This window comes from Pinus tabuliformis, chromosome 9 (genome assembly GCF_031772625.1).
Source record: "Pinus tabuliformis cultivar Carrire ecotype Pingquan chromosome 9, CPIR1, whole genome shotgun sequence".
Lineage (NCBI taxonomy): Eukaryota > Viridiplantae > Streptophyta > Pinopsida > Pinales > Pinaceae > Pinus > Pinus tabuliformis.
The window spans coordinates 318,222,004-318,366,182 of NC_142307.1; positions in this window are offsets into that span (position 1 = coordinate 318,222,004).

Genomic DNA, 144,179 nt, shown 5'->3' on the forward strand with positions numbered 1-144,179 from the left:
AGGGTATACACAGACCCTGTTTTTTAACTCAGGGCAATGTCGCATATAGGGAATAAAACACTGTTTTTAAAATTTTTGGACCAGGTCTGGAAGGAGGGGTTGCCCTAGGCCATGAGTGCAGCATCACAAACCATAAGAGTGAGATTTAGAGCTATAACAGATGCCCCCTAATGTATGAGGTCAGAAGGGGAACATGATGGCCGAAATATATTATGTAAGTACATGGAAAGGAACTCTGTCGAAAAACCGAGGAGGACTGCACCAGAATTCAGCCTGCCAAGCCACCGAAAGGAGATTAGAAAGAAACACTGTCTGAGGCGGGCATACCCATGCTCAGAAAAAGTAAAGCATGTCCGCATATCAAGTACAAGCGGGTCCACTAAGTATACAAGTATAAATGACTGGAAGATACATAATGGATCATCTGATCATAATGAGTAAGTACATGTCTGAATATCACATATAAAACTGTCAATGATGCTAAAAGATGCAACGGATCACTGATATCAAAGACTGATCCCAAAAGGTACCAACTGAACATGATGGAATAGGATGGTACTACACTGCAAACTCAGGTGCCAGCATATAGAATGTCGCCATGACTGACTGCAACATATAAGGTGGAGTGGTATCAACTAGCAGCAATAGGAGCAACTGTCAAGTGAACCAATGAATGCTGATACAACCTGAGGTCTTCACTGACCGCCGTGGTACATTTCTACATCATGGGAATAAATGATCTGAAGTCCACCATGTGAGAAATCGTTTGATTACCGGTCATTGATGTATACCGTTAACAAACGCGAGACTACTCACCGATAATGATAATGAGCGTCATGGTACCTAGTAAAATCTAACAAGTGTGAATAGATGAGCTGAAGTCGAACACCTGTAAGAATCTATCGATCAAGAGACAATGATGGTTTCCCACTGTCGATAGCGAAGGATCTGCCACTAATGACTGCAAACCCCAAGGTACTGCCAAATGGACTCTAGACCTTTGCCCCAGAGCAATGAGTCGGAGTCGATAGGGAAAGATCCGCTAGAAGGAAGGCATTAAGGCATCCTCCATCAATCTAGCGTGAGTGTAACCCGTAGGCCAATAATGTGGAAGGAATCGGACGAAAAAGATGCAGTAACCCAACCGAAGTACGTTTCCGGCATACACAAGATGTGGATAGCGCACGGCAGAAACCCTCTGAACCAACCAATAATGAAAGCTGACACAGAGGAGAGGTATCCACCAATAGGGTCAAATGGAAACCAAGGTACTGCACGAATCCCAATGTGTGATAATGTATGCTGACGTCGAACACAAGGGAAACCACTCAGTCAAAGACCCATGATACTGATCGATGCTGAGCACAAGGTGACCTATCAATAATGAAAATAGGGCCAGGGTGCGGCTCTAGGCCTGTCCTCAGAGCAAGGTGTCGTCGTCGATAAGGACAAGACCCGCCAGCAAGAAGTCGATGGGGACCTTCTCAAACCGGCACGAGTAAAGGACCAATATAACTAATGTGATGATAGACATGACACTGACAACTAGGGATGGCCGACTGAAAAATGAGCCAAGAGACACCGAGAAAGGCTGACTCAGGCTAACTTCCCTTGAACAAAAGCACGACTCAATGTGACTATGTGGCAGCATATGATCAATCTGTATAAGTTCGTCATGCAGGAGGCACGAACGAACCCTCCATATGATTGGAAGAGATAACCAATCGGGGGAGAACTAACTCGATAACAAGGTTATAGCATACCTAAGTCAAACTAAATCCCACCCATGTGGAGGAGACTTTGTTTCAAGTGCTTTGTTCAAGGGAAACACGACTGACTCTAGCTGCCAATAATAAATGGAAATAATATCCTTGTTCCCGCTCTTTTTGGAATATTTAATTTTTTTGTCTTTTTCTGATAAGCCGGAAAAAGAATAAAAGAATGCTATAGTACAGTGGAAAGAACGAGTGTCGGTCAAATAGATGATCTAGTTCCTGGGAAAGGAATGTTCCTATGCTCAATGCAGGGAGATGAAAACTGGTCAGTGACACTCAGAGGTATGTTCCTTCCACGGATCTGGGTATGTCAAGCTGCAGAAGTCAAAGGTATGCAAGGTTGATTTTGCAGACATCATGGTCAAAAGTTGGCTTAAACACGAGTCCAAATGAAGTCGGCTCTAGGCCAAAAGGTGCAAATGGTCAACATGCAATGCAAAAGTACAACTCGACACTCATGGGAGCCTCTAGGGTATAAGGCCAGAATGAAGCGAAGAAGCAAAGAGGAATTAGTCTTCAACGCATAAGTCTTGGCGGGACTACAGAGGACTCCCGAGCCTACTCAAAATGAAGCAGCATGGGCAACAAATGTCAGTGAGGTGCTAACTAGGATGCCCATGTAAAGGATGGCTCTACTATCGTGTCATGATTTAAAGAATCGACGAGTGAAAATGGCTAACAAACCATAATACGATGGGGTCAACCCTATGGCAGATGTATCGGTCAAATGGAGGCTAGTATGCATAATTCAACGGAAAAATGGTGTCCCTAACCTATATGCCAGTGACAACACGATACCTGCCATGACGGGTCAGCAGTCATGGAACCGTCTCGAACCGTCGAAAAATGTCCAAAATGTCCTGAAAAACAACCCAATCTCGACATTCCAAGCTCCCAAGTTAAAAGTGACATGAAACCAAAAAAAATAAAATTTTGAAAAAATTTTGCATTTTCAAAACTTATAAAAAGAAATTTTGGACTTACCATTTTCACCGTTCGACTTGGAGAGCAAAAATTGTGGAGCAAAAGGAGCAAACTTCCCTGTGACTTATTCAACCGTTCAAACTTGCCGAAAACTTCCAGGTAAGCACTAAACTTGTCTTGCAATTAATTGTGATAGTTTTTAGGAAGTTTAATTGATGTTTTACCGTTGGATTTTTGCAAAAAATTCCTTTGCGGCGTACACGCGGGTTGGCTATATAGAACTCGCGTATACGACGGCCCTACACGCGACTGTATACAAAGGAACCCGCGTGTGCGCAACAAACTAATTTTATACACAAAACTAACGGATGAAAATGATTTTTTCTTCCAGGATGACTCTCACATGGCGTGAAAGAGAGCACTCAGCTGTGGATAATGAAGTTATGAACAATGATGAGGCATTAGATGCCCTACGGGGATGCGGGTTGCTAAAGTTCTTCAAATTTCCAAATATGAATGCCAACACGCGTTTACTCGAGAGACTCATTGATTATTGGGATGTCGATGAGGAAGCATTCATCATTGATCAGATGCCACTCAGGGTAGAAGTGGAAGATATATATTTTATCACGGGCCTTTCCCGAAGGGGAGAGGTAGTGCATTCCCAGGGCAGGACACGGAATAGCCTTAGTGTAGATGACTATGTACAAATTTATTACCCGGGTCATCGGAAGGCTGGGAGTCAGATCTCTATCCCACATGTGGCGAGTTTGTCACTCAGGATAATCTTGTTCACCATAGGTCAAGTGAACGGATCATCCTCACTACATCAGGCATCATGGGTAAACATGAGCGTGGCAGTGGACTGTCTCACTACAGTGTTTGACTGGTGTACTCCTCTCCTTGCCAACATGAAGGAACAACTCACTTCTATCAGGAGGGGACAGACCAAGAACTTTGGGTTCGGAACCATCTTGTGCACTTTCTTCTTCGAGAATGTTCCCGCACTCCGCCCTAGGGTAGCAGTTTCCATCAGTAGTCCACGTGATCCACGCCTGGGACGGTGGGTTGACTTGATGAAACGTCTGGGGGGTGGGGAAGTCCCTAGGAATGCATTCGACGATGATTTCTTTACCTGGTGGGAGCAGCAAATCATCGCCGTGGATGATTACCCCTATGCCAGACTGGATTTCCGAGTAGATCCTAATCTAGTGTTACCACCGGATGCAGCATGGGGCGAGATTGGTAAGATTTTTTATTTTTATGATTTTATGATTTTTTTGGATTTTTCAAACATAATGATGAACTTTGAAAAATATTTTTTGCTGAGATTCAAATGACTAATATGATGATCATGTTCCAGACATTGGGCCCGTACGACTAGATGGATTCCCGCGGCATGGACGGTGCGGCCGAGGAGCCGAAGAGGCGGCTGCGGATGCGGAACAGACCTTAAACAACGTCCAGCGACATTTGGTGAGACTGAGCTACCAAGTACCGATGGCCGAGATAGAGGACCTTCCTCCAGATATGCAGCGTCATGTGGTTGGGATGCCACGTGACTGGGTTCGCATCTTTCGGCGCGTGGCCAATGCTATAGTTACTTATTTAGCTGCTCATCCAGAGCCGAGGCATTAGATATGCCTGACATGATTATGGGCATTTGAGTCCCAATTTTGTATATTTTTGAACACACATATGTACACTCGAGATGCTTTGCGATATATATATATATACAGTTTGACTTTTTGATGTATGATTTTATGATGATGAATGATTGATATGCCAGTCTAATGCTTGATTAGCGATAGAATCAACTAACCAATTTTGAGATCTTGGAATGTGCAAATAATTAATGTAAATAAATGATCTTTGCAACGACCTCACCCTTAAATATTGGCGATATAATAATGGATCTCTAACCCGATAAATGTTATTTAACTGAGACACTATCAATTCAGAATCAAGATATACTACCAACGAGTCGATCCCATAAGAGATTGCCTCGGATAATAAATTGATAACAGCTGTATACTCGGCCATATTGTTTGAAGCAGGACCGATACACATGCCTCTCGATATCATCAACTGACCAGTTGGGTAATAAAATACCCAAGATGCGGAAGCAAGATTCCGAGTGTGCCGACTAGCACCATCGGCGAACCCAAAATAGACCAAATCATCCATCAGCACCTGCCACAGCAGACCAAAAAGCACTGATATCAGAAAACGCTCGACAATATATGTATAAATATATACATAAAATACAAAGAAGTCATCGCCCAGCCTGAACTAAGCAAAGTACTTCTTTAGGTAGAGCCCATTTCGGGGCTCCGCCAGCTTGTTTCCTTCGAAATCAATTAACTCATACGATCCTTTTTCTAAAACTCGTTTGATAATGAAAGGACCGTACCACATAGGCTTAAATTTTCCTGCCCCCAAGGCATCCTTATCTTGGTCGTAGACCAAGATAAGGTCACCTTCAGAAAAGACACAAGGACGGACAAACTTATCATACTGTGTTTTGACCCTTTTCTTATGGGCCTCATTCGTCGTGGCAGCATCTCGACGCTGCTCATCGAGATGTTCCAAGTGAACAAGGTGCTCCTCGAGACTTGACGTCTCAGGAAGTAGCTCAACAGCCAACTTTAGAGATGGGATTTCACATTCAACCGGAAAGATAGATTCCATCCCGTAAACCAACTGAAAAGGAGTAAAACCAGTAGTCGTTTTGACGGAGGTTCGGTATGCCCAAAGTGTCGAATACAACATAATGTGCCAATTGGACCGATTTTTATCGATTGTCCATTGGAGTATCGTCTCAATAGTTTTATTGACCGCCTCGACCTATCCATTGGCCTGAGGATAATAAGGGGACGAATGCTCCTGACGGAAACCTAATTTAAGAGCCAATTCAGACATTAGCTGGTTTTGGAAATGATTGCCATGGTCAGTGACAATCTCCCTTGGGATACCAAATCTTGAGATAACCTGATTGAAAAGAAACAAAGCTGCCGTGTCACTGTCGTTCTTATAAGTAGGCATGGCCTCAGCCCACTTCGTGAAGTAGTCTACATCCACTATAATATACTTGTGATTCGTCGCTGAAGGCGGATTACAAGTCGTAAAATCAATACCCCACTTAGTGAAGGGACCGACAGTGACAAGGGGAAAAAGGGGAGCTGGATGCGCGCGCATCTTGCGAGTAAAAATTTGACACGGGTGGTAGCGTTTGACCGCTTCCACACAGTCCTTAAAGAGTGAAGGCCAAAAGTAGTCGGCACGTAAGATGCGCTGGGCTGTAGCAAGCCCTGATAGATGACCACCACAAGCTCCACTGTGGCAATCATTAAGAACAAACTCTGCTTCCTCTAAGGTTAAACAACGTCGAAGAATTGAATCAACCCCTCGACGGTATAATGTGTCACCAATGATAACATAGTTTTTAGCCAGGTGATGTAACTTGCGTCGTTCATCCTTGGAGAAAGTAGAGGGAAACTTCGAAGTCTGGAGATAAACAATGATATCTCCATACCAAGGGTCTTGTGAAGAGATGAGGAATATATGTTCGTCGGGTAAACTTTCCTCATAAACAATATCCTCTCCACAAGGAAGCTCAGAAACTAGCTCCGCGAAGACCATAGATTTCTTAGACTTGGCGGACAAGAATTCGAGATCGAATTCTTGTAAAATGACTATCCATCTATTATATTTGCCCCCAATCACTCGCCTACTGAGGACAAATTGAAATGGATTGACCGCTTCTAAGACAAAAGTTTTGCGTAGCAAAATATAATGACGAAGCCTCTGGACAGCATGGACAGCTGCCAAGGCCAATTTCTCAACCGGAGAATAGCGGAGTTCAGGACCTATTAAGCCTCGGCTCAAATAATAAATCACGTGCTCGACAAGAGCATCGTCCTCCTGAACTAGAACCATACCAATGGTAGATTCTGCTACAGCGAGATATAAAAGGAAGTCTCTACCATAATCCGGTGGACTCAAAAGCGGGGCAGAGACTAATGCCTTTTTCAAAGCATCAAACGACCGCTGCGCAAAGTCGTCCCACACAAATGGGATTCCTTTTCGTAGCAAACGCATGAACCCTTTAGTGATCTCGGCATAGTTTGCTATAAACCGTCTTAAGAAATTAGCCTTCCCTTGAAGACTTTGAAGTTGACGAATTGAGGACGGGGGAGGCAACTGAACTATTGCCTCAACCTTGAAGGGATCAACCCGAATCCCTTCATTAGACACAATAAACCCTAACAGCCGACCGGATGTAACCGCGAAAACGCATTTATTGGGATTCAACCGGATTTTATAGAAACAAAATTGCTCAAAGACTAATCGAAGGTGACTCGGATGATCAGTTCTCTTTCAAGAGCGAGCAGCGAGATCATCTAAGTATGCCTCGATGACATGTTTGATGTCGTGGAAAGTGTATGACATGGCCCGCTGAAAAGTGGCTCCAGCATTTTTAATACCAAAAGGCATCTTTCGATATGCAAAGGTACCCCAGGGACATATGAAGGTTGTCTTATGTTGGTCTTCAGGACGGATAGAGATCTGATTATAACCCGAAAAACCATCCATGAAGGAAAAAATTTCATTACCCGCACACTCGTCGATAATCTGATCAATGAATGGCGTGGGGTAATTGTCTTTCGGACAAGCCTTGTTTAAGTCCCTAAAATCAATGCATACTCGGATTGTTCCTTGCTTTTTGTCCACAGGGACTGGATTAGAAACCCAATCCGTAAGAGGAACAGGGTATATAAAACCCGCCCTTAGCAGCTTCTCAACCTCAGCTTTGATAGTCGCTGCTTTCCTAGGGTTAACCGGCTGAAGCCTTTGACGAATCGGTTTTGTGTTTTCGTACGTCTTGATCTCATGTTGGACTATAGAAGGATCAATGCCGGGCATTTCCTCATAAGACCAAGCAAACACATCACGATATTCCTTGAATAGGTCGGTGTAAATTTGAATTTCTTCAGGGGAACACTCAATTCCGATGAAGATATTCTCGATCATGTTAGGATCCTTAGAGATGTTTATAGGTATCGTTTTTGAAATTACCGACATATTACCTTCGACACGTACGTGTGTTGGAGCCAAAGGGTTCGACACCGTACAAACATCACTACCAATGAGCTCGGAGAATCTAGATTCTACTTCCTGCAATGGAGGAAGAAAATATGAACGATGGTGTAAGTCTTCCCAAGGTCGATCTATACCCATCATTACTTCGAGGATTGCCTCTTCAGAAGGTAGAACCGAATCTAAGCAGTCCAAGGCAGAGGTAGAATCAAAGCTCCAAGCCGGGGCCACATGACCATCTAACTCTTCTTCGGAAAAAGGAGTAGAATGGTTATCTGCAGAGTCTACGATGGACTGATATCTAAGCTCAGCTGCAGATATAGGAAACGCCATTCCATCAACTTGTACTTCAACTAATGTGGTCGTAGGTGAAGGCAAGGTCCAAGGGTCAAAAAAATAATGAGTTCGGAAGAACTCTTCTCGAAGAGACTCCTTGAATGATGAAATAGCATTGATTCTTGCGAAAGGAGAGGGAAGATCAAACGTACCCATCAATGAGGAATACATCCCTACTCCTAAATTCTCAGTCGGCGGGCGAGGGTTATCCACCAAAGGAACAGTAGAGTCGGAGCTTGCTTGAGGATCGATTGGGGAATAGTCCAATTGACCAACCTTAACGATTTTCCCCTCATGAGGAAAGCAAATGACACGAAACAGAGTCGACACGACGGCTTTCATCTCGTACACCCAGTTCCTTCCTAATAGGAGATTATAGTCTAGGTTAGCATCTACGACTTCAACTTCGATATTAACGACCTTCCCTCCAACACATATAGGAAAGGCCGGGATAATCCCATGCGGCTTGTGAGAATGGCCATCAAATGCAGTTAAGACGGTTGGTGAAGGAACAACCGAAGGTGAAACAATAGCCTTCCAACATGACATGGACATGACACATGTGGAAGCTCCTTCATCTATAACGGTGCAAAAAATATTGATTTCCCGGTATGTAGACTTTATCTGAAAAGCCATATGATGAGGGAGTCCCTTTTTGACATTTGACATGTCAAAAGAGAGCATTAAAGAATTAGCTGGATCGACTGCTCCAATTGCGGAGAGTAAAGCACTTCTCTGAGACGGACACGACTGGAGAACCTTCAAAGCGGACATAACACACGGGCTTTGAGCCAAATCCTCCATAATGGAGTAATTTTGGGCGGCCCTAGCATTAGGGTTAATCGTCACGCGTTTGGCGGAACCTTTTGGTATCCTAGGTATAGTCTCAACAGGAGGTCGCTCAATATGAAGGTCACTACCTCTGGGAACAGTTTTATCCTTAGATGTTTCAGCTTCACCATAATCACGTGACCGAGTAGTCACATGGACGTTTGAACCCATCATAAAAACATTTGATGCTTTTTCCCCTTCCTGGTTGCCTCCTGAGGAGGTCCCAGGATTCGAATTCGCGCCAGCAAGATGTTGTTGCCCTTGGGGAAACGGGTTAGTTAATGCAGCTTGCGAACTAGAAGTCCCTTGCTGTCCTAACAAGCGCTGAGCATCTTCAATTCTAGGGCAGAGATGAGTTAGATGGTCCCCGCTGCATAACTTGCAAGGGAACTTAACTTTCTTTCTCGACTCACCTTTACCACCACCAGCGTTGTTGCTGGATTTATTTGCATCGGGTTTCCCATCCGAGTTCTTCTTCTTACCACGTCCTTTCTTTTTCCCATTGGAATTTTGATTTCCTTTGGGGTTATCGGATTGGACGGCGTTAATGGAAGAATTTTGGGAAGCGAGAGGATTAGACAATGTGACTTGGTTGTTAGAAGCAGTTTGTAATGACAACTGTCGCAATTGATTCAACAAGTTCACTGTAGTCGCGTCTACTGACCCAATGATACCATCCACGTGCAGACCTGGCTTTGGCTTAGCTAAATCAACCTTAGATCCAGGAGCATCTGGCAAGTACTTTTGGAGGATCCCAGACTGAGAGTAAATCAGTTCTAACTGCTGGGCCCTGAAAATGGCTTGCTCCTCAGAATAGACCCCTGACATGGAGACATCCTTGGAGATCTCAGGTTGCAAAGACTTCAAAAACCACTCTAAACGGTACTCCGGAGGGATTTCGGCTTTGATGAGCCTCTTTCTCCGTCTCCATTCCTGAATGTGATCAGAAATATGGGTTGCCTTATCCTGACGAAAGGTGGCCAGAAGTTCAGTTCCGGCATCATAGCGGACAGGCAACTGGAAGTGATTTAAGAAGATATTGGCTAAGTCAGCGAACGATGTAAAGCTGCCCCCTGGCAACTCTATGTACCATTTAGCCGCATTACCAGTCAAGGTGCGCTGAAAGAGTCTCAACCTAATCGAATCCTCGATGAGGGAGTTGGATGAGCACCACAAATGGAATGTGGTTACATGATCGCCCGGATCTTCACCACTCTTCCCTTCGAATTTTGGAATGTCCGAAGGGAGTTTGGTTGGGACCGGAGGCCAGGCCGGATTATACCTGATTGGGTCATTTGTTAACTTTGTGAGATCTGGTAGGTTTAACGTTGCCAGAAATGGAAGCCTAGGAGGACCTAGGGGATTCCACCCAGACTGGGCAGAACTCCCTAAGTTCTGAAAAGATTGTCCTGGGATTTGGGAGGCACCAGGCTGCCCGAAGTGACCAGTAGAACCGGCTGAACCAAAAGGCAAGCCTTGTGGTCCAGCAAAATTCGGAGTTTGACGAACTCCTGCCGTATAACCTCCATAGCCTGCAAAGTTTCCTCCTAAAGAATGGTAAGGAGTTGATAACCCCTGAAATGGGTTCCAAGCCGAAGCAAGGGGAGGAATACTTTGAAACGAACTAACCGTGGTGTACGCCCTATTCCCTTGTTGGCCGATAAATGGATTCCCAGTTCCTGCACTACTAACCCCAGGGTTATTCCAACCTTGGAAAGGATTGCTGCTTTGTCCTATAGAAGAAAAAGGCATGGATCCTACCGTCGGGTTGGAATGTGGTATATGACCACTTCTGAAAGGAAAACCCTGGAATGAGGCCGATCCGCCCATCATGGACGTAGCCGCACTAAACGGAACCGATGGAATACCCTGTGATTGGGTGCCAAAAGAGAAGAGTCCAGTACTAAAAGCATTGGTTTGGGCATTTCCACTCGTGGACGGAATGGAGATAGACCCAAGTAGAGATGTGCTCGCAAAAGATCCAAACAAGGAAGTGGAGGGGATGGAAATGGTTCCTCCCCCTTGCACCGATGTAGGGGTTTGCATAGTCACAGCACTCGTAGAAGCCATGCTTCCAGTAGTGGTCATGAATTGTAAGCGCGTAGCGTAACCTGGACTTGTCGGTCTATGTGACGGAGTCCCAACGTATTGCAATACGTCTGGATGACTAAATGTTAGAGGAGAATTTGGAACCACTAATGATTCTGAAAGTTCTTCTACCTCTACGTTATTCTCCGCTTGAAAGCGAACTCGAGAAAAGACTGGAGTGTCCCTCTCTTGCTCAGAAGTACCATGCCTTGCATGGCCGCTAATGTCCCCGAGAGGAGGATCAATCCCCGATGCGTCAACCGGCGTAAGACGGACCCCACCAGTAGTACTGCCTCTGCGCCTTCTAGGAGAAGGCTCTAAACTTGGTGGCGAGAGACCACGAAGTCTTCGAGACCGTCTTGGAGATCGGTCAGCCACTTTGAATTTTTTGTTATGATCTAACTAAAGACTCAAAAAATTAAAAGCTAAGCCGACTAGGAGCACAGAGCACACACTATAAAGTCCCTAAAGATACAGCCAGTCAAACAACTTCCAAGTATTTCCGCTCCAGGTGATTAGGACCGGACACCAAAATACGAGAAAGTGAATCAAGGGACCTTCGAAGATAGTCTGGGATGATGAGGGCCCAGTCCTATCAGCGAAGGTATCAAAGGAAGTTACGCTGACCTCCTAACAACAGCCTGTGCTGGTGCAAGCCCCCAAGCTTCGCAAGGGTGCCCTCCAGTAGTACTGTCGAGAGTGATACAACGTCGACCTCAGGTGCCACGGGATTCCCCTCCGCAGCCACCTATGCAGATCCCTAGGAGAGGCAACTTTGGGTACCAACTCGTCGCAGAAGCCAGGCGGAACAGTCGTGAGGTAAGTTCGGACAAGTAGGAGAGGGGGTATCTCTCTTCCCTGTCTTCACAGACCCTCGTGCTTAACTCCCAGATACAGAGCTTTCCTAGTCTTCCTAACGCTATTGGATTTACTCTCGTTAATCAGACTCTTATGTTTGACGTTTTATGTGGCCTTGGAGAGTTAACTCTCCACTCGCCTAATCCAAGGCCCTAAAATCCTAAACTTGTTGGTGTAACTGACTAAAACAAAAAAGTTCTAGTGGATTTTAATTTAGCGCTTGATTTTATTAGGCTGTTCTTTAAGTCACAAGGCAATGGAGATGAAACTTGTGGTGTTTTTATGGACGCAAAAGAAATTAATAAAACTTAGCTACATGCACATGCACTTTTTGTTTTCGATGAAGAGCAATTTCTATGAGGTTCAGAGGTACTTCTAATATAAACAAATTTTCTTTTTCTTTTCAGACTCCACACTCACAAAAACTAACAAAACTAAATATGCCTAAAAAGAGATGCAAATCTATCCTAATGCAAGAACTATATGTGGATGCAAGATTTAAAGACTACTTCTAAAAACAAAGAAGGAAAGTTGCTGCTTTACCAAATTTTGTCTTGCCACTAAAATGCTTAGATAGAAGATGATGTGTTACCAATCATTTCGTCGAAACAATAAAAACAAGTTTTAAGATAAAAACAAAGCACTTTCACTTCGCAAAAAAGGAAATCAAATGAAAAGCAAGTTTAAGAAAGCGAAACTCAAAACTTTCAAAAGATTTTCTTTCAATCAAACCAAAAAGTCTTTTTCAAAGGAAAGCTCTCAAAAATACTGACACCAATGATTGATAAATAGGCAACCAAACACTTTTGTGAATTGACACCTTTCAAATGATGAAAACTCAACAAAAATAAAATGTGTTTGAAATCGATTTTGACAATCAAAAGCAGCAATGAAAGTCCAAAAGATCAAAAGACGAGTTTCAAGAAAATGGTAACAAACAACTTTCCCGAAACAAAGGAGAAAATGGTCACAAAAATGATTTTGTTAAGCAAACAAAAGTGTCATGAAAGAAAAATGGACACAAGGCTTGAAATCCAATTTTCCTACTCTGCCAAAACAGAGCAGTCAAGATTCTTAACCAGAAATCTTGTGTGTCAAAAATCAATGACGCTTGCAATCAACGAAAACAAGACTAGTACTCCTTATAACTAGAGAGAGTTCAGAACAAGATGCCCCCTGTTAAACAGAAGACTGTTACTGGAAAATGACTGCTTGAAACTGACCCAAACCACCAGACAAACATTCAGCAACAAGAAAGTTTATAAATCTTGGAAATTATATAGTATACGCGCCTGCAGTGATGTGCAGAATGCGTGTACACGCGACTTTAACTGAGGAAACTCGCGTATACGCGGGTTCACTTAGTACAACTTGCGTATATACGCCTCCGTAATCCAGAAAAATAGCGTGTCTGAAGATTTTCAAGAAAAATAAAAAATACAGACTGAGAAAACTGGAAAAGCTTAGAGTTCAAGAACAGATCAGACAGTCAGAGCCAACAAACAGAGGGGCTGAGCCCTGATTGGCTTTAAGACTACCCAAACTAGGAACAACTAGAGTGTTGTTCCCCAGTGGAGTTGCCAATTCTGGTTGAAGGGAAAGTACCCGTACGGTCCTTTGGGCTAAGACTCTACCAGACTGAAAATTGCTTATTCAAAGAAACACACACACAACCATCATCTTTACTTTTAAGCAAATTCTAATGCTAAGGGTACGTACCTAAGGTCCTACGTTCGAGAAGGCCTTTAGGGTCCAAACCCTTCTTAGAGTTCCCTTCTTCTTCCTTTGACCTGTAAGACAAACAAATCAAAGAACACAACAGTACATGTACAAATACTTATGTATAAACCATCTTTATGCTATAAAGTTAGTTATAAAAATCTTTAAGTAACCACTTGCATAAAAATTCAAAACAAGAATCTCATAAGCATAAAGAAAGATTGTTTCGGGAACAAAGACGTGTTTCTTTATATATAAAGGCAAATAAAGTACATATAACGGAAAGATATCACCTGAACACCTTCATCAGGCTCCAAGCAAAGCTTCCTCCCGGATTCGTTCCAGCCTCAAGCCTCCAACAAGAGCTCCTTCCAAGTCTTACTCAATGATGATATCAAGGATGAATGATCACCAATACACATGGAAACAAGGGTTTGCTATGCAAAATGGGGGAAGTGCAGAAAGCACCAAGGACTTCAGACCTGGTCTATGGGGAAAATCTCAGCATAATAATCTTGCTCTTCTTTTCTCTCTCTTAGGCCTTCCCTTTGATGTCTTTTTATACCATCTCCAAAGTAGTTTTTTAGTTAGGAGTTGGTTGGGAACAGTTGGGCCATGGGCACTAACAGGTGATCAGCAGGTAAAACCCGCGATCTCCACCCGAAAATAAGGATATATATATATATATATATATATATATATATATATATATATATATATATATATATAGTGTTTTAATACATACACGCGGGTTGGGTATACACAGACCCGCGTGTACATGCGTTTAACTCAGGGCAATGTCGCGTATAGGGAATAAAACACTGTTTTTTAAATTTTTGGACCAGATCTGGAAGGAGGGGTTGCCCTAGGCCATGAGTGCAGCATCACAAACCATAAGAGTGAGATTTGGAGCTATAACACTAGGGTTTCTCCTTTTGACTCGGTAAAATTATTTATTTATTTATTTTTTATGTTAATAGTATTCTATTATTATTAGTACTATTTATTTATTTGTTTATTATTATTATTATTATTATTTAGAACTTTCTTAATTTTACTTTTTTTTTCAGGTTAGCTTAATTTTCGTTCCATTATTTTTATTAACTCTAACTAACTTTTATATGTTATTTTATATTTATATATAATTATACATTTATTATAAGAAAAGGTCCTGTATATAACTTATTCCCTTTTATTACTAGCTAATTGGTCATTTTTAATTAACAAACAATACCCTTTTTAACTAACCTGAAACACCATTTAAATTATTTTATATATTTTTATTGGTCACCTAATATAAATAATTTCCTTTAAATTGTAATAATTTTGACTCTCGTCCAAAAGTCAAAAGTAGCCGTTAGTCGTGATAGTCGTTGGAGGCTCTGCTAAAACTATTTAACATGCTAATCTAGATCTGTCTCTTCAACTTGTCCTGATGATGAACCACACTAGTTGGTTCGAAACGCGTCGACAAATGATTTATCTTGTGATTTACGCCGAAGAATTTCTCTTAAATAATGATAGAGACTGCTCATCTGCTGAGGGTATGGCTTCTTCTCCACAAAATGAGTCATCTTCTCAATATTCTTGAACAAGAAATAAAGGTGGTTTAACATCTTAACCCAGGTAAAATGCATGAGGAGCCTGATGTGATAGGTGCACAACCTGGAAAATCAGCCCTCACAAGTGAAATATTTCATGATGATTTTCATCATGGGGGCATACTTGTCTTCAAGAAATCTGAAAGGAAAAAGTCTCTTCACCTCATCTCTGTACCAGAATTTGATATAAGGCTCATAAGAGTGTTCATCTAGGTCTTGGTCATTGTACCACTTCTCCCCTACATTTGGAATCTGGGTTTCATCTGCAATGATGGATGGTGTGACTTTGAATGTTACCCCAGCAAGAGTCACCTTGTTGTCCTGAAGATTGGCTACAAAAAGTCTGGTGAGTTTAGGATGATGTTGAACTCTCTCGACCTGATCACAAAACTCATAGCAGCCAAGATATCTGAAACACGTGACAACCAAATGAGAGGCCTGTAATTCTCTAAGGTTTGGTGGCTCTTCTCTGATAATTTTGCCTCCCTTGTGTGGTTTTCTCTGATGCCTAGCTCTATCTGTTGAGGTGTCACTGCATGTGTTTTCCTCCTCCTCATAGTATCGGTATTCTCTATCCATGTTTGTAAGGCTTGAGGTTGTATGAATGGAATGAGTGAGAGTGATTTAGGAGTGAGGGGATGGGAGATGGCTTTATGGGCTAGAAAATGAATGAGGGAGTAGGAATCATAAAATGAGAGGGAGGGCTTGGTTTGTTTGAGAAATTTCCCTTTGGGAAAAGGGATAAAGGGATGTGGATATTATGGAATGTAATAAGGATAAAGGGATAAAGGGATAAAGTGATAGGGAAAGAGTTTAGATTTGTAGTGATAGGTGATAGAAGGGACAATGGGAGTTTAGGGTTTTAGGCATAACTAGGGAGATTTTTAGCATTTCACATTTGCCATAGGGAATGATGCTTAAAAGTTTGAAATGCAAACCAAAACTATAGTAAGGGAGGAATACTTACTTGTGTGAAGGTGGGAGAGGGAAATTTTGAAGTTTCTTGAAGTTTTGAGGCCTTTCTAGCCCTTCTGCTCAACACACACCGCCACCTCTAGAAGCGCAACGTAGTGTAAATTTACATTGGGAAATTTTTCAAACATGCAATGCTGGGCCCAGACGCATAGTGGCAAACCCTTGACGTGCAATGCCACTCTTGCATTCCTGAAACACGCAGCGCCAGTCTGCCTACGTACAACGCCACTCCACCACTACTCCAAACGTGCAGCACCAACTCTCTTTTTCCCAAAACTCGCTCAACCTTTCCTCTTCTTCTCACTTTTTGACTCGTTGCTTGCCAAATGAGAATGATGAACTTGAAAATGAAATGTGAGACCTTATATAGGAGTAAATTTTGATTTTTCCCTTGAAAAACTAACTTTCTAATGTTTCTTGACCTTCTTCAAGACTCTGTTTTTAATGTCTTTTGCTTCTTTGTTTCTTTTCAGGTGGATAATGCTCAATTTGAACTCGTTTTTGCAGTGTTTCTTTGTCTTGCAGCAAGGAGAGATGCTCTGGTGTAGCTAGGACCATTTATTACATAAAGTGACTTAAAATTATGTAAGAAATACAAATTAACTCAAAATACTCTGTTTTCACCTCAAAAACATGTTTTTTGAGCTTAAAATTACATTAGGTTAAAAGATAATGATATAGTGACTATGACCTACAAGCCGTCATGCTTGACTTATTTATCGTCCGCATACCCCTTCTTCCCTTTATTTACACTTTAAAATCAGGCTCTTGACCTTGGTAATGAAACCCTAACACCTAATGAAAACATGCCCTATGACCTAATGAAAGCATGATTACAAATTGACCATGAAACCATAACTGAAGACAACCTGGAGAAGGGTCAGCAAGTATACTCTATGAGGGAGAAAATGTATCTTATGAAGATAAGACAATCATCAGTGGATCAGTTTGACATGACGTAATGAAATGATGTAAAATTTCAGTATGGGACCCCTAAAATGAAAATGCAAGGAGAAAATTTTGATCCATGATGGAAGTATGCAGATACTGACACTAACAATTTGATATTTGGTAGAAACCTTGGTATGCACTCTTTCACAAGGTTGGAACTGTGGAGGATTTCATTAATGGCTTCTATTATACTGCTTATTGCACCTGCTACTATCGATGTTGCCCTTTCTTCTTGTTTTAACTGCGTATCTCAATCTGTAAACATAATGTCTTTGTGGGATTCCTCTATTTTCAGTAGTTCAACCTTTCTTCCCTCATACGACTCATGCCACGTAATAAATTCAGAAATCGTTTTAGGGATTTCTTCATATTCAAACCTCATATCAATTACTTGGTTTGTTAATTTATCACTTGTCTCACACTAAGGATTAATCTGTGAGATTTTATGGCAGAACATTTCTTCTTGATGTAATAATAGGGAATTTAGCTTTATTGCTTCTTTGATGTGTTGGAAATAATACTGAGAGGGGGGGGGTGAATCAGTATTATTAAATCAATAAAACATTTTCATTTCCACATTAAGATTCATATACACTAATTCAGTTAAGGAAAACCGTGTGTATACGCAAGCGTATATTCAGTAAACTTATGATTCAGTCAGTTGATCCTTAATGAGTGAATTAGAACATTATTAACCATATGAACAGTAAACAGGAGCAGTAAAATAGAACAGATCATCACACACACAAGAAGCACACATGAACACCATGATGTAAGGTGGAAACCCAATGTGGGTGAAAACCACTTGCTGCAAGTCATCTCAATCTTCCTTTTAATAAGAAACTTCTTTTATAATAGTTCTATACTGGTGCAGTCTTATACGAGTACACAGGCTTCTACCTGCAGAAGGCTACAACCTTCTCTCATTCTCCAGGCTCTCCTGGAAGGGAGTTACAATCCCCTTAGCTCTTGTACTAGCTGAGATACTAGTACGTAGGTGCTGACCTACAGACGACCTCTCTTTTCTTCCAGGGACCACGTTTCATAAATTTTCAGACTGGATCCATGAATATCAATAAAACATCAAATAGATTTGCAACTAACCACTTTCTTTGTACAAATACTGAATCAATAACTTCTCAGAACACAATACCAGTAACCAGACACCAATTCAGAACTTAGAACACTACAGTAATAAACAGAAGCAGCTAAAACACATGTCAAGAAAAGTATGATACTTCACCAATAGAAACTTGTGTACATACGCAGATATGTCAAAGAAAACATGCGGGTATTCGCACCTCCGCTGTGTTGAACCTGTGAGTATCCGCACTTCTGCAGTGTCGATCCTGCGGGTATCCGCACCTCTGCATTGTCAAACATATGGAATATGCACCTGCGCTGTGTCCAACCTGCCTATAACCGCGCCTCCGTTGTGTCGAACTCGCGGGTATACGTGCTTCCATTGTGTCAGACCTGCAGGTATAGATAATTTATCCTTTTTCTTAATCAGAATTTAGATTATCAGATTTGTAGATCTAATCATGCGTCAAGGAGATCTCGACCCATCAGTAGATCTTAACCATCTTGTAATGCTGAGGTTCCTCCTTGATTCAGGTCCAGCTATAACTCACCAACCGATCACTAGTATTTCAGATCTTTCTCTTCTCAAGATATTCAACCCATTAGTCCCCCCAAGCCAAATGATATCCTTTCCTTTTTATAGTCTAGGTCTTACTCAAACCATGGTCCAAAACCATAGAGATCTAATACTAGGGACCAAATACATGGGTTCAATACTTTAGATGCAAAACCACGGACCAAAACCATAGGTTCAAAAATGTCAGACTAAATACCATGAACCAACCATAAGACTTCCCACGTGTGCGTGATTTTCTCTGCATGAAAGTGCGTGTACTTTACGTATGCACTTTTTGTTCGGTACACCTGCATATATGTATGCACCTTTTGTTCGGTGCACCTGCGTATGTCCGCGGCTTTGTGAAAAGGAACCTGCGGGTATCTCATTTTCTACCATTCTGAGAGCTTGAACTATGATCTGCTACTTGAGTGAGTTGCCATCAAGGACAACACTTACGTCATCGAGGCAAAGTTGTGCCATAATTCCAACATGATGAACTCGTCTGTATGAGGGTTATCTTTAAATCTATCCACCATGGCTTGCATTTGGTAAATCTGCGAGTCCTTTTCTGATGACTTGGCCTGGTGTAGCAACCTCATTTCTTAGAATTCCCTCTAAAGTTGAGCTACCTGTTGTCTTGCTTGCTCATTAGTTTTTTGTTGCTCTAATTGTTGTTCAAGCAACATAATTTTTTCTTCTTTTTCTTTTAGTAGTAGTCGTACTTTCATTGCTTTATCAATGGTCACTCTGGCATAAGATCCTACAAACTGTGACAGCTTTGTAAGATTTTCTGATGGGTCAATAGGAGTGTCCTTCCACACAACATCCATTGGTTCGTTCTCTAGAGTTGCAATAGCTGTGGTGTGTAATGTCCTCTTCTTTCTCTATATTTTAACTACAACCTTATGAGTACGACTTTAGAATATATCTAATGGAGGTATCTCTTCAATTTTCCAAGCAATTTCAGAAGTAGGAAAAGCAGGGATAACCTCAATATCTTGAGTGTCTATAGCCACTTGCTCTATTGTTTCTAGATTTTCTTTGTGCTGAGTTTGGTTGGGAGTCAGCAATTTAGATTGAGCCTAAATTGAGCTAAAGTAGAACCAACCTCTATCTGCTTCTTGGACAAGGCTTGTTCGGTTGTTTCCTCAGTATTTCCTTTTGTGATGATGATGATGATGATGGTTAACGTCCACTGAGACCAAATTGGTCTATCGGACCTACAATTTTCTTAATTTTTACTTGTCTGGCTCCTCGTCTTTCTTGGCGAGATTGGTGTTGTAGCTTTCTTTTTTTTCTCTACGGTCTTCCAACTTCCTTTATCTTGCATCTCCTTCATCTCTTCTGGTTCTTGGAACATTGGTGTCTTAGCTTCGCGATCTATTGTGTTCGTTCTTTTGAAGATAGTCGGAGAAGAAGTTTGGTCTGGGAGATCTGCTTTGCTGTTAAATGAAGATTTATTTTCTGCATTATTCGAATCCTCATAACTGTTGATTTGCTGGGGCAGGATTTCTCCTTGCTTGTCTTGAGAGTTGTTTATTTCTTCCCTGCTTTCTTGTGACTCAGAGTTTTCTCTAGAATATTCTTCTTTGATGACAGTGTAGTGTTCTTTTTGTGCTCCTTCCCACCATGTAGATCTGTGGTGGTTTTTTCTAGCAAAATTTTTCTCAGAGGCTTTTGGGCAATTTTTGGCTAGATGCCCTGTCTCAAAGCAGGATCGACATCTGAAGAGGACACTTTCATAATCAAGTTTCTGGTTCCACACATAGTCTTTACTTGTTAGGTTTATTTCAGCTGGGAATCCGGCGCTGAAGTCCATTTCCACACAGATGCGTGCATAGGTGGTTTTGGCATATTCCTCTGTTTCTGGGCACCAGCAGTAAAATTTCCCAATTGCATTTCCGATGGCTTTTAGTGAGGAGAGATTCCAGAGATGCAAGGGTAGGCTTGGCAATCTCACCCACACTGGTGCTGAGGTTATCACTACTGTAGAGGGATCGAATGATGGGTCCCATGGCTTCATGAATAGGCCTGATTTTTCCCAAAACCAAGGGCCGGAATCTAGAATACATTGTCTGCTTTCAGGATTTTCAAAATCTACTATAAAGAAACCCCTAGCATAGGGGTAGATATTAATTTCATCAGAAATGACAGGCTTCCATACCTCTGAAATCCAATTGTGGAATTCTATTTCTGAGAATATTTATTAGGATTTCCTTCTCCATTCTGAGATTGTTGTTGAGTGTTCTGACTTGTGAGTCGACTTCTCTTGGGTTTACTCATCAGAATTTTCCTTTGAACTTCCCTCCAAGCTTACGATAGGAGTCGATTATCTTATTGGTTCAATCTGTAATAGGTCCAATGGGACCTTTAACAATATTTTATTCCTATATACATGAAAATAAATAATATCATTCAGGCTTAACTATAATGATGCCAAATTTGGGACGTGTGCAAATTTTTCTGCTCCTTGAAAGAGGTCATCAAAGATATCCTCTTCATGAGTAAATTGTTTGACTTTAACCATAGTGGTAAAGTCTTTAGCAACTTGGTTTGGGTCATACTGTCTCGCTGGAACTGTGGCCAATTTCATAGCCATAATAAGCTCTGCTTCTTTTACTGCATTCCCACATTCATGTAGTGATAAAGTTCCACGTTGTAATGGGAAAGTTGGCCAAATGGATTTCTTCTGTTCTCTCATGCCTTTGGCTGAACCACCCTCCCCTGATGTCTGATAAGATATCTCTCTAGCTCATAGCTCGTCTGGAACATAATATGGGACGACATGTGGAGCAACAATGCTCCCAAAAACTCTAATATAAGTGAACATTTCTTCAACAAACCATCTTGGAACTAGCAAGATTAGTATCCCGCCTTCTTTGAAAAACCTGGGGGTTGTTCTATCAAAAATGGTTTTATGGATAGGTAGCATAATACCCTGGTAGATTTTGTAAAAGTGGGGATTGAATTGGTATTCCACCAAGATTTTATGGTATACATAGATGGGGAAAGGGTCCTATATTGTCCACTTCCAACCCATGTTTGGAAATTGAGAACAAAACCAAATGGAATCCATTACATAAGCACTCATAAAAAAGGGGGGGAATTCTTGAGGAAACATTATCTTCTATCGATATTCCCTAATACCCATTTCTAAATTATCTAATAAACTTTGACTCCAGTTCATAATTGTTGCATTAACCACTGCACTAATTAATGGAAACCACTCTATAGAAAATTTGGCAGTATCATCTTTGCCAAATAATCTACACATCAACATAGCTGCAAAATTATTTGGGGCAAAGAGGGATGCTATCGAGTACATATCGGATTTCTCCCATTTGAATTTTCCTTCACCTGACCTCCAAGTCTGTGTAACATCCAATGGGTCCTCATTCTCTTTGGGAAAATTCTCAAGGAAATATTTGTTAGAAAGCTTTTGAGGCTCTGATAGATGGTACATATGGTGCAGATTATATGGTGTGAAAGACCCCATGACCTCATTTGGTCGATTCCTCAAAGTTATTTCTGATACATTTACATCATCAATCAAACATTTTACCATATATGTGTATGGTAATATCTTAGGTCTTGCATCTATTCTCTATAAAAATGAACATGCTGCTTCAAAATAGGAAGTGTCAGATGACTATAGGGCATCATTTATTGCTTTGTTTCAAGTGGCCTAGGTTTCTCTTCTTCTAGTACGTTATACATAGCTTCCCATGATTTGGTTCCTCCATCTTTGTTGCAGAAGGTATCAAAGAAGAGTGGTATCATGTTTGATTTCTCGGATGCAATATCTTTTTGCTTCTTCACCATATTTTCCAACGTTGTTTTCTTCGGAGCTTCCCTGAAATGGAGCAATGGATATTATCGAATAAACATAGAGTTAAAATGACAGTGAAAATTCAATGATACAGTTAATTCTGAAAGGTTTCAAGGAAGAAGCTTTTATTTGAAAATGTAGATGAAATATATCAAATCATGTCAAGTTGTTTTAAACATAAATTCCATTAAAACTTATTAAATACGAACTAATATCTTTTATCGTGGTCTTTATTATCCAGTTAAGCCATCGCATTGCAAATGTGTGAGAAAAACTTTAAGGTGATGAGTTTGAATTGCGCGATTCCGCTTATGCAATTTCGATAATGATTATCGCAATATCGCAAATCACATCATCGCATTTTCGATTAGGCCTTATATCGAAGTTGTTTAGAATTTTGTGAGACGATGTGAGTAGCGTACCTTTTATTTTTTAAAGAAAATTTTTCGTGAATGAATACTTACTGCATAAACTAACCTTTTACTATGCACTGGACTTAACCAAATCTATAAAAATTATTGCGTACCTCCATCGGGTCAGGGCCATATCGCATTTCGCAAACTTTCATAGTTCACAAGATTGGCCTTTGTGCATGCACCGTGATGTGGTAAATTTTGACTTGTTATGTTGCAATATCACAATTCACATATTCCAAAGGTTTTGTTATTTGTGCCTTTCATGAATGCTGATATGTGATTGTGATATGAATTTTATTCTACAAGAAATAATTTAAGCCTTAGTTTTAAATGGAAAGTTTAGTGATATCATAAGTTTATTTCAGTGATCCCTTCTTATCACAATTCATAAATCTCAGTTTGTTAATTAACCATTGAAACACATGATCCAGTGATAAATAGAGAATTGCTAGTTGTAAAGGGATTTGGCTTGATACCTTATATTATTTGGCAATTTATTTCTAATAATTCAAAAAGAAAGCTCTTAAGTGTTATGTTTTTTGGAGGATTTTTATAAAGGATGCCCATTTATCAATAGAATATTAACTATTAAACCAATAAATGGGGGGGTTGTTGAACAATACAACACCTCCATAGAACCACAAAATGAAAGTGAAGCTAGAAAAGATGAATGTTGGGTTAAGGCCATGGATGAAGAACTTAACCAAATTGAAAATAATAATACTTTGGAATTAGTTCCTAGACCTCATGGAAAAAATGTTATAGGAACAAAATGGATATTCAAGAATAAGTTGAATGAAAATGGAGAGGTAATTAGGAATAAAGCAAGGATTGTTTGTAAAGGGTACGCACAACAAGAAGGCATACCTTGAAGAAACTTTTGCACATGTAGATAGACTTGAAGCCATAAGAATGTTTCTTTCTCTTTTAAGGGATCACGATTAGTATCTTGGTTCGGCAAGAAACAAAGTTAGATTGCCTTATCTATAGTGGAAGAAAAATATGTGGCTGATGTATCTTGTTGCACACAACTTCTCTGGATAATGCAAGCATTACAATATATTCAAATTACATGTTCTCCACCCATCTCCATCTGATGTTACAATACAAGTGTGATTAGTATCTTGGAAAATCTTGTTATGCACTCCAATACCAAGCACATACCCATTAAGTACCACTTTCTATGTGAACAAGTGTTTGAACAAAAGGTTAAATTAGAGTATGTTCCCTCCAAAGATTAGGTTGCTGATATATTTATTAAACCTCCTCCCAGAGAGAATTTGAATATCTCAAACAAAATTTGGGACTTGTTTCAGCCTCATCCTAATATTAAAACCGTTTTATTCAGATTCAGAGGATTGTTTCTTATACGTGGATTTCATGAAGCATAGTTGTGTATATATGTGAGCTTTTTTGCCAATAATAGTGTATATGTTTTTCTAATAAAAAAAATAGTGGGTTGGACTCAAAAATCAGTCACTGACATGGTTGTTCAGTCAGATGTTGATGAATATAGTATGTTGATATGATTTTCTCATTGATGTTTATTTAATTAATGAAGATGGCTTGATGGATGAATTGTTGACAATGCACATGTATCACAGGTTCAGGGGGAGCATTGGCCTTCGAAATATTGTTGGCATCATGGTTGTTGAATTCATCTATGGTCTTTATTGTTAATGTCATTTGATGAAAAGATAATGTAAAGACCAATACAAGTCAGTTCATAAATCATAGAGTGATGTAATATGGAAACTCACATTGTAACAAGTCTATTCAAAGGTAACAAAGAAATGGTACAGAAGAAAAGGATAAATGGAACAAAGGATTATAGATTAGAAACAAGAAATTGAGGAAGGAGAATGTTTTAATTTGTACACGTTGGTTCACCTAGTCCAAGTAGTGTATACACTTGGGTACACAGAATAAAAGGAGCGTATACGTATGTAGGAATTTTCACAAAAGGAAAAATGCATATGGGATGGAAAATTAAGGTTAAAGAATAACAAGGGTCCATACCATGGTATTAGCCCACAATATTGAGCGAAATAACGATTACTTGATCCCGTCTAAGAATACCATAGGTTTTAAGTGTTGTTTTGGTGCATGGTATTGACAAAGGATCTAACTATATAAGGAGGAGAAGATCAAAGGGCTAAGTGCACAAGTGAAAGAGTTTTTCACAAATACTTCTATCTGAGGTATATTTTGTGTTGTAAGGGCTATGGTTATGATATAGATATGAAATATATTATGCACCCTTGGATACAATGTTGGAGCAAGATCATCGGACCTGAAATGACTTATCATTGGATGATATGATAATGGAAAGGTTAGATCTAAATGCTAATGCATGTTTTATCCTTTAAATGCTATGATCTAGGTATATCTGAAGTTTTGAAAAGATACGGAGTTATAAGTCATTATTTGCATATCTATACGTAGGTTCACCTCAATGAAGGCACGTATACATGCAGGTTTGACACTTCCAAGTAGCGTATGTAGAGGAAGGACTTGTTTTTCATAAATAATTGATCTATCTGATCAGTGTTGTTGTTTTACTGTTGTTTGTCAATGATGTCTTCATTAGATCTGAAGTTAAACTGATTGTATAAGAATATTGAGTTTGGCTGACTGATTGATTGAGTAGGAAGGGTGATATTTGTTGCTATATATTTAGAACTCTATAATATGACATTAGATATTCAGAACATATTTGGTTGGTATAGTTTTTGGTTCAGAAGATTTATGATTTAGTATATTTAGAGGTATACGAAGATTGGGTTACAGGAAATAGTGTATACATATAGGATGTTCACATTGAAGTAGCGCATACATTCTGACATATGATTTTTGAGGTTGCAGTGGGTTCTAGTTCTTGATGCAGTGTTCTGGGTTCAGAGTTGTGTTCTGGTGACAATGATCTGACTGTTCAAATTGATTGATTATGTTTTGCTTCAGAGGTGATGGGTTTCAGTGATTGGTTGATGCAGTTTTATTTGATGGTTGTATTTCAATGCTGATTGATTTTGAGCTTCAATGTTATTGATGGGTCTAGTATGAAAATTTGATGAAGCATGGCCTACATATTTTATTGATGTGTACCGAGAATATCAAGTCTGAAAATTTATGAAACGTGGTCTCTGGAGAAAGAGTGAAGGTGGTATCCTTTTGTAGGTTAGCGCCTACGTACTGGTAAACATATTATCCAATACAAGAGATAGGAGGTTGGAGCTCCCTTCCAATAGAATCTGGAAAATGAGTGAAGGTTGTAGCCATCAGCAGGTAGATGCTTACGTAGTAGAAAACGTATACACTAGTAAAAAACTTGTAAACACTTTTCATAATAAGAAAATTGAAGACTAAGACGACAACGGTGGTGGTTTTTTATGACATTGGGTTTCCACCTCAAAAAAACCCTAGTGTTCATGCATGTTTCTTATGTGTGTTGATTTATTCTATTATTACTGCATCTATTTACTGCTTAATCATTACATCACACTGTAATTTAACTTATTTTACAAGTTTCTTATCTATACGTTGGTTTCATTCAATATAGTCATGGACATACGTTGTTTGGTTTCTGTAAACTCGCGTATACAGTTTAAAAAATGAAAAATTATTATTGTGAAAGTTTAAATACTCATTCACCCCCCCCCCTCCCCAGTATTTTCCGCAATAGATGGAAGACATCATCTTTATAAACAACTTTATTTATCATATCTATTCTGCTAGTAGGAACTTAATGTCATCTATATTTTACTTTTGTGCACAATATTATCTTCTATGCTATTGTTATATAATACACATTCACATCATCACCAAAGAACTATAAAATAGTAGAAAGTGTTCTATTTCTATAATTAATGTAAAGTATATAATTACTATGCTAATAGTTTTGAGATTTATGTATTATTATGCATCCAATTTTATAATTGATGAAAGATGATAAAATAATTTTGTAAAATATATTCCAAAATAATATTTAGATAATTTATATAGAAGAATGACTAAAATATCTATATAAATCATACATAAAATGTAATTTGTGTCTCTTTGCTATTATAGTGATTATAGTTAGTTTATAAAGATGTATAAATCTTGGATGATTCAAAAGTTTTTTCTCTGAAACCCTAATGGTGAGACAACCATGAGCTAAACTGAATCGCGGCCTAACCCTCTGACGACATCTACGAAGCTGCAAACTAGGAGGTCAGTAACAAGGTCAGAATGACAGAGGAGGAAGGGGGGGAGAGATCCCCTCCTAGGGAGAGATCCCCTCCTATAGAGATGCGACGGAAGGGGCCAGAACAAAAGTAACCAGAATCTAATAGGAGATACAAAAAAAAATTCAAGACCTGTCCTCGGGGTGTGATGGCAAGCAGGAAACAGAGGAAAATGTTTACCATGCGCGACAGAGAAATCGAGATTCATCATTATGATGAAAAAACTAGAGCAATACAGAAGTTACATGGAAGACCACGTGCTAATATGTAAGTTCATCAGAGTATGGCTGACGGAGAAGGAGCTCACCAAATGGACACAACAAAAATGGTATCCCAAATGTCATATCGAGCTTAATCTAGGAGCTAGAGGCTTCTTCATAGTAGTATTCTTGAACCTGTAAGACAAAGAAAAAGTATTTGAAAATGGTCCTTACTTTCATTATAATGTTGTCTTGTTTATGAGGTATTGGGAAGAATGCTACAACCAAAACAAGGAAAAATTTCTATCATCTCAGGTTTGGGTTAGGTTATTCTGTCTCCAAATGGATTTCTGGGACCCATAAATACTGGAGGGCATTGGAAATACGATAAGCAGATTTTTTCAAAATAGAAGAAATGACAAAAAAAGGCAGATACACTTCATATGCGAGAATATGAGTATACATGAACATAGTTGACCCTATACCTAACTCAGTGGAACTAGTGTATCATGAAGAGGTATGGAAACAAACCCTAGACTACGAACACATCTCGTTTAGATGTCATAGATGTCATGAGTATGGCCACCTATTTAAGCAGTGTCCATTGAACCTAGAGGAGGGAGACAACATTCACAAGCAATAGAGGAAACTTCAAGAAGATAAGTGGTGGGCCCCAGTATTGTAGCAATAATGCTACAACTCCTGGAGCTTCCTTCTTTAATTTTATCAACGCGGTAGTTCGTAACAAACTTGGAAGCGACGGTGTTGTATGCACAAGTACTAGCTCTTGTCGCAGCTGTCACTTGGTCAGCTGGCACAAGTCCGCTATGGGCTCAAGCCAACTTCTATGAGCTCTTAGAAGAAGCTTTTTAACTGATGGATGAAAGCTAACTCAAAGGAAGCTAATCTACTTGCAGAAAGAAACTGAAAGCCAAAAAGAAACACAAACCCTAGCAAACCCTAATTCTACCAGCTAGTCCTACCAATGCAAAGGAGAGCATGCAAACTACCGAAAGAGATGCCATTACTTCTAAGAAGGTAAAATGCATGTGTCTAAGTTATCACTATCTGAAAAAAACATATTTTTGTATTTTTGTTTAAGTTATTAGAATTATCATGCATGTGCTTTTAACTAGTTTTCCACTGTGCAGGGATGGATCAAGGGATGAAATGCTTTGGGAAAGGTTGGGATGGTACAGAGAGGGTCTAAGGGATCCCTAGCATTCTTTCTGAGAGTTTCACAAAGTTTGGATGCCATGCAACCGTGTTTATGAACTTCTACAGGAAGTCTGCAGGGGTTTCTACAGGAAGTTCTGTAATTCTTCTACAGGATGTTTCGAAATGGGATTTTTGAGGATGGGTGATTGATGGAAGATGCATGGATGGTTATGGAAGTAGGATGGGGGTCTAAAGTGACCCAGGAACTGATGGATGGAGTGGTGAGATGATATGTGGAAGGTTGATTTGGCTTTAAGGTAGTTGAGACAACAATGGAGAAGAAGGTAGGGTTACGTGGGGAAGAGGATGGGTGTGAAGCGAGAAGCCTAGATATGGGATGAATCAGATGGATCTGATGAAGCTTGACCATGTGAGTGAGTGATAGATATGCCGCACATTCAACTGAATCAATGAATTCTTGCAAACAAACTAAGTCCTAGCTAACTTAATCTAATTGTCAATGAAATGAATAAACAACAGCCTCGTTTGGAAAGAGAACCATGTACATCACGTGAACAAGAACATTCTGAAAGATCTAAATGCATGAAAAACTCCTACCAATCGATTCCCAAACATAAAAAGCTACTTTAACCAACAAAAACAACCAAAATAACAAAGCAAGATCTAAAAAGAAAATTTTATTTTAAGAACGCAACAAACACACATAAAGATAAACAGGGGAGGTATTGGGCGCTTGAGATGGGCCCAACTCCAAGAGCTACAGCCTCCCAAGAGAGATTTAGAGCTCGTGCAAAGCTGAATTCATCTTTATTAATCAAGAATGAAGAGTTACATCAAAACTGTCCACAAGGAGAGCTTGAGAATGAGCTGAAAGCAAAGCTAATCTATTGCATACAAATCGAATTACAAAATGACTACAACAAGGCTATGAAATGACTAACTACTAGCTACTATCTACTGGTTAACTAGCTAACATCCACTGGCTACACTGGCTAACCCAAATGAGGCCCTAAGCCTTCTTATTTATACAATTTGAGGACCCAACAGTCCTCCTAAAATTTAGGGACTCGGTTGCCCAAAACTTGGAGTTAACAGCAGTCCTACTTGACTTGCTTGGCTGCCCTTGTGCTGATTGATTCCGTGGCCCTTGAACTCCGAGCTGATGGTGGAGAATTCGAGGTAAGGGCCCATAAATGAAGGGGACACCTTCCTACAAATCCTCTAGCTTGTTCTCCCACGAATTTGGCTGCCAAGTGCTCATTAAGACCTTCAATTTTGTCTCCAAGTTGACCAAAAAGGCTACACAAAGCACCCATTAGACTTGTTGGCATAATGACTAACCAAATTCACTCTATTAACATAAATATAATCAAAAACATGCAATAAACTAATGAGAATGGTGGATTAAGTCAAATTAGGAGGTTGAATGAGCCCAAATAGTTGTCCATTTTTGGGGCTCATCATCACCCCCCTACTGAAAGTGTTACTCATCCTCTGAGCAACCAATCTCTCTCCTCATCTTTGATGGCCCTGGTGGCCTCCTTGGCTAAAATCTCGGCTGATTTCTCCTTTGGCTTCCCTCTTTTCAAACTTCCTGTAGAAACAGTTCGTTGGCTTCCTGTAGAAACAGTCCTCTGTCTTCCTGTAGAAACAGTCTGCTAACTTCCTGCTTGGCTGTGGGCGATTTTCCTTTCAGCTTGGCTGTGGCAGCCTTCATCTTCTCCCCCTTTCTGCTCTTCTTCCTCACTATCTGCTGCTTTTCCTAGTGAATTCTCAGCCTTGTTATGAGTGTGGAAGTATATGCAATCATATGGAAGAAATGGTGGCCTTGGCATTTCCCAAAAACCCAATGACGAGGCTCATCAATATGCTGATAGGCCTGATGGATATGTTGAGAAACAAATTGGTGGTGGTGCAGAGGCTGGTACTTGTGGCCTTGGACTATGATATGAGTTCAGGCTTGGATAGTCTATTCCATAAGTTGTCTACATTTGTGGAGATACTACAGGTTGTGATGATAAATTGTCCTTCTGACCATCAACTGCAAGTTTCACAGTAGCAATCCTTCCATCAATGGTTTTGTTTGGTTCCTTACGGGCTCACTTAGTAGCCTCCACAGTCTTGAAAGTCACAGTCTTGTTAGTGAAAAATACATACAGCATTAACCAAGACAAATACATCCAAACAATCTAGGCCTCGGAAAAACATGCATAAATCTCTAAGAATAGAGACATTTTAAACTGCCCATCATAAAGAAATCTGATGTATCTTAGATTTGTAACCTAGATTTGCTGGTATTCTTATCATATGCAACCGAACCTTCTTCCATCTCTCCATATTTGGAAGAAAACTTCTAGAATATTATCATTGGCCATGTCATATGAAATACGACCAATGTAAAGTTTCCTTTGAGCTCGATTTGCACTTTGACCAGGACCTGTTCCCACCACTGACTAATTTCTTACAGTAATCCCGCTTTTTCTTCAAGCTTCGAGCTGGATGAAGAAAAACTTGGGCTTCTCTGCTCTGGAAGACTCTGCTGTACTTTCCTGTAAAACGTCTTCCTGTAGAAACGCCTGTAGATTGTGATAGGTGGGATATTTTTTTAAAAACGACAGAAATCTAAGAAATCAAGAAGAAAACTTGTAGAGGACCATTGGTTAACTAATCTGGAAGTGGTGGATACGTGCTCCAGTTGTAACTGCAGTTGAACAGAGGGTGTGAGAGTCAGACGAGCGTCATTTAATTTTGGCGTGATTCATGGTGAGGGAGTGCAGTGGCCAAGCGTACGTGGCCACATGCAGACGGCAGTGCTGTGATGAGCTGCATGGCCTCTTTCCATTAATCAGTACTGGAGTTACCACTGTCTTTTTTTATTTTATTTTATTTTTTAAATTTTTTTTAATTCCCAGTGACTGACTACACACATGCGTTGATGATCCCTGGATGAGTGCAATCAGACCTGCTACCTTTCTAACTGAATCTCACCATCTCATTCATTCATGCAATGCTTTAGATTAGATCTATCCAAACAGAGGAACAAGTTTAGTCACGTACCTGCAAGTCGAACGACTGCTTGTGAAGCTTTTTGCTGCTACATGCTCATGTTCTGCTGCTGCATGCTTGGATCCTTTGGTTGCATGAGGGCTTGGCTGATGATTTTTGATTGCTTTTCCTTGTGCAGGTGTCCTCTAGCCGGATCTGAGCTGCATGCAATTGTTTCCACGTTCAGATCTGCACCTTCAAGCTGCTGCTGCTGCATGGTCACAAAACCAGAACTTGTTTTCACCATTGCTCTCAAACGGTAAACCGGATTGATCTGAAACTTGGTGAGCATTTTCCTATAATCATTATGCATCTCCCATAGCAAAATCGTGATCAATGGATGCACGGATTTCGAGAAAAATGGAAAATGGTTGACGATTTCATAGCTCGATTTCTCGGAAACCGTGCATCGGAATCGGCTGAAACTGCTTGGGTAGGTTACCATCACTCACATGCATATCCCCATGAAACAGGTTTTGAAACGGATGCACGAATATGGAGAAAATGCAAAAATGGCTGATGGTGATGGAGGCTGATTTGTTGGAAACCGTGCACCAGAATTGCATGGAACTACTCAAGCATGTTTTCATCACCCTTGTACAATTCCCCATAAAACGGTTTGTCAAATGGATGCATGGTTTTCAAATTATTGCAAAAACAAATTTTGCTCTATGGATTTTTGCCTCAAGGCTTTTTGCAAATGTTTGCATGGAAGGAAAAACTGTGCTTGGGCTGTGATGCAGGTATGGAGATGATGGAGGAGGAGTTGGAAGATTGCATGAGGACTTCTGAACCCTTGAGGAAGCTACCATGTTCGCCAAACCACTTTTTGAAATCCATGTCTAGTTTCCCACAATTTCTACAGGAAGTTCCTGTAGAAGCACAATAAGAAGCACAAGGAGGTGGAAAAAATGATGGATAAAGGCAAGGGATGGACACACAAGTGCTTGTAGGCCTAATCAACAGATTCCCACCATTAGATTCACTTTTGAAATTGGATTTGGCTCGTCCAAAGGTTCTACAGGATGTTTCCTGTAGAAATACAGAGCTTCCTGTAGAAGGCAAAAAAAATTCCTTTGACCTTGATTTGAGTGCTCCTCCTGTCATGAAACGTCCTTCTTGCAACCTGCAATTAGCCAATGGAATTAGTTTTATTTTTCTTTTTCTTTTTCTCTTTTGTTTTTTTTTTTGAAAAACAACTAGGGCGCCTCATGGAGGTTTTCACCCTAATTGCCTGCCTTGGGCGCCTCCAAGGGAGGTTTTCACCCAAAGATCTTATTCTCTTTTCTCTTTTTTTCCAACCCATTGACCGCCTCATGGAGGTTTTCAATTAATGAGCCAATCTAAGGCGCCTCCGAGGAGGTTTTCACCTTATATTTCTATTTTCCTCTTTTTTCATTTTTTTTCTTTTTCTTTTTTCTTTTTTTTTTTTTTTTTTTCCTACCCTACCATACTTGAAAAACAAAATCGTTCTCAAGTATAAGAATACTTCCAATGGAGCCATGTGCACATCGAGATTAGAGAAAAGATGATGTGGAGGCTCGAAATGCATGCTTGGATAGGTATCGAGATCTCAGAGACCAAATGTTCTAGCTTTGAAGGGATCAAACATAACTTAGGAAGAAAGTACCGCTGCAACTTAGTGACCTTCTGAAACCATATCTCAATATAGCTTTGATATCCTTGGTCGTCTTGCTGATTTGGATCATTCTTCATGTCACCTTCTATCATGACCTTCTGATCTTCCTCTTTTTGTTGATCTTTCTCTTGAGTACATGGAGGATTTGATGATAACCATGAGGGAACTCTCTCGATCTCTGATTTAGATCTCTTCTCTTCATCAAGTGCAGCCCATGGTTCTTTGATCTCCTCTTTTGAATCTTGTTTTTCCAGTCCTTGAATGCTTTTAAGATAATCTCTTTTTTGCAAGGCTCTTCCTGAGCTTTGGTGAACATCATTGAGCTCAAAAGGAGTAATTTGCACATGTTGTGCCTCAGCTTTGCAATTTGGTTGAGCTGCTCCATTGCATGGCTTTGGAAATGGTGCTGCGGGTAGCTGAGTGGAGGGGTGTAATTGAGATGGAGGTGGATGGCATTGTGGTTGGGCAGGCATTTGGGGTTGCCTTGGTGGAGGATGAGGCGATGGTTGTGGATGAGCAGGTGGTGGAGGAAACGAAGTGGGAGGAGTGTTGTACTGGGGCCTCCACCCCTGATGAGGTGCATTCCACTGAGGCTGTGGCTAAGCATAAGAGTGAAACGAATGAGTAGTTGTTTGAGCATAATATCGATCTGTGAAGGAACAAGGAGGAGGTGTGAACCAAGAAGGATGAGCAGGGGGACCCCAAGAAGGCATGAAAGTGGCTTGATAGGGGTCATAATAGGTCTCGGGTGTCCCTTGCAGTTCCTGCTGGTAAGATCTAGGTCCATGCGGCCAACTTTGGTTCATGTAATAGAGTGATTCAGTGGCTCCTTGGCTCTCTGATATGCAACTTTGAATCTGGGTAAGGAAGGGCACTAATCTGTAGGATGGTGTTCTTCACAGACAAAACATACTTCTATGGAGTACAATGGACATTCGTTCCTAGGATGCTTTCTAGTGCAACTAGGACAAAAAATGACCAAAGCCCTCTTGGCTTCTTCTTGCTTCTTTTGGATCCGCAAGGTATCCAGTTGCATGGCAAGAAACTGCCTCATATCACTTTTGAAATCTTCGATCTGATTTTTAAACTCGTCTTTGGACAAGGTACTGCTCCCAACATTTCTGCTTGTAGCCATTTGCTCCAGAGGAATGGTTTCTTCTTCTTCTCCCCTAGAGGTTTTTTACATATGCCTTGATGTCCACCCAGGGGTTCTTCTTAGTCACAGCCATCGAAGAAGAGAGAATGTTGGCTGTGTGAAGCAATGGGGGGTGTTGTGCAATCATTTTTCTAACTTATCTCTACTCCTACAAGGCATGAAAAGAAATCTTTTTGGTTGATTTTTGTATTTTTCTTCTTGTACCTGCGAAACTAAAATGGATTGAACTACAACTAACTATCTTGCTGAAACGAAAATGCGGAATTGAAATGAAAGCAGGAAAGGACTAATCTATTTTGCTCAAATGAAATTGCAAGAATGAAATGCTAGTCTATGCTTGCGGAATTGAAATGCTAATCTACGCTTGCAAAAATGAAATTGCGGAATTGAAATGCTAATCTATGAAAGCAGGAAATGCTAATCTACTTTTTCATAAACGAGATTGCATAATTGAAATGAAATAAACTACTTAGCAGAAGATTGTAGTGGAAAATAGAAGAAAAGCGACAATCACCAATACTCTGACGCTTACTTGGCAACGGCGCCGAAAAGATGGTGGGCCCCAGTATTGTAGCAATAATGCTACAACTCCTGGAGCTTCCTTCTTTAATTTTATCAACCCGGTAGTTCGTAACAAACTTGGAAGCGACGGTGCTGTATGCACAAGTACTAGCTCTTGCCGCAGCTGTCACTTGGTCAGCTGGCACAAGTCCGCTAGGGGCTCAAGCCAACTTCTATGAGCTCTTAGAAGAAGCTTTTTAACTGATGGATGAAAGCTAACTCAAAGGAAGCTAATCTACTTGCGGAAAGAAACTGAAAGCCAAAAAGAAACACAAACCCTAGCAAACCCTAATTCTACCAGCTAGTCCTACCGATGCAAAGGAGAGCATGAAAACTACCGAAAGAGATGCCATTACTTCTAAGAAGGTAAAATGCATGTGTCTAAGTTATCACTATCTGAAAAAAACATCTTTTTGTATTTTTGTTTAAGTTATTAGAATTATCATGCATGTGCTTTTAACTAGTTTTCCACTGTGCAGGGATGGATCAAGGGATGAAATTCTTTGGGAAAGGTTGGGATGGTACAGAGAGGGTCTAAGGGATCCCTAGCATTCTTTCTGAGAGTTTCACAAAGTCTGGATGCCATGCAACCGTGTTTATGAACTTCTACAGGAAGTCTGCAGGGGTTTCTACAGGAAGTTCTGTAATTCTTCTACAGGATGTTTCGAAATGGGATTTTTGAGGATGGGTGATTGATGGAAGATGCATGGATGGTTATGGAGGTAGGATGGGGGTCTGAAGTGACCCAGGAACTGATGGATGGAGTGGTGAGATGATATGTGGAAGGCTGATTTGGCTTTAAGGTAGTTGAGACAACAATGGAGAAGAAGGTAGGGTTACGTGGGCAAGAGGATGGGTGTGAAGCGAGAAGCCTAGATATGGGATGAATCAGATGGCTCTGATGAAGCTTGACCGTGTGAGTGAGTGATAGATATGCCCTACACAATGCACATTCAACTGAATCAATGAATTCTTGCAAACAAACTAAGTCCTAGCTAACTTAATCTAACTGTCAATGAAATGAATAAACAACAGCCTCATTTGGAAAGAGAACCATGTACATCACGTGAGAAAGAACATTCTGAAAGATCTAAATGCATTACAAACTCCTACCAATCGATTCCCAAACATAAAAAGCTACTTTAACCAACAAAAACAACCAAAATAACAAAGCAAGATCTAAAAAGCAGATTTTATTTTAAGAACGCAGCAAACACACATAAAGATAAACAGGGGAGGTACTGGGTGCTTGGGATGGGCCCAACCCCAAGAGCTACAACATCCCAAGAGAGATTTAGAGCTGGTGCAAAGATGAATTCATCTTTATTAATCAAGAATGAAGAGTTACATCAAAACTGTCCACAAGGAGAGCTTGAGAATGAGCTGAAAGCAAAGCTAATCTATTGCATACAAATCGAATTACAAAATGACTACAACAAGGCTATGAAATGACTAACTACTAGCTACTATCTACTGGCTAACTAGCTAACATCCACTGGCTACACTGACTAACCCAAACGAGGCCCTAATCCTTCTTATTTATACAGTTTGAGGACCCAACAGTCCTCCTAAAATTTAGGGACTCGGCTGCACAAAACTTGGAGTTAACAGCAGTCCTACTTGACTTGCTTGGTTGCCCTTGTGCTGATTGATTCGGTGGCCCTTGAACTCCGAGTTGATGGTGGAGAATTCGAGGTAAGGGCCCATAAATGAAGGGGACACCTTCCTACAAATCCTCTAGCTTGTTCTCCCACGAATTTGGCTGCCAAGTGCTCATTAAGACCTTCAATTTTGTCTCCAAGTTGACCAAAAAGGCTACACAAAGCACCCATTAGACTTGTTGGCATAATGACTAACCAAATTCACTCTATTAACATAAATATAATAAAAAACATGCAATAAACTAATGAGAATGGTGGATTAAGTCAAATTAGGAGGTTGAATGAGCCCAAATAATTGTCCATTTTTGGGGCTCATCAATAAGGAAGGCTTTCAAGAAGTGAAAAGAAAGAGGAGACAAGCAAAAGAAACTCCCAACATAGGGAAAAAATAATATCAAACTCAGCCGAGCAAAATGAGCATCTTTGAAGCACTGAAAGGAGAAGAAGAAGAAGAAAATAAGGTGCAAACTATGGACTACCAAGAAAAAGGAAAGGAGAGAAGTTCGATTCAAGGCAAACTGAACCCCAAGAGGAAAGCTCAAAGAGAGCTAGAAGATAAAGAGGATAAATAGGATAGGGAGAGTAAGGAAAACACCACAATGGAAATTTACCCAAGCAACGGAGAGGAACTACGCATGGAAGAAGTGGTGCTAAAGAAACTTCTGAATGAATGGAGACACCTAGATGAAATATTTATACCAGAAGACCAAAAAAGACTATATAGAGATACATTCCAATAGTATCAAGCTAAGCAGGGATGGGGACAGGTGGAGATGGCAGAAAAATTGGGCATGCATCAGGAAAACCCCCAAGAATATTCAAATAAAATGAAAGGATGAAAGAAAACAGGCCGGAGGAACCTACAGGAATCCATATAGATTATGGGAGAAATGTTGGTGAATACAGGCAGGGTGGTACCTCTATCAATTGTATACCAATGAATAAACAAAGTATTCCAATGATAATTACATCCTGGAACATAAGAGGCCTCAATAGCAGAGGAAAATAGAGATGCTTAACTAGGAGACCAAGAAAAGGAAAACCTCAATTCGTGCTGCTACAAGAAACAAAGATTACACGAGGGAAAATTGAAGAAATATTAAGTAAAATAAAACCAAGGTATGAATGCATGACTATAGATGCGAGAGGTAGTGCAGGCAGAATTGCAATATTATGGAACCCAGTAGTGATCATAGTGGACTACTGGATAGTTATGAAGAGAATCCTCACGGGACGGTTTCACCTGATAGGAAATAAAGAATGGTTTCTAGTCTTTGTAGTATACGGCCCTCACAAACCAGTGGAAAAGGAAAATTTCCTCGAGCAAATAAAGAGGTTAAGCCAACTACACAAAGAAAAGCTTTGGTTGTTAGCAGGTGACTTTAACTTAATAACAACAATAGAGGAGAAAAAAGGGGGACTATGAAGAGAAGAGTCGGAAATAGAGAAATTTAGAGATTTACAGGAAGAACTACAATTGGTGGACATACCAACAATAAATGGAAAATATATGTGGAATAATAGAAGGGGAGGGAGCAGACAAATAGCCTCTCGTCTAGACAGATTCCTGGTCACAGAAAACTTCATTAGTAAATATGTACAATATGAGGCTACAATACTGCCATGTTTATGGTCGGACCACTAAACTATTAAACTAGAAGTAGAAATGAAACAAGGAAATCGAAACAAACCTTTTAGGTTTGAGGCCTTATGGCTAAGAGAACTAAACCTCATAGAAAAAATGGACTGGTGGAATGAAAGTGACAAAGAAGGGAGAAATCTGATGCACACCTTTCAACTCAGACTTAGAGAACTAAAAGGAAAAATAAATTAATGGAACAAGGATGATTTCGGCAAGATACATGAGTAACAGGAGTTGATCCAAGCAAAGATGAAGGAAGTACAACAACAAATTATCAACGAAGGCAGAAGTGAATTGCTAGTGGAGGAGGAAGGCAACTGATTAATAAAATGGAGGAAAGGAGACAACAAGAAGAAATATTATGGAAGCAAGAATCCAGAATTCAATGGTTAAAGGAAGGAGAATGAAATACAAGGTTTTTTCACAAAGAAATGATCCATCATAAGCAGCAGAATAGGATATTCTCCCTAGTAGATCAACAAGGGAATCAACTTACTAAAAATTAAGACATGGAGAATCTGTTAGTACAACACTTCAAATGGATGTTGATGGAACCTAACATAAGAAGGGAGGAGAATATAAACAAAATCATACAATGCATCGCCAATCTAATGAGCATAGATCAGAACATGGCCTTGCTAAGAGAAATATCTAAAACAAAGGTAGAAGAATTCATTAGGAATATTGCAAGAAACAAAGCACCAGGGCCAGATGGATACATAACAGAATTCTTCCAGGTAACATGGAAATTCATGGGCGAAGATATAGTGAAATTAGTGGAGGAGTCCAAATGCACAAAAATAAGGCACCCATCCCTAAACTCCACATTTTTGGCCCTGATTCCGAGGACATATCATTTGGAACAACCGCAAGGGTGCATACCAATAACACTTTTTTATGTCATATACACAATTATGGCTACAATTGTGGTCAATCGTTTAAAGCCTATACTACCTCGGTTGATATCTCAGGAATAGACAAGGCTTTTTAAAGGAAGACAAATAATAGATAGCATAGTGGCGACACAAGAGGCAATTCATTCATTAAAGACAAAAAACCCAAAGGAATTGTGGTTAAATTATATTTAGCAAAAGCCTATGATCGACTAAATTGGGATTATCTACAAGGAATATTGAAGGCATTCGGCTTTCATGCAAGATGGATAAGTTGGATAATGTCAATGGTATCAACTCCATTTTTTTCATTTCTACTCAAAAGATCACCCATAGAGGTGTTTAACGCAAACCGAGGGCTCATGCAAGGTGACCTGCTTTCACCATTTTGGTTCATCCTGGCAGCGGAAGGAGTCGGAAGGTATATAAAGGAGAAAGTTCAAAGAGAACAATACACTGGCCTTAGACTATGGTGGAATGATCCACCATTAACTCAACATCAATTTGTAGATGACATAATCATGTATGGATAGGCATCACTCAAGGAAGCCAAAAGAATAATGGAAATTCTCATAGACTTCACTAGTGCTTCAAGGATAGAGATAAAGAAAGAGAAGTCTCATACATTTTTCCTCAACACAACAACACCCTCACAAGCCTTCTTAGCAAAAGTAATGGGATTCAGAATAGGAAATTTTCCCTCGAAATACCTAGGAGTCCAGCTAAATGATCAATAAAACATAGTGGAAAACTGGAAAGCCTTGTTGGGAAAAATCCAAGGAAAAATGCAAAATTGGACATTCAGGTCACTGTATATGCCAAGTCGGGTAATATTACTAAGATCAGTACTACAATCTATCCTGATTTACCAACTAACTAGTCAAGCGACTCGAAAAACAGTATGCCAAAAGATGATAGACATCTTCAAAATATTTTTATGGCAAGGTCCTAGAACAGAAAAAAAAAAAAAAAAAAAAATGGGCTCTTCTATCATGGAACTAGCTCAGCGAACCCCTAAAAGAAGGAGGACTAGGACTCTGAGATCCATACATACTCAATTAGGTCATGGGGGAAAATTTATGGTGTAGATGGATCCAGGGAGGGGTAGACCTATGGAAACAATTATGGGAGAGGAAATATGACATGCCAAGATCAACAAAAGGAAAGTAGAGACTCCAAGACAACAAGAAAGGATCAAAAATATGGAACTTAGCCTTATGCAACAAAAATTTGATCAAAAACCATACTTTCTGGGAAATCAGAGGAGGTGACAAAGCCAATTTCTTGGAAGAAGCATGGCAATAGAGAGAAAAACTAATCAGTAAGCCTGAGCTACAAGAAGTCTACCAATATACCAACATCCATGGGAAACAAACAGTTAAAAACCTCTAGAGCACAGAACCTAGAGAATACTAGAGAAAGTGGAAACAAAAACAGGACTGACGAGATGCTCGAAAAACACCCCAATGGAAGATATATGGGAATGAGATGGCAACCCAGAAAATCACAAAAGTAGAAGGGCGAGACATACTAAGATGGGGATACAGTATTTAAGGGATGTTCACAATTAAAGAGGGTTATCAACTACAAGAAGAACATCTTAGGCAACAAGAGACAAATATATGGGAAATTTTACAGCAAGTAAAGACATGGATGAAAGTCGCCTTCTTCTTGTGGATCCTTCGCCATGGGCGCGCACTTACATGGGATCGATTGCAAAAAAAAGGGTTGCAGGGACCCTTGATACGCAACTTATGTAAAGAACAAGAAGAAACAATGGAGCGCATATCCAATGGTTGTAGATACAGTGATAACCTGTGGAAAACCCATAATCAACTCTTCAGAGTAAGTGATAGGAATCCAAACAACATGAAAACAACAATAGATAATTGGCTGAAAAAGCCTTACCAAAACACAATCCTAAATCGAGCTTGGAGATTATCTTTAGGGTTCGTCCTGTGGGCAATATGAAAGGAAATAAATAATCTGATCTTCAAGGAAGAAAGAAGAACTGAAGTAGAAATATGGAAACAAATAATCCATAACATAAGAGAGACAATTATAGCAGAGAAATGGTATGAGGAGGATTGGAAAAGCAATCCACAGGAAGAAAGAATAATGAAAGGTCTGAACTTGAAACCTACTATGCTAAACGCTTCCTCGTGGAACCATCATACCCCAATGGAGAGTTTTCAAATTGTTATAAATGGCCTCAAAAATAATTTTTCAAACATAATTTCGATGGAGTTGCAAAAGGGAACCCTGGGGCGACAAGGACAGGAGGATTATTCAGAGACAATAATGGGAAAACACTCAGAGTATACACTATGGACTATGAGAATGTGAAAAACAATGAAGCAGAGCTTCATGCTCTGAAGAGGGGGCTGGAAATTGTGATAAGAGAGTGATTCCAAAGACTGCAGGTAGAAGGAGACTCGAAAATGGTGATAGAGATGGTGAAGAAGCTCCAACAAGGAACACATTTGGAAAGAATCAACCAAAGCTGGAGGACTGCATGGCTGGTCCAAGAGATCAGCAAGCTAATGCAATGAATAGGATACATTACCCTAACACATGTCTAGAGGATGAGCAATGTGGCAGTATACAATCTAGAAAACTGGGGATGTGACTAGGTAGGTAGAAACTTAGATATAGAAGTAGAAGAGTTATTACAAATGGAGGGAATGAAGAAACTAGTGGAAATACTAGAAAAGGACAAGGAGCAAGAGGAGAACCCTCGATCAGGGTGTGATAGAGAAGAGGGGGTGGGCCAATGACAATGGGAAGTGGAGATGTCAGGGATCATTCACTCGAGCGCAAGGATAGAGAAGACATCGTGATGTGGAGGAAGAGGACAAGAAGAAGGGCAGGTGGAAGAGGATAGGGATGGAGAAAGCCCCAAGAGAAGGTAGGTGAAGTTATGAAGGGAAGGTAGAGAGGAAGGAATGGGAGCCAGCGAGAGAGCGAACAGAGTGATGACAGCAAGTGGAAGGAATATAGAGAAGAACTCATGGAAGGAGTAGCGAGAAGTTAATGAGAGTTAGAGCTAGAAGGGACAGAGGGCCATCATTCCAAGGTGTAGGAATGAGGTAAAGGGTGGTGAGAAAATTAGGAGGATAGGTGGTAGGTGCGACGAAAGGTAGTAGGGACAGGGAGGTAAAACAAAAGGGAAGAGAGATATAAGATAGTTGCATGCAGAATGAGAGAGTGAGAATAGGAGTAGAGAAAGGTGGTGGATGCGGGATGACGATGCAGGCGAGAGGAAGCAACTGTGTCAAATCAGGTCGAAAGTATTTATTCTTCCATTTCCTTGACAACAGAATTATAGTTATGTAAACTTCAATGGTATTAGGGAAAGAGACCTCGGAAATTATGCACTCCTAAAGAGTCGAAACTAGGGCCTCCTAGAACACCACCTAGGTTAGGAATGAGGATGAAAGGGTGAGAGAAGCAATAGTTAAAAATTTGCCCTTGAAGAAAGTGCACAAAGGGAAGGAGGGAGGCCGAGGAGAGAAGAGAGAACCTAGCAAGGGAGGAGGTTTGAGGAATTCAACTCTGGCTAGGTGGCTCCTGAGGCACAGAGGAGATTTTGTAGGTAGCTGGAATAGAGAGGAATCTACTCTGGAGACCTCAGTAGCTAAGACAAGGGATAGTTGGGTCGCTGAGAAACCTAGTTCGAATCTCCTCAATAAAATTGAGTGGATAACCAAGGGCTCAATTAGAGCGAGGACTATAAAGAGGTGTGTGAATGGAATAAAGATACCCCGTGTAGTCAAGAATAGGGACATGGTCCCCCCTTGTACTCTCCTCTGTAGGTTTTCTATGGTAACCCTTCCGTGTGAGGGCAGACAAGGAGGGATGAATATGAGAGAAGAAGAATCGAGGGGCAGGAAAAAGCTAACCCAAGAGCTAGCAGGGGGAAAGCTGAGGGAAATGAAAAGAAAACTCAAGCTGTCAGGACTTGAGCGAGAGACCAAGCATGATGCAATTAAATATAATACAGAATGGGAGGTATACCAATAGACTACTGATACTTTTTATGGTATTGTTTTAGGTTTAATCATAATGTGCATCCAGTACAGTGTGAAGGCTAGCAAGCACATAGAGGAAATTGAACTGGGAGAAGACAACGGCAACTAAGACAATGCAAGAATGGGAAGAGATGGAAAAGAAGTGGCTAAGAAGAGAAACAGAGGTGTAGGCAAAGTAGGGAAAAGGACCGTCGGGGGCGGGAACCTCAACATAGAACAATGCAGGAGAGGGAGAAAGACAAGACAGGAGCATATGAAGACCCTCATTGATGTGTACATTCCACTCGAGGTCAGAGAAAAAATAGCAGGTTGGGAGAGATAATTAAATGACAGTATTACCAACCAAGATATTCCCACAGAAGAATGGGAAGTTATGCTACAAGACCCGGAAAACACCCGCGGATGGTATACTCTTTTCAGACAAACGATCCAGCAATACTGGGTCATGAAGAATGTAGTGGCCCAAGCCATGACTCTCAACAAGAACAAACAGTGAACAAAGGACAGGAGGCACAGGAGGAAACCAAAGTGAATGAACCCAACAGAGCAGATCTCCTCAAAGAGATATCAGCAATTCAAATTCAAACATATCAAAACGACGTGGCATTGGGTAGGATCGAACAAAGTCTACAAGATATGAGGATAAGTGAGATGTTGAGATCTAGTGCTAAAGCCCTAGCCCTTGTGGAGCCCTCGGACGAGGATTAAAACAGAGATCCAAATATTTTTTTTTTTGTTTGTATGTCGATTAGCTTTTATTTTCCAAAGTTGATATTCAGTATAGACAAAATAGAAAATGTTGTAAGGTTGATAGAAAAAGACATGTACAAATTTTGGACAGTTTTTAAAGCTGACAAGTGGCCAACCTGGTTTCCTACGAGCAGGTTGAGGCCACCTGATACTACTGCAAAAACTTGATTATGGTTAATTAAAATAAATAGAGAAAGTACTACGAAGTTTACAAAAAAAAAATGTATAAATCTTAATATACTATGATTCGTAAACCAATACTAAAGAGTTTGCAAAGAAGGTAATCTATCTTCTACTATTATACTGATTAATAAACTATGATGTTAAATACATATTTAATATAATTCATTATTATATTGAAAAACAATTTTTACAGAAACATCACATAAAGGCGCCATCATATATAAGATTGTTACTAATGCAAAATGTATATATATATATATATATAATTAAATAACGATATATACAATATATTATGCTTACACCCCCATTAATGCAAATATGTTAACATATAACACAACTATATTACTTCTAACTATACTATTCTTTACATCTAACTATACTATTCTTTGTTATTATTAATACGCTGATATATATAATAAAGATATCATGTATATTGACATAATGCGCATGGAGAATTTTGGGGGCTAATATTCACAAGTGAGCTAATTTTATATGATTTTCCCAAAAAAAAATCGGTAACTTCTATTTTTCTTAAACTGACTCACCCAAATTTTATAATATAAAATTAGTTTACCTTAAGAATGTCTAAGCATGGAGAATTTTGGGGCCTAATATTCACAAGTGAGCTAATTTTATGTGATTTCCCCAAAAAAAAATCGGTAACTTCCATTTTTCTTAAACTGACTCACCCAAATTTTATAATATAAAATTAGTCTACCTTAAGAATGTCTAACATTATATAGATACAATATATAAAATCATTTTAAATTTTAATAATTTTATAAATATATCAATAAACATTTTATAATTTGCATATTAAGAACTAGTGTGATTCACCAATGTTTTTAAATTTTAAAATAATTTTCCATCCTTAAAATTTTTCTTGATAATATAGATTTATATAAAAAAAAATTATAAGATTAAAATTTTGTAGTACATTACATAGATTTCCATACATAAAATTGATATATAGTTATACTAACTTAAAAATTTTCTTTATCCTCACTTTTCTCTATCGAATTAAAGTTTGTTTGAATGAAGAACAAGTTTTCAACGAATGTTATGATATTCAACAAAATCTACATTGAGTAGGGACTTTACACTTTATATATTAATTATGCATATAGCTAGTTTGAAAGAGTTGTATTTAATAAGTTTACAAGAGAAACTTAGACATGTCAAATATATTCTTATTTATTACCAGAGTTTTATAAGAGGAAGAGTTTTATAAGAAAAGTATCAACCACAGATTTAATTTCATTATTATTTGTCTTAAATATAATTATATCAATTAGTAATTACAAATAGTTAAAACGGCTTATTTATTAAGAATCTAATTTAAAACTATTTATTTATTTGTGCAGTGTGATAATGGCGGTTAAAAGATAATGGTGGTTAAAAGTTTGTATATATTAGATGTATATTACATGATGTAAAGACAACTCTAATAAGTTTGAGTTTCTTATTTTTTTTAAAAAATTTTAAATTGAAGTTGAGCAAAACATGGATAGTTTTTGTTGGTTTTTTTTTTTAATGGAATTTTTTTAATTTGGATATATTTATTTTTTATATGATTTTTATATGAGATTTTTTTTTCTCTTGCTTCAATATTTATAGGTTAAGGATCAGATTCTAAGGTGACCATGAAAATTTATTTAAAAAGAGATTTGTTAAAATTAGGCACCTAAGTTATAGATTCAAATCATAATCTACCCTTATCAATCATAACTTTATCATATTTAACCATCATAATTTTATCATATTTAATCATAATAAACCAATTTCAAAGTATATCAACCACTTTTTTTAAGTCATGATAGTAATAACTTAGATAAAAAGAAATAGGGCAGTATTATCCCAAAACAACTAAAATTTAAAATTAAATAAAACTTAAAAATGACATATGAACAAGTTTCCATTTGTTGGGAATTCTTCTTAGGATTGTAGATTCCAGGAATATCCTAGAATGACCTAGATTTTGGTCAAACAATTGACCTCGCTATTGTCAAGAAGTTGTTGTCCTTTAAATACTGAAATTAGAATCTACAATCTGAATAAGTTCAGCTCCCTCTTCTTTGTAATGACTATCCATTCTTTTACTCATCCATTGATGTTTCGATATGAGTTTCATATTCAATTGTTTATATAGGACAAGAGTCTTGTAATCAATGTGTTTTGAAAAGAATTCTCAGCCTTCATTATGTATTGATTAAAATTCATATTCAGAGATTCATAGTTATAGGTATTGATTTGAGTGTTAATGGCATGTTTTTCAATCGTATTATTGTGTGTATTTTTATACACTACACATGCAAAGGAGGCTAGAAAAAAGGTTCAATAATGTGTTCCAGAACTCTGATGGTAAGAAGCGTTGGGCTCCTACATGTTTGCATTTAATTACTTTTGTTTTTGGTTTCTTTTTTCTCTCTCTGGTAGTAGTAAGTCATGTGTTTGAGCCTGGTTATAGATATTTAGAACCAAATGGCTTATTGTTGTAGGTGTTGAGTCAGCCCTCAGCCATTAACACCAAGTCCTCCTCTTTTATACCCCATCTTGGTAAGGAGTCTTATCTCAGTTCCTGAAATGGGTACCTCCATGTTTCGCTTCTTGTTGCACATTCAATCATGCAATTCACCTCAGGGAGAAGGCTGCTCTGATACCAAATTTGATTCATATCTCTTAAGCTACCGGAATTAACCAAGATCTTTTACTTCTGTGATGTTAGAATAATTTCATATGAAACGGTATAGAACAACCACATGTGCATACTGAAAGAAGAGGAAACATAGTGACGATCAACAAATCAAGAACACAAACACATTGATAATGGAGTTCACCTAGTGTGGATTACGTCTTTGGGCCCTCGTGTCAAGAGTGGGGAGGCCACTTCATTAAATGTTGCAAGATTATGTTGAGTACATAGTACATTATTTGTCATTACAAGGATAATTCCCTCAACCAAAGTGGCATCTCTCTCCATGAGATGTTCTCCCGATATGAACTCTCACTCAATTGGGCACTCTGTCAGCATGAGAAGCTAATAAAATCTCACATGACATAGCATATAAGTATACTTAAACATGATGGAATCAAGGATCTCGACAATAAAATCATCATCTTAACAAAACAAAACAAAAGTGTGGCATCAATGCATCATTTACCTCCACTTATGGGGATGGTCAGAAAATGAAAGTCTCAGCTGACGAAATGGATTGCACCATTGAATTTGTGAGGGAAAATCATGTCAAATGACTACAAACTTTTCCCCTTTCTGACATCGTCAAATTATGGGCTCTCAGGAATCTTGAAGATTCCCCCAAATATTCCTTCTTGAAGATGTTCGAAACATCTACTGCTCAGATGAATATTTTGAACACACCACTGTGCTCCTTGCGAAATTTTGTGAAAAATCACTATAAAGTTTCCATAATTCCACCTTGGTCAAAAGTCAACCTCCAAGGGAATATTTTAGATTCCATAAGATTTTACAAACATTCCTTATTGTTAGACAATTCACTTTTTACTACACAGATGGGGAATAAGAATACATTGTTGGACTCCTAGTGATAAAACGTGTAAGAATGATTATAAACATGTCAAATTATGGGACTGGAACATCGTGCCCTCTAAGGGAATATTTTTGGCATCTTGCATATTCCCTCACTCATGGTTCTACTGCCTCCTTCGCTCAGGGTTTTGCCTGACATCCACTGCCCTGTCCCGGTCAAATGAATTGACTGACATATATGTAATATTATGGGAACATATGTCAATTTAGGGTCATTAGGCCGTTACTAAAGCACCGAAATTGGAATGGGTAGGTTAGGCATTCCAACCCCACTGACCCACAATTGGTACACAGTTAATATTTTGTTAACAAACCAAACGACGTGTTTTCAATTTTAAAATAATCGCACATCGTTTTAATTCGTCGGTTCATGGAAGTTAGTTTAACTGTTTCTGGTTTGGTTTGGTGGCATCATTATGTATTTTGGCATTTATTTTGTTATGTGGTTGGTGTATTTTTATGTTGATTAGATGTGTGGTCGTTGCTAGCGGGCTGTCCCACTTGTCGGTGTGGGTTCAAAACTTGTCAGCCCCAAACTATATGGTGGTATGATATATATGTAACGTGGTCATATGGTGGGTGGTCACAACCGTTGAAACACATGTGGTGGTTTTCAGTTGGACCTTCAGGTTATGCAGTGGTAGGGTTTGACCACTCGCCACCACACATATAATATAAAATATGATTGGGGGTGGAAGTCTGTCCCCCAATTTTATTTTATTTTTTGTTTTATTAAAACACAGGAGAAAAAAATTTTGATCAGTTTTTTAAGGGTCACTTGTGAAATTAAGTAGGCAACAAATTTTCCTGTTATGGTGGCCAAATTCCATGTACTAGGAATCTACCAATTTTTTTCCTCATTAGTGATTTCCACTTGGCCAAGTTTGACCCAAATATTGACCAACTATAAATTGAGCATACGAACGTGGATTTGAGTGTCATTCACACCATTGGAATCAGGGGGACAAGCACTACAATTTGTTCTTGGTTTCACTTTAATCCGACAACTTTGAATTTTGAGTTATTCTGAGACACTTCTGAAATTTGAACATGTTGGGAGCCACCTAAATAATTCCTCCCAACTGATGAGATTTTGTTCCTCCAAAATAATGAACATAATCTGGAACTACTTTTTTACATTTCCTGCACCATAGGTGTCCTGATAAGTCATCGTTCCTTCTCTTTTACCCTTGTCCTTTAGAGCCATAAGTGATGAACCAACACCTACATCCTCTGCAAACCTGTAATACATCTTTGCAAATTACATGTTCAATTACACGACCAAACATGACCAAAGAATCCCCATACTTTCCAAGCTTTTATAACACACACTCTTTGGTCAAGTTTACATCATAATAGAAATCAATACCCCAGTTATCAATAAAAAGCCAAAACATAATCGTTGCTTTAATAAGAAATGGAAAACACATCATCAATTTTACAATTTAAATTTCAACATCTTATTTACAAAATGAGGACATGACAAGCTACCATATCTAGAAACTCCATCTCTCATTCCTGAATGCAACCATGAAAGTGAATGGGTCATCATCTCCCTATGGTGGATTCGCTTGTTGAACAACTTTTCCAACTGGTTCCTGCATGAGAAATTTATTCTTGAGACATTGCTATGGATGGAGCCTCCAACATGTGTCTCTTTTATGTCCCCCTATGTTACAATGATTTCAAAAAGTATTCTTCCTCCATACCTTCTTTACCTTCTTCTTTCCCTGGTGTGGAGAAGGTCTTTCACTCATCATCCTTTTTCTTGCTTCCATTCTCTTCCACCACTCAGCAACCACATAGTTATGGAAACAACAAAAACTACATGGTTTTCTATACCATAATATATGTTCATCATTAACATGCTTGTAATAAAAATTAACTTTATAATATTGATATTTTTTATACCTCTCTTGGTTGTCTCTGGTGCAACCTTAGTAATGAGAGCTTGCCTTAGCTCTTCGTCTGCAATGTGCATTGTCATGGTAGGATTGTGATGTATTCCCGTCATTCTCTTTCCTCGATGTTTTCAAGCATGTTTTGGAAGCTTCTGACACATTTGAGCACTCTCCTTCAGTGTATCCAACACCTAGAAATCAAGGTGTTTGTACAACCTCGAATTGTTGAGTCATCCCTTGGCCATTAACACTAAGTCCTCCTCCTTTATACCCTAACTTGGTAAGGAGTCTCATTCCAGTTCCTGAAATGGGTACCTCCATGTTTCCATTCTTGTTGCACATTTAATCATTAAATTCACATCAGCGAGAAGACAACTCTAATACGAAAGTTGATTTGAATAACTTCAGCTACTGGAATTAACCAAGAACTTTTACTTCTGTGATGTTAGCAAAATTTCATTTGAAAGAGTATAAAACAACCACATATGCATATTGAAAGAAGTGTAAACATAATGGCGATTAGAAAATCAAGAACACAGACACATTGATAACGAATTTGACCCAGTGTGGGTTATGGTCCTGGGCCTTGGTGTCAAGAGTGGGGAGGTCGCTTGATTAAATGCTACAAGATGATGATGAGTACATATTACATTATTTGTCATTACAAGAATAATTCCCTCAACTAGAGTGGCATGTATCTCCATGAGACGTTCTCCTGATAGGAACTCTTACTCAAATGGGCACTCCTTCAACATGACAAGCTAATAAAATCTCACATTACGTGGCATAAAAATATCCTCAAACATGATGGAATCAAGGATCTCAACCAGTTAATCATCATCTTAGCAAAACAATATAAAATCATGGCATCATTGCATCATTTGCCTCCACTTTCAGGGATGGATGGAAAATGGAAAGCTCAGTTGATGAAATAGGCTACACCATTGAATTCATGGCGTGAAATCATGTCAAATGACTATAAACGTTTCCCCTTTATGAAATTTTCAAATTTTGGACCCTCAAGTTCCCTAAAGATTCCCCCAAAGATTCCTTCTTGGACATGACTGAAAATTTGGTGCTCGGATGAAGATTCTGAGCACATCACTATGCTCCCAACAAAATTCTATGAAAATGACTATAAATTTGGCATCATTTAGCCTCCAAGGGAATCTTTAGATTCCACAAGATTCTGCAAAGATTACTTGCTACTGGACACTTGAATTTTTGCTGCTCATATGGGGAAATGGACTACACAGTTGTACTCCTAGTAGAAAAAACATGTTGGAATGACTATAAACTTGTCAAATCCTGGCAGTGGCACCTCTAGCCCTCTAAGGGAATCCTTTTTAAATCTTGTATATTACCTCGCCCATGGTTCTATTACCTCCGTTGCTTAGGGTTCCATGCATCCTCTGCCACTCTACCCTGGTCAAATCAATTGAGTGGAATCTATGTAATATTGTTGGTGGATATGTCAATGTAGGGTCGTTAGCTCATTAGTAAAGCATTGAAATTAGCACAGGTAGGTCGGGGGTTCCAACCCGTTAACCCACAATTGGTACACGATTAATATTTTGTTAACAAACCAAATGGCACATTTTAAATTTTAACATAACATCACATCGTTTTAATTTGCGAGTTCATGGTGGTTAGTTTAACCATTTTTGGTTTGGTGTGGTGGTGTTGTTATATACTTGGCATGTATTGTGTTATGAGATTGGAGTACATTTATGTTGAATGGATGTGGGGCCCCCTTTGGTGGGCCAGCCAACCGACTGACACGGGTTCGACACCTATTGGCCCCGAACTATATGGTGGTATGATATATATGTAACGTGGTCGTATGGTGGGTTGCCACGGTCGCTGAAACATATGTGGTGGTTTATGGTTAGTCCTTCGGACTATGCAGTGGCATGGTTTGACCACTTCCCATCACACATATATAATATATAATATGACAAGGGGTGGCGTGGATGGTTGCTCATCCCCCAATTTTTAATTTTTTAATTCTTTTTATTAAAAGCAATTTTTGAAAAAGAAATTGACTAATTTTTATGGGTCACTGGAAAAATCAAGTAGGAAACAAATTTTCTTATTCTGATGGTCAAATTCCATGCGTCAGGACTTTGCCAAATTGTTGCCTCGGTAGTGACTTCCACTTGGCCAAATTTGACCCAAATTTTGACCAGCTATAACTTGAGCATACAAACTAGTATTTGAGTGACATTCACACCGTTGGAATCAGGGTGATGAGCACTATGATCTGGTCCTAGTTTCACTTCAATCCGAAAACTTTGATTTTTTATCTATTCTAAGCCACTTCTGAATTATAAGCATGTCGAGAGCCACATGGGTCAATATAAGTAAAAAGAAATTAGAATTATGGCCAGTGGTTTGTTAAAGTACACATAAATTTTCTCTCTTTATCCACTCCCATTTACTCTACTCCTCTATGGAACAAAATGTAGTCAAATAAAATGGAACCCCTTTTTCTCCTCATGGCCTAATTATAACACAACTTGAAAGTTTACTAGTAGTTAGCTCTGAATTCTTCAACTTTTAACTGGACTTACAATATGGACTCCTCTAGAGATCTTTTCATCATGATCACATTCCTAGTCCCTTTTTGATGAAGAATGGGGGCTAACATGGCATCCTCTCAAATCTTGGTGCTCAAAATATAAAAGTCAACTTCTCGATTACATAACTTTTACATACAAACTCTGATTAAAATAATTCTTATATCATTAATCATCTAAATTTTTAAATAAATTAAAAATAATATATCAATATATATTTGTTTTATATATTTTTATAAAAACATTATTTATATAAAATAAAAAAAAGTATTATACTATTAATATTATAATCTTACTAAAATATTATTTTACTATTAAATATTTTATTAAAAATGTTTATTATTTTACAAAAAAATATTGTTTGTTCTACTATCAGGAGGGCAAGGAGCACGCTCTCAATTATGGAGACAAAAATTTCACCCTAATGTTTTTTGTTTTTCATAGAGACGTTGCACCCTATTTCTTAAATTAAGAGGCAACCATCATACCAAAATTATAATTTTATTATTAAATATTTTTATACCTGTGTATGGTAGGTTATATTGTAATTATTTTATAGTCAAAATGCTTTGACTTTCAGTTAGTTCTAAAAACTTTAAAAATATTTTATAAACTTTATTAAAGTTTTGAAAATTTAAATTTTTGAAATTTTTTGAAATTTAAATTTCTATTTTTTTTATTGGCTCATATAAATGAAATGACTAATTTTATGGGGTTATAAATAGAATTTGTCAGAAATAAAATTTATTTTAAAAATAAAATATAAAAAATAAAATCTATATTCCACCAAGTGTTATAATAGTATAGACATCAAATCTCAATATTTATGAAAATTAGTACACACATCACATATTAATATTTATGAAAATTTCATTATTTATAAAAAATAAAAATAAAAATAAAAAATAAAAAAATTTCCACTGAGTGACATAAAAGTACACATCAAATCTCAATATTTATGAAAAAAATCATATGTATGAAAATTTCATTTCTAACTGTGTCAAGTTCATGTTCGACATTTTTTTTTTGCTAATGCAAGAGTTGGACCTTCTCTTTCATTAATAAAATACATAATTTACATCATTCCACGAGGATTTCTGGACCGAGGAAGAGACTCAAGAAACAAGCAGAAAACGGGCCTGAGGCAAAAGCCCCTACCCCTACAGCCAAACCTCTAAACTCTTAAAAGCAAGACAAAGTTGAAGCCAGCATTAGACCCTAAGCGGAACAAAATCACCAGTCTAAACAGATATCATGTCTGAAAACCCACCAACCCGCGAATTTATAGAGAGAAACAAAACATTAAGCATCCCGCCTAGAAAAATTTTCCTCCCACTAAGAATAAAAAGCATTAACGCTTCTCGCCATATTCCTGACATGCATCTTTAATCTCCACCGTTGAACCTTCTCACCTGATCCAACGGTTGTGGCCATTTTTTCAATGCTAAGAAGCATGACGCTTACCCACATGGACCAACAACATGCTCGATCGATCCTAGCCATCGATTCGCCTTGCTCGATCCTATGGCTAAGGATCATATCACGCTGGCCAACATCACCAAACAATAACGTGCGATGAGGGCAGTATTCTAACCGACCCCATTGCCACATGTATCCCACTGAATGGAAACACTTCAAAATTGGAAATACCATTTCCCGCTTATGAGGCCCACGATCACCGGAAAACCACCCCAGACATGGTATATCGATTAAGGACAAGAAACCCATGGTATTGAGGCTGCCGAGAGTGCTTGAATTCTAACCTTTCGCTGTGTCTTCTCTTCCAGAACCTAAGAAAGAAGAAACTCCTGCCAACCTACCTTTCTTCCAAGAACCAGAGCCACCGGATTGGCTACCACTTGGATTCACTAAAAAAGTGCTTACCCGGGTTACAAAGGTCATAATTGGCCTGCAACCCACTAAAGACCTGATAGTGGAAAAATCGATAAACATAAAGCTCCTAATTCAACTGGACTTCGTCTCCATGGCTCTGCTCTGAAACACGATCCTATCTTCATCTGCTTGGTCATGAAAATTCACTTTTAACCTACTCTGAGTCAGCTCTTGCCACCTCATCGCAACCCTATTCTCTATGTTGATCACTCCTTGACTAGAAGATCCGCCAATCTATTGGCCGTTATTCATACATGTTTAAAACTAATTGTATGAAGGCTTTGGGGGTGATGCTAAATCCATTGAAAGCCCTGGATCAACCTCTAGTTTCTTGAGAATTTTTCCATCTTTGTTCCCCAACTAATTCTCTTAACCGATTTGATGACTAACTTAGAATCACCTTCAACAATCACATTTTGGCGGTTATCCTATTCCAGGAAATCTAAACAATGCTCCATAGCCATCAATTCTACCATGTTATTGGTGGCTCTTCCTAAATGACAATAGAAGATGAAAAGGATACTTCCATTCTCATCCCTTAACACCCCTCCATAACCAGTGGTGCCCAGGTTTATTTTTGAAGCCCCATCAATGTTGAATTTCAAAAAGCCCTCAGGGTGAGGATGCTAGAAATCTTGCGCAGAATCCATGGATATTACCTTCCTATCTAGTCCCTGAGGAATAAGTCCCTGCAAAGCCAACTCTCTGAGAATTCTCAAATCTGCTACTGAAGGTGGGTTCTTAGGGAGATTTCGCACAATAGTGCCTACTGTTTCCTTGAGTTGTTTTAAGATCTGCTCAAAAAGGCATTGGGATGGCCTCTTTTCATTCTTGAAGATTCTATTGTTCCTTTATATCCATACATTCCAAATAATGAAGCTTGGCATGATGGCCCATGCTGAGCCAAGAACTTCATTATCTGGAAAGTTTCTTGTCCATTTGTTTAGGGTGTTGATGATACTCCATTTGTCTATATTAGTCTATTGGAATATGGTGGCAAAAGAATCCCACAACCTAGAGGTGAAAATGCAATTATTGAGAAGGTTCACCATTGTTTCCTCTTGGGCATCACAGAGCTGATATCTGGAAGGCCCCAAGACACCCCTCTTCCTAATATTATCCCAGGTTAGAATTTTCCTATATTGAACCAGCCACATGAAGAGTTTAATTTTCATCCAGCCTTGATGTCTCCATAGGTCTTGCCAAATCCTATCTGAAGCTTGGGAGTTTAGGTCAAGGAGAATGAGTTTTGATTCTTTGAGATTAAACATACCCTCATTATTGTTGCCTCATCTCAGTTGGTGTTTCCCCTCTGACATCAAAATCTTCCTTTGTTCTAACATTTTTTAGTGTCTCTGCTTTAGCCTTCAGGGGGCTATCATCCCTAAAATAAAAGTTCCCCCAAGTTCTCCATTTTCCTATACTGTTGGCTTGATCGCAAAAGTCTTTTACTTTAGATAACCCTTTGGTATTTGTCTCTTCCTTGAGATCCCTCAAGTCTTCTTTTAACAATATAGGTTCTTGTTGCCATTTATCCTCCCAGAATAGAGCTAGGTCTCCCTCTTTGATTTCCCAAAAGTTGTTTCCTTGAACTAAGTCCCGATTCTCCTAGACCTTATTCCAAATGTGTGAGACCTTTATATTTCCAGACATCCTTATTAGATCATTGTTTTGCCAAGTGATGGCATATTTTTCTTTCCAAATCATAGCCCACTGAGCCTCTGTGTCTTTTACCCATCACCACCATAATTTAGCTCTTAAAACCTTGCTTAGAATTTCAAGACCATCCAATCCAAGCCCTCCATGGTTTTTAGGTTTGCAGATTTTTTCCCATGCTACCAAGGCCCATTTCTTTTTGTCTTCTCCCTTGCCCCAAAGAAAGTCTCTTTGTATGGTTCTAAATTGTTGCAAGACCCCTTTTGGTGCTAAGAGAGCTGATAGCATGAAGGTTGGGATTGATTGTAGGACAGCCTTGGTGAGCACCAACCTACCAGCCAAGTTTAAATATCTAATAGTCCATTTCCTGATTTTATCTTGCAATTTATTAATCACTGGCTCCCACATGCTCTTGTGTAAAGGTTTGGCAGTTAGAGGAACTCCCAAATATTTTGAAGGGAGGATCTTCCTTTTAAAGCCAAAAATTTTGGATATATTTCTCTAAATAACAATGTGAGTATTAAAGAAAAAATATTAGATTTGGAGAGATTAACTTCCATACCTGAAGCCATGGCAAAGTCTCTCAAGATTTGTTTATAAGCAAGAGCTTCTTTGACTGTGGGGATTCCCTGCAGCATGGTATCATCAACAAATTGTTGATGAGTCAAGGCCTGACCATTTTCAAAAAGTTGGAGACCTTTGACTTTACCAACTACTTTAGCATGCTTGATAGATCGACCCAGCCCTTCCATCATGAGTATAAAGAGAAAGGGAGAGAATGGATCTCCCTACCTGAGGCCTCTTGAAGGAATAAAAGTCTTTGAGGGAGAACCATTAACAAGATTTTAAAAGTTGGGAGAAGTAACTAGGGTCATTACCCATCTGATCCAATTGTGATCAAACCCAAAATAAATTAGAACTTTCCTGATATAAGTCCAATTCAGCTTATCATAAGCTTTGTCTATATCCAATTGCATGATCATTCCAGCCTTCATATTGATAGTCAGTGAGTGCACCACCTCATCAGCTTGAATGATGTTGTTGAGGATTTGCCTACCTTCCACATATCCAGATTGTTCCACCGACACCAGGGTAGGAAGAAGAGGTTTCAGTCTATTAGCCACAACTTTAGATATTATCTTGTAGACCACACTGCACAAGGCTATGGGTCTAAATCTTTCAGGAGTTTGAGCCAATTCCTATTTAGGGATCAGGGAGATAAAGGTGGTATTAAGCGCCTTCAAAATCATTATGTCCCTCCTAGAATCTTCAACTACATTTAGAATGTCTTGTTTGACTATATTCCAACAAGATTTAAAGAAGTCTACATTGAATCCATCCGGGCCTGGTGCCTTACCATTTTGCATTTATTCTAGGACCTCACTAACCTCCTCTTCCGTCACTGGTCTATTAAGGTTGAAATTGTCTTCCCTGGATACCAGCTTAGGTATATGTCCTATTAAAACCTTGATGGAGTGTTCTCTATCTAAACAAGTTTCCTGTGCAATACCACGAAAGTGTTGAACTAGCACTGCTTCTATTTCTTCATGAGAACTGAGAAGGTTACCTCCCTCATCCTTGACCGAAGAAATCCTGTTGTGAGCTCTGTTCGCCATAGTGGATCTATGGAAAAATCTAGTGTTACATTCTCCTTCTTTTAGCCATTGCACTCTGGATTTTTGTCTCCAAAATATTTCCTCTTGTTTACATAAATTCTCCCATTCTTGGTGATATTTGGTTGCTTGATCACTTCTATCTTTATCAAAACCCTGCATGATAAGGGTTTGGTTGAGTTCCTGCATTTTGCCTTCAACATATTTTTTTTCTTCAAAAGTATTGACATATTCCTTCTTGTTCCACTCCTTGAGCCTAAGCTTGATATGTTTTAGTCTTTTTTGAAGAAGGAACATTCTTGTGCTCTGAATATTCAAATATTCTGCCCACCAGTTGGCTATGTTGTTGATGAAATTTGGGTGGGAGAGCCAGATGTTTTTAAATATGAAAGGTCTATTCCTGGGGGTACTAATGCCCTGAATCTCCATTTGAACTGGCCAGTGATCGGAGCCTCCAAAGGGGAGAACTCTTGCTACTATTTCCTTGCCCTTGAGCAAAAGATCCTCTGAGATTTTGAATCTATCTAATTTGGAGGCCACCTGAGACTCTCCTCCTCTTTTATTGTTCCAAGCGAAAATACCATTACTCATTACAATATCCACTAGCTTCATATTATCTATGAAGGTTTGAAATTCCCAAGAGACTTTATTTAGAATTCTGGTTCCCCATTTTTTCTCTGAAAGTGATTTGATCATATTGAAATCACCCCCCAAGACCCAAGGGATTCATTCATGTCTATCCCTGAGATCCTCTAGAATGTAGAAGCTTGATTTTACCATCCATTCTTTGGGGACCATGGACAGTCATGACCAGGTAGGTTTCCTTATCTCCCACGGGCTGAATGACCACTGATAAATAATCCCTAGATGCCTCGGCATCTATAATGCCAATTTTTTTGGGGTTCCAAAGTGTGAGAATTCCTCCTATTGTATTATCTGCTTTGACTTCTAGAAACTCAAATCTATTGAGCCATTTGTTGTGAATATCTTTTATTTTTTGAATGGAACATTTAGTTTCCTAGATGATGATCAAATCCGATGCTGCTTTTTTCATCCTATTACTAAGTAATCTTTGTTTTCTTTTACTGCCTAGAGCCCTAATATTCCAAGAATTGAACTTCATTATTAAAGATTTGTAAAGGAGTAACTAGTTACGTCTTTCATCTTACCTGAGTCTATCATTAGCTTTCCACATTCCATCAAAATCTTGTTCTGCCTTTTCCTGCCTCTTTTCTTTCATGGGTTTATGAGTGCTAATCCTAATGTGGTTTTCATAGTTTTCACACCTTCGCTGCCCTGCCTTTCATTATTCCCTTGCTTTTCCAACCCTATGGTTTGCGTTTTCCATATAAACAGCTGTTGAACTCTATTGAACTCCTCTGGAGGTAACGAATCCACTCCCTCCCTGGTTCCTTCTTTCAAGAATCCTTCTAGATCTAGATTCTCTTTATCAAGAATCTCCTGTAGTTCATGGTCTTCCATCTCCATCTCACTCCGGGTCATTTCCTGGTCCATTTCTAGTTCTGTGTCACTCATCATTTCTTCTTTCTGTTTATTGATGTTTTGTGTTTTCTCATCATCTTCTTCATTCTCCTCCTCCACTGGACTTCCTCCCTTAGCCTAATCTGCTTTCACTATCACCTCTTCCTCTTCTAGTACATGAAACCTATTTTGGCTGGCATGTTGCCTTTCTATTTGATGTAGCTTTGGTCCCCTTTTTCTCCCTTTTCCTTTATGTACCACTTTGTGAAAGCTTTTAGTATCTTTCATGGTGTTAGCTTTACTCTTGTTTTCTATTTTACTGAGAGGGAAATCTCTAAATAGATGCCCATGCTCATGGCATTTGCGACATCTGAATGGAATATGTTCATAACCCACTGTTTGCACCCATTTTTCATCAAACACTTCCAAGATTACCTCATCCGATAGAGCTCTAGAAAGATCCATCTCCACACATATTCTTGCAAAGGATGTATATTTTCCCCTTCTGGTGGCCTCAGAAGCTTTGACAAAATGCCCTAACTTATTTCCTATGGCAGATAAGGATTTCGATTGCGAATAATCCAAAGGTAGAGATTAGAGTCTAACCCAAACCAGGACCGAGGTAAAAGTCTCACGTTCTGGGACAAAATTCATAACCCATGGTCACATATACAGGCTTGCAGGTGCGTAAAAGTAGGGCCCTCCTTCAAACACTTTGTCCTTATCTTCAATATTAGCAGAGACCACAGTAAAGAATCCCTTTGACCCAAGATGTAGTTCTATGCTTCCTTTTGGTTTCCAATGGTATTTAATCCATGTTTGTAAATATTTTTCAGTGGGCCATAAAGCCATGAATTTGCAAATGATTGCATATGTCTGCATGTGGTCACTATGCGCCTGCAGAGCATGATCATTCAAAACTGCTCTGGGAGTGATCATAGTTTTGGGTCTGCATGGTCCCTTTTGTGCTTTATCTTTTGTTCCCTATTCCTTGTCTGCATCCTCATTTTATCTAGTGCTGTTATTCTCCCTGGATTTAGAGCCATCTTTCTCCTCTTCAATGTTTCTTTGCCTTCCATCTTAAGGACCTCTATCATATTCTATTGGTTTTTTACCTCTATTGGCCGCCGCCTGCTTATAGGAGGCAGTGGAGCTCCCTCCTTTGTGTCCTTCCATGGAGAACAAACTCTGCAAGCCTGTAACCCTAGCTCAACAATCACTCCTATCTCTCACTCCCCCTGTCAGTCTTTAGACTAAATAAATGTTTCATAACATATCGTTCATGTTTGACTTTTAATTAACGTGTAACTTTTGAAAATAATTTACAAAATATGCTCAAGTTTTTGAAAAATTTTAACAATCACATTTTATTTTACGATATTCTTCTTTTGTATATATGTGTGTGAGAGAGATATATTTTAAATGTGAAATTACTTTATATATAGATTCACTTTTATATATAATATTAACATATATAATCTACTTAATATAAGAAAAACATCTAAAATTATTATGTTACTGCTTAAATAAAATATTCCTAAATTATAATGGAAAATCTTTAATAAAATCTCTTTTAAGTCTTACCATTAGTACTCCAATACTAACGCAACAACTACAAAAAAATTCTACAAACACATTTGTGATTTTCAATCACTTCCTATCAATGTAAAGATATTTTTGCAAATGCATTCTAAGTTCTTCCTCTAAATTCTTGTTGCATTTGAGTCTCTTCCTACATTAATACAACTTCTTTAGATAGATGATCAACATTTGAGCTGAATTTTATATATGTAAAATAAAAATATCGAAATTATTTTTAACCTTCATAAATTGATTTCTAATTGGCACTCATATTATAGTCTCAATTTTACATTTATTTTCTATCTAATCTATTAATAACTTAAAATATCCCAATACTTATAATATTTTTCTATTGTTTTTTTCATAAAAATATAAAATGCCTAAAACTTAACTATTCCTTTACAAACAATATATTTCAAAATAATGTAATGTATTAATAAGGAAAAACAATGTCCCCTTCATTATAATTTTTTATAACTCTTTGGTATACCCCTAAGTCAAGATACATTTTCATAATTAATTATGTGTTCCTTTAATATTATATAATTTTTTTCTTTCAAACATTCTTATCTACTTTTAATAGCTAGCTGGACTTTATGCTATTGAATATTTTTCTTTCAAACATTTTTACCTACCTTTAATAGCTAGGTTGATTTTATGGGTAACTTGCATAGGAGTCATATAAGGCCTTGAAATATGAAGTTGTCAAATAATATAAAGACTTTATGTGTAAATTCAAGGTAAAGCCAATTGACGTCATTTTTTGCGTAAATTTTTCTTATAAATGATTTAATGCAAAAGAGAAATTTCATTATTTAACTAAACACTTAACTAAATTTTAACTTTGTGAATTCAACTATAAAAATCTCCCTGCTTAAAACTTTAACAATTTTATTTATTTTAATATTTTGAAAATTTGTTTTAATATTCTAAAGTAGAAACCTAAATTCAAAAGTTGAAGGTAATCTAAACAAAATAATATCACTTACAAAATGGAACCTTGCAAATTATAAGTTTTAATAATTAAAAAAAATTAGGATTTTTATACATAAGCATCAGAGGGATTTATATATTTCTATTATCAACTACCTTTTTCACATTTAAAAAAAATACTAAACAACAACACTACACATTAAACTTATTTTAAAAATAATTTTATTAAAAAAATTATAAAAAAAAAAAATATAAATTAATTTTAACTTTAAAAATAATAATAAATTTACCTAATAAATTTTCTTAGAAATAACCATGCTCGTGCATCTTCCACGAAATAGCAATGCAAACCTTGGTGGATTGGTTAAAATGTAACGATTAAGTAGATGTTAACTGTTTTGATTTTAAATTTCAAGTATAATTTTTTTTGTGAGTTTATATTTATATCCATATAAGTTATTTATATTATAATTATTATAAGTTATAATTGTTATTTTATAACACATTTTTAATTTGATATATGTATTATATAAATAATATTCTTACACATAGTTGTATTTTAGTTAGAATGTGAAAATTTTTCTTACTAATGTTTGTTACTGTCATGATATATTGGTACAAGAGATTTGTCCATGGGTAGAGAGGGAGAAATATATTTTACTCGGAATGTTTTCGATTATCATATATTAATGCAAAGAGAGTTTGTCCATTAATAAGGAGTGAATAAAATGGAGTTGGGTGGATAGGTTCATTTGATAGTTTATAATTTATAATTTATAATTTGTTTTACTTTTGTAAATAATTTTTGGAGATATATTTAGATTTGGAAAAAAATAAAAAAATAAAAAGTTATTATAGTATTGATATTTTTTTTTAATAAAATTTAATATTTCAAATATTAATGAATTGTTTTTGTAATTTTAATAGTAAAAATTGTGATTATTTTTTGGATTTTTTAAATTTTTAGTTTTTTATTTTTACATTGATTATTCTTTTTCTCAATTTTAAATATAATTATCCATACCACTTTTCCATTTGTTTCTGGTTGTTTCTTAAAAAAACCGTATTATCATCATAATAGTTCACTATCAAATATTTTAAAAATATTCCATAGTTATATTTCCTCTTGCTTCAGACCCAGATTTACGACATGTAATATTTGTAAAATTAATTTTTGTATTGCTATTTCTTTCCTTATATGTTTTTAAGTAAGATATGGAGAGTATAGCATAATTGTTTTAAAAATATTCCATAGTTATATTTCCTCTTGCTTCAGACCCAAGATTTATGACATGTAATATTTGTAAAATTAATTTTTGTATTGCTATTTTTTCCCTATATGTTTTTAATATATGGAGAGTATAGCATAATTGTTGTTAGCATTAAATTTATGCGTTAGGGTAGTATAGTTCTTAATATCATCAAATATATGCATTAGGGTAGCATAGTTGTTGTTATCATCATATCTTCACACTCATGCATGCGTTTTTGCATCATTTGAGAGAAAGAGAATAATTAATACCCATAATAAGAATAAAAGACTTGCAAGTTTGATGAATAATGTCATTTAACACCATGCTTGTATGGACTTTAAACTATAAATCATAGAAATTTTAGCCTTAAACGACATCAATCCATATTAACTTTGGATCTACAAACTATTTAGAGGGATCAAATTTATCAAGATGCAAACCCCTTTTGAGTGCAAAACTTGAGAAAAGATTGCATCTTAAAATATTTGATATCTCTAGTTATTTATAATACTTTCCATATTATATATAAATTTCACATCTCTATTTGTAGATATATTCTTATTTATGCATAACATACATACATATGTAGAGAGTGGGGATTTATATGTTTCTTAACTAAATTTAGATGGAACTCTCAGCTATTATGAATACAAAATTATTCATTATTATTTTAATTATATATATATATATATATATATATATATATATATATATATATATATATATATATATATATATATTAAAACCTTCATAATACCTTACGATGATTATGATTAATGTCCACTAAGATCTATATGGTCTAGTGGACCTTAAGAATGGAAGAGATTAATTGGAATCCTTTAACATTTTGTTTCTATCCTCAAAAACAAGTGAGCCAACATTCTCATATAACCATAGTTTGCTAGTTGAAAGAGTCAAGAAGGTTGGTATTATGAAAAATATTTTGAAAATTAGATAGATCGTGAGTATAAGATGAACATATAAGAGAAAGTGTTTTTCATGTTCAACCCTCATAGGATTGCACAACTGAAAAACTCTTTAACCCCTGGATGTTTGGTAATTAACTTAATGGTCACTTCCGCTATATTAAATCTCATAGGAATTAATTCTTATCTTGGCAATGTTCATTTTTTTAACACTAGTCAAAATAGAACAAATAATGTATACCAAAAGCCACATTATTTTTATTATATTAATCACACATATAAATACATCAATTATTGGTCTGAGATAAAAATAATGTCTTAACCACACAATCAATTAGTTGAGAAAAATCTCAACCAAACACTAAACTAGGAGTTATTTTGGTTGGAATAAACCTCTCATATCGAACTAATTAAAAATAAAAAAAACTCACATAACAATTTCATTTTATGAAGATGAATATCATACAATATGAACAAGCAAAGTAGGAGTTAAATCTCCAACACCCTCCCTTAATGACTACTTGTGATTGATCTTCTTGTCTGGCAATGTATTCATGAGCATATCTAATAATTTTCGAAATCATGTAGAGTGAAATCTATCAAGCTATTTTACAACCTTCGTAAAGGTGTAGTTGAAAAGTTGAATTCTCAAGCTCCACTCATGAACCTTTGAATCACATATCTCCCAAATTCAATTATTGAACAACATCCACAAGTTGTCGCATAACCTCACTAGCAAACCACTACCATGTCTTGAACAACTAATGAGGGATTTTCCCTAGATGCACAAATTCCAAACTGACTAGAAAACCATCCATAATGAGATTTACTTATTCTTGATCTCTAGAAGATACAATTTCTTCGAACCACAATCAATTATTTTTTTCCAATCATTGAATTGCTAATCATTATATGGACTTGTTTCCATCTACTGAGATACATGGGTTCCAACCATTGTAGTCGCCATATGTATAGAAAAGAAGTCTATATACTAAATTTACTTTAGTTAGTGTTACAACATGACTTATTTATCTAATTTTTAAAATTCATTCGTCATTTATTTCACAAGAACACAAAGATCACAAATATAAACCCATTGTAAAAAATTTAGACACAATTAGTGGAAATGTTCTTGCGGCACTATGTTCACCAATAAACCCAAGTAATTCAGCGATGTCACCCTACTTGAATGTCACAGATTCCTGCTTTACAATTTCTGTAAATACAATTCACAATGATCTGAATAACTCCCGAAACACATCCAATTCCATTGGGTATAGAAATGAAGATATATCTTGTGATCACAATAAACATTGTCCATACAAGTGCATTGAGAAAATTTAACATAGGAATGCTAAAAAGGGGCTATTTTGGTTATTGAAGGACCTACAATAATCAGTCACACAATGCTCATCACAGTAAGAGTTGGGTTTTCCTTTCCAAAATGAAATGCAACTTTCTCTAAAAGTTCTTTCACCTCTACATAGAACCAACTAGAGTATTGATGCATAAGAAATAAGTGCACACATATTCTACAGACACATGGTATCTTACCACAAATGTTTCTATGAAATCTATGATAGATGTTGTTTCTATGAAATCTATGATAGATGTTGTTCATTGTATAGAGAAATATGTTACAGATATTCTTGATCACAAGAAAACATTGAGAATTATGAGGTAATGTTTAATTTAACTACACAATATAATTACACATTAGAGAATGAACACCATATTCCACATTATTTGTCCACATCATGCCTAAACGATGATGCTACCATTTCTTATCACCATTAACATTGTCATTCATATTTGGTTAGTTTAACTCGAATGGTGTTATGGATTTTTGTCCACTCTTTTCACAATTAAGAAATATAATAGGAACTAAATCAGAGTAGGGAATCATTTTCTTAAACCCACAGTCTCATTGCTTGGCCCAATGCATGGCAAGATGTGATGATCTCGCACTTTAAGAGCTCACCACATTGTCCCACAAAAAAATAAAATCCCTTCACACACGTGCTAACCTATTTTTACAACAAATTAGGCTCACAATTTTCCTCACATATTTATGGGGCATTCCATGAGGGAGTTACACCAAAATACTAGGCTCTAATACCAATTTAGGAAAAAAAAATTCACAACAAAAACTATATTATTATTATTATATTAATCACACTTATCAATAAATCAAGTATTGGTTTAAGAGAGAAATATGATCTTAAACACACAATCAATTAGTTGAGAAAATATCTTAACCAAACACTAAACTAAGACCTATTTTAGTTGGACTAAATCTCTCAAATCCAACTAAGTGACAATAAACAAATGCACATAAAAATTACATTTTATGCCGAGGAATCATTCAATATGCATAAAACAAGTAGGATATATATATATATATATATATATATATATATATATATATATGATGATGATGATGATGATGATGATGATGATGATATATACTTTATTGGATCTTAAGAAGGTTAAGACATTAATTGAAATGATTTAACACTTTATTTCTATCCTAAAAAATAAGGAAGAGAATAACTCCCATATCGCCATAGTTTTGCTAACTTAAATGGTCGAGGGTGGTAGTATGATATATATTTCGAAAATTAGATGAAATGTGAGTATAAGATGGAAATAAAAAAAGAAAAAAAACACCTTCAACCATCTTAAAATTATACAAGTAATAAACTCTTTCATCCCATCATTTCTTAGAAATCACACTATCACTTACTTTACAATAAAATGCATAAAAAAATAATTTTATTTAAAAACAAAATTTAAATTAATTATTATTTTTATAATTATTTTTTTAACTAAAAGAATCCTATATTTTTATTTTTATATTTATATTTATATTTTATTTAACCTTTCACTGTGGTATTTCTCCAATATCCACTCTATACTAAAATTTAAATCACTCCACCTTACCATAATCAGAAACAAATACAATCATACTAGATTTACATGTTTTTATTATTCTATAAAACAAATAAACTCTCCTCATAACGTTCGAATTAAATTATCACCACTCAACAAGGGCTTCACGTTTACTGTAATTTTTTTATGTTATGATGAAACTTAAAATAAACAATAAGTGTGATTGGGAGTTTATATCCTATTGATTTATGTTTATTTATAAAAATATATATATTATAACTTTTAATTCATGGAAGGTTATATAAAAATTATATGTATTTTTATTTTTATGAAAAAAAAAAAAAAAATTCTTTTGGATTTTTTTATATATAATTTATTAATAAATTATAACAATAACTAAAAAAATATATACTTATTTGTTTATTATATTTATTTATTTTTTCAAAGAAAAAATTGTAATTTCATTAAGAGGACTAATAAAATTACATTAAGCAAATGTACATTTCAAGAGACCAATGCATTTAGATTTGTCTTAAACTGGACAAGAAATGTGTATGGATGCCCAATAACTGAGTGGGGCATACCCAAATAAAAATTTGTCCAGCAAAAGTCTACAAAGACTACAAGAAACAATTTGAAACATAGATACAATACAAGAAACATATAAAGTGTATGAGTTGATAATGACCCTCAAGAGAAGAGTCATTTGCACAACTAAAACACACTATCATGGAGACCAGTGCCAGAGTGAAACTAAATAGTCATCCAATGACTAGAGTCTATAAATATCAGCATCAAACAAAAAACAAAAAAGAGTGATCTACATCATGGGGCTAGTTTAAGTCCCCAAAAACTTGTAAATTGTCCACATATGGTTTTTGATAGTACTCAAAGTGGTCAAGACCATTATGTTAAGTCACCAGCCAGACGCCCCTATCTAGGAGAAGGACTTCCTTAGAAATATTGTCAACTTCCCTATTTCTTTCTCTGTATATATGTCAGCAAAATAGGTGAACAAAATCAAGCCATACTCTTCTCATACCCATCACAATTTTATCCAAATAAATTTTTATGCATTGTTGAACACCATTTACCCAATAAACCACCAGCATGGAATCCCCAATAATTTTCAACCTTTCACGCCCTTTTTCATTAGCAAAAGCAATCAAAGACCTGCAAGTCATTGATTTTTCCCAATTATTGATACCATTGAATAGGATAGTTTTGACATGAAAGGAATGTTGATCAAACAAATATAGAATAAATCGTCCAACCTCTAGGATCCAATTATTTTTCTGACCCCATCGAAAAATCCCCAAGGAATAACATCGTCAAAAATTTCCTCCATGATATGTTTAATAGGTTTTGTAAATTTGATATGTGAATAATGACTTAAATTAGTTGTACATTCCACCTCTATATTCTCGAGATAAGAAACAACATCTCTGAAGATCATCACATTTTGGGTGATCCGAACCCCCTAGTTGATTATGATAGGCAGAGCATGGATCGACCTATTATCATGATCCTTCTCTTAAGAGTACCAAGAGGACGCAAACAATTATGCATTCCATCTGAAAGGAATTTGGAGAATTTTTTGGCACACCGACCAAATTTGTTGAGTGAATGGACATGACCCAAACAAATGATCTAAGGTTTTGTTGGAGTTCTTACAAAACATGCACTAGCTAGGCCCAACCATATACCTTCTATGATTTACCTCCCAAGTGTGGATTTTTCTTTCCATTATACACCAACTGAAAATCTTTAACCTGGGAGAGAATTTAGCCTTCCACATTTCATCCCACCACCATTCAACGTCCCCTGATTGATTTTGAGCCATTAAGTGAATAACCCAATTTTTCGTGTATATATACTGAGAGGGGATGAGGTCCATATTATTTCATCCTCCTATTCTTTTAGCCTGATAATTATCCTTTCAAGAGCCCCCACATAAATTCCTCTATTCCACTCAGCTCTCCTCTAGCAAATTTAACTCTTCAACTATGAGACACCCTTGCCTCCGAAGCTTGGTGATCTGATAATTTGCAAGTTACGAAAATTGAGTGAATCCCTTATCACGGAGAAAAAGGGTGATTTCTTGGGGGATGATATACTTCCCCTCACTACCATGCCATGGATCACAACCCAACTAGATCCTTTGGCCATTACCAATCCTCCAAGCAAGACTAGAGGCTATTAGGTCGAAATAATATAGCACTGCCCACCAAACAATCGATATATTTCATTTTAGTTTTTCAAGTAGTCTGATCCAACTTTCTAGGGACATGGACCTAATGTATTTATGGAAGACAAACTTAGTCTAGAGACTATTTGTGAATAGTAGCCTCAACCCACGCTTGGTCGCCAAAGATTTAGCAAATGAAAATATATTCTTTAACCCCCATCCTCCCAACAATTTGGGTTTTTCTATTCTCATCCATTTGACCCAGGGAAACACTTACTTGTCCACCAACCCTTACCATAAATATTTGAAGTAGATCCATCTGGGAATTTCTAATACTCCTTTGGGAATCTTGTTGGGTGTGGAGCCTGATTATCATCCTCATTGTTCCAAGTTTTTTGTTTCAGTTGTGTTGGATCCCTTTTCCTAATGGGATTGAAATTTTTCCCATTTAATCATCATCAGGGGTCTAGGGAGGGTGACAATGATTTTATGAGCCCCCCTTTGGTGAGGGTTCAGGGCAGCTCCCCATAGTTAAAAATAGATGAAATGTTTCCTTGTAAAATATTGTAAGTTCATAATCAATCTGGGTCGTCCATTAGGCGGAGGATCTAATGATAGAAGTTATGTTAATTTAGGGTTTTCTCCCTAGAAGGCAACCCTTGGTTTGTATGAGGGAATTGTATTGCAGTTGTGTATGATTATTCTGAGCGAGAGAGAAAGAGAGAAAGAGAGGAGGTTGTGTGAGAGCGAAGAGAAAATTACAACAGATTTGTTGTATGTTGTATCTCTCATTTTCTAGATAATATAAAAGTAAGGACTGGTTTTTCTCCACAGACATAGCCCAAATTGGGTGAACCACATATATCTATGTCTGTCTTGTTTGATGTGTTTATGTATTTATGTTTCCACAAGATTTTGTGTATTTCATTTCTTAGTTAATTAATTTCTAACAAATCCATGCAAGGTTCATCCAATAAATAGGAATGGCTTCTAAGACTGACTTTTCCATGACTAATCGACCAGCACAAGAGAGCCATTTATGACTCAGAATCGAAATCGTCTTCTCCATTTTTTCTAATAACGAGTGCCAATATTCAATCATATAACAATTTAGCTTTAGATAAAAACCCATATATTTCAAAATGGCCTCGAAGGTCATGATATCATATGGGAAAAAATATATGATATTCATAATAACTTTATTCTCAATATTATGGATGGTGGTGGAAGATTTTAAGGTATTTATGAGCATTCTAGTAGCTCGGTTGAATAATCCAAAAATATCATGATGGCATTGGATATCACTGAGAGAGGCATTGAAAAAAATAGAACATCGTCTACAAAGAGGAGGTGCGAGATATGTCTGTTCTGGACCACCCCTATGTCACATAAGTATCCTCTTTGTTTGTCAATACCAAGCATTCTGCTCAAGCCCTCTGTAATGAGAAGAAAGAGGAGTGGGGAAAAAGGGCACTCTGCACTCTTGGTGAATCCCTCTCTCATCTATGAAGAAAGGATAGGCTTCCCCATTGATGACATCATGAATGATACTGATGGAATACATCCCATAATCCATTTGATAATGGGAACCTCAAATCCCACCTGAGAAAGATTTAGATAAATAAAAATCCAATTCACATGATCATACACCTTAGATATGTCCAACTTGAAAATATACGCTTTTAGATTCTTGGTTTTGATGCTGTGAAATCCTTCTTGCACCAATGCTATAACTTCATGAATTTTTCTACCATCTAAGAAACCAAATTGCTCACAAGATATAGAATTGGAAAGGTTGGGCTTAATCCTTAAGGCAATCACTTTGGGAATGATTTTGTAGATATAGTTACATAAAGAGATAGGCCTCAAGTCTTCAAAAGAGGAGGGGTTATCATCTTTTGGGATCAAAGAAATGAAATTTTTTTAAACATAGGGAGAATTTGACCCTCTTGTCTAGATTCATTTATCACCTGCAATAGATCCCCTCCAAGGAGATCAAAGAGATTCTAAAAAAACTTAATTGTCAAGCCATCTAGACCCAGACTCTTATCTTTCTTGAAGATGGATAGGATATATCTAAGCTCATCAACTAAAACTTCTTCCACAAGAATCAAACTATCCTCCTTTGGTACATAGCTAGGGAAGTGATTTTCAACTCTAATAATTTTAACAATTGTGGTTTGTTAAGAAATGGCAACAAGAAATTTCAATTTAATTTGTCCATGAATTAAACTGTGAATTACATTCGAGTTCTATTCTCATAGAAACTTAAATTAGTTAATTAAGTTCATTAAACTTACTTAACTTAGGAAATTCAAGTTGGAAGTATTTATTTCATCATGTGTATGTTCTCCCTACTTTGTAGGAGTCCAATATGAGTTAATTGTGAGTTCTAAAGTAGAAGACTCGGTTTCATGAGTCAGTTCAGTTAAATTAGTTCTCAAACTGATTGAGAGAACTAATAGTGAGTTAAAAGTCAGTGGTGTAACTAATGCACTTCGCCAGTGCTACTCTAGTTAACTGAATATTTATTCATTAGAAACTCATGCATGTCGATTTTGAGAAAGACCCAGTTGATACTAGAGTGCAGGGACAATGTGCTATTTGTTTTAGATTTTTCTGAGTTGCACTAACAGTGCATGCATTCAGGAACTGATGCTTGAGGGATTGCATAGTTTTTAGAGGCTTTATTTCCCTCTAAATACAAGATATCCTCCATAGGAATTACACATTTGAAATAGAGACTTGGAGAGCTTGTGAAGAGGCTAAGATTTGGTCTTGATGTTGCTTATGAGTTGGATATTGAATTTGTTGAGTGCTAGGATTGTTCTAGAGAGAAAAATCATTATAATTTCACCTTGATTTTCCGTATTAATACAAAACAGGTAGTGGGGTTTTGAGCTATGGATTTCCCAATATATTTATTGTGTTACATGCCTTTGATTCTCTTACTCTATTGATTATTGTCTTCTAGATGTTTATGGGCTTCCGTTGTAAAGAGTATAAGTATATTCTTGTCTCTTGCTCTAGAAAATTTTATTATCTTGTGAATCTACAAGATTTTCTACATGGTATTAGACCTAAGAATAGTATACTAGAGGAGATTTCGAAGTTTTGAGTTTTTGGGTTACAGGTGAAATTCAAATTTGCAATACATGTTTTAGGATCGACAGATGGCATTCCATGGGTTGAGGCTTGAGTATGACTTGGAAGGAAGCTCGAATTTCATAGCCTGGAGGGACAGGATGGGGGTTGTGCTAGAGGAAAATGGCTTGAAGGAATTTGTTAAACAAGAAATTGTTAAGCCAAGAGCTATTGATGCACAGAACTTGGCCAAGTGGAAGAATTGTGTGGCAAAGGCAAGGAAGATAATCCTTGAGGGAGTTCTAGATCATAGTGTCTTGAGTCTCCATGGAAAGAAAACCCCACATGCTATGTGGAAAACATTGACAGACTTGTATCAGAACAAAATTGATCAAAGGAAGTTGGCACTGAAGGATAAACTTTTTAAAATCAAGATGGAGAAAGGCGAGACGATTCCAAAATAGTTGACCAAGTTCACTCAATGTCGAGATGAACTTGGAAGTGTTGGAATCACAGTTGCCAAGGATGATATAGTGAGCCTTGCTCTTCTTGTACTCCTAAAGATTTGGCATAGTTATCAGGACTCTGTCAATGATTGGGAGAAACTACCAGATTGGGCACAACTATGGCTAGATATCATGCAGGATGAGATTAGGAGGAACATCAGGGATGGCTCTTCATCAAAGATTGATGATGAAGAGAAATGTGCCTTAGTGATTAAGGTGAGGAAGGGGAAAGGTAAAATTTCCCATTCCAAATTAGATTCTTATCATGGGGGTAAGAAGAAGGACATGATGAAAGTTAAATGCTTTCATTGTCACAAGATGTGACACTTTGCTACAAATTGTCCTTTGACGAAGTCCAAGGATAATTCCTCTGGAGGAGTGGTGGGTTAGGCTTTGGCCTCCAAAATCAAATTGGACTTTTCCTTTATTGCATGCATGGTGTCTTCAATGATGGGAATTGTCTCGTACTTAGACAATGGAGCTTCATTGCACATGTCTGGCGACAAAGAGTTATTCAACGAACTAGAGGAGAAAGATCTCAATATGAATGTTGAGATGGGTGATAACGGTAAGTATAGTGTTACTGGTGTGGGCACTATTACTTTTCAAATGGATCATGCAGCCCCACTCATATTGAAGAATGTTATGCATGTACTCGAACCAACGAAGAACTTCGTATCCATTTCCATGCTTGAGGATATAGGCTATGATGTGATCTTTTCAAAAGGATAGGTGTTCCTTCGACACATAGCCATGGGTCAAGTAAAGAAGATACGGATTCGAGTTCAAAATATCTATAAGATAGAGGTAGAGGATTATGTTGCTTTGAGTTCAAAAGCGGAAAAGATGTTGAGCCAAGATCTCAGCGAGTTGTAGCATAGGTGATTGAACCACTCTCATCATGGGTTTTTGAATATATTGCAGCAAATATCTACTGGTCTTCCAAAAGGTATGCTTGAGCAAGTTGATACATGCAAGGGTTGTACTTCGGAAAATACAAAAAGCCTCCCTTTGGAGATAGAGACAGTCGAGCATAATCTATTTTGGAGAGATTCCATTCAACTATGTTTGGACCATTCTCAATAGCATTCACAGCCAAACATAGGTATTATGTTATATTTTTTTATGACTATTCTCGTAAATGTTGGATCTTTTATGCAGAAAAAGGATCAAACTTTCACAAAGTTTTGTGAGTTCAAAGCATTGGTAGAGAAATATTTTGTCAAGTAGGTTAAATCTCTAGGAAGTGATAATGGTGGTGAGTATGTCTGCAATGAGTTTAAGAACTTCTGTGTAGTGGAAGGGATTAAGTGAGAGTTGACGACACCCCATAACCCTAAACAGAATGGGGTTGTCGAGAGGACGAATAGGAGCATAGTAGGGGCAGCAAGGGGGATGTTGCATTATCAAGGCGTACCGCTACACTTGTGGGCTGAGGCATGTAACATATAATTTTATGTTCAGAACCATAGCCCAAATTGGATACTTGAGATGAAGATACTAGAGGATTCTTATTTCAATTAGAGGCTAGATGTTATAGGTCAATTTGGACACATCAACCCTGACTTTTGGATCATTATTATTAGGGTTTATCCATCCCTAATTCAGTTGTTTCATTCCCTAATGAGGTCAACCTACATCATGCTTGACTCCCAAGAGTTTCCATGACACCATTCATCCAAAGAGTTCCCCTAAGGAGGTCAACACAGGCAACCTTCTATCAGGCTGAATTGCAATGCGGGAACTGCACTAACTGGGTGCACTGCAGTGCACCTAGCCTTTGTTTCACCTATGTTGAGCAGTTTCAACTAATTTTTAAAAATGATTCCATTGGATTCCTAATCTAGCGGATACTTCTAGAAGTTTCCAAGTTGGTTGAGCTCAAATTTGGATGAGGAAGAGGATTAATGAACCTCAATCCATTATCCCTTCCTCCATGGAATCACCTCCCAAATTTGGCATGAGGGTCATTAATGGCTTAACCTCCTCCATTCAAGTATAAACTGATCAAGCACTCAAAAGTTAGTCTAGGTTGAAATTTCTTGAGCTAAGGAGATGTTGTTTGAATGATATTAGTGAGAGTATTGTAATGATGTCGAATTGTTGCTTCATGAGGAGAGAAGGGATTGAACTGGAAGGAAGACACTGAATCAAGCATGAACATTCATGGGTTGTAATATTTCCTTTTATCAATAAATAATTCAAAGCTTTTTCCATTCATGTTCTTATATGTACATCATATTATGGATTCTATAATATGTTTAGTTAACAGATCTTTATTGTATGCTTTGATTGGTTTCTGTCTCGGCTTGTGTGTAGGTACTTTCTAAGTGGATTATGTACGGAAAGGAGTGGTAGAATTGGTCAAAAGAGAGAGGGGGAAAGCGAAAGTTGCAGGTTGGTTTCCCTTCCTTTTTCTCTTATCTGTTGATTATAGAGAAGGCAGCAAATTACTTTGTCTGTTGTTTCTAGACTAGCTACTAAGTCTAGAGGGTTAGCCATTTGTAAAAAACACTAAATTTTCCCAAAACAAATTGGTCACCATACTAGGGATATATTACCCTTATAGTAGCTTATCCACCTCCTTATACACCTTGACATACTTTACATGTTGTAATTCAGCCTTTTGCATTGAATTTTGGTCAAAATTTGAGGTTAGATGACTCTTGAGTGGCCTCAGAGGAATCAACGCAGGCTAGTCTTAGAGACTATGCTTTGCATTACAGTTAGGCCTTCTTTGACCTGCGTTGATTAAGCTTCGAATATTTTAATCAGCACAGTTTGGCCCTCTTTGACCTGTGTTGATTAGTGCAGATTGGCCCTCTTTGACTTGCGCTAATCAATTTTGAAATCATTGAAATCAGCACAGTCTTTAGTGAGAGCCAATGCTCTGCAGCGTAGTTAGCCCCTCATTGACCTGTGCCGATAAGCCTTAGGTTAAATTCCCACCTTTGGATTGAGTTTTTGCCAAGATTCTTCTGATTTCTTGCTTGCTAAAAATCAATGATGTCTTATCTCTGAAAACAGTATTTTCATCTCCTTAGTCAACTAGCCCTACTTTGATTGGATTGATTAATGTTTCTTTAATTTTTTCTTTGTCATTATTAGTCTATAGTCAATGTTAGTTTTTGGTTGATTGATCTTTGTCGAAAGAAAGTGTCGTAAAGTTGTCTTTTCCTTTGAAAACTGAATTGTCGTAAAGTCTTCATTCATAAAAGATCGATTGATTTATATGTGCATTTGATTAGTCTTTTCATTGAAAGTGTCGTAATTCCTCATTTCTTTGAAAATGAAAGTGTCGTAGAGTCTTCCTTTCCTTGAAAAGGAATTATCGTAAATTCTTCGTTTTTATGAAAAGAGTTTACTGATCGATTGTGCATTTTTTCCTTTTTGTTCATCATAGCATTAAGGGATTTGAAGAGAAAAACATGCATTGTTCATATTTTAGTTTGTGAATGCTTGAAAGGAATAGCTAGGGAATTGCATCTAGTTTGTGCTCCTTGTTGATTGATCAAAAAGTACTTGTTTTCTATATCCCTAGTAGCTAGGATTTTCATTGCTGAAATCAAATTGAAAGAGTTCTTCTCATTCTAGTTGCATTCTTAGGAATTTCGACAAACATCTCATGGTGAACCTTCAAAGGAAAATTTTAAGCAAGATCAGCCTAAAATTTACATGAACTAATCTAATAACGCATTGGAACATAATGAAAAACATCTAGATGTCTAGGCAAGAGACGTGTTCCAACATCTTTAAACCTAGTGGTTGTCGTTCTCACCAAGGTTGGGTGATTCCTCCTCTCTAATTCAATAAGTGCTAGTACGGACTTGTGCTCCCTGTACTATCCTGTATATGGTGGGAGACCCCAATAGGTTCAAATCCTTTATCCCTAGGAATCCGAGTCTCCCACCTGACCGATCACAACCCACTGAACACAACACTCGGGAAGATTGATTGTTGTGCATAAAGTCCTTGGTCATTTCTCTTTCATTTATCACCAACATGCATATTGCAGTTTTACGATTGTCTGTTAAGCCCTCTTGTCTAGAATCTCTAGAGCAGTCATTTTCATTCCTTTTCGACTCTTTAAAAGTAAAAGGATCATCTCAACACTTGTCCTTTCAGGCTCATTAAACAGCGAAAGTGACTAGAGTCATTTTTTTCTTTTTCTCGACTCTTTAAAAATGGAAAAGAAAAGTTGGATTACAGTGTGGTAAAAATTAATTGACTACGGATAACATCATCCACTCTCACTCCTTAGTTGATCTGAGGTTGAAACATATGGCGACAAATTCGGAGTCCACCTATCAATTAATTCCTTTTGATGGGAATCCTAGTCCTTTTCCTTCTTTCAGAAATATTGGTGCTCCTTATATGGCTACATTGTCCCTTCCGAGATTTACCATTGGCTTGCCAGTATGGTTGTTTTCAACCTCCTTGGTTCAATATGTTGCGATTTCTCCCAATCTAGTACACCTCCAACTCGACAAAATCAACCTCCGGTTGATCCTAAAGTTGACCCTTTTCCTTCTTCCTCATTTGTTTCTTCCTCCCCTTCTCCCTCTTCGCCTAGTGAAAGTATTGGTACTAGTAACCAGGTGGCTAAGAAGAAGAAGAAAGGGAAGAAGAAGAAGAAGAAGAAGCAAATTCAGCAAAGGGGCAACCAAGCAACCATTGCTTTGAAAGAAACATCTGATGAGAAATCACCTGTTAAGTCTCACAAAGTTCGATATCCATGCAAACTTTGTGCGGGAGGCCATATTCTTTGAAATTGTCTTGATATTCCTCAGATCATAGAAGAATGGTCTTCCCGTTCACATCATCCTACATCATCAACTTCTAGAGATCATGTGGGTGAGATATCATCAACTAGTGGTAATAAAGTTCATGGAAACAAGGGTAAAGTTAAGTTTCCCTGTAGGTTATGTGAAGGGAATCATCCCATTCACCTTTGTCCCTATCTAGATGAAGCCAAAAGAGTGTTGGGTAACCATCCTGCTTCATCGTAGCGACTTCCATGTGGTTACAAGAAACTCTTCCTAAATCCTTCAATAGTTGATGAATTGATTGACCAAAATCAACCATCGGTCAAACCCACTCTCTCTGAAAGTGAATTCTATGAGTCTATACCTCACCCAAATCAACAGGTCAAGGTATTAGTTGACCCGCTTTGACCTTCATCAAATCGTACCTTTTCCAAAGAGAGTGAATATGATACCACTCAAGTTCTTTATGTTTCTTCAGATTCTAATGAGCTTGGGGGTAGTCCTCCTATTCCATCAAGACAGAAGGAAAATCCTCCAGTTCTTGTAACTCAAGGGGTTAATCCTCCCATTTCTATGGTACCCTCTCCAAGTAGCCTAGTCACTTCCTTTGATTGGAATCGATTAGCAGGATTTCGCCTTCCTTCTTATGTGCTTTTCCAGATCATAGTACAGGTTTGTAATATGATTGTATCCGGCACAATTATAGATATAGGTGCATCGGTGAGTATCCTTTCCTCAACTACTTGGCATGCGCTTGGTTCACCACCACTTGTTCCTGTTACACAGAATCTGTTGGGTTTTAACAGAGGAACCAATCAACCATTAGGGATCCTCCCTCAGTTACCTATTACTTTGGGAGGAAAAACCATTTATCTGAACATGATGGTAGTCCCAGGCCCTTTAGATTTCAATTTACTTCTTGGGCGCAACTATGTTTACAACATGGGAGCTATTGTTTCAACACTCTTTTCAGTGATTTGTTTCCCGCATGAAGGCAGAATTGTCACTATTGACTAGCTTTCATTTCCTGGTCCAAATATGGCTCCTAGTCAACCATCTTCCCTAAATGGTCCTTTTGTACCAATGGTATAATCCCCGCCATGGCTTAATTATGTGGTGACCTATTCCATACCTACATTAACTGACGATCAATTCAGTGATGTTGTACAACATGTACTGGGGGCATTGGAACTAGATCTCTCCTTCATGACCTCTTATGAGTTGTGATGAAGGAGTTCTAGGATAGTTCCTTGTCTTCTGTTAACCTTGTTAAAAAATGAAACAAGGAGTATGAGGATAGTTCTTTTACTGTGTCAACCTCATTAAAAAATAATACAGGCACATGAGGATAGTTCCTTGTCTTGTGTCAACCTCATTAAAAAATGAAACCAAGGGTATGAGGATAGTCCCTTGTCGTGTCTCAACCTCGCTAAAAAATGAAACCAAGGAGTATGAGAATAGTTCCTTGTCTTATGTCAACCTCATTAAAAAATGAAACAAAGGGTATGAGCATAGCTCCTTGTCTTATATCAAGCTCATTAAAAAATGAAACAAAGGGTATGAGCATAGTTCCTTGTCCTGTGTCAATCTCATTAAAAAATGAAACAAATACCCCTGGAGCAAGTTCCAAGTTGAGTCTTTGATTAGATCTCATAAAATCCCAGTCAAGTCTTTCACTTGATCTCATAAAAGAACCTTCATTCCATCCACTTGATAGCCATGAGTAATATTCTAAGGTGAATGTAATGAAGCTTGGGGGCATGCACCTAGTGGTAAAGTTAAATTTTCCTGGTAGGTTATGTGAAGTGAATCACCCCATTCACCTTTGTCCATATCTGGATGAAGCCAAAATGTGTTGGATAACCATCCTGCTTCACCGAGTGACTTCCATCTAGTTACAGGACACTCTCCCTTTCATCATGTTGGGGGCATGTAAACCAATCTCAAGCATGGTTTTTTCTTTCAAGCTTGTGTAAACATGAAATAGAATCCAAGAATAGTTGTTCATTTCAAGCTTGTGTAAACATGAAACAAAATACAAGCATAGTTCCCTATGTTTCAATCTTGTGTAAAAATGAACCCATTTTCATTTTAACCCTTGTGATTGCCATTCTATCAGCCTTTTCTATCAAATGAGCCTTGGTTGTTTTATTCCATCACCACCATCTCTTTGGCCGATCATATGCTTTCACTTGGTTGTTTTACCTATTTTGAGGGACAGTTGCAATGAGTGGTCTTATTAGCCAGCCTCTTCACATAAATCAACATGTTTTGATAAGTTCCAACATCACTAGAACTAGTTGCTATCCTATACACCACTCGTTCCTCAAAATAGAGTCCTCTTTAAGATCTTTTTAGAGTCTCTAAATATGAAAATATTGTCGAGCGCTTTTCTTTTCCAGCTCGTTAATGGATTGGAGACGATACCTCTCTTGTATTATTTTATGCTTTTTCAGACTTGAGAGATTACTTCACGAAAAAGAACTTGTGGAGTTTCCTTTTCCTTCCTTTCCAAAATCTCTAAACATGAAGAGGACCAAGTTATCTTTGTTGTTAAACTCGTTAAAAACATAAAATAGTGACAAGCTTGTCCATCTAGACAAGATAGAGTTTCACCTTCGCTAGACTCGTTAAAACATCAAAAAGTGATGGATTCACCTGAAGGGTGGAATTATACAACAAGCATATGCTATCCTCCTCAAGCTTGATAAAAAATAAAGAGGTACTAGTCATAAATGGATGGGGAAAATGGGAAAAGCCGAGAAAACTTTATGGTAGCAAGTCGCTCTTGAACATGACACTTTCACCTCATCACCATGACTATGTGGGTTGGGTCATTCAACTTGATGGTTATCACACCGTTGGTCTATCATACTATCCATTACTTTGTTTTGGGTTGATGCTACCAATTCACCTCAGTGTCACCGATATGTTCAAGAGAAGTCATTCGGTTCAAAACTTCATTCTTTACAATACAGTAAAACTTCATTTTCATGCCCGCCATTCCTCAACCTTGTGTCATCAATCAATGTTTCATCTCCAAAATGATTTACCTCATTTCGTGTCGTTGATGTGAGATACATCAAGGACCTCCGGTGATGAGTCACTTCTTGTCGACATCAGCACATCATCCAAGAAGTTGACTTAGAAACACCCCTTCAGTTCCTTGAGGCTTGCATACATCAATGGCAGGTTTTTCACTTCTGGCGATAGGTTGACATCACTGGCCTACAACCAAAATATTTCGTATGGTGTTCAACATCAAATCATTTATTAACACCATGGAAATGTACTGTAGTACCTTGAGGGTAATTATCATTATCGATGATTCCTCTTGCGTCTGTTAACTGCTCATATCATTGTTTGGTAATCGGACGATGTCTCTCCATGTTCGACTTCAGATCATTTATTCACATGGTTAGACTTGTACATTGAGTGAAGATTGAACAAGATTGAAGACCCCGGATCTAGTCTCATCCATCTAGGCTACGATATATTTTCAGGAGTACTATATCAAATGTACAAATGGCCTTACATTCATGGTCATCCATTCATGGGTCTATATCTATAGACAACCATATTTGTACATGTAATGAAAGTTTATAAGCTGAGCATGGGTATGCCATCCCTCAGTCAGTTTGTGAGAAAAATTCAAATTATCATGATATTTGTATTGTAACTGATGCAGGTCTCCTTCCACTTCGAAACCTTCTCTCCAAATGGTAAAGCATTTCACTCGACATGTTTATTTTCGACTTCATGCTTTAGGGGGCAACTATTACAGGTCAATTTGGGCACATCAATCCTGACTTTTAGATCAGTATTATTAGGGTTTATCCATCCCTAATTTAGTTGTTTCATTCCCTAGTGAGGTCAACCTACATCATGCTTTCTCCCCAAGAGTTTCCATGACACCATTCATCCAAAGAGTGACCCTAAGGAGGTCAGCGTAGGTAGCCTTCTATCAGGCTGCATTGCAATGCAGAAACTACACTGACTGGGTGCACTACAGTGCACCTAGCCTTTGCTTCACCTGTGTTGAGCGAGTTTCAACTAATTTTTTAAAATGAATACATTGGATTCCTCATCCAATGGATACTTATAAGAGTTTCCAAGTTGTTTGAGCTCGCATTTGGATGAGGAAGAGGATTAGTGAACCTCAATCCATTATCCCTTTCTCCGTGGAATCACCTTCCAAATTTGGCAGAGCATTTATGAGCGCCATTAATGGCTTAACCTCCTCCATTCAGTTATAAATTGATCAAGCATTCAAAAGCTGGTCTAGGTTGGAATTTATTGAGCTAAGGAGATGCTATTTGAATGAGATTAGTGAGAGTATTGTAATGATGTCAAATTGTTGCTTCATGAGGAGAGAAGGGATTGAACTCGAAGGAAGACACTGAGTCAAGCATGAACATTCATGCGTTGTAATCTTTCCTTTTATCAATAAAGAATTCAACGTTTTCCATTCATGTTCGTATATGTATATCGTATTCTAGATTCCATGATATGTTTAGTTAACATATCTTTATTGTATGCTTTTATTAGTTTCTATCTCAGCTTGTGTGCAGGTACTTTCTAAGCGGATTAAGTATGGAAAGGAGCGGCAGAATCGGTCAAAGGAGAGAGGGAGCAAGTGAAAGCTACAGGTTGGTTTCCCTTCCTTTTTCTCGTATCTGTTTATTATAGAAAATGAAACGAATTACTTTGTGTATTGTTTCTAGATTAGCTACTAAGTCTAGAGGGTTAGGTGTTTGTAAAGAAAAAACTAAATTTACCCAAAATGCCAGATGTTGGTCACATCAGGATTTTTGGGTCATTGATTGATTTCCATGTGACCAAAGATGCATTGAAGAAGATTGAGCCAACAACAAAGTTTGGGATCTTCTTGGGGTACACTGATACACCCCACAACTATCGGGTGTACATGTCGACTAGTCAAATGACATTGGTTCGTAGGGATATCAGGTTTGATGAGGAGAAAGTCATGTGAGTATCCCTTCAGAGGGAGCTTGAGATACATGTAGACGAGGAGCTTTTATCTCCTAAGTTTGAGGGACCTCAAATTGATGTGGAGCATCCACATGTAGAGGTTCAGAGAGTGAATACATCCACTCCTGTAGAGTCTTCGGATGATGCACATGAAAATGTTGGAGCACCCTCTTCTCAGCACACAGATGAGGTCAACAAAGAGGTACACTAGATACATGGCACTTATGGGTGCATGTGTTGTGATAGAGCCATCTTCCTCTCAGGATGCAGTGTAGCAGTCGGTTTGATTTCATGCGATAGTGGAGAAGTATGACTCCATACTTCGAAACACTATCTGGGATGTGGTCCTGAGACTGGAGGACAAGTCAGTTGTGATCTTCGTTGGCTTTACAAGGTAAAGAATGTTGTAGATGGTAGTGTGGAGAAGCATAAGGCCATGTTTGTGGCTTGTGGCTTTTCACAGGTAGAGGGGATTGACTATGGTGAGACCTTTGCTCCTGTTGAATGTTACTCATCAATCAAATCTATTTTGGCACTATTAGAATGGGTTGGAAGATCCATCAGATGGATATGAAGAATGCCTTCCTCAATGGCATGATTGAGGAAGAGGTGTACATAGGGCAACCCAAAGGTTCTGAAATCTTGGACCATGAGTCACATCTGTGCCGACTCAAGAGAGTGTTGTATGGGCTGAAGCAAGCACCCCATGCTTAGTACACCAGGATAGATAGCTACTTCACTGGGTTGCGATTCACAAAGACTGAAGCGGATGCAAACCTGAATCACATAGTGGTAGAAGGTAAGTTATTTATCATTGTGCTTTATGTAGATGATCTCATACTGACATGTGATGATAAGCTTATCAAATCTTGCAAGGAGTACCTTGCAAGAGTGTTTGAGATGAAGGAAATGGGGCTCATGCATTAATTTCTGCGAATGGAGGTATAACAGGGAGATGGGGAGTTGTTTGTATCTCAGGGCAAGTATGCCAATGAGATACTCAGGAGATTTTGCATGCAGAGCAGTAAACGCATGGAGACTCCTTTAGCTGGTCACTATAGGAAGGAGGATTCTACTTCAGGGGAAGTAGTGGAATCTACTATTTATAGGAAGATTATGGATTCACTCATGTACTTGGTGAACACATGACTGGATATGTTCTATGCAGTTAAACTTCTTATTCAAGTGATGTTTAGGCCTACCAAGATGTATTGGAAGGAAACAAAGCATGTATTGAGATACCTCAGAGGCACTACTGGGTTTGGGTTATGGTACAAACAAATAGAGGGAGTTAAGCTTCAAGGTTTCACTAATGCAGATTTGGCAAGGACTTCGTCCGACTAGAAGAGCACATCAGGAGGGATCTTCAGTATTGGGGTAGTGGCAATTTCTTAGTACAGTAGGAAATAGAGATCTATTGCACTTAGTTTGACAGAGCTAGAGTACATGGCTGCAAGTCAGGTAGCATGTGAGTCTATCTAGATGAGGAAGATCTTGTTGGTTTCTTTGGTCAGCAGATCAATCTGAAAATGATTTAGTGTGATAGTCATAGTTCTATCAAACTCTCTGAAAATCTATTCTTTCATGATCAGTCCAAGAATATTTATGTTCGGTATCATCATCTCAGATATTGTGTATTGAGGCATATCATGTTGTTAGATTACATTCCCACGGAGGAGCAAGATGTTGAAATCTTGACAAAGGCATTGTCCAGATGTAAATTCGAGTTTCATAGAGACAGGATCGGGGTAGTTAATAATCCCTTTTTTGTTGATAGGGAGTGTTGAGAAATGGCAATAAGAAATTCCAGTTTAATCTGTCCTTGAATTAAACTGTGAATTAAATTTGAATTATATTCTCATAGAAACTTAAAATTAGTTAATTAATTTTATTAAACTTACTTAACTTAGGAAATTCGAGTTGGATGTCTTTTTGTCATCATGTGTATGTTCTCCCTACTTTGTAGGAGTCCAGTATGAGCTAATTGTGAGTTGTAAAATAGAAGACTAAGTTTCATGAGTTAGTTCAATTCAATTAGTTCTCAAATTGATTGAGAGAACTAATAGTGAGTTAACTGTCAGTGGTGTCACTAATGAACTCCACTAGTGCTACTCTAGTTAACTGAATATTTACTCATTAGAGACTCATGCATGTCAATTCTGAGAAAAACTCAATTGAGACTAGAGTGCAGGGATAGTGTGCCATTTGTTTTAGATTTTTCTAACTTGAACTGACAGTGCATGCATTCAGGAACTGACCCTTGAGGGATTGCATAGTTTTTAGAGGCTTTATTTCCCTTTAAATACAAGCTATCCTCCATAGGAATTACACATTGGAATAGATACTTGGAGAGCTTTTGAAGAGACTAATATTTGGCCTTGAGCTTGCTAATGAGTTGGAGATTGAATTTACTCAATGCTGGGATTGTTCTAGAGAGAACAAGAATTGCAATTTCATCTTGATTTTCTGGATTAATACAAAATAGATAGTGGGGTTTTGAGCTGTGGCTTTCCATGCATATTTATTTTGTTATGTTCCTTTGATTCTCTTCCTCTATTGATTATTTTTTGCTTGATGTTTATGGGCTTCCTCTCTAAAGAGTAGAAGTAGATTCTTGTCTCTTTCTTTAGCAAATTGCATTAGCTTGTGAATCTATAGGCTTTTCTACATGGTTCCTCTGGGGGTAGAAAATAATCCTTGAAAATGGTCCATGCCCATATTAGCCAGACCTTCAAAATATGAGACCTCCCTACCAAGAGGATATTTCATTTTCCATATTGTATTCACCATCTTCTAACTTGTGGTATAGGTTTGGAATAAATTTGTGTTTTCATCACCTTTTTCATGCTGAATGGCCCTACTTTTAAGCCTTCATTCTGCTTCTTTGGCAGTAAATGACTCCTTCCTACATGCCATTATCCTTCCTAAAGATTCCTTGGTAGAAACCATCATCTCTCAATTCAGATAACATGTGTAGTTGATTTTTGATGGGAAACATCTCCTCCTCCTCCCTGATTTTCTTTTGAGCAACCCAAGTATTTGTCAAAGTTTTTATGAGATTTAGGTTTGCAATGAACTGTTGAGTTTTTGAGGAATTTTCATTCCCATCAAAGGGTCTTCAATTCCTTTTTACTAGAGAAAGGAAGGATTCATCCTTGAGCCATTCAACATTTATTTTGAAAGGTGTTGACAGTGTTGGACCTGCCAACATTCAAGGGATCTCCCGGATATGAAGTCCCAGCTAGACTTCAAACCATTTGGAGTAGGAGTCCCAGTAGTCGGTGGTAGTATAATGCCTTAACCCCGATAGTGCACAAAGGTAATTATGATAATTTTGGGTGAGAGAAATTGTGTGACCCTGCAGAGAGTCAAGTGTGATGCATGCAGGTTCTAACACATGGAGGGGAAAAAGAAGTGCGCCCCTTAAAGCCTGTAATAGTACGTAGATTGAAAGGAACACATGAGTGGAGTGACATCACAAGCTGAAATGCAGAATAGTCCAAAAATTAAAGTAATGAGTTAATCCAACAACACATATTCAACAAGATTCGTACAGTTTCATACAAAGTAGTTCATAAGAAAATGTGTAAGTTAAACAACATACTTTTCTAAACAAACTACATTAACAGCATATGCATGAAACCATGTTGGCTCTAATATTATTATAAGTGAAAGTTTCATCCATACATACACCATTGATGACCACTATCCCCAATAGTGGAACATTACAGTCAAGAGCACCTTCTCCTCCAAAGAAGTATACTCGCTCTAATATATGGAGAAGCCAAAGTTGTTCACAATACTCCCAAGCCTTCTCTAAGCCTAAGCCTAGCAAAAAGCTTAGCTCCCAAAATCCTTTTCTATGAGTTATAAGGTTCTATTTATAAGAAAGGGTGGGGTGACCCTTGACATTCCCCTTTGTGACTCTTCGGTTATCCTCATGACTCTTCAACCTCTTTACAAGTAAATCATTACATAACATGATGACCTTTCACATTTCACTAATGACACTTGGAATTTCACTTAGTGTTGGTCGATAAAAGGTGCCTTTTAAAACTCCTAGTTATCCTCACATTAATTATCAATCCGGGCAAGTTTTCTTATTTCAAGAGTGTACAGAGTATCTGGCTACTATTTAACTCAGAGAGTAATGTTCCTAAATTGCAGTATAGATCTTTTAAATACAAGAGTAAACAGATGCATCTAGTAAATTCCAGTTGCAATTAAACAAAACTCAATCCTTTAACGAAATCAAATCTTACATTCATCAAAGTAACAACAACATCAGTTGAGAGTACAGTAGTGATAACTCATCCCTCTTTAACTAATTTAATCTAAATCAAACCCAATCTTCAATAATTAATCTAGACAGCAAACGGTATCAATCTGAGAGTTTCAACAATGATATGTAATAATCTTTACTATTGATTATATCAAGCAGAATATTTATCTGAGAAACTTGATCTGAAATGAAATTAAACTGAATCAATGACAATACTGTAAATAAAGTAAAGAGATTTTGTCAACACTGGAAAATAATAAACAGTGAAGCGATAAAATCATAGAAAGCAAGATACTATCAAACCATCAAACTTGCGAGAAATGGAAGTGTATGACACAAGAAAAGTAGGTGAATCCACCAGAGGCTGGGCCCTAGCTGCTAGCGAACACTACTAAGTTACTTCAGGAAACGCGAGGGAACAACAAATTTACTTATATATTAATCATCAAACTGAATGAACATTATAATATATTCGTGGTCTTCTCAACAGTGAGAGACTATAATTACAATTACAATTTCAATAATACAGAAATTCCTCCTCCCCTCCTTACAAAACATCTCCTTTTATAATAGGAAAGGGTAAAAATATAAATGATAAACGCGATCCCTCAGGATCTCTCGATCCTTAGGGATTCACAAAAGTTTTCCATCTTCAGACCTCGTTTCCTTTCTTGTGCTGATTCTACTGGTTTTCTTTTGGCCTTATTTTCAACCACCATGTTCCTTCCTTAGCTTGCCGATTTTTGTTGTTCCTTCATAAAGAACAACATTTGTCCCTTTTGTTGTTTTCCTGCATAAAGGAAGGTAATAATTAGCTAAGTCGTAACTGCAGATAATTCCTTCATTTCTTATGGTAATTCCTTAATAGATTAGTGCACTGAGATATAGAAAGGATAAGAATAAAGAAAAAGGATGATGAGTTTAATAGTAAATTCATACCTTTTCCATGACCCAACACACTCCCCTGCTTACCCTTTTTCATGTCCTCATGAAAATCATGTAGTTCATATGTAGATCAGTCAAAGAATAAGCTGGAGAAGGAATGTCATAAAGCGGTCTGAAACTATGATTCTTGGCCAAGAGCTCAAAGATGTGCCATGTCTATCCTTCAGAAAATTCATATATAGTCCGATACCTTTCAGCAGGATACCAAACAATAGGGTGGCAGAATCGACAACCTAGCCAATAAGGAACTTCTCTTAAGATGAGATTTCTATAAGTGACAAAGCGTTCTGCAACCAATTTAAAATTTTTATAATTAAATGGCTCTCTATTCTGTACATTATTGTTGGAGACTGTCCACCTGAACTTGGATGCAGCCAAGGAGCTTTCTTGAATGGAGAGGAGGTATTCTACTCCCTTCTGGACAATCTCTTTTTGAATAGGCCCTAAAATTTTGATTACTCCTTCCTTTTTCATCAGACTTTTGTGATTGGGCAACATCTATAACGGGTGTTTTTGTTAACCTCTAACACAAAGGTCCAGTCCATTCTCCTGCCTCTGGAACATGTTATGAGCCTTGAATCATTTTGGTTGATTGACGTGAATGAAATAAAAGCTTGGAATTGCACGTCCCCCACAAAAGGATTGGGGTTATTTTCGATTTCTTCCTCTAAAACAAAATTATGTAGGTAAGTTTCACGCAACAATCTCTAAACTTTTACGCCATGTTGTTTGCAACAGTTTATGAAATCCTCAATTATTTTTAATTCTATCAATTTTCCAACGCTGACGGCTTTGATTTTCAGCTGCAAGTATCTTTCTAGCAAAAATAAGGCATAATTATTGCAAGAGATTTGCATGACAAGACATCAGTGTACAATGAGCAAATAGTATCCACTTGACTCATGACCTTCTCTAATATGAGCTTCATTTTCTCAATTCTTTCCTCTTCCTTTCAGTATTTTTCGAAGGTCTCACTTTCTGATGTATTCATGTGCCGAAGTTGCCACTATAATTCTTGGTATTTTTGCTGGGAGATAGTTTCCAGCTCAAGCTGTTCTATGGTAAGACAAGCCTGGGCTAAAACTTCTTGAAGATTCACTATACTAGGGTTGTTGCTCATCATGATATCTTTGGCTTGAGTATTTGTTTGCGTACTCATGTTATGAGAATGGATGCCTATTGTCTGTGTTTCTCTGTTATGGGAGGCCTAAGCCTCTGTCTGGGTAGCCATGCTATAGGAGGGTACCTCCTCTATCTGAATATCTAATTTGTAAGAAGGTATAGCCTCTGTTTGGGTATATGCTTCTACAAAAATTGCATGTTGTTCCTTAACAAGTTGACTGAGTATGGGCTTAGTTTGAGTCCCTGTAGTTTTTGTTTCATGTAATTTAGTTTGAACAACTGTGTTTATTATTTCCAGGATTTTGTCTGGAACCTTCCCAGTTGCTAATTTTCTTATCTTTCACTTGAGCCTTTTTACTATTTTCTGTAGCCTTTGTTGTTCCTTCCTAAGATTTTTAATTTTGTTTTTTTTCGTTTTAGGAGGAACAACTATTCTGCTAATCATCTCTACTCCTAACAAGCTCAGTTGCCCATCTTGGCTTTGTTCTACAAGAACTATGTCCACTTCCTGGTTTCTTTCTATTTGTCTTATTTGGCCTACATTCTCTATATTTAATCCTACCTGACTGGGTTCTCCTAGAGGCACATCACCAAGTTGGTTCACCTCTTCTTGATTGGCCTGCATCCTTGTTTCTTCTTCGCAGCTTATGTTTTCTGATATAATTCTATCGTGGCCATAGTTCTCTATAGATTGGGTTGCTCCAATGTTCAAATTGAGCGGGATTTCGAGCTGTATGAAATCATTCATATTGGCCAAAATTTGGGCCAATTTGATATCATGCAATAAATCATCTGGGGGACTTGATGTTGAAGGGAGTTCTGATTCATTTCTTTCTTCTCCAGAATGCCTTGATTCTTCCCCATGGTCCAACCCAGGGTTATCCTGGCCTTCTATTTGCAATTGTTTTTCACTTCCCGGGCTAGAAAATTCTATGGGCTGGCTGATATTGCTCTGGGGGTTTTCGGCCGCTCCTAAGTTTGTCCTCAACCTAGCAGAATGTCTGCAGTTTTTGGGGAATGTTTGTTGTAAGGGTAGTCCTCTTCCTTTTCAGAACAGGGTTAGCCACAGGCAGAGCTAGGCCCCCTTCAATGGAGAATACTAATTCCTCCCAACTTTATTGCTGTTGGGCAAGGTTGTAACTCCCTATCAGCCTAATCAAGCAGTGGTGGCTCACGACGGTTTCTATATGTTGGGACTTTTTCATGCTTCGAGCAGTGTCATGCAATAGGAAATTCAAATATGCAGGCAAATTCACAGAACATTTTTGTTTCAGGATTGCTAAGAGTTTAAGTTGATGCGGCCTTACCACGTCTTTTCGCCCATCACATGTGATGTAATTCTGGACGACTCTGGCTAGTTCTCCCCACGGTTCTCCAAGGGATGATGGTTGAACTCCTTTGCCTTTGATGATCAGGTCCTATCCCTCATCCTTAAAGACTGCAATAGCATCTTGCAACTTCAATATTTTATTAGCCCATATGGGTCCTTCTGTTGGTAATTCAGACACTTTAGCTATCACCGCATTCGACACTATGATTTGCCTCCCTCTTATCATAGATTGTATATTCTGTAAATTTTGTAGGAATTCAATAGAAATTGCTTCATTGGGTTGCTAAAATCGTGTGAAATATGTTATCCACCCAAGAATTTCTTTGGTTGCATCAAAAACAACCAGTATTAGCGGCTCTCTGCACACTTTTCTTCCTCCCATATTGCCTGGATTCTACGAATAGTTAGTGTAGTAGACATATAAAAGCAATAGACAGAGCCGAGTGATGGAAAAACAAGTTGTTATAATGGTTATTTTGGATGATACTTTACAGGCATAAATACTGTTATCTAAGACTCGCTATTGTACCACATACTCCATAATCATGGAATGTTGTATTGCCCTACACAATCGAATAAAGGACTGACATGCACACATAAATACACTGGAGGTTGCTCCTCACCCCCCTCTGAAATGATAGGTCGTCTTCGACCAAATGAGTGAAGGAATGGTGTGCTGGCGGCGAATTACAGGGGTGATAAAAGTGGCAAGGTACACATATTAGTGATAGGATGGCAAAAGATATCAGAGTGATGAAATCAATGCATATAACGAAAACTATCAATAAGTTTGGAGATGCTATGAGGTGATTCGAAAAGGAAAAGGAAATCTGACGCAGGAAAGATACTTTGCCGTCATCATTCCACTTAAACTACTATGATTTATTTTTAAAAGATATCGCATGCATAAAGGTTCAAAATAGATTAGGAACATAATATCTCTATAGTAAAGGTGAAAATAAGAAAAGGGAGTTATAATAACTATTGACGTTGAAAATGAGAATCCAATACCCTCAGCAGAGTCTTTATTGCCCGCAAGTGTTTATAACCTTGACAGAGTTGCTTTTTCACCCTTTGGAACCATGATCCTCTATGCATAATTAGGGAAGTGCATTATGATGTCACAATAGAGACCAACGTGTTGGCTTGGTAACCAGATGAACACATTTCCATTCACTCGGAAGGAGCGAAAGGTGGACAGGCCGGCTCGTGATGAGACCTCCTGTTCCAAGGACTTTATTTTTCTAATGTGTTCATTGGATCATATCCCTAGTGTGGTGGCCATAGTGGGAATGCCACTTTTCTGCTTCCTTATGATCATGGTAGGCTAGCTCATGATGAGACCGCCTATCCTCCATCTGAAAAATCATAGAATTGTTAGTAAACATATGTATATTTTATTTTATTTTAATTTTTTTTAGCACTTCCTATTTATATATATAGAGGGTGGTTCAACACTCCTTAGGAGTAGGGGTGGTGGAAGAAGTTTGAACATATCAATAGAAAAAAAGTATGCCCTTAACCTTATTTGATGATAACGAATAGAGAGAATTATAGGGGTTAGGGGAGAACCAGCATGGTACAAATAATCAATCAATTTGATTTATAGTGAAAATAAGGACAGTGAAGTGATATAAATGGTTATGTCCTTCCTTTTTCGATCAATAGAAGGAAATCTCATTAAAGATGATAATATTCGATTTGCGTGTTCCAGTAAACTTCAAATTTTGTATCCTTACATATATATTTGTATACTTGCCCTACAGAAGATCATAAAGAGAAATAATATTCATAAAGTGCTTATTTCCTAAAGAAAAACTCACACAAAGAATGTTGCTCCTTATAGGGAACAACAAGAAAAAACACACAAATAGGTGTTGTTCCTTAGAGGGAACAGCAGTTGTTCCCTGTAAGGAACAACAAATGAAAAATACAGGTAGATGGTGTTGTTCCCTGTAGGGAACAACAAAAGGATATATACACGAAAGTGTTGTTCCTTAGGAGGGACAGCAAGAAGAAAAATTTCACACCGAAACTGCTATTCCTTAGAGGCAACAATCGTTGTTCCCTGTCGGGAACAACAAAGGAAATACATGCCGTAAAAAATTGTTGTTCCTTAGAGGGAACAATAGTTGTTCCTTAGAGGGAACAATAGTTGTTCCTTGTAAGGAACATCAAAAAGAAAGAAAAAATTGGACGCGAAATTGTTGTTCCTTAGAGGGAACAACAGTTGTTCCTTAGAGGGAATAGCAAGAAAAAACACACACGAAATTTCTATTCCTTAGAGGGAACAACAGTTGTTTCTTAGAGGGAATGACATCTATTCCTTAGATGGGACAGTAAGAAAACAAAGACACATAGAACCGTTGTTCCTTAGATGGAATAGCAACTGTTCCTTAGAGGGAACAACAACTATTCCTTAAAGGGAATGATAGTTATTCATTAGATGGAACAACGAGAAAACAAATGGATATGAAACTGTTGTTCCTTAGAGGGAATGATAATTGTTCCTCACAGGGAGCAACAACTATTCCTTAAAGGGAACAACACGGAAAGAAAGAAGCGAAAAATTGTTCGTAAAATTGTTGTTCCTTAGAGGGGATAGTGGCTCTTCCTTGGGGGAGACAACAACTATTCCTTAAAGGGAACAGCAAGAAAATTTGCACACAAAATTGATGTTCTTTAGAGGGAACAACAGTTGTTCCTTAGAGGGAACAATGGTTTTTCCTTAGAGGGAACAATGGTTGTTCCTTAGAGGGAAGAATAGCTGCTCCTTAAAGGGAACAACAAGAAGAAAATCCATATGAAAATTTTTGTTCTTCAGAAGGGACAGCAGCTATTCCTTAGAGGGAACAATAGCTGTTCCTTAGAGGGAACAACGAAGGAAAAGTAGAAAAAAAAAAACTTATATAAAATTTATACAAGCAGATTCAATCAAATAGAAAGGAAAATTTATGTACAAATTTCAAAAACAAATGAATTACTCATTGGACCGATGTTGTGGACGGGTTGCCCTCCTCAGCAAGAATTGTATGGTGGAATCTTCCCACAATTGTTGGCAAAAGGACGCCCTGGTAAGTGGTTTGTAATAGAGTCGTACTCGATGTCCATTCTCTTTGAAAGAGTGGCCAGACCCATCAATGGTGGACAATGTGAGGGTGCCATTATCATGCACCTCTTATATCTCATAAGGTCCTAACCATCTGGTGTAGAGTTTTCCTCAGAAATCCTGGAACCTAGAATCATACAGGAGTGCCCAATCTCCTTTGTGGAAGATCTTCTTCTTGATAAGGGCACCATGCCATTTCTCTCTTTGTTCTTGGATCAATGTAGTATGGCGAAGAGCTGATAGCCATATTTCATCTAATTCATTGATTTGATGTAGCCTATTAATCTGTGCTTCATTTAAGTCCAAGCCTACCTCCTGAGCTATCCTCAATGTCTGGATTTCAAATTCGATTGGGAAGATAGGTTCTTTGCCAAACACTAGCTGATATGGGGAATATCCTGTGGTATTTCTCCATGTCGTGCGGTATGCCCATAGGGCTTCTGGCAATTGGGTAGCCCAGTCACGTCTATGTGATGCAACTGTCTTTGTGAGTATTGCCTCAATTACTTTATTGGTGCTTTCTACCTAGCCATTTGCCTGCGGGTGGTATGGAGTTGTGATTTTGTGCATGATATGATGATTTTTTAATGTTGCAGCAATCTTATGGCCTATAAATTGTGGCCCTCCATTCGTGATTATTTCTCTAGGCAAGCCATATCACACGAATAGTTGGAAAAGAAAGTGGATTACTGAGTCGTCTGTTGCCCTTGGTAATGCTTCTGCCTCCACCCATTTAGTCAAATATTCTTTTGCAACTAATATGTATGTATTTTGATTAGATGATGGGTTTATTGGACCAATAAAATCTAACACCCATCGTTCAAAAGGTTCAATGACTAATTGTAGATGCAGGGGCATCTCATCAGACTGCCTATGGCATCCCGTTCTTTGGCAACTGTCACATGCTTGGACAAACTTCTTGGCGTCTTTAAAAATGGTGGGCCTTTAGTAGCCCATGTGTAAGACTTTGTGACCAATCCCGAGGTCTGCAAAATGACCACTGCAAGGCCAATCATGGCAATCTTTCAGGATGCAAAGACTTCTTCTTCCCTGACACATCTCCGAATGTGCATATCGGCCCCTGTATGAAATAAATATCCTTCGATCCAGGAGAACCGAGTGCTACGGTGTACTATTTGTGTTCTTTCATTAGGCGTCAGGTGCTTGGGTAATTTTCCCACTGCTAGGTAGTTTGCAACATCCCCATACCATGGTGTTTTCACGGTGACAACGAATAAGTGTTCATCAGGGAATTGGTCTTCTACTGCTGCTGAGTCGTCTATCTTTGGCATTTGTGAAAGGAAGTATGCTATTGGATTTTCTTTTCCTGGTCGATCTTTGATTGTTATGTCGAATTCCTGCAAAAGTATCAACCATCTTGTCACTCTTCCATTTGTAACAGGTTTATTAGCTAGATATTTAATAGTAGAGTGATCAGTATACAAAACCACAGGGTGTCCTGTTATATAATGTCTGAATTTATTGATAGCAGAGATTACAACCAAAAATTCTTTTTAAGTCACAGTATAATTTAATTTAGCAGGAGATGGATTTTTGCTGATGTAGTATATTACATATGGCTTTTTATCTCCCTCCTGGCCAAGAACTACTCTAATGGCCATGTCTGAAGCGTTGGATGAAATTTAGAATGGAAAATCCTAGTTTGGGCCCCGTAATAATGGGGCTATTGATACAAGCCATTTAAAGTCTTCAAAAGCAATGTCACATTTGTTAGTCCAAATGAGATCGATATTTCTTGTTAATGTAGCAATTTGAGAAAAAATCTTTATAAATCTTCTATAATAGCCAGAAAATGCCAAGAAGTTGCATACCTCAGTTTGTGTGGAAGGGGTAGGTATTAAAAGAATTAGCTGAATTTTCGCTGGATCTACCTAGATTCCAACTATTGAGATATAGTGACCCAAGATGAGGCTCTTGGTCATCATCATGTGGCATTTTTCATGGCTTAAACAGAGCCTAGTAGTAATGCATCTTTGCAGAAATTTCTCTAATGTTTGTAATGACGGCTCAAAGTCATCTTTGTAAGGTGTAAAGTCATCCATGTACACCTCGAGCCCTTCATTTATCAGATCTGAAAAATGTTGAGTATAGCCCTCTAGAATGTGGCAGCTGAATTGCATAGCCCAAAATGTAAGACCCTATAAGAGAATGTCCCCCAAGGGCAGATAAAGGTAGTCCTATCATGGTCTTCAGGGGAAATTTGATTTGATTGTAGCTACTGAAGCCATTTAGGAAAGAAAATAATTTTTTTCCTACCAATGTGTCCAAGACCTGGTCAATGAACGGAAGGGGAAAATGGTCTTTTTGGGTTGCTTTATTAAGCTCTCTATAGTCAACACATATACACCACTTTCCATTCTTTTTAGGCACCACTACTAATGGAGAGACCCATTTTCTATCAAATATAGGATAGATGAAATTTACATGTAATAATTTTTGTAGTTCATCTTTAACAATATCTTTAAGGTGAGGGTTTAGCCTCCATTGAGGTCGTCGAATGGGCCTGGCATCTTTCTATGTATAGATGTGGTTCATGCATAGTTGGGGATAAATCCCTTTCATGTCTGGGTAATCCCATGCGGAGGCCTCTTTATATTTTCTCAGAAGTTGAACAAGCTTCTGCTCCTGGTCAGCAGTCAGGTTTTTGTTAATATTTAAAGTTTTTCCTAGTTCAATTCCTATGGTTTTGTTGTTATAAACAAAAGTTGTTGGTATTGACTAGTTGTTAATATATTTTAAGGGATCTTCTTCTATTTCATTATCGAGGGTTACTTTGATCATGTGACATTTTGGATGGGATCTGGCATCTAGTTGGTTAATGTAAGTGTTAATGATGTCATCTTCTATTTGATCCTTGAATTCGAGAGAATCTTCTATAGTTAGCAGTGATCTAATGTTTTCAGTTAGATATGATACAGGTTGTTTTCTGGTTTTTATTATTGTTAAACTTGGCTCAGCTAGAGGATATAAGGCTTAATTCTTCACATTGTTTCCTCTTGCTATAGTTATGTTGCCTATTCGACAGCTTATGTAAGCATCTGCAGTTGCTAGCCAAGGTCTACCTAGAATTAGGGGATGTCCATCGAGCCGGTTTCTAGGATTGATGATCAAAAAGTATGGTAGGTATTCCAAGAGTCTATAGACACCATTACATCCTATAATGTGCCTTCTGGTTTGACTATCGATCGGTCAGCTAGTTCCAACAAGGTTGTGGTTGGGTCCAAGGATGTAATGCCAAGCTTTTGAGAAGTTGTTGTTGTAAGAACATTGATTGTTGCTCCTAGGTTGACTAATGCATTGCGGAAGGAGCATCCATTTATTTGCACTGTGACGATAGGATTTCTTGGGTCCTCATATTTTACAGGTGTTTCTCTGCCTGATAGTAAATCAGATAAAGTACGGACTACATGGATAGTTGGGGTCGTTTTTATTTTCCTCTTTGGCTTTTTTGTGCACAATTGATTAATAGTTTTTGCATAAATTGGAATGTCCTAAATAGCTTGGAGGAGAGGTATTTTTACACACAAATTTTTCAATTCTCCCAGAAGATCAAATTCAAGATATTCGATTGAGCGGGCTATAATTAATCTTTCTATGAATGGTGGAGAAGAGGTGATTGTTTGAGCGTGAGTTTTCTATTTAACCATGTTCTCCACTTGTGGTGCTTGTTCTATAGGTAATGGATCCTCAATTTGTATATTTTTATCCCCCCCTGATTCTATTATCCATCCAAACCTTAATTGAAGCTCATTGAACTCCCTCAACTCAGTTTCTGGCTCTGGTCCTTCAATAATTTGCAGAGTTTGGATCGGTCTATTGTTGGGGTTCGGGTTGGGTTGGGCTGGGAGCTGTGGTCGTACGTTGGTCTGAGGGTTTTGTTGCAATGTGTAGGGTGTTGGCAGTGTGGGTTGAGGTAGGGGGATTGTTCCTGTTGGCTGGTTTGTAGGTCTTTTCCAGCTTGACTGCCAGTTCTGGTTTTGTGAAGTGGAGGGTGACCATTGTGATTGATATGCATTATTCTACTAGAACAGTGGGAAGTAAGAGGAATTTGGTCAATTGTTATTTTGATTTGATTGGTTGGGCCAAGGTGGCATAGAGAATGGTTGTTGTCACCAATTGGAAAAAGGTGGTTGGTTCTGCCACATAGCTCTTGGGTATTGTTGAAAATTATATTGTGAGGGTTGAAAGAAAGAAGATGGATCACTAGGCGTACCTATTTGTTGTGGTTGCCATTGGCGATGCCGATTTAGTAGGTAGACTGGTTCTGTTTCTTCCTCTGCCTCCTTATAGACTGCTCTTAACCCTGGGAGTGATGGGTAGCTTCCTGTGGCATGATCTTTAGTACATGTGGCACAGGTTTGCACCATATCTAGTAGGCATTCTTTGTGACAATGCTTCTTCCTGCATCTAGGACAGAATATCACCAAGATTTGTTCTGCTTCAGCCTGCTTTTGCTTGGCTTGCATAATGTATAATTGCGTTGTCAGAGTTCCCAAAATATTTGTTTTGAAATCCTCTAGCAGGTTGCCAATTTCTGCATGAGTTATACCTCCACCAGAGATTTTATTGTCCTTGGCGGTCATGTCGCATTCTGCTAGTTTCAATCTCGTATTGCCTCTTGAGCACCTGATACACAATTTAATAATGTCAGCATACTCTTGTTGATATATAGCACCTTTACCCATAATATTTAATGTCTCTATCCATTGTTCTTTCATCCCTTTAGTCAGTGTAGTTTTTAACACATTATCAGGCAAAGGCAGAGTTTCATAGCGAGACCGCTGGAGGTTATATTGAAAGCATTTCACATATTCTTCTCATGTTTCACTGGGTCTTGCTACCATTTGGAATATTTCATCTTTCAATTCCCTAGATCTGCAATAGTCCTGATATTTTTTAAGGAAATTGATTTTCATTTGATCCTAATCATTTATTGTGCCCCCACCTAATCCCATAAACTAATGCAAGGCTACTCCTTTTAATGTAGAGGGAAACAACTTTAGTTTTTGGGGGTCGGTGGTATAATCATAACCCTGACATAATACATAAAATTCAAACAGAAATGCATCTCGATCCTCTGATATTAGTCCATGAAAGGTGGGAATACTTTGGAGAGGGATAGCTTTCATGGGTGCGTTTACAGCTGTGTCAACGATGGGATTCTGCAATGTAGAGGTCTGGGGTAGTTGTGGATTGTTGGCCATTTGATCAAATATATGCGAATACCCTTCTGGGATCTCTAGAGAGTTATTCCTAGGATGATTAGAAGGGGTGGGAATGATCTTAACAGCACTCCCTCGGTCTGGGATACTGGGTGTTCCTTGTTGAATTACTACTTGAGGGGATCTTGGGTCCTCTGTTTGCCCTGTTTCTCCTCCTCCTTCGTGAATATTACAAGAATTCCCTTCTTATGAGGAAAGTTTGGTGTAGATTTTCAATTTCTTGAAAACTCTACTCAGTCCCTACAATTTTGTTGTTGACCTCAGCATAGGTTATAGATGGTGAGCCTGTGGCCCAAAGGGAGACAGTAGGTTACCTGGAAGCAACATTTCTGGGACCTACTGATGGCAGAGATTCAACTTTCTTTAGGATGTATTCTATGAATGTTGATCATCCGAGGGTCACCGTTCCCTTAGATCTGGCAGGTTTGGGTAGTGGAATCAGATTTTTTTCGGGTTCTTTCTTCTTAGTCATTCATGTAAACAATTCAAATTTTTATCTCTACCCCAAATTGCTAACAATTATGCTGGAAAGCGGGTGGGGGAGCAGGCATTTTAGGTGCTCTGTCCATAGTTTCTTTCCTTTCGTTTTAAATACACAGTTCTCTCTCAACAAACAAGCAGCAAATACCTACTTCAATTTTTTGTAATTGTGCTAAAAAGTGGGTGGAGGAGCAAGCACTTTACTTTCTCGTTACATAGGTTCTTACCTTCTATTTTCAATACCCAATTCTTCTTCAACAGAAATCATCAGATGTACATTACTCTTAAGAAATGGCTACACTCTCCCCAGAAATGATTCCAAAATTTTGGTCGATAAAAGGTGCCTTTTAAAACTCCTAGTTATCCTCACATTAATTATCAATCCAGGCAAGTCTTCTTATTTCAAGAGTGTACACAGTATGCGGCTGCTATTTAACTCAGAGAGTAATGTTCCGAAATTACAATACAGATCTTTTAAATACAAGAGTAAACAGATGCATCTAGTAAATTCCAATTTAAATTAAAGAAAACTCGATCCTTTAAGAAAATCAAATCTTACATTCATCAAAGTAACAACAACATCATTTGAGAGTACAGTAGTGATAACTCATCCCTCTTTAATTGATTTAATCTAAATCAAACTCAATCTTCAATAATTAATCTAAACAGCGAACAATATCAATCTGAGAGTTTGAACAGTGATAGTTAATACTCTTTACAGTCGATTATATCAAGCGGAATATTTATCTAAGAAACTTGATCTAAAATGAAAGTAAACTGAATCAACGACAATACCGTAAATAATGTAAAGAGATTCTGTCAACACTGGAAAATAATAAACAGCGAAGTGATAAAATCACAGAAAGAAAGAATACTATCAAACCATCACACTTGCGAGAATTGGAAATGTATGACACAAGAAAAGCAGTTGAATCCACCAGAGGTTGGGCCCTAGCCGCCAGTGAACACTGCTAAGTTACATCAGGAAACGCGAGGGAACAACAACTTTACTTATATATTAATCATCAAACTAAATGAGCATTACAATATATTTGTGATATTCTCAATAGCGAGAGTCTATAATCACAATTACAATTTCAATAATACAAAAATTCCTCCTCCCCTCCTTACAAAACATCTGCTTTTATAATAGGAAACGATAAAAAGATAAATGATAAACGCGATCCCTCGGGATCTCTCAATCCTGAGGGATTTTCAATAGTTTTCCATCTTCAAACCTCATTTCCTTTCTTGCGCTGATTCTACTGATTTTCTTTTGGCCTTATCTACAACCACCGCATTCCTTCCTTAGCTTGCCAATTTTTGTTGTTCCTTCATAGGGAACAACATTTGTCCCTTTTTTTTTCCTAGATAACCGAAGGTAATAATTAGCTAAGTCATAACTGCAAATAATTCCTTCATTTCTTACCATAATTCCTTAATAGATTAGCGCATTAATATATGGAAAGGATAATAATAAATGAAAAGGATGATAAGTTTAATAGTAAATGCATACCTTTTCCATGACCCAACACTTACAACATATTTACAAATAATATTACATTTTCCACATGTACCCATGTGAGACAAAATATGCTAGAGACCACATAACAAGACAAAACACTATGATTTTGAATTTTGGGGGAAGACCAAGTCATCAACCTCTACTTGGTGCTTCTTGGTCACATATTGATACCAAGCTTGGTACTGAATGATGGTGTCTTTTTGAAAATTGACTCTTGCCTCCATGGCATCTGGCTATATTGCCTTGGAAACTATATCCAACTCATTCTCAAGCATGTGCATCATGGTTTTGACCTTGACAGGACCACTGATGTACTTTTGCATGTTGTGTGCATTCAAATCCAAGTCTTCCCTGGTGGCCTCTTGTCTTAGCTGCTCCATGTACTCATTGATCTCTAACCAAAATTGGTTCTTGGGTATAACATCGGTGAGGGAACCGCTTGATGGGATCTTATTCATTCTCACCATGAAATCCAAACTATTGTACAACCACACATATGAGGCTTGTATGCTACTAATGAATGGAGTGAGTTTCTCGTACTTTTGGATCAACATCCAGACCTTTTATTTCTCCAACTCTGCATGTGGCTTCATCTCCTTAACTAAGTCAAGCGGTTGCCCTTTGTACCGCATTGTCCACTCTTGTACATGGGTGATGGAAGCATGTATGTTCTTGAGAGTTTGAAAAAACTCTTGTATCGCTATTGTAGGCCATGCACATGGACAACTACTTTATGCACGGTGAAAAATACGTAATAGTGTTATAGACATTTTTGGGCACTACAACCCCAAGCATGAAATGTCCATAAATCAAGGGCTCCTAAGTCCCTAAAAGTGTTGTTCTAGCCCCTAAAGGAACAAGGTCAACTGATTACAGCTTCTCCCAGAGGTTCTCCATGAAAAACTGCTCAGAACTGGTCAAAACAGGATCATTTCAGCTGCTCCATAGGCAAAGTGCGCTGCATCTCACCTAAACACACTGTGTGGGTGCATTGCATTTCAAAATGCCCTTCTATAGGGTGCGATGGGCGAGAAGTGACAAATGGCAGTGTCATTCCGCGAGGTGGAGAGGCATGGAAACTTCCAGAAACTTCTCCTGTGACACTTGCCTCTCTGAATTCGACCAAGGATGAGTAAGAGATCATCAATCTCCAAGTGGAAGCAAGAACTATCAAAGGGAAGACACTAATCAAATCACAACCTAACTCATCTCCCTTACAGATATCTATATATGGATCCCTCATCCCAGAGATCCAGAGGCTGGAATTTTGCATATTGTAAGGAATTGTTGTTGGTTCCTTGAGACAATATTAGATTGTTGGGTGATCTAAGCTTTGTATGAGGTGAAGAGGGGCTTCTTTGCTGAGAGGATGATGCTAGGTCAGAACAACTGGTTGTAACTCCCTTGGCTCTTTCTTGTTTATCAATAAAAGCTATTCAAGTTTTCCTGCATACTCTTGTGTCATTTTTGTTTGTTGCATTTGTATGGTCAATTTACATCTGATCCTAGATTGTTTATGATTATAGATCCATGTTCTTGTATAGTGCCATGCTACTGTGATCTTACAGGTACTCTGTGAAGTTGTGCGTGCAAGGGAACAGGTAGCGAAAGACTATCAAGAGAGAGAGGAATCGAACCAGGAGATTAGCGCAAGACAGAGGTTGGTCTTCTTTGTTCTTCTCTAATCTATACTTCATAAAGGAAAAACAAAAGTAGCTTTACTTTGTTTGTTTCTAAGGTAGCTATCACACCTTAGTGGGATAAGCAGTTCTGTGTAGACACTTTTCCCTGTAACAAAATGGCAATTCCGCTGGGGACGAATTAGTTTGTTTGTTTATCTTCCTTGTTGTCTATTTTATAAACTTACAGATGGAGCCTGAAGTTGAGCCAGGTAGCTTTCGAACTGCATTTGCTATGCAAATGCAAAGTAGATAAATGCCACTTCAGTTAATCTCTGGGATTTGTTTATAAATTAAAAAACTGATTTACAAACTCTCTGATTGCCCTTTGTGGTAGCTCCTAGATCCTCCTTAGATCTACCCCTGATTTTTGCATTACTGATTACCGTTTTCTTGGCCAAAACCCATGAACTGAACTGCAAACTGTAACCCGAAACCCAAGCAAAGTCTCGTCTCTGGCCCAGCGCAGGTACTTTTCTGTGAATCTGAAATTCAGTGCACTTCCCGAGTGTAGTAGGTGCGTTGCATTTCAAATTCCCTGTGTTACAGGTGCACTGATCAGACTAGGCATTGTTCAGTTTTGGTTTCTGTAGTTCATTCTTTCCAGTTTTATTCATGAATTTTGCTGTGATCAGTATATCTCTGTTTGAGACCCCTTTTCTTTGCTGTTATTCCACCTCCTTTGTACAAAAGAACTGTAAATGTTTTTGTGTGTTTGTTGTGTCATTTTTAGTTCTCCTTTGCAAAAGTAACGTAATCGTACTGTCGTCCTTTGATTTGAAAGCGTCGCAAGTGTCATTTTTAGGCATAGGAAAGTGTTTGATTGTTGTAGATAGTCGATTATCCTGTTAATATTGTATTTGGTCTGAATTTGTAATTTTTCTAGTGTCGAAAACGAGTATTCATTTCCAAATCGTAAGGTGTTGTGATTACCTCCATTTTTTATTTCGAAAAGAAACTTGTTGATAATTGTCGCTTGAAAAGTAATTCAGATTTGTGCATAAACTTTATTTTTATCATTTATATACTAAGAAAGTCGAAAACAAATACATGCATGTGCATTTGCATTTAGACTGTTTGATTGGTTTGATTTAGGAAAGTGCATTTAGAGTGTGCGCTTTGCTCTTTGTGAAAGAATACTGTCTCTCTTTCCTTAGTAGCTAGGATTTTCATTGCACAAAGAAGATAAAAGACTGTTTATCATCTTAGATTGCATTTTAGGAATTACACATCTACGCGGTGAACCGGAAAGGCAAACTTCATAAACAAGATCAACTATAAAATAAATTCAATGAATCTAACAATGCTTTGGAAGCTAACACACAACATTTAGAAGTCTAGGCTAGAGACGTATTCCGGCGTCGTAAAGCCTGGTAACTGTTTTTCTCACCGATGGTTGGGTGATTCCTCCACTTTGAGATGATAAGTGCCAGTACGGACTTGTGCTCCCACGTACCGTCGAGTATATTTTGGGAGACCACAATAGGCTTAATCCCTTATCCATAGGAAGCCGTGTCTACTGCCCTATCGATCACAATGCACTGAACACAACATTTGGGAAGATTGACTGCCGTATCGTAAAAAGTATTCTGCAGTTTTGTGATTGGTTTGGTAATCCCTCTACCTAGATTTCCAGAGCAGTACATTTTGTTCCTTTTCAGACTCCTTAACGGAAAAGGTCCATCTGAGCACTTGTCACTTCAGGCTCATTAAAAATCGAAGGCGACTAGAGTTATCTTTTGTTTTTTCTCGACTCTTAAAAATTGAAAAAATAAGGTGTGTCAAAGCGTCTAAAATTCATCTAATTCGGAAACATACTTCCCCTTTATTTTTAGTTGATCGAGTAATCCGCAATCATGGAAGAAAATCAATTGAAACCCCGTTGTTCGCGGAGGCTTACGAGTCAACCGTCTTTGTCTCCGGAATCAGAGCTAGTACGGACAAAGCGAACTCGTTTAACCGGTTCCAAATCTCCTGTTAAAGTTAGAACAAGTGTTCCAATAACATCAGAGACTCTGGTTACTCCAAACATTTCTGGTATCCCTACCTTTATAGAAGAAGTTCAACAGCCACAGAAGGATAGTGGTACTGATCCTAGTTTGAGGGTAAGCACTTTTATCACTGAACCAGTTCCATCTACAACCGGTTCAGAGAGTGTTACATCTATCGCTGCTGATTCCATACCTTCTTCGGCACCAGAAATATTCTACGGACCTGACGGTCTACCCCTTCCACCTGGTCTGATTGCTATAGAAGAGATTGTGGAAGATCCTCCATCTAGTACTCCATCGCAATTTGGAGTCGGGATCACTCTGTATCCTTCTTCCTCAGAAGTTAGTCTATCGTCAGCGGAAGCTCTTGTAGAATCGCTAGGTAATCTTTTGGATAGACTAGAAATGTCTGAACAACCGTCAACATCTAGGATTGTGTCGTTTGACACAGCGATAGCATAACTCCCTGCTATCACTCCAACAATGTTCGTCGGTATACCATCTGTCCCAACTAGCTCTCAATCGCTAGAAGGAGCCCACTCAGGGGCCATTTCGACGGTATGGTCTGTTTCTGTTTGTTCAACCGGAATAATATCCGGAAACTCTTATGTTGAGTCTCAACAAATTGATCCATTTGGAGGTCAATTTGGGCAGTCCGGCCCTCAAGGGCAAACCATTCCCTTAAGTACCAGATTACCACTGTATGGGGGGTAGTATGCCCTTTCATTATTCCCTCCGGGAGGATAGCCATACTGCATTTCACAACAAAATTCAGGTTATGCTGAAATTACTTCAAGCAGTTGGGTACCGATGCTACCTCAACAACCAAGAGTTGTATATTCGATGCAACAATGCTTACCTATGTCAAGTATACCAACTACGCCAGCTATTGTGACGGTGTCGCAAGTTCAAGCGCTGCCTGTTGTATGCCAACCTCAGGGTTCTCAGGTTGTAATGCAATAGCCCCTTGACCCTGCGACTCAACCACAATCGCCGACTGGTGGAATGACACAGGTTCAAACGGGTACAATCACCCCTTATCTTGGTCAAACAGTTAGTATCAGGCAACAACACATGGCTTCACAACCATGGCTAGTGCAATACCAACAACCGCAGTTCCAACAAGTATACACGGGTTCTGAGCAACAAATCTTTGCGAATAGTGGGCAACCGTATATTCAAAACGGTCAAAATCAACCATTTTACAATTTTCATGCCCACCAACCTTACCAAAGTTACCAGCGTCAAATGCATTCTGCTGGTATGCAAAGACCAACTGCTCAGGAAATCCCATCTTATCCTGGGTATGCTTCACCTAACCTGAATCAACAGTTACCCTTCGTGGCAACTTTAGAGTTACCTGATTTAAATCGGTTAACAAACGATCCAATCACTTACGCCCCTTGGTGGCTAGCAATTCCACATAAACTTCCGTCAGGTATTCCTAAATTTAATGGAAATCCGGGTGAAGATCTATCGAATCATGTGATGACCTTTCATCTGTGGTGTTCATCAAACACCCTAAATTATGATTCGATTAGGCTTCACTTTTTTCAGAGGACGTTAACTGGTCCGGCAGCAAAATGGTATATCGAATTGCCTAGAGCTTCATTCAACAACTTCAGTACCCTCGCCACAACCTTTTTAACCCATTTTCAGTTACCGATAAGGTACGAAACGGGAACGGAACTTCTTACCAACTTCAAACAAATGACGGCCACTCACATATATGATCATATACATGAGTGGCGACGTCGTCGTAGAATGGTGAAAACGTATGTTCCCAATAAGCTCTTAGCTGAATGGTTTATCAAGTCATTACTACCTTCCATCACGGAAGATGTGGCAAAAGGGCGAGTCGTCACCGAAGAGTAGGTTATCGCTCGTGCACAATACTTGGACATGATTTACACTCAGTCCAACATGCTCTACCATAAAATACCTGATGCTCCTAGACTGGAATTCTCAGTTCCTCCCCCTCCTAAATCAAACAATGACTCTCACGCCGGTGATGGCATGATTGGCGCAACAAACACGAAATCGACAAAGGCTACATCTAAAAAGGCCCATAAGATTTCCGGTCAAAATGAAAATGAGGAACTTCTTGCCTCGGAAGTAAATGCCGTATCGACAGATAAGGGCAAATAAACCAAGCAACCAGGGGGCAAGAAGAAAGGCAAAGGGAAGAAGAAGAAACAGGAAGAATCATCACCTGAAAAATATTCTACAAACCCTCCTGGAAATAGGAAACCAAAAAATCCATGCTTTATATGCGATGAGGATCATTGGACCGCAGATTGTCCACATAGAGCTGAGATTAAAAAATTCTTCAAGAATACAAAGACCTCAGCAGTATTAACTGATCCATTTCCAAATCCAGGAACAAATCTAGTTGACAGTGAAGATGCTTCCTGGTGTCAAGTTCTAATGTTGTCAGTTTCCAAATAGAAAAATGATGCTTTGATATCGACAAGAAACAAATATTATGGGAATCCACAGCTGTCGAACAACAAGGATAAAGATCAACCTAGTAGTTCGACAACAACGTTGACAGAAGTTGCGCCACCCATCATTCCTGAGTTGACAATAAAACCACCAAAGGGAGTAGTACACAAGTCGACATTTAATCCCTACGCTAGAGCGGCACAACATTATAATATAGTGGAATATTTGGCCCAATCGCCATCCGCTATGTCGACTCTTGAGGTACTACAAAATTGCCCATACCAAAAACAGGCTTTATTATCAGCCATTGGTGGGATAGACCCAAAGGATTCCAATCTTGTATCCTTCGATCATAAAGGATATGATCCTCAGTTACCAGCTCAACTAGCTTTCCTCGTTCAAGTGAAAGCCCTCAACAAAACTGTTCATCGAACATTTATTGATGAGGGGGCATCTACATGTATTATGTTGATGAGTTGCTGGAAAACTTTAGGATCTCCAACCTTGTCGTGATCTTCGACGACATTAAAAGCATTTGACAGATGAACATATACCCCATATGTTATTCTAAGTAACTTGAAGGTTGAACTAGGAGGGAAAACAGTAGAAATAGATGTTGAGGTAATCGACAGAAATCTCGATTACAACATCCTACTGGGAAGACCGTGGATATATGCCATGGCTGCTGTTGTGTCGACCTATTTTAGAAAGATTACATTTCCCTTTCAAGGAGGGATTACAATCGTCGATCAACAAAACTTCCTGCCCAATGGTTCTCAAGTTACGGGAAGCATTCCAATGATCCATGGAAGCCCCCATTCACTTCAAAATATCGGAGTAGGCCTACTAAAAGATCCTATATTAATGGGAACTTTCGCCCTTCCACCTCCAATCAATTTGGCGGAAGTAGTGTCGATAGAAACCTGCAATATGATATCTTCTAAAAAGATCTGAGAAAACGATATCGACATGGATCATACACAGGTTTTGCCTCCAAGCCCAACAGAAATATTATAGCAATCAAGGTTCCTAGCATGGGAGGCAAACCCAAATCAACGCTCATCAAGCATTTGGATAGATAGGTCTAAGGAATATGGTACCCCTTCAGATCCTTGGTCGCGAGTGCATGTCACCGACAAAGGGATTGTTCAATCAATGGTAATTGAAGGGGCACCATGGGATGATTACCACCATCGTTCCCTTCATCTGGATTGTGAAGAAAATACTTCTGATGACCTTTATCATCCTTCAGTTTTTGATTTCCTATCAAACACTATAAACACGGTGGATTCCGAGCGAAACTTGTCCAACATTGAAGAGACTATCGCCATAAATATCTCGACCAAAACAGATGTTGTAGAGAATATTTATGTTGGCAAATGTTTTTATCCTTCAGAACTGGAAATATATAACGCTCTTTTTCGCAAATTCAGATATGTCTTTGCTTGGTCATATATTGAAATGCCGGGCATTGACTCGAGTATCGTTGAACACGAAATCAAGATGTATCCAGATGTCAAACCAGTACGACAACGGCTATGGTAGGTGCACCCCGAGAAAGTCGTTTCCATTAAGGCAGAAGTTGAAAAACTTCTCCATGCTGGTTTCATTTACCCGGTTCCTCTAACCGATTGGGTATCGAATATTGTCCCTGTTATGAAAAAACAATGAACAATTAGAGTGTGCGTTGATTATAGGGATGTAAATCAAGTTTGTCCAAAAGACAACTACCCTACACCCTTCATCGACCAGATAATTGATGAATGCGTCGGATGTGAAATCTTTTCATTCATGGATTGATTCTCTAGGTATAATCAAATAAATATCCGCCCACAGGACCAGTCAAAGATTGCATTTATCTATCTGTGGAGCACATTCGCATATCAAAAATTACCCTTTCGTTTAAAGAATGCAGGGGCGACTTTTCAGAGGGCAATGAATTATGCCTTCCATGACATCAAAAACATCGTTCAACCATACCTCGACGACCTTCTGGCTCATTCGCGAAAGCAGACTGATCATCCGCAGCATTTAAGAGTGATATTTCTACGTTGCCGACACTACAAAATACGACTCAATCCACACAAATGTGTATTTTGTGTCTGTTCTGGTCATTTACTTAGCTTTGTAGTCTCGAAAGACGGGATTCGTCTCGACCCATGTAAGGTTCAGGCAATCATAAATTTGCCTCCACCTTCAAATTTACTTCAGATTCAGAAACTCCAAGGGAAAGCAAACTTTCTGAGGAGATTCATTCCAAATTATGCCGAACTTGCTAAAGGTTGTACGCGTCTTTTGAAAAAGGAAGTACCCTTTGTCTGGGATCAGGTTGCGCAAACTTCCTTTGATGCTTTAAAAAAATCCCTAATGAAAGCATCATTAATGTACGCTCCTGATTATCAAAAAGACTTTAACCTGTATCTGGCTGCAGCGGATACAACCATCACAATGGTTTTAGTTCAATAAGACAAGGGAATTGAACATCCTATATATTATTTAAGTAAGAACTTAAATGATACATAAAGTAAATATCCTTATGTTGAAAAGCTAGCGCTTGCAGCTGTTCAAGCAATACAGAGATTTCAACACTACGTTCTCTTTCGAAAAACTGCCATTCTGTCAGATTGCAACCCCATGACTTATATATTGTCGTGACAGTTGCTGGGGGGCAAATATTCAAAATGGATAGCAATTCTACAAGAGTATGATCTGGAATTTGTAAAATCCAAGTCAAAGAAAGCCCTGGTTTTCACGGAATTATTATGCGATCTCCCATCGTCGTCTAACGATGAAACATCCGAAGAAACAATTGTGGTCGAAAATTTGTTTCTGATATCTTCAAGAAATCTGTGGTATGGGGATATAGTTATTTATCTCCAAACCCAAAAATATAGGCCAAATACCTCTCGCTCTGAACAAAGACGCATTCGATACCAAGCAAAAGACTACATGATCGTCGGTGATACAATTTACCGTCGTGGTATTGATACGGTTCTGAGAAGGTGCCTCACCCATGAGGAGGCCGAAAAAGTCCTGAATGACTGCCATTTAGGCACGTGTGGGGGGCATCAATCCGGTTATGCTAAAACACAAAAATTTTTACGAGCAAGATACTTCTGGCCAACAATGTTCAAATATTGCATAACCGCAGTCAGAAGTTGCCATGTTTGTCAAATTTACGATAGCAAAACTAGAAGACCACCCGCATCTCTGTAGCCAATAGTTGTTGTCAGGCCATTCGCCAAATAGGGCATTTATTTCATGACATGTAACCCCACCTCAACCGGGGGGCATGGGTATATCATAGTCACAGTCGACTATTTTACCAAATGGGTCGAGGTGATGCCTACATTAGATAGTACCGGTGAAACAACTGCCCTCTTCTTTTTCAATCATGTAGTCGCTAGATTTGGCGTCCCGCAAGCTATAGTCGCAGATCATGGATCACATTTTTGCAATCACATGATGGTCAAATTAGCTGCCAAACTAGGGTTGTCTCACGACAGCTCTACTCCATATTACCCGCAAGCCAATGGACAAGTTGAAGCAATCAACAAGGTCCTGAAGCGCATGCTGCAAAGGATGATTGGAGTTCACAAAAGAAGTTGGCACCTAATCCTGTACTCAGCCTTGTGGGCTTACCGAACATCGGTAAGGAATGCAACCGGGTTTACACCTTTCCAACTGGTATATGGCCTGGAAGAAGTCTTACCAATCCAGTGTGAAATATCGTCCCTCAAACTCGCAATTGACCTTCTCCCCGGAACTTCAGAAGAGGAGGCTTGTTTCTTGGAACTAATCCAATTGGATGAAACCTGTCGTAATGCCGCTTTGGCTAACGAAGCCCATAAGAAACGAGTCAAAGCGTAGTTCGACAAGAATGTCAAGCCCCGTGTCTTCTCAGAAGGTGACTTGGTCTTGCTTTATGACCAAGAATCTGATAAATTGGGAGCAGGTAAATTTATGTCTTTATGGATGGGCCCCTATATTGTTAAGCGAGTGTTAGCAAAAGGAGCCTACGAGTTAATGAATTATGACGGAGTTCCACTGGCACAACCTCGTAACGGGTTGTACCTCAAGTGTTACTATGCGTGATTCAGCATAGTAACCTGTATGCTTTTGTTATGTTTTTGTTTTCGCTAAAGTGTTTGTTTTGGTCAAGTAATCCACTTTTTACATTTATTTCAGATGTCAAACCTATTGGAGTCATGTGTTGGATATGCCGACGGAGCAAGTCATAGTTCGCGGAACCTATCTTCCGCGGCCTGGGCCATTTTTGATCCAAGCGGCGAGTTAGTAAGTTTCAGAGGGGTATGTATTGGTCGATCAACGAATAACATTGTTGAATATAGTGCGTTGATAGAACTTCTCTCTGATGCCATCACACATGGTATACATCGACTGATTATCAGGCTAGACTCACAACTCGTCATACTACAACTCACTAGTATCTACTCTGTCTGAAATCCAACTATTTATCGCATGTTCCTAAGGGTTAAGATTTTCGAAAGACAATTTGATTTTATTCAATATCAGCATATTTCCAGAACCTTAAACACATTAACTGACTCATTGGAAAATTATGTGTTAGATAGACATTTGCAACATTTATAAAAAGAAGCATACCATCAATATTTGCATTTGGATCATGTAACTTAACTAAAATAAAACTCCAAAAATCAAAAATATATATATATAACTGTTTATGGTTTACACATAATGTTCTGTAACCAAGACAAAAATTGGTCAAATGACCAAAAACTCAAAACGCTAGGGGGCACCCTAGTCTAATGATGCTCGTGATAGCAAGTCACAGCCTGTGCGATCATGCGTAAGAGCCGAGTCCATTGTCTTGGCACACCAGTAGTATGCCGCTGCAACCTCAAGGGCAGCTCATCAGTCCTCACATCTGGAATACCGAGAGTGAGGCCCTCAACCTGTTCTTGTAATGCTATGAGAGTCTCGGCCACATCAAGGTCGCGAAGGATAGCCCTTCCAACAGCCTCTCCTGCTGGGGCGACAGCTGGCACTCTCAGGCGTACTACTGGCCGAACGGGACCAACACCTACATGAACACATGAGTTTGGTTAAGTCTTGACATAATAAAGCACAAGGACATTATAGAAGAGAAACGATAAACATGGATATGGTCAAACAATTTACCAATGGCGCCCCACTGTTCGCCAGCCGGCAGTACTAAATCTGGATCTCCCCGGAAGTCCATACCAGCATATGGATACTCGAAATAAACCATCTCCTGATGATCAAACCACCCGAAGAAGGTATCAAAAAAGGAAATTTGAGACTGACTAGCATGCCTAGACATATGGTCGACCCATCTCTGCATACGTGGTTCAGTCGGTGAAGGTAAATCGAGTGCAATATACTGTGGCTGCATCAGTGGTATCTTTTCCAAGGAAAAGCGGTCAAGATAGAACCATAAACAAAGTTCTTCAACCTCCCTCTATTCACCTTGGTCAACTGTTCTTTCATCACAAGAAGTACTGCGTCGCACCAGTTGAACACCTTCGGTTGGAGACATTCCAAGGCATACTGCATATAATATCGGTTGGCTACATGACGAGCTGCACCACCAACCATCCTACCAAAAGTGAATAGAATAGTCCTGAGAGACCTATCAATGACATCACGGATGATAATATTGTCGTCCTTACTCAGCTGAGATCCCTCTCTGCAATATCGGTGAACATAATCTCTCACAGATTCACCTCCTCAGGCTGAACCTGATAAAGAGCTGGGGGCACCCCGCCTCGACAAGCCAGTCAAGAAATAGATGTCCACTACAGTCAAGGGGATGGATTTGCCCCTAATCTAGAACACCTGGTTGGTAGGATCCCAAGCATCGAGCAAATACTGCAGCAAGTTGATCTGTTGTCTCATGCTAGAAATGTGGAAAAACTTCAGCAAGCCACAGTTCCGCAATACGTTTACTATAACCGGATCATGTAAAACAAGCATGTCCTCTTCTTCATGCTCATGTTCTCACCATGTAATAGTCATCTTGCTCCAAAGATCTCTGAAAACAAACAAGAGAAGAGTTAGATCCTGATCTTCGTAAGAAACAGGCAAAATTTCCATCAAAAACTGTGCATAAAATTCCTTCTTTGAGCCCATCGCACCTATAGTAGTGCTCTGGGTGCGTTGCATGTCAGATGGCCAGTAGACATGCCAACATCCAACGCACCTTTCGATACACAAAGGGTGCACTGAAGACAGGGCGAGTTTTTCAAACCCCAGAGGCTCAGAAAAACCAGGAATCAAGCTCAGAATGCAAAATGGAAAGCATGAAATGAAAGAGCTCAATTTTAGCTCCTACCTGGTCCAGACGGCACTGAGAATCGTCCATAGAATCTCCCAAAATCAACTGATGAAAATCAAAGGGGGAAAGCACCTCCAAAGCTCCAACAAACCAAAGTTCAAATGAAATGGTAAAATGAGAGGTGAAAGCACTTTGATATTACTTTTTATGTAGTTTGAAGTAAAATATTACTGTTCTAACTCATTTTTGAAACATATAGTGTTCATTTCTGACTAGTTTGATGAAGCAATTGAAAATACAGTACAATCTTTGAAAGAACGAAGCTATTTATGGTAAAGTCAAGAAGTGACCATTGTATCGAGCAATTTTAGCGCATAGTTCAAGCTCGTTAAAAAATAAACATAAGCCATGAGAAAATGTTTCCCCCCGCGTTTAAGCTGATTAAAAAATGAACTATTTCCCGGTAAATAACCTTTATGAATGTAGTACTTCAGCCTTTAAAAGCCTTGGTCATGTTCTCATCATCACCTCCACTCTGTATTGGCCGATCATTCACCTCCATTTGATTGTTTACCCCTTTTTGAGGAATAGCTGTGAAGAGTGATCTCACTAGCCATCCTTGTAACACTGTTGTGATTGGAACATTACAAACCTTACCTGGAATCAGCTGCTACCCAATTTTATCACTCGTTCCTCAAAAGACGAGTCTCCTTTAAGCTCTTTTCAACTGACTCGTAAAATATGAAAAGGTTTCCGAGCCATTGGCCTCTCTAGCTCGTTAAAGGGACCGGAAGTGCTATCCCTCCTCTAAATTTTAATCTTTTTAGACGTGAGGGATTATTACACAAAAAGATCGAGCGCTTGTTTTGTTCGGCTCATTAAAAGTATCGAAAATTCATCCCTTCTGTATTTTTTTATACTTTTTCAGACTTAAGGGATTAGATGACGAAAAAGGAATTTTGGAGTTTCCTTTACATTCCTTTTCAGACTCTCTAAAATTGAAAAGGACCGAGTTATCTTTGTCGTTAAACTCGTTAAAACTTAATAGCGACAAACTTGTCCATAGCAGACAAGAACGAGTTTCACTATCGCTAGGCTCGTTAAAACATAGCGATGGGTTTGCCCGAAGGGTAAATTATAGAACAAGCATATGTTATCCTCCTCAAGCTCGACAAAAATAAAGAGGTACTGGTCAGTAATGACTGGGGAAAATTGGGAAGAAAAACTTGAAGAAACTTTGTTGGTAGCAAGTCGCTCTTGAACGTGACACTTTCACTCCACGTCCAAGTCGGGTTGGGTTGTTTCATTCACCGGTCACATCGCCATGGTCCCATCACACCATCAACATTTGGGTTAATGCTACCAATCCATCATGTCAGTGTCGCTGATATGTTCAAGAGAAGTCATTCAGAGAATTCACCAGTGTCTCACCCGCTACAATACATTCATACTCCATTACTTCATGACCGCCACCCTGAATTGTATGTCATCAGATCATTTTCACCTCCATTAAAATCATTTGTTCTGTTCCATGTCATTGATGTGGGATTCATTAAGGCCCTCCTGTGACGGATCACTTCTTGTCGACATCAGCTCATTATCCAAGAAGTCGATCTAGGAACACCCCGTTCAGTACTTTGAAGCTTGCATGCCTCAATGGCAAGTTTCTCACTTCCAGTGACAGGTTTACATCAATTGCCTTCGACCGAAAGATTTTGCGTGGTGTTCGATGCCAAGTCCCTTATTCACACCATGTGAATTGTACTGCAGTACCTTGAGGGTCATTATCATTATCGGTGATTCCTCTCGTGCCTGTTAACAGCTTACTTCATTGGCTGGTAATCAGGCGATGTCTTTCCATGTTCGACTCCAGAACATCTCTCACATGGATAGACTTGTACTTCGAGTGAAGATCAGATGACCCCGGATCTAGTTTCATCCATCCGGGCTGCGATATATATTCAGGGAAATAAAGACATCAAATGTACACAGATAATCATCCAATCAAAGGGATGATGGCTCTACCAGAATCATCAGTCTACACTCAGACGGTTGTCTGTCCTATGTACATGAAAATGAATTTATAAAGTTGAGCATGGGAATGCCCGCCTCAGCTAGATCATGAAAATATTATGAAGATAATGTATTGTATTGTATCTTATTAGAGGTCTCCTCCCAGCTTGAAAGAACTTCGGATCGTCATAATAAAGCATTTCCCCCGACATCAAAAGATTAACGACCTCATGCTTTACGGGGCAACTGTTATAGAAATTTTTGGGCACTACAACCCCAAGCATGAAATTTCCATAAACCAAGGGCTCCTAAGTCCCTAAAAGTGTTGTTCTAACCCCTAAAGGAACAAGGTCAATGATCCAGGTGGATGTTGGTGGCCACCCACCTATCCCATTTGGACACCCACAACTGTCTCTTTCAGTCTTTTCAGTTTCCTAAATTACAGCACAGTTTACTATTTTTAGCAGTTTTTCGGGTCCTAAACTTCTGGAGCCGTTTTGAGGCCCTAAACGATGTTTTTTTGGGAATCTGGGGCAACATGGGTCCATGGATTGATGTTGCCTCCCAAAGTGGTAGTACTCGGATATATCTTTCTAACGAGCTATCGTACGCGTCAAACGGAGATCGTATGCCAAAGTTACGACCCCGAGAAATTGATGTACCAATTTACCCAAACGGGGCCCACAATTTGGCGTTTCATCTTCTAGGGTTAGGTTTCAGGATGTGAAGGGATTTCCATTGTTTCTCAACAATAAATAGGCCTTCGAGCCTCATTGTAAGACAATTTTAGAATAGTTCAGAGGCATGTAGCCGCCACATCTCTTCTCAGAGATAATCTTCTATCGCCCTAGCTGATTCATTTCTATTTCTGTTTGTAAGCACATTTAAGTATTTTAGAGTAATGAAATGAAGTATTATTTCTGTTGCATCTCAGTATTTATGGTTATCTCATCTCCGTATTTATGGTTATCTCTATAATTTGTTGCGTTCCTATTTAAATCTGGATCAGTCAACTGATTACAACTTCTCCCAGAAGTTCTCCATGAAAAACTGCTCAGAACTGGTCAAAACAGGATCATTTCAGCTGCTCCATAGGCAAAGTGCATTGCATCTCACATAAACACATTGTGTGGGTGCGTTTCATTTCAAAAAGCCATTCTATGGGGTGCGATGGGTGAGAAGTGACAAATGGCAGTGTCATTCCATGAGGTGGAGAGGCATGGAAACTTCCAGAAACTTCTCCTGTGACACTTGCCTCTCTGAATTCAACCAAGGATGAGTAAGAGATCATCAATCTCCAAGTGGAAGCAAGAACTATCAGAGGGAAGACACTAATCAAATCACAAGCTGACTCATCTCCCTTACAGATATCTATATATGGATCCCTCATCCCAGAGATCCAGAGGCTGGAATTTTGCATATTGTAAGGAATTGTTGTTGGTTCCTTGAGACAATATCAGATTGTTGGGTGATCTAAGCTTTGTATGAGGTGAAGAGGGGCTTCTTTGCTGAGAGGATGATGTTGGATCAGAACAACTGGTTGTAACTCCCTTGGCTCTTTCTTGTTTATCAATAGAAGTTATTCAAGTTTTCCTCCATACTCTTGTGTCATTTACGTTTGCTGCATTTGTATGGTCAATTTACATATGATCCTAGATTGTTTATGATTATAGATCCATGTTCTTGTATAGTGCCATGCTACTATGATCTTATAGGTACTCTTTGAAGTTGGGCGTGCAAGGGAACAAGTAGCGAAAGACTATCAAGAGAGAGAGGAATCGAACCAGGAGATTAGCGCAAGACAGAGGTTGGTCTTCTTTGTTCTTCTCTCATCTATACTTCATAAAGGAAAAATGAAAGTAGCTTTACTTTGTTTGTTTCTAAGGTAGCTATCACACCTTAGTGGGATAAGCAGTTCTGTGTAGACACTTTTCCCTGTAACACATAGAGCTTCCACATGCTACCCTCAAGTGTTGATACTTCTGCAAGTATTACTTTCCTCATCTCCCCCATTGTGGAAACTTCATTATGCATTGACGCTCAAAGTTGTTATGCCTCTTATATGGCAGCCTGCAAGTTCTTTTCCTTCCTTCTCGGTCATCAAGTACTTAAAGTTTGAGCTTGTTGCACCTTCATAGGCCAAGATGGCTTTGGCAAGGGTAGGTGGATGCTTTCTAGTGTCTGACACTATCACCCCTTCGTTGATAAATGCAGGTGATGCATTATGATCTGTAACAACTGAGTATCTACATAAACTGGTAGATTAACTGGTATCTACTCAAATGTTTCCCCAATATTGCTCTCAGAGGTTTCCTTTGATGCAGTTCTCTTGGATGCCATGCTAACTGTAACTGATAGAGAGATGCTCAACTACTCTTGTTCCTATGGATAGAGAAGACACTAATAGCCAGAAAACACCATCTTAAAAACCAAAACAACTTCAAGACAAGATCAATAAATAAGTCAGGGCCATGATGGGAAGGATCGTGCAATTCTATTTGATAGATGTCACTGGTTGACTCTGGGAACTGCGTATTGTGCAATCCCAGTAGTAAGTTGCGAAGCTTGATGACTGGAACTACACAATGCACAGTTTATTCATGGGCCAAGGCTAGGAGAGACTACACATCCCATAGTCTCAGTGACCAAGCTGGGAGGTTGGCTCCTAGAACTGAACAATGCATAGTTGGATTCAGCCTAGGACAAGCTCTGCACAATTATAGAAGCCAAGGTAGATGCCTTGAGCTACTATATTGAGTTAGTGCATGTAGTGAAGTGTGAGATTTGGGAAAGGGGATTCAGATATGCCCATGGGGAGTGTGCAGACACGAAGAGATGAAGGATGGTGTGATGTTGAGTGAAGATATGAATAAGTTTTGATGTGTGCATGTGAAAAAAGTGTAGGAATCAATTAGACTGAATGAAAACAAAGTATGTGAAGAGAGTCACCACAACGGAAACCATTGGTGCAAAAACGGGAAAAAAAATGTGAAACTAGGGAAAGGCAATCTATAACTTGAAACAACACTTCCACAAGCTACAATGAATTAAAATTCTAGCATTCATTCAATGAAACAAGTGAAACAACACTTTCACAAGCTAAAAAACAAAGAGTGATAGAAAAAAGAACAAAATACTAGAAAAGCAAGACTCACCTAGAAAATTGATGACGATCTCACCGAAGGTTCCTTGATCTCCTCGAGAATGCCAAAGCTCCAAGATCAAATGTTCAAATGATATTTAGTAGCATCGATTAAATAGATTTTTTCAAGTTAGGGTTTACGACGCGGATGTCAAAAATCAAGGAAAAAGCGACACTTGGCAGCAGTTTCCAATATTACTCAATTACCTCCTTCAGGTTGCTAAAAATAGATCCCTCTTTTTTAGGGATGTATTTTTACTTTTTTCTCTTTTTTCTTTTTCGGGAAAAAAATTCCATCCATTTCGTGGAAATATTGCATAGTTCTAGGAAGGACTAGGCAACTCTTTGTTTCATGAACTAAGTAGTTTCTAAGCACAGTGGGTTCTATGCAATTTATGGCTTGAGTGGCTCTGGGATGCCTCTCATGTTTGTGCAATTTCCTAGCTCAAGGTTGGTTCCCATCCAGTACTGCACATTTCCTGATCTCAAGGCTCACTGGTAGTCAAGATTTTGCAATTAACAAGAGTAAGACCAATTGCCCTCAAGAATTGCGCAGTTCTCTAAGGTAAGCCCAAAATTGTCTAAACACCAAGTCAAGAGATCATCTTGTGGGTTAGAAAATGAACTAATTGAGAAAACACAAGCCTCTATGCAAATAATAAGGCTCAGTCAAAGCACAAGTACCTGGATCAGTGCAAGATGATCTGTTGTGGTTTAGAAGGAAGGCTCCAAAATCGAAGCAAGGCAAACTTTTGGAGGGTGGTTGAAGCCACTACAACATTGGCGACACACTAGTAGAACTACAGCTCTTTGTATGGACCTTGTGTCCTAAAAAGTGAGTCTAACTATTCTAGAAGTATTATTCATTTCTTTGATCATGCTAGCTTCTTCACCTAGCTTGAGTTAAAGACATAGTTCCTACCATTCTCTTTATCGACAACACACATACCAAGACAAGTCAAATTGAGTTGTTTTAATTATGGATGAGGGGTATATAGATGCACAAGTAATATATGCTGTCAGAGTTTTAGTTTCTTCTCTAGTGTTTCTCCACTACCATCTGACTTGGATAGTAACCCAATAGAGTCACTTCAAGGACACAAGCATTGCTCCACTCCTAGTGATCTTGGATAGTAACCCAGAAGTCTTACTTGCTTCACCTCTCTCCGCAAAAAGCCTTTCTCTTCTTTCACCCTTTATTTCATTTTTTTTTCATTTTTCAAGGAACTATGCATAGGCATTTATTTATTTCATGAGGCAGAAGAGGGATCTTGACTTATTAAGAGTTGAAGGTTGTCCCTTTAGAGGAGGATATTTAAATATACCTCTAACATACTCGTTAAGGTTTTCTCCCTCTCATTACTCTTCTTGATTGAGTTGATAAGGGTTAACGGACTAGATAAAATAGATTAAAGTTGGTGGTACTAGTTAAGAGTGCAAGTATCGTGATTTCAACATGACTCTGTCCAAAAGGAACACATTTTCCATCAAGGTATCATCGGCTAGAATAAATGCAAGATTCTCATAAGAGATGGAATAGATAGATAACCAAGTGCTAATATTTGTACAAGTTCCTCTTAGATTTCACCCTACTTGTCTGAGAAGCCAAACATGGTTTCATGCAAAAACTAACCTACAAGTGCAGAAGAAAACAAACAAAGGAAAGAAGCAAGAAAAATCAAAACAAAGTAATCAAACCAAGAAACAAACAAGAAAATAGAACACTACTCCTACTCCTAACCTAAGAAGAGCACATGAAAACTCACCTAAAGTGATACTTCTAATGTAGTCGTCGGCGCATTGTTTTGCACATGTAGGCGAGAGCATGATCGATAAGATAGATACACAAGGAAACCAATAGACAAGAAATATACAACAATTTAAACCAACACATTAGAACCTTGAATGCATCCACAAAAAAGTAAAGATAGAAAGCATATGAAAGGCACTCGACAGATGAATCATGGTGTCCTATCACATTACAAGTAGAAGACAAGCATGTACACACCTTCAAACTATACACACGAGGAAACATAAATAAATAAGAAAACTTCCATGTTGCAACAATTCTTGCTACATATGACTCCTCCAATGCTTGAGAAATAGGATCATGTAATTCTAGTGGAGGATGCAAAAACCATGAAATAGATTGATTTTCATTGTAAACAACAGAGTGATGAGGAACCTTGAAAGATTCAATAGATTTCTGATCAGAAGTGGAACTAACCTCAAGGCTATGAGAACCTGACATAACCATCACCTAGGGCTGAAGTTCCTCGACATCTTGATGAGTTCCCAATTCATCAGAAGATGGATCATCAAAGACTGTTGGTTTACAAAGATCAACAATAGGTGAATCAAGATAGTGATTGGATGAATGAATGAAAAGATCATGATAGCCACAATCAAAAAGTTCAAGATGATGGACAGGGGTGTCCTCAGATCTGATGAATAATAAAGAGAGGATGATGAAAAACAATAAATTCTACCCTCTATGTTTCTGAAAAGGTAAGATGAGATGTTGGGAGGAACAACAAAGATAGATTTGTCCTATTTGCAATCAAATGAAAAAATGGCATCCCACGTGTTCTGCCAATGATCAGAAATAGAAACATCTGGAAATGAATTTTCACAAGATAGAACATCAATGAAAGAATCGTGGAAGATGTTAGGATAAAGAAAATGAGGTGTGGACAAGAGGAGTTGATCCTTCACCATGGATTCACATTTAGACTCCCACACATACTCATAAAAAATAATAGCGCACGTTGGTTGTTCAACACCAACTCCATCCAGAACTTGATCCTCATGAACATCACATGTGAGATCCGTGATGGATGAGAACAACAAACCAAAGTCTGGAGGATCAAAGGAACCAAAGGATGGAGGATGAGAAGACAAGACCACATGATAATCATTGGAGTTACAGTCTAGATATGCAAAAAATCCAGAGCAGGTGGGGTAGGATGAGATGGTGATAGATCAACTGGTGGATTCTCAACTTATCCCACCTCGTCCTACAAAGCTAGAGATGTTTGATGAGAAGGGGAAATAAGGTCACTTGGGACAACAACCTTATACGTCTCGGATTTAGAAGCTCTAAAACCAAAGTATGTTGGGATCAATTCAAAAGATTCTAACTTATGTGGATTCTTATAAATTTGAACAATATATTGGAATATTTCATCCAAAAATTCCCAATCAACTTCATCTTCAGGAAATTCATAATAGTAGTGAAAAAATGATTGTGAAAATGTTGAAGAGATTCATTAGGTGATTTTCACAATTTTAAAATTTTTTGATTAAGGACTTTACGGTCGTAAAGAATGAAATCACGACATAATTCTTTAAACAAGCGATCAAAATAGTGTATAGAGCTTGCGGGAAATGTGACACCATTTCTTCACATACCCTTTGAACATGAACGTGAAAAACCCACAGACAACATCATCAGACGGTACATCATACCTATCATAGAAGCCAACTAAAGAAATTGTGTGCCTAAATAAGGTTTTTCCATCCTTGCCATTGAACTTATATTTGGACAAGTCATCTATCATTGTCGCCAACACTTCAAAATCAACAGTGTGAGAAAAACATTTCGGGATTTTGATTGCAAGAGAAGTCATGAAAAATGTGCATAAATTCAAAACAGACTTCAACGGCTCAGCTTGTCATCTGGCCCTCCTTCTAGCGCCAGAAATGTTGATGGTGTTGGACCCACCAACATTAAGGGGATCCCCCTGATATGAAATCCTAACTAGACCTCAAACCATTTGGAGTAGGAGTCCCAATAGTGGGTAGTAATGTAATTCCTTTACCGCAGTGGTGCGTAGAGGTAAGTATGCTAACTTTGGGTGATAGCAAGTGTGTGACCCCGTGGAGAGTCAAGTGCAATGAATGAAGGTTCTAACACATGGAGGGTAAAAGGAAGTGATCCCCTTAGAATATTGTAATGGTATGTAGCTTGAAAGGAACACATGAGTGGAATTACATCAGAAGCTAAAACGTAGAATAATCCACAAATTAAAGTTATGAATTAATCTAACAACACGCGTTCAATAAGATTCATACAATTTCATACAAAGTAGTTCATAAGAAAATGTGTAAGTTAAACATCATGCATTGCTAAAGAAACCAGAATAGTCTAACTACTTTAACAACATATGCATTAAAGTGTGTTGGATCTGATGTTATTATTATAAGTGAAAGTTCCATCCATACATACACCATTGATGACCACTAGCCCTAATAGTGGAACACTACAGTCAATAACACCTTCACCTCCAAATAAGCATAGTTTCTCTATGCTATGGACAAGCAAAGGCTCTATACAATACTCCCAAGCCTTCTCTAAGCCTAAGCCTAACCAAAAGCTTGGCTCCCAAAATCATGTTCTATGAGTTATGAGGTTATATTTATAACAAAGGGTGGGGTGATCCTTCAAATTCCCCTTTTTGACTCTTTGACTACCCTCATGACTCTTGAACCTCTTTACAGGTAACTCACTACATAACATGATGACCTTTCACATTTCAATAATGACACCTGGAACTTTTACTTACAACATATTTACAAATAATATTACATTTTCCACACATACCCATGTGAGACAAAATAGGTTAGAGACAGCCTAACAATACAAAACACTATGATTCTGAAGTTCAAGGAAAGACCAAATTGGCAACAAGCTCCACATGGTGCTTCTCAGTCACATATAGATGCAAGCTTGGTACTGCATGATGGTGTCCTCAAACTGTTTGATGGTACCTTTTTGAAAGCGGAAACTTGCCTCCATGGCATCTGGGTATATGGTCTTGCAACTTGTATTCAAGTCATTCTGAAGCATGTGCAGCATGGTGTTTACCTTAACTGGGTCACCATTGTACTTATGCATGTTGTGTGCATTCAGATCCAAGTCTTCCCTGGTGGCCTCTCGTCCTAGCTACTAAATGTACTCATTGATATCTAGTCGGACTTGGTTCTTAGGTCTAGCGTTAGTGAGGGAACCGATTTATGATATCTTGTGCTTTGTCTCCATCATGACATCCAAACTATTATACAAACGCACATATGAGGATTGTATATTTTTGATGAATGGGGTGAGCTGCTCATTATTTTGGATCAACATCCTAACCTTTTGTTTCTCCAGCTCTGCCTATGGCTTCATGTTCTTAACTAAGTCAAGTCGGGCCCCTTTTTGCCACATTGTTAACTCTTGTACATGGGTGATGGTAGCATGTATTTTCTTTAGAGTTTGAAAAACTCTTTGCTCCACTTGTGTAGGTCATGCACACAAACAACTTCTTTATGCATGGTGACAAATTCGTCATAGAGCTTCTACATGGCACCCTCAAGTGTTGATACTTCAACAAGTATCGCTTTCCTCATATCCCCCATTTTGGAAACAAAATTTTTCATTGAAGCTCGAAGTTGTTTTGCCTCTTTCTTAGCATACTACAAGTTCTTTTCCAATTGTTCATTTCGGTCGTCAGGTACATAAAGTTTTAGCTTGTTTCTCTTGCATAGGCCAAGCTGGTTTTAGCAAGGGAAGTTGGATGCTTCCTAGTTTCTGACACTATCACCCTTTCCTTGATAAATGTAGGTGATGCTTGATCATACTAAAAGTTATTCCTTTGCACCTATACAATATTCTTATAGAACTCGTCGAATGATAGATTTTACACATCATGACCAGATCATCATCAAGGAGAATAGTATCTCCTTTTTTGCTTGGTACTGGTTCTAACACTAGAGGTGGTGGAGACTAAGAGATGACCTCTAGTGCTCTCGGCATAATGTTATTGTCTTCAATTTGTGGCTCTTGTTCCAACTCCATGTTTGTTACGTCAATCAGTTGTTCAATCTATTAAGAAAGCTCTCACTCCTTCATCTGTTCACCATCTTTCTCAGTTGTTGGATCTTCTGGCTCATCAACTTGTATGGGCATTTTTTTCTCTGTCATTATGCCTTTCCTTTGTTATTCCTCATGTTTATTCTTATCTTCTCTTTCTCTCCTCCTCAACTCATGTTCTTCCTTCGACTTCTTCTCCGTCTCCTACAGCTTCAGTTTTTGTTCCTACATCCTCTGCTTTTATCTCTTGCCTCGCTCTGATCTCTTCATCCGTTTTTCCCTCTTTGCTTCTGTTGCTAAATATGCATTCTCCAAGATAGGATTTTCCTTCATCTTGTAGCTTTTCTCTGCCTCTGGATCCTCAACAACCTTCCTCTTTCGCTTGTCCTTAACTGGATTTTTTCCTATTATTTTTGTTTTGATTTCTTTCAGAGTTTCTATTATCTACAGAGAAGCCTTCCAAGTTCCTACTAATTTGACTAGTTCATTGTGTTTGGAGGCATTATAGCAGTACCTCCAAGGTCCTCCTCTGGCTAGTGAAATGTCTTGTGGATCTATGGAATATACACCCTCGCACAATGGTCCTTGTAAATACCATGGGGATCATACCTATTAAAGTCTTTGGTGCCAAACTCAAACATCACTATGTCCTTAGCTTCGGCATCTACATATTTCAACCTCTTAATCTCGTATAACCAAATTCACAAAGTAAGAGCAAGTCATAGCGCTTTCTTCTTCCGATGTAGTCTTGCTAACAACCCTGTGGAGAGGTGAAATGAAACATCTTGCATTGTCAACTTGTCAATGGCATACCTTAGTAGAACCTGAAGTGGCTTCTCTTCACCAAACACTTTGGTGAAGGTGCAACCTATTCAAGCATGCCAATCTGCAATTTTTACTATTTCCTATATTTCTTCTCGAGACATGCAAGATGGATCCTACTCAAATATGAGATCTTACAACGGGATGACGAAATGGTCAGTTAGCCTTGTCATCACTCCTCGATAGTTGTAGTCAAAAAGAAACTTGCAATAGATGTTGGTGGCCATCTCTTTTGGTGTCCATGTCCAGCTCATGCCATGGAACTGTTGTTGGGTACAGGTTACATCTAGTATGTATGTGGTCATGTAAAACCTTGTTTTCTCTTTCTTGGGAAGATTCTGAGTGTTCACCACATGGATATTCAACCAATGAGCCAACAAATATTAACAGTTGAATGGCTTCCCATCACTCACCAACTAGTCCAATATGCCTACCCACCCTTCAGGTAAGGTGTATGTGTTCTCTTAACCATATATTCTACAGGAAAAGATGATCAAGAATTGATAAGACAACCTGAGGGACTTTGTCTTGTAAACATGAGTGGGTGTCTATCTAAACTTTGACGACTCTTTCACCCAGTGCTTGACAATATCTCTAGTGTTCACAAAGATATGGGTGCCATAGAAAAATTATTCCATGTGCTTCACTGGCTGGGATAAATGATACATCTAAAAAAAATTCTCTACCATGAAGGTGGCAAGATCTATCCCACTGACACTACTCAATGTCATAATTTCTTCACCTGTGCGGAAGACAATCCACCTGATGATGTCAACACATGGGAACGAGGGATACCTATATGCAACCTTGTATAATCCTGACCGTTGGATACTGAGATAAACCTATCAGTTCTCTAACTATTCCTTGAAGTTATCTGAAAAATTATCTTTGATTTTTTTTCATGTCAGTGGTGTACCCTTCTCAATGAACAACTAAGTATATACATGAACTGGTAGATCAACCAATATCTTGTGAATTTCTTTCCTAGTACTACTCTCAGTGGTTTCCTTTGATGCAACTCTCTTGGATTTCATGTTAATTGTAACTGCTAGAGAGATGCTCAACAAATTTTGTACATGTGGGACAGAGACGACACTCATGGAAACAAAACGTCAGCTTAAAAACCGAAATACTTGAAGCCTAGATCAAGTAAAAATCTGGTCTCATGATGTGAAGGATTGCATAATTCTAGTTGACATAGGTCGCCGGATGACTATGCGAAATGCGCATTGTGCAGTCCCTATTGTGCAAGTAAATTCTTGGTGCGGATAGAAACAATTCCTCTAGCCCGAGAGAGCAGGTCTAGCCACAAAAAAACAATCTATGGAAAATCTCCTTAAGCTAGAATCAATTAAGAGGGCCTTCATCTTAGAACACTATCCGCTTGGTAATGATCCTGCTTCCTCACTCCAGCTATCGTATGTTTCCTTCCTTCAAATACCTGAAACAAGAAAACAACAACAACAACAAACGTGATAGAATGCAATGTTGTATTCAACCTACTTAATAGGTCAACGAATATTAAGCCATAAAAATGTGAAACAACACTTCATGTAGGAAATCAATCGATAGTTGCATTATTATAAATCAGAAAGAGATTACAACCGGTGCCTTGATGTTGCTGGTCTCCTCCAATGTATCCGAGTTCCCACACTTCTGCTAGCACTTCATGGATAACCCCAACAAATGGAAGTTTAAGGCATCTTTCCCTCTAGTCTCAAACCAAACAAAAATCACACTATTCTCCCTCGAACACACAATAGAAAGCTATAAGCTATAAATGACTTGCTGGTTATTCACACTTGCTCCAAAACTCCAACTAGCTTTTTCTTGGGAAAAAGAGAGGCTTATATGGCTTGGATGGATGGGATATGGTTCCTCTCATCATGGGAGATGGTCTTATCTCTTGAGGTTAATCCATCCTAATAGGGGAAAGGAGCCCAGATTGATTTCCTCGGCTCTATCCAGCCCAACCATCTACCACACTTTCGTTACGAAGCTTCTAGACATGGAAGCTTCAGCCCCTTATTTAAAAAACCTTCCAAAAGAAGATCGACGCAATTGGAAAAGGGCTCAGTCGATCTGATAGGTCTGAGGGTTAGTTTTAACCTATGTAAATCAGTGTGAGGAGAAAACTGGTCAGTAGTGTTGGTCTTGTAAACTAGGATAGAAGGAAGATTCTTGGGAAATGATGCAAAGGGGAATTATTTTGCTCATGAAGAGGGAGATATTGGGAGTTTATTCAATATGGGAAAGCATGTCAAGTACACTGTAGAGGTCCTCCAGGATCATAGACGGGGAGTACAGGGATAGTGATAAAATGTTGTGTATCAGTCCCAACAGTCAGTCAGGAAACTTGATGACTAGAACTGCATAATGTGCAGTTCGGTCTTGGGCCAAGGTAGGGATACACTGCGCATTCTGTAGTCTTAGTGGCCAAGATGGGAGGCTAGCTCCTGGAACTATGCATTTTTCAGCTGGAGCCATCCCAGGATAGTGTCTGTGCAATTCTAGAAGCCAAGGCAGAAACGTTGAGCTCCCATATTGCACAGTGCATGTAGTGAAGTGTGAGATCAGGGAAAGGGGACCCAGATCTTCCCATGGTGAGTGTGAAAATAAATAGATATGAAGGATGGTGTGATGTTGAGTGCATATCTAATTAAGTGTTGATCCATGCATGTGAAACAAGTGCAGGAATAAATTAAACTAAAGGAAAACAAAGTATGTGAAGAGAGTCACCACAACGACAACCATTAGTGCAAAAAAGGGAAAACATATGCGACACTCGGAAAATACAGTCTATAACTTGAAACAACACTTCTACAAACTAAAACGAGTTAAGACACCAACAATCATTAAAAGAAACAAGTTAAATATCACTCTCACAATCTAAACAACAAAAATCGACTGAAAAAACTAGAAAATAATAAAAAAGAAAAACTCACCTGGAAAAGTGATGACGATTGTATTGAAGGTTCCTTAAGCTCCAAGATCAAATGTGAAAATTATCTATAGCAACGCCGATTAAATATATTTTTTCAAGTTAGGGATTATGATGTGCATGCCAAAAATCAAGGAAAAAGCGACACTTGGTGACAGTTTCCAAAAATAACTCAAGTGCCTCTTTGGAGTTGCTAAAAATATATCCCTCTTTTTTAGGGATGCTTTTTTCTTTTTTTCATTTTTCTTTTTCAAGAAAAACTACCATCAATTTCCCAAAAATATTGCGTATTTTTGGGAAGGACTGGGCAACTCTCTGGTTCATGCACTAAGAAGTTTCTAAGCACACTGGGTTCTACAGAGTTTTTGGGCTGAGTGGATTTGGGATGCCTCTCATGTCTGTGCAATTTCCCAGCTAAAGGTTGGCTACCATCTAGTACTGTACATTTCCTAAGCTCAAGGCTTAGTAGCAATCAGGACGATGCAATTCCCAAGAGCAAGACCCGTTTCCCTTAAGAATTGCGCAGTTCTTTAGGGAAAGCCTGAAATTGTCTAAAGACCAAGTCAAGCGATCAGCTTGTGGGTTATAAAATTAAATAAGTGATAAAACATGAGCCAAGATGCAAATAATAAGGCTCAGTCGAAGCATAAGTATGTAGATCAGTCCAAGATAAGTTGTTGTGGTTTAGAAGGAAGGCTCGAAAATTGAAGCAAGGAAAAATCTTGGAGGGTGGTTGTAGCCACTAAAGAAAAATGGTTGGCTGGCTTTGGGGAGTTAACTTTCAAATCACATAGGATATGAGAGTGGTCAAAAACTACCCCCACCCCAACCCATTACCGGAGGAGACTAAGTCAGCAAGCCAGGGCTTCAACAATTAGGAATCTACCAATACGCATAGTCACTCTATCTTTTTGTTAGGTCCCTATAATACTAGTGTAGCCCCCATATTGTTATTTTTATTGTAGCTCCATTATTATTGTTGTTGTGCCCATGTATCCCCCATATTTTTATTGTTATTCCCCATAGAAACCAACTATTTTTATTATTGTGCCCTTACATTATTATTGTTATGTAGGCTCTAACTATATTGTGACCCCTTAGACTCCTATATATACAAAGGAGGTATTTTCATTTGTATCATCCAAGAATTGTTGATTTACGTAATTTAAATGAGGCTTAACCCCTGAAAGAAATTAATTTTTAGGTCATTGATCTATCTATTTGTGAGTTGGTTGCATAACATTTGGTATCAGAGCATTGGATTTTAAGATTTCACTACTTCAAACAGGTCATCATGGCATTTTTGCTATAACTATTTTTCTATGAAGCTTAAAAAGAAGAAATGGAAACCATGTGGAGCCAAAATATTAGTGAAATTTGTGTTGTAATTTCAGATCTTGGTTCTATATTTTTAGAGATATGGTCTGAAAAATTTAGGGTTTTTCATGGTCCAGAATTTGGTCTCAAACAAGTGACCTATTGAAACTCATCATAACTTTTGTTTCATGCATCTGAATTAAATTATGTAAAACATGTCTAAAATAAAACAGATTGTAGTTTCATCTATAAAAAATTCAACCTTGAATGTTGAAACACTGACACATGGCATCTTGTACAACTTCTCTCTACTGAACTAGTCCATAATCAGGTCATCGTGGGAGATCTGGCATAACTATTTATTAAAGAATCCAATGTTGCTCTAACTTGTATAATTGGAAATAATATTCATAGGGCTAAAAAGGACTAAATTTCAGACCTTGGAGATCCTAAATTACAGAGTTACAATTATTTCAAGATCAAGCACCTAAAAAGAAAGAAAAAGGTGTGTATTTCTTAATTTTGCATAACTTTTGTTTGAAAAATTAGTTTGAAGTGATTCAAAGGGCACATTTAAGCATAGATATCAGTATTTGGTTCTAAATTGTCTCCCAAACAAAATAATTCTACACCCATTAAGCCCTCAGAAATATTTACTATGGCACATGAAGAAGAATAATTAAAACATGATATATCAAAGTTACAGGACAAAGTGCAACAAATTTCGCTCTCACAAAGAGCAACTAAAGATTGCATGGATGGATTAAAAGGGGAAATGGATGGTATAAAAGGAAACATGGATGTTTTTAAAGTATACATGGATGCGATGAATGTCAATTTAGAAGGGTTGACAAAGTTTTTTGAAGAAAGGCTTCCCGGTGTTGACAAGGTAATCCATGAAAATCATGATGAGGAAAATAGGAATATTAATTATGATTTTAGAGACTCCAATGTGGGGTTTAAGAACCATCACATTCCAAAGATAGATATGAGGATTTTTTATGGCAAGGATTGTTGAGCAGTAAAAAGGGTCTTTTTAACCTCTATTTACCCTACATTAATCATCAATCCAGGTAGGATTTTTTATTTCAACAGTGTACTCAGTCTGAGGTGGTCACTTTTTCAAGAGTAATGCTAGTAGTATAGTGCTTTTACAAAAGTAAACAAATGCTAGAAACAAACTCTAAATGCAATGGAAAGAAATTTAAATGCTTTGTAACTAGATCATTCACTTAAGAAACTACAGCAATTATCAGTCAAGGATGCAGTAATGATAACTCTTTCCTTTGTAAACTGATGCAAATGAAAATCAATCAAAGACAAGATCTCCAATCTGGGAACTAGACAATAGTAGTCAATGTTCACTATAGTTGTAGATCTTTCTGTTCACACCAAAGCAAATGCTAGAAATAACAATTCAATTAACAGAAAAGGAACAACAACTAATCTATTGAAAAGATTGAACACCAAATCTTAATCTACAGAAATGAATTAAGAAGCAATCTTAACTGAAAAGAATTAAACGACAACCTTTAACTAATAAATGAATTGAACAACAATCTAACGAAGGAACAACAAACCTAAGTAAGTCTACGAAATATTGAACATCAAACTTAATCGAATGTAAACACACAATGAATCTAGAATGATTGAATCAGTAATCTTATTTTAGCATAATAAGCATTAACCACAGTTATAGGGGAACAAAAATTGCATTGATAATGGAACAGTAATCTAAATGAACAGGGATCACAATTATAGGTAAACCATAGCTAAGTGAACAACAATGTCAATCTGTAAATGAACAACAATGTCAATCTGGAAATGAACAACAATGTCAATTTGTAAATGAACAGTAATATCCAAATTAGACAATGTGATATTATTTCAAAATGAACAGCATAACATTTTTAGTTGCAAATAATAATCTTACTATTGAATTACGAATTCAATATAACAGAGCAAGAAATGTTCAAGAACAAAGGATCACTAAATAAAGCAAGTAAAGGAAACAAAACCACACACGACTTGCAATCGGAAAATAATGATACATAAAGCAAGTGATCTACTAGGGCCAGACCCTTAGCCACTAGGGACGCACTGTTGTGGTTACTCTAGGATCAGATAATGGAACAACAACGAAGTTTATGTATTAATCATAAAAATAGAGTTACAGCTATCACTCTTTAAAGAGAGTTGATGATCAAAGTTCAGATTACAACAGTGAATTCCATAAATCAACAATAATCCACCCCTTGGGCTAGCAGCGCTGTCCCTTTTTATAATGGCCAGGCGGGAATACCAAAAATGCAGATAGCCTTGAGGTAGTGATCCCTCAGGATCAAAGGATCCTAAGGGATTTGCCATATCTTTAATCTTTAGTTATCTTTTCATCCTCTTGCACTGATACTGCGCTTCTTCTTCCTTTTCCTGGCCCATGCGCTCCGATCTCAATTTCCTCGTCTGGATGTGGTTCCCTGTCAAAGGGACAACAGTTGGTTTTTCCTTGTCTTTTCCTCTGAAATGGAAATTTTCCGTTTTCTTCACTTTCTGCATAAAAAAGACAATAATTAATCATTTTACATTAATCACAATTCCCCTTAGTTCTATCATAATCCTTTATCATATGACCATCTTAGAGTGTAAAGAAGTTAAAGAATTATAGGAAAAGATAAAGAAATAAGTGGCAATTGCATACCCTTTCTAGGGCTCAACACACCCCCCTGCTTACCCTTTTTCATGCCCTCATGAAAACATTGTAATTGACATGCAAGGTAGTTAGGGAATAGGCTGGAGAAGGATTTTCAGTCAGTGGTCTAAAACCATGATTTCTAGCTAAGACTTCAAAAATATGCCCTGTCTAACCTTCAGGAAATTCATATAGGGTTCTATACCCTGGTGCAGGATACTAAATGATTGGAATTCGAAACCTACAACCTAACCAAGACAGACCTTCTCTCAAGATGAGGTCACCATAGGTAACCAAGCGATCAATAACTAGCTTAAAATTCTCGTAATTGAAAGGCTCTATGTCTTGGATATTCAGATTGGAAGTCTTGTATCAGAATTTGGTTGCTACTATGGCAAGGTATTTGATGGCTAGGAAGTATTCTACCCCTTGCTGGAAAAATTCTTTCTGAATGGGTCCCAGTGTCTAGATCACACCCTTATTTCTCACTAAACTTCTATGCTTATTCCATACTTGCAATGGGTTTCTAGGTCCACCCCTTACCCACGAATCTAACCCATTCTCCTGTCTTTGGAAGATATTGTAGGATTTAAGCCACTTTATCTGGTTGACAACAAAAGAGATGAAGGCCTGAAGCTAGATATCACCCACAAAAGGACTAGGATTCTTTTTTGTTTCTCCATCCAACACAAGATTATGTAAATAAAACTCACATAACAGTCACTAGACTTTCACCCTGTAATGCTTATAATAGTGTATGAAATCATCAATGGTTTTTATCTCTATAGGCACCCCTGCCTTGACAGCCTTAATTTTCAATTGTAAATACCTTTCCATCAAAAACAAAGCATAGTTTTTGGCGGGTGCCCTACACGCTAGAACATCAGTATACATAGAACATAAGGTAACCATTTGATTCATAACTGTGTCTAGTCTATGGGTTACCTTTTTAACCTTTTCCTCTGCCCTTCACCATCCATCGAAGGCCTCGCTCTCCAATGCATTGATGTTCTTTAGCTGTTATTGTAACTTCTGATATTTCCCTTGAGGAACAATTTCCTCTATTAGCTTTTTTATAATTTTTTGGGCCTATGCCAGGTCTTTTTGCAGTTTCACTATCCTCGGGTCATTATCCATCATGACATTTTTGGGCTGGAGATATACCTGGATCTCCTTATTGCGACATCTAGTTTTTATAGTCTGTGTTTCCTTCTCATGCACCATTCAGTTGGTCATGATGCTAGAGGACAATGCCTCTGTCTGGACTTCCTTATCACAGACTAGTGTGTTTTCTATTTGTGCTTCTACATTTGTAACTGTTGCATTTGTTCCTTGTGGTCCTGAATAACGAGTTTGAATTGAGTCCTTTTGACCATCTTCTTATGGGGTTTTGCCTTGGTGGCTGCATGCTTTACTGTAGGGGTTCTTTTTGAGCTTTTCCCCATTTTTAGGACCCTTATTTGTTGTCAAAGTTGTTTAATTACATTAAGTAGTCTCTGTTGTTCCTTTCAGAACTTTTTGATTTCATTTGTTTTCTTAGAAGGAACAATTGTTTCTTTTCTTCGACCTGGGCTTTATACTTCAGGGATTGTATCCTCGCCTTGGCCAATTTCCATGTTTCTTACTTGGAACACTTCTTCAGTGTTCTCATCCTGGTAATTACGTTTTTCAGGGGAAGAAACCCTTCTTTGTTCTACTGTTTCCTAGGTGGCTTCTTCTTCTACCTCTTCTTCATCATGCATTTCTTCAGGTGTACTCTGACTAGGAGCAGAGTGTTCCTGAATTTTTCCTTCTTCCTCCTCCTCATCACCCATATCTCTAGATGCACTCTTATCATGAGCAAAGTTTTCCTGGGATTGTCCTTCTTCTTCCTCCTCATCACACATCTCCTCAGATGCACTCTTATCATGAATAGAGTGTTCCCGCAGCCCTTCTTCGGTATCGGGGTTGAGTGGGCTGTGAGGTTGGACATACTCACCCATATTGGCCAAGGGTTTTGTAATGGGCTTTCACTGGGTTGCTCTCCTTCCTCCCCTTCTTCCTAACCGGATTGCTCAGTTTCCTCTTTTGGTTCCTCTTCTTCGTTTTCTTCTAATTCTTCTTCATTTTCCCCTCCTTCAAGTTGTGGGGGTTGCTCGTCCTTTGAGTCGTGTATTTATACAGGCTGGCTACTATTTCCTTTGAAATCTCCCAGCATTCCTCTACTTCTTCCCAATCTGACAGATTGTCTTCGTTTCTGTGGCCTTATTGATGTGCTAGCGATGTTTTTTCGTTTTGGGGCTGGTAAAGCCAGTCCCCCATCTATTGAGAAAATCAATTCTTCCCAACTACTCTACTGTTGGGTGAGACTATAATTGGCTATCATTAGAATTAAACCGTGATGGCTTACTACTGATTCCACATGGTGAGATTTTCTTATACTTTGGGCAACATCATGCAATAAAAAATTTAAGTACGCAGGCAAATTCACAACACATTTTTGTTTTAATATAGCTAACAGTTTGAGATGGCATGGTCTTACCACGTCTTTTCTGCCATCCCAAGTGATGTAGCTTTGGATAATTCTTGCCCATTCTGCCCAAGGCTCTCCCAGGGTTGCCAGTAGGACTCCTTTTCCTTTGACAATAAGGTTCTAGCCTTCATCCTGGAAAATGGTTATAGCATCTTGCAGTCTCATATTTTTCAAGGTCCATACTGGTCCAATGGCTGGCAGTCTCGAAACTTCAACAATTATCTCATCTATTATTGCTATTTGTCTCTCCCTCACCATGGAATGATCTTCCTACAGATTCTGTAAAAATTCAATTGCCACCGTCTCGTTAGATTGTTGTAGATGGTTAAGGTAGGCTATCCATCTTGCCCTTACTAATATTTCGCGTGCAGCGTCAGACACCATTAACACCTGTGGCTCGCTACGAGTTGATCTGCCTCCCATCTTGTTCAAGCTTAGCACACTCTAGAAAACACAGAGATGACGATGGAACAAGTTGTTCAAATTCTAGCTCACTATTAAAAAACACAGAGAAGACCATGGAACAACAAGCTGTTCAAACTTTAGCTCACTGTTAATTTTTACAGAGCAAAATACAGAAATGGCATTAGAATAGCAAGCCATGCATATTGGGAAATACAATACCGTTAGACTTGTTATTCCCAAGTTTTGATGGAGTCATAATACCTATAAATAATGAGTTGACACATATGCCAGTGAATTATGGATATCACCCACGCCCCCCAGAAATGTGATAGGTTCTCCTCGGTCGGAAAATAAAGGAGCAGCATGCTGAACTGCAATCATACAGTAGAATAAAGGAACATCATATAGATCCATGACATGTTTACAATAACGATCGGATTACTGAAATCGAGGCTTATGATGGAAATCGCTAATACATATGGAAATGTCATGATATGATGCGAAAAATAGACGATAGGAGAACTGACGTAAGTAAAAGTTCTTATGCCGTCATTATCCACTTTAACCATTATGATTGATTTATAAATTATTTTCATGTATAAAAGGTTTGAAACTGTTATATAACATAATTTCATTTGAAATCACTATAAAGATAAGAAGAAGGGTTTATAATGACTATTGGTGTATGAAAAAATATGACTTCAATACCATCAGCAGAGCTTTGTTTCCCACAGGTGTCCATAACCTTGACAGAGTTGCTTATTTCACCCATGGAACCATAATCCTTTGTGTATAACTAGGAAAGTGTTGTGCGATGTCAGAATGGAGGCCATTGTGCTGGCTTGGTAACCAGATGAATCACAATGCCATTCACTAGGAAGGAGTGAAAGGTGGGCAGGCCGACTCATGATGAGACCTTCTGTTCCAAGGACTTTTTATTTTTCTAGTGTGCCTCTTGGATCATATCCCTGGTGTGGTGGCCATAGTGGGAATGTCACTTCACTTTCTTCCTTATGATCATGGTAGGCTGGCTCTTGATGAGACCCCCTATCCTTCATCTGACAAATCATGTTAGTAATCATATAGATCTATATCTTTTCTTTTTCTTCTTTTCTTTTTATATAGCACTTTCCTATTTATATATAGAGGGTGGTTCAACACTCCTTAAGGATAGGGATGGTGGTAGAATTCTGAACATCTCAATAGATGAAAATATGCCCTTATTCTTATTCAATAATAATGATCAAAGAGAATTATGGGGATTTAGAAAGAACCATCATGACAAAAATAATCAATCAAATTGGTGTCAGTGAAAACAAATACAGCAAGGTGATATAAATAGTTGTGTCCTTTCCTCTTTTCTCTTATCAATTCAAAGCAATTTCTTTAAAGATAATGATTTTTCTTTTGTTTGATGATTTCAGTATCCTCTAGCTTTCGTATTCTTGCATAAATGTATAGTTGTGCCTTAAATGACCATCACTCACAAAAATCCTCTAAATGGTGAAACACACATGCACACAAAAAGAAGAAAAATGCACTCAAAAAGTCATGTTCTTTAGATGGAACAGCTGTTGTTTCTTTAGAGGGAAAACAAAAGAATCTTTTCACACAAAAACCACAGTTCATTTAAGAGGAACAACAAGCAAAAGAAAAAAAAACATACTCGAAATGTTGTTCCTCTGGAAAGGAACAGCAAAAAACGAAAGTGTTGTTCCTTCAAAAAGGAATAGCAAAAACGAAAATTTTGTTCCTTCGAAAAGGAATAGAAAAAATGTGAAAGCGTTGTTCCTTCGTAAAGGAACAGCAAGAAACAAAAATGCTATTCCTTCGGAAACGAACAACAAAAACAAAGGTGTTGTTCCTTCGGAAAGGAATAGAAAAAAATGAAAGTGTTGTTCCTTCAGAAAGTAACAACAAAAATGCAAAAGTGTTGTTGCTTCGGAAGGAACAGCAAAATGTGAAAGTGTTGTTCCTTCGGAAAGGAACAACAAAAATGCAGAAGTGTTGTTCCTTCGGAAAGGAACAACAAAATGCAAAAGTGTTGTTGCTTCAAAAAGGAACAACAAAACGGCGGAACTACTGTTCCTTCAGAAAGGAAAACCAAAATTCTAAAGTGTTTTTCCTTCAGAAAGGAACAGCAAAATGCCAAAAATGTTGTTCCTTTGGAAAGGAATAGAAAAATGCAAAAGTGTTGTTTGTTCAGAAAGGAACAACAAAATGGTGAAAATGTTGTTCCTTTGGAAAGGAACAGCAAAATGAAAAAGTGTTGTTCCTTAAAACAATGAAAATGTTGTTCCTTTGGAAAGGAACAACAAAATGAAAAAGTGTTGTTCCTTCGGAAAGGAACAACAAAACAACGAAAGTGTTGTTCCTTTGGAAAGGAACAACAAAATGTAAAAAAAATGCAAAAATGCAAAAATCTGTACAGAAAGTAATTTATACAAGCAGAACAGAAAAAGTTATGTACAAAATTTAAAAGCAATGAATTTACTTAGTGAACCAAAGCTGAGGAAGAATTCTTTTCCTCAACAAGAATCTGCATATCAGAATCTTCCCAGAGTTGTTGGTAGAAGGATTCCCGAGTAAGCGTCTTATGGTATAGTCGCACTCAGTGGCCATTTTCTTTAAAGGTATGTCCAGATCCATCAATAGTAGTTAGAATAATAGTGCCATTGTCATGCAATTTTTGGATTTCATACATTCCAAGCCATCGATTTTGAAGTTTTCCTAGAAAATCCTGAAACCTAGAATCGTATAGGAGCGCCCAATCTCCTTCATGGAAGATTTTCTTTTTGATCAAGGCGTCGTGCCATTTTGCTCTCTGTTGTTGGATTAATGCAGTGTGTTGAAGAACCGAGGGCCTAATTTCATCTAGCTCGTTAATTTGCTATAATATATTAGTTTGGGCCTCATTTAAATCCAGGCTCACTTCATATGCTATTGTTAACGTTTGTATTTGGAACTCTATTGAAAAGATGGGTTCCTTTTCAAATACTAGCTGATATGGTGAATAACTAGTGGTGGTTCTCCACATTGTTCAGTATGCCCACAAGGATTCCGACAATCTTAAAGCCCAATCACGTCTATGTGATACAATAGTTTTTGTTAATATTGCCTCTATCACTTTATTCGTGCTCTCTACTTGGCCATTTGCTTGTGGGTGATACAGAGTGGTAATTTTGTGCTGAATGTGATAATTTTTTAACATTGCAGCGATTTTATTACCTACAAAATGTGGTCCTCCGTTTGTGATTATGTCTCTTGGAAGGCCATATCGCACAAATATTTGGAACAGGAAATGAATCATAGAGTCCTCTGTAGCTCTTGGAAGTGCCTCTACTTCAACCCATTTTGTCACATACTCTATTGCCACCAGAATATATGTTTTCTAATTTGATGATGGGTTGATCGGACCAACAAAATCTAGCGCCCGATGCTTAAATGGTTTGATTACTAGCTATGGGCTTAAGGGCATTTCATCGGGTTGTCCAGGGCATCCTGCTCTTTGGCAATTGTCACAGGCTTGAAAAAATTTCTTAACGTCTTAAAAGAATGTGGGCCCGTAATATCCTGTTTGCAGAACCTTGTGACTGGTCCTTCGATCTACAAAATGTCCGCCACACGGTCCATCATGACAGGCTTTTAGAATTTCAAATATTTCATCTTCACCGACGCATCTTATGATGTACATATCTGCACTTGTATGAAATAGGTATCCCCCAATCCAATAAAATCAGGTACTATGTTGCACAATCTGTTTTCGTTCATTGAGGGTCGGATGCTTTGGTAATTTTCCTATAGCTAAATAATTTGCAACATCAGCATACTAGGGTGTCTTGACAGTAACAGCAAATAAATGTTCATCTAGAAATTGATCTTCGACTACTGTTGTGTCCATTGGCTTCAGCATTCGTGAGAGAAAATCAGCTATAGGATTCTCTTTCCCAGGTCGATCTTTTATTGTGATGTCAAATTCCTGCAACAAAATTAACCATCTTGTTACTCTACCATTTGTAATAGGTTTATTTGCTAAATATTTTATGGCAGAGTGATCTGTATATAAAACAATAGGATATCGAGTGATAAAATGCCTAAATTTATTTATAGCATGTATTACAGCTAAAAATTCTTTTTCAATAATAGTATAGTTTAGCTCAGCAGGAGAAAAATTCTTGTTAATATAATAGATTGCATATGGTTTTTTTCTTCTTCCTGCCCAAGGACTGCTCCAATAGCTGTGTCCAAAGCATCTGATGAAATTTGAAATGGTAGGTCCCAATTTGAACCTCTAAGCACTATGGCTGTTGACATGAGCTTTTTCAGATCCTCAAAAGCACGGTCACTTTTATCTGTCAACATTCCTTGTCAATGCGTATAGAGGTGCAACTATTTGAGAAAAATGTTCTATAAATGTCCTATAATAACCAAAAATCCAAGAAAACTGCGTACCTCTGTCTATGTGGTAGGAGTAGGTATTAACAAGATTATTTGAATTTTGGCCGGATCTACCTGTATTCTAGTTGCTGAGATATAATGACCTAGGATGAGTCCCTCAGTCATCATCATATAGCACTTTTCATGGCTCAAGCAGAGCTTGGTGGCGATACATCGTTGCAGCACCTTTTCCAATGTGTCTAGTGTTGGGTCAAAATCATCACAGTATGGTGTGAAATCATCCATATATACTTCGAGCCCTTCATTTATTAAATCTAAAAAGATGTTGAGGATGGCCCTCTGAAATGTGGTAGGGGCATTGCATAGGCCAAAGGGTAGGACTCTGTAGGCAAATGTTCCCCAAGGATAGGTAAAATTAGTTTGATCTTGACCTTCAGGGGCAATGTGAATCTGATTGTATCCACTAAAGCCATCCAAGAAAGAAAATAATTTCTTTCCTGCTAATGTATCTAATACCTGATCAATGAATGGAAGGGGAAAGTGGTATTTCTGGGTTGCTTTTCTTAATTCTCTATAATCTACACAAATCCTCCACTTTCCATTCTTCTTTGGCACCACTACTAGTGGAGAGACCCACTTACTATCAGAGATTGGATAAATAAAGTTTACATCCAAAAGTTTTTGTAATTCATCTTTTACAATGTCTTTCAGGTGAGGGTTGAGTCTCAGTTGGGGTTGGTGAATGGGTCTAACATCCTTTTCTGTATAAATGTGGTGCATACACAGTTGGGGATCAATTCCCTTCATGTCTGGATAATCCCATGCAAAAGCTTCCTTGTATTTTCTCAGTAGTTGGACCAGCTTTTCTTCTTGTTTAGGAGTCAGGTTATTATTGATGTTCAAGGTTCTACCTGGCTCAATCTCTATAGTTTTGTTGATTGAAACAAAGGTAGTGGGTATTGATTGATCGTTAGTGTCTTTGAGAGGATCTTCTTCTAGTTCATTGTCAAATGCTACTTCTATCATGTGACATTGTTCATGGGACCTAGATTCTAATTGGTTAATGAAGTTGTTAATAACATCATCCTCTATTTGATCTTTGAAATTGAGGGCATATTCTATGGTTAATGGGGATCTAATGTTTTCTGTGAGGTATGATACAGGATGTTTGTTAGTTTTTATTATTGTTACACTTGGCTGGGCTGGAGGGTATAGAGCTAGATTCTTGACATTTCTTCCTCTAGTTATGCTCATACTACCTTATCAGCAGCCAATGTAAGCATCAACATTCACAAGCCAAGGTCTGCCTAAAATTAACGGTTGTCCATCAAGTTGGTTTTTGGGGTTTATTATCAGAAAGTCGGTAGGATATTCCCAGGAATCAAAAAACACCATGACATCATTTAGTGTACCTTCTGGCCTGACTACTGATCAGTCAACCAGTTCTAATAAGGTGGAGGTTGGTTCTACTAATGTAATGCCTAGTTTTTTACAAGTGGTGGTTGTTAAAATATTAATTACAGCCCCTAAATCAACTAAGACATTTGAAAAGCTTTGTCCATTGACTTGCAGTGTCACTATTGGATTTCCTGGGTCTTCATATTTGATAGGTGCTTCCCTTCCTGATAACAGATCAGATAGGGTGCCAACTACTTGGACTGTCAGGTTATTTGTTATTCTCCTCCTTAGTTTTTTTATACATAGCTCTTTGATGGTTTTTGCATATATTGGGATATCTTGGATAGTTTGGAGGAGTGGTTTTTATATATAAATTCTTTAGTTCTCCTAGAATATCAAAGTCGAGATGTTCTATAGGGCACGGTATGATTAATCATTCTGGGAATGGGGGAGAAGATGTGGTTTCTTGGTCATGAGTCTATTGTCTAACCACGTCTTCTTCTTGTAATCGTTGTTCTACAGATAACTGATTTTCAGCTTGAACATTTTTATCTCCCTGGGTTTCTATAATGCGCCCAGACCTTAATTGAAGGTCGTTTCACTCCCTTAGATCAGTTTCTAGTTCTAGTGTTTTGATTATTTGAACAGATTGAACCGGTATGTTATTTGGGTTCCGGTTGGGTTGGGCTGGGAGTTGCGGTCTTAAGTTGGACTAGGGATTTTGTTGTAGTGCATATGGCGCTAGCAGTGTAGGTTGAGGGAGTGGAATGGTTCCTGCTAGCTGATTCATTGGTCTTTGCCAGTTTGTCTACCAGGCTTGACTCTGTGAAGTGGGAGGGGACCATTGTGTTGGATATGCATTGTTTTGCCAATATGGTGGAGCATAGGGAAAATTAGGCCAATTAGATTGGCTTGTTTGATTCAACCATGGAGATGATGAAGGAAATGGTTGTTATGACCAATTTGAGAATGGAGGTTGATTTTGCCACATTGTATTATATGGATGAGCATGATATTGTGGAGGCTGGAAAGAAGAAGATGGATCAGAGGACATAACTAATTGTCGCGACTGCCATAGACGGCGCTAATTGAGTAGGTACACCGGTTCTGATTCTTCTTCTGGTTCTTTGTATAGTGCCTTCAAACCGGGAAGTGAGGGGTAGTTCTCTGTAGAGTGGTCTGTTGTATAGATAGCACAGACTTGAACTACATCTAGTGGGCACTCTTTGTGGCTGTGTTTCTCTCTACATCTGGGGCAGAATATTGCCAGATTTTACTCTGCTTCTGCTTGTTTTTGTTTCACTTGCATAATATCGAGCTGTGTTGTCAGAGTCCCCAATATATCAGTTTTGAAATTTTCCAGTAAATTTCCAATTTCTACGCAATTTACTCCTTCTCCAGAGATTTTGTTGTCCCTTGTGAACCTGTCATGTTCCGCTGGTTTTAGCCTTGTGTTGCCTCACAAACTCCTGATACATAAGTCAATAATATCACCAAAATTTTCTTGATAAATGTCTCCTTTTCCCATAATATTTAATGTTTCAACCCATTGTTCCTTCATGCCTTTAATTAATGTTGTTTTTAATACATTGTCAGGTAAGGGTAATGATGCATAAGGAGATCTTTAAAGATTATACTGAAAACGTTCAACATATTCTTCTAATGTCTCATTAGGTATAGCTACCATCTGAAATATTTTATCTTTTAACTCTCTAGACCTACAATAATCAGATAATTTTTTAAGAAAACACCTTTCATCTGATCCCAGTCATTTATGACACCTCCACCTAACCCCATAAACCATCGTAACGCAACCCCTTTTAATGTAGAGGGAAATAATTTTAGCTTTTGGGATCGGTGTTATAGTCGTACCCCCTGCACAACACATCGAATTCAAAAAAAAATGCGTCTAGATCTTCTGATGTCAGGCCATGGAATGTAGGGATATGCTGGAGAGGAATGGCTTTCATAGGTGCATTGACTACATTATCTACAATCAGATATTGCAGTGTGGAGGTTTGGGGTGTTTGCTAGTTCTGGGCCATTTGGTCAAATATGTGCCAACAACCTTTTGCGATTTCTAAGAGGGTATTCCTAGGTTGGCTAGAAGGGGGAGGAATGGCCTTAACATCACTTCCTTTTTCTGGGATGATGAGAGTTCCTTGCTGAACTAATGTTTGGGAGATTTTAGCTCTTTAAATTCTTCAGCTTCATTCTGGGTGATTTTTACAGCACTTCCCTTATCTGGGCTACTTAATGGCTAAACTATTCCAAGAGGAGAACTTGGTTCTTCAGTTTCTCCTGTTTCTCCTCTTCCTTCACAGGGATTACTAAGGTTCCCTTCTTGTAATGATTTTGGGCTAGAATTCTCAATTTCTTGAAAATCTTGCTCCTATGTTTGGCTCTGCACCTTAGCAAAGGCTATAGATGGTGATTATGTGGCCTAAAGGGAACTAGTAGGTTGTCTAGACGCAACTTTTCTAGTTCCTACTGAAGGCTGAGATTCTACTTTTTTAAGGATTTCATCTATAAAGGTCGATTGGCAAAGGGTCACCAGCCCCTTAGGTTTATTAGGCTTGGGTATTGGTTTAAGATTCTTTTCAGGCCTTTTCTGCTTAGTCATGCACACAAATCAAATACTTATTTCTACCCAAAATAACAACAACTCTAGAGGAAAGTGGGCAGGGGAGTAGGGTTGTTACATGCTCCGTACACAGATTCTTACCTTTCGTTTTCAAGACTTAACTCTCTCCTAGTAGGTACTTACACTACTCTCTCTTCAAAAGAAACAAACGGCTACACTCTTCCCTGACAGTGGTGCCAAAATGTTGAGCAGTAAAAAGGGTCTTTTTAACCTCTATTTACCCTACATTAATCATGAATCTAGGTACAATTTTTTATTTCAAGAGTGTACTTAGTCTGAGACGGTCACTTGTTCGAGAGTAATGCTGGTAGTATAGTGATTTTACAAAAGTAAACAAATGTTGGAAACAAACTCTAAATGTAATGGCAAGAAACTTAAATGCTTTGTAACTAGATCATTCACTTAAGTGAACAACAATGCCAATCTGTAAATGAACAACAATGTCAATATGTAAATGAACAACAATATCAATCTGTAAATGAATAGCAATATCCGAATTAGACAATGTGATATTATTTCAGAATGAATAGCATAACATTTTCAGTTGCAAATAATAATCTTACTATTCAATTATGAATTCAATATAACAGAGCAAGAAATGTTCAGGAACAGAAGATCACTAAATAAAGCAAGTAAAGGAAATCAAACCACACACGACTTGTAATCGGAAAATAATGATACAGAAAGCAAGTGATCCACTAGGGTCGGGCCCTTAGCCACTAGGGACACACTACTGCGGTTACTCCAGGATCAGATAACGGAACAACAACGAAGTTTATGTATTAATCATAAAAACAGAGTTACAGCTATTTCTCTTTAAAGAGAGTCAATGATCAAAGTTCATATTACAATAGTGAATTCCACAAATCAATAATAATCCACCTGTTGGGCTACCAGCATTGTCCCGTTTTATAATTTCCAGGCGGGAATACCAAAAATGCAGATAGCCTTGAGGTAGCAATCCCTCAAGATCAAAGGATCCCGAGGGATTCGCCATATCTTTAATCTTCATTTTTCTTTTTCTCCTCTTGCGTTGATATTGCGCTTCTTCTTCCTTTTCATGGCCCATGTGCTCCGATCTCGATTTCCTCGTCTGGATGCAGTTTCCTGTCAAAGGGACAACAGTTGGTTTTGCCTTGCCTTTTCCTCTGGAATGGCGATTTTCCATTTTGTTTACTTTCTGCATAAAAAATAAAATAATTAATCATTTTACATCAATCACAATTCCCCTTAATTCTATCATAATCCTTTATCATATGACCATCTTAGAATGTAAAGAAGTTAATGAATTAAAGGAAAAGATAAAGAAATAAGTGGCAATTGCATACCTTTTCTAGTGCTCAACAATGATCTGCTAACATGGATACTACAAATGGAGAAATATTTTGACCTACAGGATATGCAACCATCACAAAAGGTATGTATTGCATGTTTATATTTAGAACCCAATCATTTTGTATGGTATAGATGGATTTGTTATCGTAAACCACTTGTCATATGGTCAATTTTTACGAAGGAAATGATAGCATATTATGAAGATACAAAGAGAAACACCTTCTTTAGCCAAGTGATAAATCTCAAACAAAAGG